A 144179-nucleotide genomic window follows, 5' to 3' on the forward strand; every position below is an offset into this window, starting at 1 on the left:
AAAATAATTACATCTTTCTTTTTATTACCCTGTAACTGAAATTTAGTATTTATTTCCATTATGAATAAAGGCAATAAACACAGCAACTTTACACATTGATCTGTAACTTTATCACCAACAGAATGGATATTTTGCAGTGACATTATTGTTGTTGCGATTGTTGAAATGTTATTTATGCTCAACACCTGTAATTTATAGTAGTTAATGGGCTTACCCCTAGATCTTGTTATTTAATCCACCAATTAAAAAGCCCCCAAACCAAACATGTTCCTGTCGAGTCATTCTGACTCATAGTGACCTTAAAGGACAGAGTAGAACTGCCCCATACGATTTCCAAGGAGAGCCTGGTAGATTTGAACTGCCGACTTTTTGGTAGCAGCTGTAGCTCTTAACCACTATGCCACCAGGGTTTCTGCAATCCACCAATAAGGAAGCATATATTTAAAAAAACCAAACTCACTGCCATCAAGAATATTCCGACTCATGGTGACCCTATAGGACAGAGTAGAACTGCCCCATAGGGTTTCCAAGGCCGTAAATCTTTATAGAAACAGACTTCCACATCTTTCTCCCACAGAGTAGTTTGTGGGTTCAAATAACCTTTTGGTTAGCAGCTGAGCACTTTAACCACTCTGCTACCAGGGCTCCTTAAGGAAGCACATGTATCACAAATTTATTTTTTATGTTTTGATAACTGGATTTCAATATAGTTGATTAGCTTTGTAATCCTGTGTATCCTATTTTATGCATTACCCATTGCCGTCTAGTTGATTATAGGAAAATCACATTGGATGATAAAATGGTGGACAGTCACACAATACTGGGAATCATGGCCTAGCCAAGTTGAATAGGCTTCACTAGATGCAAAGGGGTCCATGGCACAAAGAATCTTTTGTCTACTGGCTTCCTTAAATGAAATATACCATAGGTGTAGCTATGAGGTACACACAGTGTTTTTAAACTTTGTAAAGTCATTGAGCCCTGTCATCATATAATAGCTCGTGTATAACGTTATTATGGAGCCCTGGTGGCACAGGAATTGACTCGATGGCACTGAGTTTGGTTTGGAAGGCTATTAAATATAATAGATCAAAGCATGGCTGCTGCCGTGTTTGAGGTGGGACCCCTGGCCCAAAGCTCCATTTCTTGGTCTGTCAGTTTGAACTTGACCCTGGACAACATCAGAAAATACAAGTTCGAGATGGACTACATTTTGCAGCCTTGGATGGAGTCAAAGTTGGCAATAGAGAACAAAGGTTGAAAAGAATAAGTAAGAAAGGTTGAGGAAGGTAAGCATAGAAAGTGGACTAGTAAAAGATAGGCAAATCTTCATGCTGGTGGCTGGAAGGAGGTCTTTGGCTTTTTTTTGGCGTTAGTTGTAGAAATCCAATACTTTTATTATGAGAAGCCTGTTTACTTGCCAGAATCAAAGGAAAATGCATGAAAGTGTGCTCCTGCTGTGTGAGACCAGACTCAGAAAAAGTGGCAGATTCTCTTGGACCCACCCTGGAGCTTCAGGGGATGCTTTTTTTGGGGAAATGTCCTCTGAAAAGAACCCGTTCTAAGTGTCTTAGTTGCCTACTGCTGCTGTAACACAAATACCACAAGTGGGTGGCTTTAAAAACAGAAATTTATTTTCTCATAGTTCAAGGGGCTAGAAGTCTGAACTCAGGGCACTGGCTCTAGGAGAAGGCTTTCTCTGTTGGCTCTGGGGTAGGATCCTCCTTGTCTTCTGTAGCCCTAGCTTTCCTTCGTTGCTTGGTAATCTTCACATGGCATCTAAACTTCCTCGGTAGGTGCTTGCTTCTGTGTCTAATCTGCTCTTTTTATATAACTTAGAAGTGATTAGGTTTAAGACATACCCTATACTGATATGGCCTCATTAACATAACAGAAACTCAGTTTCCAAACAAAATTACATCCACAGGAATAGGGGTTAGAATTTCCAGCACGTATTTTTGAGGAAAAAAAAAATTTTTTTTTCTTTATTTTTGAGAGACACAGTTCAATCTATAACTCTAAGCCTGGTGGATGCTGTTGGTGCCCCATTCAGATCCCATTTACTAGTCAGTGTACCCATCCCACAGCTACTGGGAGTGTTGGCTGCCCACAGCTCCAAACAGTTGCCCTTGGCTCAAGAGTAGCCCCACCACCACCTCAAGGAAATATTGCCTGGCATGGGGATCCAAAGACTGACACCTGTTCTTCAAAGGGAGTAACTCTGTGTGTCATTTGTCCTCCAAAGCGCTCCCTTGAATCAGGCAGAGGCGGGTTGCCAGCTGAGACCACACCCTCCTTTGGCATCCTGTTTCCCTCACAACACTTCTCCCTGGAGCAGTCCCACCAAAGACACTGGACAGGAAAACTCATCTCAGGCCCTGCTTCTAGGGAACCCAAATTAAGACATTTTGGTTTCCTTGTCTATAGAAGACAAATAACTCCTGCCTCTCAGGATTGTAACAAGAATTAAAGAAGAAGATGGATCTGCAATTAGAAAATATGATAGTTAAGTGATACTAAGAGCATTGAACGGAGGCCTGGTGGTGAAGTGGCTAAGTGTTTGGTTGCTAACCCAAAGGTCGGTGTTTCAAGCCCACCAGCTGCTCTGCAGGAGAAAAATGAGGCCATCTGCTCCCATAAAGATTTCAGCCTAGGAAACCCTATAGAGTAGTTCTACCCTGTCCTATCAGGTTGCTATGAGTTGGAATCGGCTGGATGGCAACAGTTTTTTGTAAGAGTGTCAAAATCAGTTTACTTGCCCTTCACCTGCAATGTCTTTTAAAGGCTATGGGCTTATTTTGGAATCTTGACCCCCGCTTCCCACATGCAGAAGAAGATAAGAGAAACATAATATGTATGTACCTGAATATTGAGAGGCTGGATCCCAAGGGGTTACTTGTATGGACTGTGGAATCAGGCTGCCTGGATATCAATTCTGTACCACCAAGGACTAGCTCTATGATTGCGGGCAGTTAATTTCTTGGTGTCTCAGTTTCTACATTTATTAAATGGGGAAAATAATAGTAATACCTACCCAATAAAATTGTGTAATTAAATATCTGATGCCACTAAAGTACTTACCATACACGATATGGAAAACATAATGTAAGTCTCAGCCTTATTACGTGTACATTCCTTTCCAGATTATTCATGTCTCACGGATTTGATCATAGCCAGTCTCCAAATCCATTTCTCTCCCAAAGTTATGTGTGAGAGTTCCAAAATTAAGGTGCTTGACTCCTATCAGAATGATTGTCCCAGGTCTGAGCCCTGACTGCATCTTAGCTTTTGCTTATTTCCCCTGCAACCCTCAAGATACTAGTCAGACTAAAGAGATATGGAAAGAAAGTTCCTAAGGGAGGGTTCGACACAAGACCCTTATCAGAAATTCCCTCAGCACCTCTAAGGAAATGAGTACCCTGTAAAATTCCCCCTTAGTCATGTGTTTAAACTAACTAATCCAAATAGCTCACATTCATGTTTCCAACCAATCACTGTAAAGAGCCCACATTTGTGTTTCCAACCAATTACTGTAAAGCCCCTGCTTTGAATTGTCCTGCCTCCTGCTTATCTAATATTGCAACTTCCAGTCAGAATATGGTATTTTACCTCATAAAAATGCCTCAGTAACTCCTCCATTTTGGAGCGTTTGGTTTCACTTTGTGACATGAGACGTGTGCCCAGTATGAACTATCTTGAACCTTCAATAAATCTCTTTGCTTTTATTTTTTATTTTTCCTAAATTTTGTTGTTGAGAATATACACAGCAAAGCATACACCAATTCAACAGTTTCTACATGTACAATTTAGTGACACTGATTACGTTCTTCGAGTTCTGCAACCATTCTCACCCTTCTTTTCTGAGTTGTTTCTCCCTCATTAACATGAACTCACTGCCCCCTAAGGTTCCTGCCTAATCTTTCAAGTTGCTGTTGTCAATTTAATCCCAAATAAATAGTTTTTAAAAGAGCTTAATGCTCAAGGTAGACCTTTTTTTTTTTAATTTTATTAACTTTTATTGAGCTTCAAGTGAACGTTTACAAATCAAGTCAGACTGTCACATATAAGTTTATATACATCTTACTCCGTACTCCCACTTGCTCTTCCCCTAATGAGTCAGCCCTTCCAGTCTCTCCTTTTGTGACAATTTTGCCAGCTTCCAACTCTCTCTATCCTCCCATCCCCCCTCCAGACAGGAGATGCCAACACAGTCTCAAGTGTCCACCTGATATAATTAGCTCACTCTTCATCAGCATCTCTCTCCTACCCACTGTCCAGTCCCTTTCATGTCTGATGAGTTGTCTTTGGGAATGGTTCCTGTCCTGTGCCAACAGAAGGTTTGGGGACCATGACCGCCGGGATTCCTCTAGTCTCAGTCAGACCATTAAGTTTGGTCTTTTTGTGAGAATTTGGGGTCTGCATCCCACTGATCTCCTGTTCCCTTAGGAGTTCTCTGTTGTGCTCCCTGTCAGGGCAGTCATCGGATGTGGCTGGGCACCATCTAGTTCTTCTGGTCTCAGGATGATGTAGGTCTCTGGTTCATGTGGCCCTTTCTGTCTCTTGGGCTCTTAGTTATCGTGTGACCTTGGTGTTCTTCATTCTCCTTTGATTCAGGTGGGTTGAGACCAATTGATGCATCTTAGATGGCCGCTTGTTAGCATTTAAGACCCCAGACGCCACATTTCAAAGTGGGATGCAGAATGTTTTCATAATAGAATTATTTTGCCAATTGACTTAGAAGTCCCCTTAAACCATGGTCCCCAAACCCCCGCCCTTGCTCTGCTGACCTTTGAAGCATTCAGTTTATCCTGGAAACTTTTTTGCTTTTGGTCCAGTCCAGTTGAGCTGACCTTCCATGTATTGAGCATTGTCCTTCCCTTCACCTAAAGCAGTTCTTATCTACTAATTAATCAGTAAAAAACCCTCTCCCACCCTCCCTCCCTCCCCTCCTCGTAACCACAAAAGTATGTGTTCTTCTCAGTTTATACTATTTCTCAAGATCTTATAATAGTGGTCTTATACAATATTTGTCCTTTTGCCTCTGACTAATTTCGCTCAGCATAATGCCTTCCAGGTTTCTCTATGTTATGAAATGTTTCACAGATTCGTCACTGTTCTTTATCGATGCGTAGTATTCCATTGTGTGAATATACCACAATTTATTTATCCATTCATCCGTTGATGGACACCTTGGTTGCTTCCAGCTTTTTGCTATTGTAAACAGAGCTGCAATAAACATGGGTGTGCATATATCTGTTTGTGTGAAGGCTCTTGTATCTCTAGGGTATATTCCGAGGAGTGGGATTTCTGGGTTGTATGGTAGTTCTATTTCTAACTGTTTAAGATAACGCCAGATAGATTTCCAAAGTGGTTGTACCATTTTACATTCCCACCAGCAGTGTATAAGAGTTCCAATCTCTCTGCAGCCTCTCCAACATTTATTATTTTGTGTTTTTTGGATTAATGCCAGCCTTGTTGGAGTGAGATGGAATCTCATCGTAGTTTTAATTTGCATTTCTCTAATGGCTAATGATCGAGAGCATTTTCTCATGTATCTGTTAGCTGTCAAGGCAGACCTTTTTTACTAGTTAAGCTAAACTACTGTTTGGTTTTAAGATAACTTCAGGGGATATTTTCGGTTTAGGGTTTAAAGATTATCTCAGGGCAATAGTTCCAGGGGTTCACCCATCGTCCATGGCTCCAGAAAGTCTAAAGTCCATGAGATTTGCAATTCTTCAACGGAATCTTTGATGAAAATGTTCAGTAATGGTAGCTGGACACCATCCTGTACTTGTGGTCTCATGGCAAAGGAGGCAGTTGTTCACAGAGGCGATTAGCCACATATTCCGTATCCTTCTCCTATTCCTGATTCTTCTTCCTTTGTTGCTCTAGGCAAGTAGAAACGAATTATTGTGCCTTGAGTCATATCGTAGTTCTATTTTTAGTTTTTAGAGGACCTGCTACACTGTTTTCCACAATGACTGTATTGTTTTGTATTCCCACCAGCAATGGATAAGTGTTCCAATTTCCCCACACCCTAGCCAACATTTGTTATTTTCTGGATTTTTTTTTTTAATCTTAGCAACCCTAAAAAAAAAAAAAAAAAAGCCCTAGTGAGAGTGAAATGGTATCTCATTGTGGTTTTGATTTGCATCTCTCTGATGGCTAATGACACTGAGCATCTTTTCATGTGTTTGGTGGCCATTTGAATGTCCTCTTTGGTGAAATGTCTGTTCAAGTCCTTTGTCCATTTTATGATTGGGTTATTTGTCTTTTTGTTGTTAAGTTGTCAAAGTATTATATATACTTCAGTTATTAGATTCTTGTCAGATATGTGGTTTCGAAGATACTCTCCTATACGGTAGCTTGTCTTTTCACTTTATTGGTAAGGTCTTTCAATGAACAAAAGTTTTTAATTTTTATGAGTTCCCATTTATTTTGTCTTTTGCTGTTTCTGCTTTTGTTATTAATCTATTGTTGAAAGTTAGGCTTGACGGCATTGGCCCTACTTTTTCTTCTAGGGATTTTATGATTTTCATTTGCACATTTAGGCCTTTAATTCATTTTGAATTTGTTTTTGTGTGTGGTGTGAGGCATAGACTCTGTTTCATTTTTCTGGATGTGGAAATCCAATTTTCCCAGTACCATTTATCGAATAGACTCTTCTTTCCTCATTGAATGGACTTAGCACGCTTGTAAAAAGTCAAGTGACCAGATGTGTGGGTTTATTTCTAGACTCTCAATTCTATTCCATTAGTCTATGTGTCTGTTGTTACACCAGTACCAGGCTGTTTTGATTACTGTAGCTGTATAAGAAAACCAAACCAAACCCACTGCTGTCGAGTTGATTCCGACTCATAGCGACCCTATAGGATGGAGTAGAACTGCCCTGTAGAGTTTCCAAGGAGCCCCTGGCGGATTTGAACTGCTGACCTTTTGGTTAGCAGCCGTAGCACTTAACCACTATACCACCAGGGTTTCCTGTAGCTGTATAGTATGTTTTAAAATCAGGAAGTGTTAGTCCTCCTACTTTGTTCTTCTCTTCAACGTTGCTTTAGCTATTCACGGCCTTTTGCTATTCCATATAAAGTTGAGGATTGGTTTTTCTATTTCTGTAAAGAAGACTGTTGGAATTTTGTTTGGGATTGTATTGAATCTATAGATTGCTTTAGGTAGTACTGACGTCTTGACAATATTAAGTCTTCCAATCTATGCACATGGAACACTTTCTATTTATTTAAGTCTTAAGTCTCTTTCAGCAGTGTTTTATAGTTTTCATTGTGTAAGTTCTTCATGTTCCTGGTTAGATTTATTCCTAGGTATTTTATTCTCTTAGATGCTATTGTAAATGGAATTATTTCCCTAATTTCCCTTTCAGATTTCTCATTGCTGATGTATAGAAACCCAGCTGATTTTGTGTGTTCACCTTCTACCCTGCAACTTTGCCAAATTCCTCTATTAGCCCTAGAAGTTTTCTTGTGGACTGTTTGAGATGTTCTACATACAGGATCATATCATCCACAAATAGAGATAATTTTACTTCTTTTTTCCAAACTGGATACCTTTTATTTTTCTTATCTTATTGATCTAGCTAGGACTTTTCCTTTTATTTTTTAACGGAGTACACATTCTTACTCATTGACAGTTAACTATTATCCATTTATTAGGATTCTTTTATTACCTTAATTTTACTTTTTAAGAAAGAATTTGAATAATTCATGTGTCAGATTGTTTTGGCTTGATAAAACAAAACTCTTCAAATACAAAAAGCTGGAATTCCTTATACATTTACTGTTCAGCAGAAACAGAAATTGAGGCCATATTCTAGAGGTAATTGTGCACATCCTCATTTAGAAAAGCATTCAATGAATATTCTGGTTATTTGTAATTTGAGACTAATGTCTTTTTGTTCAGACATTACATTTATTCTAATCCAGTGAGAGTTAAGGAAAGCACACATTTACCAAAGAACTTTAGAAACCAGAAGTGAAAAGTTTATAAGTGAATGAATAGCTGCTTTAACAGAGGAATGGAAAAGTGAACTATCTAGTGCCATATATACGTGTTGCCATCAAGTCAATTCTGACTTATAGCAATCCTATTGGACAGAATAGAACTGCCCCATAGGGTTTACAAGGCTGTAATTTTTATGGAAGCGAGCTGCCACAACTTTCTCCCACGGAGTGGCTGGTGGGTTCGAGCTGCCGACCTTTTAGTTAGCAGCCGGACACTTAACCACTGCCCCATCAGGGCTCCTTAGTACCATGCATAGGAACACAAATTTATATAGATTCAGCTGGAGTTTTCCTAAGAGTGGTCTGCAAGAAGAGTTAACCTAGGGAGGATGCCCTCTAATCTTGAGTGCTGCTGCTGTGTACATATTGATGCTGACTGAGAATCTGATGGTGTGATGGTTAAGATTGTGTGTCAACTTGGCTGGGCTGTGATTCTCAGTGTTTATATGTGATCACCCCATAATGGAATCTGCTGTGAGTAGCCAATCAGTTGAAAGGGAATTTCCTTGGGCATATGGCCTGCATCTGAATATAAATGGACGTTCTGGCTTTTGCCTGCTCTGGATCCTGCAGCTGCCTCCTGTTCATCTGACCTTCAGTTCTTGGGACTTTAACTAGCAGTTTATCTGCCAGTCTTGGGATTTGTTGATCTTCACAGACTGTGAGCAGGAGTCCTGCTCTCCGACCTGCAGATCTTAGGTTCGCCAGCCCCTGCAGTTACGTGAATCAGGAGAAGCCTTGCAGTCTTGACTGTTGATCATGGGATTCATTGATCTTCACAGCCTTTGAACAAGAGCCCTGCTCTCTCTGACTTTCAGCCAACATGGTGCCATAGGCAAAAGCACCACACCATCCCTCCACAGCAAAGACCCAAAAACTGAAGTAAAACAGAGACAAACATCAGTCCTGGAACCCAAAGTGTCAAATGAAGAGATAAAGAACTCAGCCAAACACCAAATAGAATAAGAAACTGACAGAGAACAGAGAGTGAGGAAAAGTATGTGCAGAGGCCCCCTATCAGCTAATGCAGCAGGGATTCACCATCTTGGATTCCTGTTGGAGACTGGTGGACGGGGAGCACAGGAAAGCAGCTTCATGGAGTTCCCGGTAGGAGACAGAGCACCTGTTAGCCAGTGATACGTGCTTTCCCACCCCCCCATCTTCTCCCCGCTGCTCTATCTCTGTGCTTCCTGAATGGCAGTGGTGGCTCGGCTGGCTGGGACGTGCAGCATACATGCCACTTGGTTTCATCCTACCCACATCAGAGACTGGCAGACAGGGAGTATGGGAAAGCAGCTTCACAAAGTTCCTGGCAGGAGACAGAGCACCCGATAACCAGTGATAACCCCCACTCTTTCCCCCACCCGGCAGCCTCCTCTGCTTCCTGCTGGCTACAGTCTCTTGGCCCAGAGGCAACTGCCTCAGCCCTGGGCCACTTGGATTCTCCCTGCACACACTGGCCAGCTCTCTGAGTACCATTTGTCTGTTGCCGGTATTGCTTTTTTCCGTTTCTTTTGGTTTCTCCTGTGCCTCTCACCACCTCCTGCTCCTTTCTCTCAAGTACTTGGCTCTGTGTGCCATCTTTGCTCCCTCTTGAAAGACTGTGAAGTGCTATTTGACTGAGGGACCACTCCCCCGGCCCACAACACCACGCTGGTGGGATCTCTGGGGCTTTTTTTTTCTTTTTTTTTTTGCTTTGTTTTGTTTATTTGTTTTCTTTTGGCAGCTTGGGAGCCCATTCTAGGGCTGCACTGCACAGCTTAGGAGCCATTCCCCCAATCTGCACAGCCACGGAGGTGGGATCCCTGGGGGCATTCCTTTTTTCTTTTTTTTCTTCTCTTTTTTCCTTTCTGTCTTCATTTCTCAGTTCTTGCTTCTCTATACTTACCTTCTTTTCCTGTCTTCTGAATACTTAGTGCTGTGTGACATCTCTACCCCCTCTAGCCAGGTTATACTGCATAGTCTGAGTGCCACGTCTCTGGTCTTTACAGCCACACTGATGGGATCCCTGGGGGCTTTTCTTTTTGTTTTTTCTTCCAAATTTTTATCTAGTTATTTTTTTCTTTTTCTCATTTCTCAGCTTCTCATCTCTCCACTCCAATGGCAAGCTCCCTTAGCACTCTTTTGCTTATTTTTCGCTCCTGTTTCTCTCTCATCTCTGTCCTCTTTCCCATACCCATACTAGCTCTACACATCACAACCACCCCCCTCCTTCTTGCCTACCTGCACCAAGTGCTGAGCAGCACAGGCATGGCCTACTGGAACCTGCCCAGCACTGATTCCCAGCCCACCGTATTGGCCCTAGTATGTGCCAAAAACAACTCACCCCAGCCCCTCTCCTTCAGCTGGACGTGCCCTGCTGCACCATAGCTGAGTGACTGGCCTTGACCATTGGACAAGGAGGTGAAAAGTATCATGACCACAGATGAGTAAACAGTTAAAAAATGCACAGCCCACCTGCTCAGCAGGATGAAACAAACAGAACTACAATCAATAAATGAAGAAAATAACTACTGAATGTCCCAAAGACAGCAGAAAATATAAAAATATATTTAAAAAAACAGGACCGGATGGCTCCAGTAGACGTCCAGGATAAAACACCAGATGACTTTTTAGTAGAGGAAAAGGCAGTAGAACTACCTGATAGGGAATTCAAATCTTTAATATTCAGAGCGATCCAAGAATTGAAGCAAAAAGCAGACAAAAATGAGGAGAAAATAGAGAAATTCGTGGAAAAGACAGACAAACACATGGAAAGTACAGACAAAAAAAAATGGAAGAATTCAGAAAAATAATACAGGAACAAAATGCCAAAATAAATTCACCACTAGAAATCCTAAAAAACAACAATTAGAAATCCAAAAGATAAACAAGATTTCAGAAATGAACAGCGTCATAGAAGGGCTGAGGGAGCATGTTTGAAACGATGGAAGATAGAATCAACGAAGTGGAAGACAAACACTTGGATACAACTCTGAGTAAAAGTCAGAAAAAAGAATGATGAAAAATGAAGAAATCCTGAGAATTATGTGGGATACAATCAAAAGCAAAAATTGGTGAGCGATCGGAGTTCCAGAAGAGGGGGAGAAAACAGAGAGGAACATTGAAGAATTGCTGACAGAAAACTTCCCTAATATCATGAAAGATGAAAAGCTGACCATCCACGAAGCTCAGTGAACCCAATATAGGATAAACTCCAAAAGAAAATCACCAAAACATATCATAATCACACTCGCAAAAACCGAGGACGAAGAAAAAAATCCTGCAAGCTGCTCGAGAAAAACAAAAAGTCACATACATAGGAGAAACAATAAGACTATGATTATTTGGCAGAAACCATGCAGGCAAGAAGGCAATGGGATGCCATATATAAAACCTTGAAAGAAAAAAATTGCCAACCAAGAATAATATATCCTGCAAAACTCTTGTTCAAATATTATGGTGAAATTAGGACTTTTCCAGATAAACAGAAATTAAGGGAATATGTAAAAACCAAACCAAACTTACAAGAATTATTAAAGGGAATACTTCAATGTGAAAACAAACATAAGACCACAGCCTGAATCTAGGTCTCAAGATTGTACCAGCCAGATTCCAACCTAGGAAATGAACTCTGAAGGACTATCCAAAACCAAACAAATTACAAAAGGATACCAGAGAGGTTAATCTGTAAATGACAACGATATCAGAACAATAAAAGGGAATAAATGGTGTAGGTATAGAACTTTCTAATGGAGAGAAAGGGAAGGTGATACCAAGTAATAATAGACTGGTTCAAACCTAGGAAGATAAGGGTAAATTTCAAGGTAACTACAAAGAAAGTTAACAAACCTACTCATCAAAATAAAGAAGAAAAACATAAAGTCTCGATAAAAACAAAATCTACAAAAACAAAAGAAATGAAAAAGAAACCCACAAACAAAAGGAATTCAGCACAGGAGATTAAGAGGAACAAAGAAAATGTCAGCACTACAAAAAAAAAAAAAAAAGCACTATAAAATGACAGCAATAAACTCACACCTATCAATAATTACGCTGAATGTGATGGCCTAAATGTACCCATAAAGAGACAGAGAGTGACAGAATGGATAAAAAAAAAGGATCCATCGATATGCTGTCTACAAGAGACACACCTTAGAAACAAAGATGTAAATTCATTAAAAATCAAAGGATGGAAAAAAAATACCAAGCAAATAACTTCCAAAAAAGAGCAGGAGTGGCAAGACTAATCTCAGATAAAATAGATTTTAAAACAAAATCCACCATAAAAGACAAAAAAGGGCACTATATAATGATTAAAGGGATGACCCATCAGGAAGACTTACCCATAATAAACATCTATGCACCCAATGACAGGGCTTCAAAATACATAAAACAAACTCTAACAGCACTGAAAACAGAAATTGACAGTTCCACAATAATAATAGGAGGCTTCAACACACCACTTTTCATAAAGGACAGAACATCTAGAAAGAAACTCAGCAAAGATACAGAAGAATTAACGGGCACAATCAGCCAACATGGCCTCATAGACATATATAGAACACTTCACCCAACAGCTACAAAATACACATTCTTTTCCAATGCATATGGAATGTTCTCCAGAACAGACCACATCTTAGGCCATAGAGCAACCCTCAACAAAATCCAAAACATTGAGATAATAGAAAGTATCTTCTCTGACCAGAATGCCGTCAAAGTAGAAATTAACAAGAGCAAGAGCAAAGAAAAAAAATCAATTACGTGGAGACTGACTAACTCCCTGCTTAAAAACCAATGGGTGATAAAAGAAATAAGAGACGGAATAAAAAAATTCCTAGAATCAAACGAGAATGAAAACACATCATACCAAAACCTTTGGGACACAGCAAAGGCAGTGCTCAGAGATCAATTATAGCAATAGGTGCACACATCAAAAAAGAAGGGACAAAATCAAAACATTAGCTACACAACTTCAACAAATAGAACAGCAAAAGAAGCCCACAGCCACCAGAAGAAAGGAGATAATAAAGATCAGAGCAGAAATAAATGAACAAGAGAATAGGAAAACAGTAGACAGGATTAACAAAACCAAAAGCTGGTTCTCTGAAGGGATCAACAAAGTCAACAAACCACTGGCCAAAATGACAAAAGAAAAACAGGAGAGGATGCAAATAACCCAAATAAGAAATGAAACAGGGAACATTACAACAGACCCAAATGAAATAAAAAGGATCATAACAAAGTATTATGAAAAACTATACTCCAACAAATTGGAAAACCTAGAAGAAATGGACAAATTTATAGAAACACACTACATACCCAAACTAACACAAAATGATGGTGAAAATCTGAACAGACCCATAACAAGAGAAGTGATTGAAAAGATAATTAAAAAAAAAAACTCCCAACAAAAAAAAGCCCTGGCCCAGATGGCTTCACTAGAGAATTCTATCAAACATTCAGAGAAGAGCTTACGGCAGTACTACTCAAACTATTTTGGAACATAGAAAAGGAAGCGATACTGCTGAATTCATTCTGTGAAGCCAGCATAACCCTGACACCAAAACCAGGCAAAGACACCACACACACACAAAAAAAGACCAATATTTCTCATGAACATAGATGCAAAAATTCTCAACAAAATTCTAGCCAATAAAATTCAGCATCATATCAAAAAAAAAAATACACCATGACCAAGTAGAATTCATATCAGGTATGCAAGGTTGTTTCAACATTAGAAAATCAATCAACGTAATCTACCACATAAATAATAGGAAAGAAAAGAATCACATGATCAGCTCAATTGATGCAGAAAAGGCATTTGACAAAGTCCAACACCCATTCCTGATAAACACTCTCAATAAAATAGGTATAGAAGGGAAATTTCTCAACATAATAAAGGGCATCTATGCAAAACCAATGGCCAACATCATTCTTAATGGAGAGAGGCTGAAAACATTTCCCTTGAGAACAGGAACAAGACAAGGATGCCCTTCCTTTATCACCACTCCTATTTAACATTTACTGGAAGTTCTAGCTAGAGCAATAAAGCAAGTAAAAGAAATAAAGGGCATCCGAATTGATAATGAAGAGGTTAAACTGTCCCTATTTGCGGATGATATGAAACATAGAAAACCCAAAAGACCCCGCGAGAAAACTACTGGAACTAATAGAAAGATTCAGCAGAAGAGCAGGATACAAGATAAACATAAAAAAATCAGTTGGATTCCTATACACCAATAAGAGAATGATGAAAAGGAAATCACAAAAACAATACTATTTATAATAGCCCCTAAAAAAGTAAAATACTTTGGAATAAATCTAACAGGGATGTAAAGGACCTCTACAAAGAAAACTACAATACTACTGCAAGAAACCAGAAGAGACTTACATAAATGGAAAAACATACCATGCTCATGGATAGGTAGACTCAACGTAGTGAAAATGACAGTTCTACCCAAAATGATTTACAAATACAATGCAATCCTGATCCAAATACCAACAACATCCTTTAAAGAGATGGAAAAACTTATCATTAACTTTATATGGAAAGGGAAGAAACCACAGATAAATAAAGCACTATTGAAGAAGAATGAAGTAGGACGCTCGCACTACCTGACCTCAGAACCTAGTATACAGGTACGGTAGTCAAAACAGCCTGGTACTGGTACAATGACAGATACATTGACCAATGGAATAGAATTGAGAAAAAAAAAAATTTTTTTTTTTTTTTAGAATTGAGAACCCAGATGTAAATCCATCCCCTGTGGTCCCCTGATCTTCAACAAGGGCCCAAAGTCCATCAAATAGGGAAGAGACAGTCTTTTTAACAAATGGTGCTGGCAACACTGGAAGTCCATCTGCCAAAAAAAAGAAACAGGACCCATACCTCACACCATAAGCAAAAATTAATTCAAAATGGATCAAAGACCTGAATTTAAAGCCCAAAACTATGAAGTTCATAGAAGAAAAAATAGGATCAACACTCCACCCAAAAAACCCAGTGCCTTCAAGTCGATTCCGACTCATAGCGACCCTATAGTACAGAGTAGAACTGCCCGACAGAGTTTCCAACTAGAGGTCCTAATACATGGCATTAACGGATACAAACCACAAATAACAACACACAAACTCCAGAGGATAAGCTAGATAACTGGGATCTTCTAAAAATTAAACACTTATGTTCATCAAAAGAGTAAAAGAGAATCTACAGACAGGGAAAAAAAAATTTGGCTATTACTTAAACAGACAAAGGTCTAATATCTAAAATCTACAAGAATATCCAGCACCTCTACAATAAAAAGACAAATAATCCAGTTAAAAAATGGCAAAGGAAATGAACAGACACTTCACCAAAGAAGACATTCAAGTGGCCAACAGACACATGAGGAAATGCTCGTGATCTCTAGCCATTAAAGAAATGCAAATCAAAACCACAATGAGATACCATCTCACCCCAGTATTACTGGCATGAATTAAAAAAACAGGAAATAACAAATGTTGGAGAGGCTGTGGGGAGATCAGAACTCTTATGCAGTGCTGGAGGGAATGCAAAATGATACAACCATTTTGGAAAACGAGATGGCACTTCCTTAGAAAGCTAGAAATAGAAATATATGATCCAGCAATCCCACTCCTAGAAATATATCCTAGAGAAATAAGAGTCGTCACACGAATAGACATATGCACATAGACATGTTCATTGCAGCATTGTTCACAATAGCAAAAAGATGGAAACAACCTAGATGCCCATCAACAGATGAATGGATAAACAAACTGTGGCACATACACACAATGGAGTATTATGCAATGATAAAGAACAATGATGAATCTGTGAAGCATCTCATAACATGGATGGATGCTGAATGAAATAAGTCAATCACAAAAGGACAAATATTGTATGAGACCACTGTAAAAACTCATGAAAAGTTTTACACACAAAAAGAAACAATCTTTGATGGTTACGAGGGAAGGGAGCGGTCAAGAGGGAAAAAACACTAACTAGACAATAGATAAGTGGTAACTTTGGTGAAGGGTAAGACAGTACACAATACTGGGGAAGCCAGCACAACTTGTACAAGGCAAGGTCATGGAAGCTCCATAGACACATCCAAACTCCCTGAGGGATGGAATTGCTGGGCTGAGGGCTGTGGGGACCGTGGTCTCTAAGAACATCTAGCTCAATTGGAATAACAGTTTATAGAGAAAATGTTCTATATTCTACTTTGGTAAATAGCGTTTGGGGTCTTAAAAGCCTTCGAGTGGCCACCTAGGATACTCCACTGGTTTTACCCCTTTGGGAGCAAGGAAGAATGAAGAAAACTAAAGATACAGGGGAAAGATTAAAGGACTAATGGACCACATCTACCATGGTCTCCACCAGACTGAGTACAGTACAACTAGATGGTGCACAGCTACCACCACTGACTGCTCGGACAGGGATCAAAATAGAGGGTCCCAGACAAAGCTGGAGAAAAATGTAGAACAAAATTCTACCACAAAAAGAAAGACCAGACTTGCTGGCCTGACAGAGACTGGAGAAACCTTGAGAGTATGCCCCCCAGACACTCTTTCAGTTCACTAATGAAGTCACTCCTGAGTTGCACCCTTCAGCCAAAGATTGGACAGACCCATAAAATAAAATGAGGCTAAAGGGGCACACCAGCCCAGGGGCAAGGACTAGAAGGCAAGAGGGAACAGGAAAGCTGGTAATAGGGAACCCGGGGTCGAGAAGGGAGAGTGCTGACATGTCATGGGGTTGTTAACCAATGTTATAAAACAATATGTGTACTAACTGTTTAATGAGAAACTAGTTTGCTCTGTAAACCTTCATCTAAAGTACAATAAAAAACAAAAAACAAACAGAAAGAGCCCTGCTCACAGATGTGCCAATCTTGGGTTGGCCAGCCCCTGCAGCTACATCAACCAGAAGTGTCTATCCTGATCCACGGACTTGGGACGTTCAGCTTCTACAATTGCAGAAGCCGTTTCCTTGATATAAATCTCTCTGTATATATATTTATATGCTTTACTGGTTTTGCTTCTTTAGAGTACCAGCCTAAGGCATTTGGTACTGAGAGTGGTTCTAGAGAAACAAAATTGTAAGGATGAGTTTTCTAAATTGGTTTTCAAGACTGGTTAGTCTTAAAGATGTTGATGACTCTGCTTCCAGCAGTTAAGAGGGCACTGCTAATCCATGGTGTGAGGTGGCAATAGAAATATGCAAAATATCACCACCAATAGATCAGGTATTGGTGAAAGGCGAGGCCCTGGGTGAACCCATTTATGATATCTTCCTACAGTTTTGTCAGAATGAGAAGTATAAGGAAGCTGGTTGGTTGGTCCTACTTTTGCTAGACAAGCTGGTGAAAGAGAGAAAAGCACTCAGGGCTTCAGAGTCAAAGCTCAACTGCCACATAAATGACCTCGAATTTTCCACTTGTGCTTTGAAAGAAAGCCTTATTTCTTGTGGTAACAGAGCAGGTATTGCCGAAAACCAAACCTAGAGTCTTATTGTAAGAGTGGCTGAATTACAACGCCAGCTCATTTGCCAACCTTGTGAGGTGTCTGAAGTTAAAGTGAGGGCATTGATTGGGAAGAAATGGGATCCTGAAACTTGGGATGGGGACATAAAAAAAAAAGATAATCTGGAAGCTGGAGACACCGAGCCCCTAAATTCCATTGAATCACTCCTGCCCACAGAGCCACTACCATCCGAAGAGATTACTTCATGTTTGTCTGCTACACCTCCCTGCACAGAAAATCCATTAGTCCCTCCACTCCCATCTAATGAGATTAGCCCTAGCCCAGCTGCCTCTAAAGAGACTTTGTCTGAGTCATTGCCTGAGGCAGATGCTGTACAAGACAATGCTGAATGCTCTCAAAACAATTCCACACTACTGATTCTGGCTTCTAGATCTATAACTAGACTTAAGTCCCAGTGAGCCCCAAAAGGTGAAGTACAATGTGTGACCCAGGAGGAGGTATGCTACACTCCAGAAGAACTGCTTGACTTTTCTAATACGTAAAAACAGAAACCTGGGGAAAATGCGTGGGAATGGGTATTGAGGGTGTGGGATAATGGTGCAAGGATCATAAAGATGGATCAGACTGAGTTTATTGATATGGGTACACTAAGCACAGATTCTTTATTCAAATGTTTTAGCTCCAGAATTTAGGAAAGGATCTAATAGTTTATTTGGTTGGGTTGCTGAAGCAAGGATTATGCGGTAAAAAATGCGGTGGCCTACATTAAATCAAGCTGAAGTATCAGACCTGCCTTGGTATACTGTAGAAGAAGGTATCCAAAGGCTTAGAGAAATTGGAACGCTAGAGTACATTTATCAGGTTAGACCCACAGACCCACACGTGGAATGCCCAGAGTACATACCTTTTACCACAACTGTGAAGAACAAATTTGTGAAGGGAGCCCCAGCATCCTTGAAGACTGCTATGATTGCTATTTTATGTACATCAGATTTGATGGTGGAAACTGCCCTAACTGAATTAAGGTACCTAACTACAGTGGGGCTGATTGAATCCTGTAGTGGTAGGGGCCAAGTGGTGGCACTCAGTCGACAAAGAAAAGTGGGCGTGGTTACAGTAATGGACAGCAGGGTCAAAGCAGTAATCAGAATAGTCTGACTCCTATGGACTTACAGCATTGGCTACTTAGTCATGGTGTCTGTAGGAGTGAAATAGATAGGAAATCTAGTAAATATTTACTTGATCTGTACAAACAGATGAACTGTAGGTCAGAGGAACAGCAGTCTAACTCAAATCACCAGAATAGAGAGTCATGACCCATCAATCAATTCCCAGACTTGAGCAAGTTTAAAGACCCTCAACCCCTTGAATGAAGGGGAGGCCAGATACCCTTGAGGAAGGACTCCAGTACACTGCCAAAAATTTATACTGTTAATCTCTCTCCCAGCCTTCCCCAAAAGGATCTATGGCCTTTTATGAGAGTGACTGTTCATTCATTGGGGAAAAGGAAATAATCAGACTTTTGGGGGATTACTGGATACTGGCTCTGAATTGACACTAATTCCAGGAGACCCAAAATGTCATTGTGGCCTACCAATCAGAGTAGGGACATATGGAGGTCAGGTTATCAATGGAGACTTGGCTCATGTCCATCTCACAGTAGGTCCAGTGGGTCCTCAAACCCATCCTGTAGTGATTTCCCCAGTTCCAGAATGCATAATTGGAATAGGTATACTCAGCAACTGGCAGAACCCCCACTTTGGATACTTGACAAATAGAGTGTAAGGGCTATTTGGTAGGAAAAGTCAAGTGGAAGCCATTAGAATTGCCCCTACCTAGGAGAATAGTAAACCAAAAACAATGCTGCATTCCTGGAGGGACTGCAGAGATTACTGCCACCATCAAGGACTTGAAGGATTCAGGGGTGGTTATTCCTACCACATCCCCATTCAATTTGCCTATTTGGCTTATGCAAAAAAACAGATGGATCTTGGAGAATGACAGTAGATTATCAAAAACCTAACCAGGTGGTAACTCCAGTTGCAGCTGCTGTTCCAGATGTAATTTCATTGCTTGAGCAAATGAGTACATCTCCTGGTGGCGTAGTGGTTAAGAGCTATGTATGCCAACCAAAAGGCTGGCACTTCAAATCCATCAGGTGCTCCTTGGGAACCCTATAGGGCAGTTCTACTTTGTCCTATAGGGTTGCTATAAGTCAGAATTGACTCAACGGCAATGGATTTTGTTTGATTTTGGCAGTACTTGTTGTGCAGTTCTTGATTTGGCTAATGCCTTTTTCTCCATACCTGTTTTGAAGGACCATCAGAAGCAGTTTGCCTTCAGCTGGCAAGGCCAGCAATACGCCTTCACTTGCCTACCTTAGGGCTACATCAACTCTCCGGCCCTATGTCATAATTTAGTCCGCAGGGACGTTGATCGCCTTTCCCTTCTGTAAGACGTAACACTGGTCCATTACGTCGATGACATTATGCTGATTGGACCTAGTAAGGAAGAAGTGTCAGTGATTCTGGACTTATTGGTAAAACCTTTGTGTGCTAAAAATAGAGGGTGAGAAATTAATCCTACGAAAATTCAGGCACCTTCTACCTCAGTGAAATTTCTAGTGGCCTAGTGGTATGGGGCATGTCGAGATATCCCTTCTAAAAGTGATGGATAGTTTATTGCATCTGGCTGCTCCTACAACTAAAAAGGAGGCGCAACACTTAGTGGGCCTTTTTGGATTTTAGAGGCAACATATTCCTCATTTGGGTGTGCTACTCCATCCTATTTATAAAGTGATTCAAAAAACTGCTAGTTTTGAGTGAGGCCCAGACCAAGACAAGGGTCTACAACAGGTTCATACTACTGTGCAAGCTGCTCTGCCACTTAGGCCATATGATCCAGCTGATCCAACGTTGCTTGAAGTGTCAGTGGCAGATAGAGATGTTGTTTGGAGTCTTTGGCAGACCTCTACTGGTGAATCACAGCGTAGACCCTTAGGATTCTGGAGCAAAGTGCTGCCATCCTCTGCAGATAACTATTCTCGTTTTGAAAAACAGCTTTTGGCTTGTTACCAGGCCTTAGTAGAGACTGAACGCTTAACCATGGGACACCAAGTCACCATGTGGCCTGAGCTGCCTATCATGAACTGGGTGTTGTCTGAACCACAGAGTCATAAAGTTGGATGTGCACTGCAGCGCTCCATCATTAAATGAAGTGGTATGTATGAGATCGGGCCCCAGCAGTACCTAAAGGCACAGGTAAGTTGCATGAGGAAGTGGCCCAAATGCCCATGGTTTCCACTCCTGTCACATTACCTTCCATCTCCCAGTCTGCACCTATAGTCTCATGGGGAGTTCCTTATGATCAGTTGACTGAAGAAGAGAAAACTTGTGCCCGGTTTAAAGATGGTTCTGTGTGATATGCAGGGCACCACTGGGAAGTGGACAGGGGCAGCACTACAACTCCTTTCTGGGGAACTTTATGAAGGACAGTGGTGAAGGGAAATGCTCCCAATGGGCAGAACTTGGAGCAGTGCACCTGGTTGTTACTTTGCTTGGAAGGAGAAATGAGCAAATGTGCGACTGTGTACTGATTCATGGGCTGTGGCCAATGGTTTGGCTGGATGATCAAGGACTTGTAAGGAACATGATTGGAAAATCGGAGACAAGGATTTATGGGGAAGAGGTATGTGGATAGACCTTTCTGAATGGGCCAAAGAAGTGAAGATATTTCTGTCTCATGTGAATGCTCGCCAAAGAGTGACCTCAGCAGAGGAGGATTTTAACAATCAAGTGGATAGGCTGACGCGTTCTGTGGAAACCAGTCCTCCTCTTTCCCCAGCTACTCCTGTCATTGCTCAATGGGCTCATGAGCAAAGTGGCCATGGTGGCAGGGATGGAGGATATGCATGGGCCCAGCAACTTGGACTTCCACTCAGCAGGGCTGGCTTCACTACAGCCACTGCTGAGTTCCCAATCTGCCAGCAGCAGAGACCAACACTGAGTCCCTGATATGGCACCATCATCCCTCGAGGTGATTATCCAGCAACCTGGTGGCAAGTCGATTACATTGGACCACCTCCATCATGGAAAGGGCAGCGTTTTGGCCTTACTGGAATAGACACTTACTCTGGATATGGATTTGCCTTTCTTGCACGCAATGCTTCTGCCAAAACTACCATCCGTGGACTTATAGAATGCCTTATCCACTGTCATGGTATCCCACACATCATCCCCTCTGATCAAGGAACTCACTTTACAGCAAATGAAGTGCGGCAGTGGGCCCATGCTCATGGAATTCACTGGTCTTACCATGTTCTTCATCATCCTGAAGCAGCTGGCTTGATAGAACAATGGAATGGCCTCCTAAAGACACAATTATGGTACCAGGTAGGTGGCAATACCCTGCAGGGCTGAGGCAATGTTCTCTAGGATGCTGTACATGCTCTAAACCAAGGTCCAATATATGGTGCTATTTCTCCTATAGCCAGGATTCATGGGTCCGGGAATCAAGGGATAGAAATGGGAGTGGCACCAGTCACTATTACTCCTGGTGACCCACTCGCAAGATTTTTGCTTCCTGTCCCTGCGACCTTATGTTCTGCAGGTCTAGAGGCCTTAGTTCCAAAGGGAGGAATGCTCCCACCTGGAGACACGTCACTGATTCCATTGAACTGGAAGCTAAGAATGCCACCTGGCCACTTTGGGCTCCTTATGTCTCTGGATCAACAGGCAAAGAAGGGAGTTACCATACTGGTTGGTGTGATTGATCCTGATTAAAAAAAAAAAAAGAGGAAATTGGATTAATATTACATAATGGAGGTAAAGAAGAGTATGTCTGGAATGCAGGAGATCCTTTATGATGTCTCTTAGTTCTACCATGCCCTGTGATTAAAGTCAGTGGAAAACTACGGCAACCTGATACTGACATGACTACTAATGGCCCAGACGTTCAGAAATGAAGGTTTGGGCCACCCCGCCAGGTAAAGAATCACCACCAGCTGAGCTGTTTGCTGAGGGCAAAGGGAATACAGAATGGGTGGTGGAAGAAGATAGTTCTAAATATCAGTTACACCCATGTGACCAGTTGCAGAAATGAGGACTGTAATTGTTATGAGTATTTCTGCTTTATATGTATGCATCAAATATATCTGTTTTCTTCACTTATAAAATATAAGATGTAAATGGGGCTGGTGTGTTTTCGGTTGTATGCGTGTTGTGTTATATTAGGTGCAAGTATGACTTTGTAATTGTCTTTATTCAGAGATTTTGTAAGGTTTGGGGAGATGTGTACAGGTGCCAAGTTGACAAGGGGTGGACTATGATGGTTAAGATTGTGTGTCAACTTGGCTGGGCCATGATTCTCAGTGCTTATATGTTATCACCCCCATGACGGGATCTGCTGTGAGTAGCCAATCAGTAGAAAGGGAGTTTCCTTGGGTGTGTGGCCTGCATCTGAATATAAGTGGATGTTCTTGCTTTTGCCTGCTCTGAATCCTGCAGCTGCCTCTTGTTCCTCTGACCTCCGGTTCTTGGGACTTTAGCTAGGAGCTTATCTGCCAGTCTTGGGATTTGTTGATCTTCACAGCCTGTGAGCAAGAGTCCTGCTCTCCGACCTGCTGATCTTTGGTTCGCCAGCCCCTGCAGCTATGTGAATCAGGAGAAGACTTGCAGTGCTGATTTGGGATTCGTTGATCTTCCCAGCCTGTGAACAAGAGCTCTGCTCTCTGACTTGCCAGTCTTGGGTTCACCATCCCCTGCAGCTACGTGAATGAGGAGAAGCCTCTATCCTGATTCATGGACTTGGGATGTTCAGCCTCTACAATCGCATGAGCTGTTTCCTTAATATCACTCTCTCTATATATATATTTAGATGCTTTACTGATTTTGCTTCTTTAGAGCACCCAGCCTAAGACAGATGGGGACTCTACTAATGGGAAAGGTGCCAAATATGATTTTAAAGCTTGGCTCTGCCCCAGAAGTACATTGCTGATGGGTAAACTCTTCTCTTCACATAACGTCTGGACATAAAATGTATTCAGAATTAGTAAGAATCTTTCTAGAATCTTTTTCTAACCAAACTGAATTCTTCCTCCCTTTGGTCTGAAGACATCACTCTTATCTACTTTCCAAAACCTCATGCCAATGGATATGTTTCTCTTGAAAGCCTGTCTTAGTTACTGTGATCGATTGAACTGTGTGCCCCCAAAATGTGTGTCAACTTGGCTAGGCCATGACTCCCAGTATTGTGTGGTTTTCCCCCATTTTATGATCTGTTGTGATTATCCTATGTGTTGTAAATCCTAACCTCTATGCTGCTAATGAATCAGGGTTAGAGGCAGTTATGCTAATGAGGTAAGACTCAATCTACAGGATTAGGTTGTATCTTGAGTCAATCTTTTTTGAAATATAAAAGAGAGAATTGAGCAGAGAGGAGAGGGACCTCATGTTCCAAGGAAAGAAGCGCCGGGAGCGGAGTGTGTCCTTTTGATCCAGGGTCCCTACACTGAGAAGCTCCTAGACCAGGGGAAGATTGACGACAAGGACCTTCCCCCAGAACTGAGAGAGAGAGAAGGTCTTCCCCAGGAGCTGGTGCCCTGAATTCAGACTTCTAGCCTCCTAGACTGAGAGAAAATAAATTTCTGTTTGTTAAAGCCATCCATTTGTCATATTTCTGTTACAGCAGCACTAGATACTGCTTTGGGTAGTATTGCCATATGTCTTAGTTATTTGGTGCTGCTGTAACAAATACCACAGGTGGATGGCTTTAACAGAAAGAAATTTGTTTTCTCACCATTTTTTTTTTAGGAGGCTAGAAGTCCAAATTCAAGGTGCCAGCTATAAAGGAAGGTTTTCCCTCTCTGTCAGCTCTGGGGGAAGGTCCTTCTTCCTTAGTTCCCTGGTGATCTTCATATGGTGTAGCATCTATCTTCTCCCATTTCTGCCTGCTCACTTGCTTGTTTAATCTTTTTTATAGCTCAAAAGAGACTGAATTACAGACACACTCTACATTAATAGTGTCTCATAAACACAACAAAGAAAACCCATTCCCAAGTGGGATTATAAGCACAGGTATAGGCTTTAGGATTTACAACACATATTTTGGGGGGGACATAATTCAAATCATAACAAAGCCTTTTTTTGGCATAGGCTGCTTCTTCCTTTCTATTTTGGGACAATGTCAGCCTTTGCAACAGGTGAGCTAACACTCCCCAAACCGCTGACTCCAAAAGAATAAAAACCTGCTGCGGCCAAGTTGATTCTGACTCATAGTAACTATATAGGACAGAGTAGAACTGCCCCATAGGGTTACCAAGGCTGCAATCTTTATGGAAGCAGACTGTCACATCTTTCTCCCACAGAGCAGCTGTTGAGTTTGAACTGCTGACCTTTTAGTTAGGAGCCAAGCACTTTAACCACAGCACCACCAGGGCTCCTTGTTTGGTGACTAGAGGAAGCTATTAGAAGAGAAGTCAGGGACTGGGGATTGATATGTTCAAATGAATACTAAGTACTACTATATTTTAGGTTTTCAAAGCTGAAACCTGCCTAAAACCAAAAAACCAAACCCACTGCTTTCAAGTAGATTCTGACTCATAGCGGTCCTACAGGACAGAGTAGAACTGCCCCCGAGGGTTTCCAAGGAGAGGCTAGTGGATAGTTGCTGACCTTTTGATTAACAGATGAACTCTTAACCACTGCGCCACCAGGGCTATGAAGTCTGCCTAGTTCTTATTTATTCAGTGCTTCAAAAAAAAAAAAAAAAAAAAAACAACGGCACTAGTTTTTTTTTTTTCAGAGTGATTTCTTAAGGTCCAGTTAAAAAATAAACTAAAGTCTTCCTAAAACCAAATTCAGATATCAAAGGATAGCAAATCTTTTGGTTCTAGGTGGACCGATAATTTTTTTAGTACAATTTAAAATAATATTTGGCAGGGAAGGAGAAATTTCATGCTGCCATCTTGGTTAGGCCACATGGCTGTGGCTCCAGTTTCCTGATAATCACAAATACCAATGTGGGATTAATCCAATGCCAACTAATATTTTACTTTCTCAAAGGGTTTTTCACTGCTGGATATTTGCTATATTCAAAGAGTAAATGGTAACCGAAACCAGCAGTGGGTCCAATACAGCTGTCCCAGGGTTATGTTTCAGTGTTTGTGTGGGCTATGTTTGTAATATACTTTGTCAGAGCTTAATATAAATTCTTGGAACTCAGATAATACCTCTGTGTCTATTAAAAGAAGGTAGAACTTTGGGATTTATGATGAGGTTGCTTAGCAAGAATAAAACAAGTTGCTTTAACACAAAGCAGTTATTTCTTTCACAAGACAGATAGTTACAATTTAAGGAAAAAAAAGGCTTCATTAAAAAAATAAAATTGGAAAACAAGTTACTGGTAACATTGCAGAATACATGTATTTTTCATTTATTACAGAAAATTTTTATTTCTAATAACTCAGTAAAATAGAAAGTAATAGACAATAATTATAATTCTGTATTAATTTATTGTTGGAACAGCTGGGAATATACCATCCCATGCTTTTCACATGATTATAAAAAATTTTTTGAATAAGGGTGGTATTTTTCACACATGAAAACACAGTATTGCCCACAGGGAAAAGAAACACTTCAGGAGAATTAAGCAACCCAGGGAACACACTTGAATGGCACTATATATCAAAGGTCAGCAAACCTTTTTCTGTAAAGAGCAGATAGTAAATATTTTTCTACTTTGCTCCCCATGCAACTACTTAACCCTGAAGTTGTAGCGGGAAAACAGCCATAGACAGTATGTAAACAAATGGGCGTGGCTGTGGCCCAATAAAACTTTATTTACAAAAGCAGGTAGCAGGCCATAGTTTGCCAACTCCTGCTGTATATCATGAAACCAAAAGTCAAACCCATTGCCGTCAAGTCGATTCTGACTCATAGCGACCCTATAGGATAGAACAGAACTGCCCCATAGAGTTTCCAAGGTTGTAAATCTTTACGGAAGCAGATTGCCACATCTTTCTCTCGCTGAGCGGCTAGTGGGTTCAAACCACCAACCTTTCAGTTAGCAGCTGAGTGCTTATCTTAGGCTGGGTTCTCTAGAGGACCAAAACCAGTGAAGTGTATATATAAATATATATAGAGAGATTTAGCTCAAGAAAATGGCTTACGAAGTTCTGGAGGCTGGCAAGACCCAAATCCGTAGGTCAGATGTCAGGCTGGAGGCTTCTCCTGACTCATGTGGTTGCAGGGGCTGACAAACCCAAAATCAGCAGGCCAGGTAGAAGGCTACTGGCTTACAGGGTTTTGGGAGCTAGCAAATCCCAAGATCTTTAGGTCAGGCAGCAGGCTGCTGGCTCACATCCCAGAAACTAGAGGTCAGAGGATGATGAGTTGGATGCAGGATCTAAAGCTTGTGAGCTTTTCCACACCATCCATATACACCTTCTCCTCACTTATCAACTATCTGTTTATCTGACATTTCACATTTACAACAATAGTAAAAAAATCTACTGTCTGACTATTTTGTGCATTAATGAAGCACATTTAGCAGTAACAAATGCTGAAGTGTGAGGCGAGAGTAACGCTGGCTGTAGTGGTTATGTGTCAACTTGGCTGGGCCGTGATTCTCAGTGGTTTAGCAGTTATGTAATGATAGCTGGCAGTTATATAGTAATGTAATTTGGCAGTTATGTAATTTTGTAATTCGGCAGTTATGTAATGATGTAGTCATCCTCTATTTTGTGATATGATGTGGTCATCCTCCATTTTTGTAATAACATTGATTTTGCATAATGACATTGTCTTTGGAACCCAACCATATTGGTAAGTGAAGAGAGGGTATATATTGGATGCAGGCCACACCCCCAAGGAAACTCTCTTTTCAGTGATTGGCTGCTCACATCAGATCACAAAATGGGAGATGACGATCTCAGATCACAAAATGGAGGATGATTACATCATTACACAACTGCCAAACTGAGAATCATGGCCCAGCCAAGTTGACACACAATCTTAACCATCACAGTGCTTAACCACTGTGCCATCAGGGCTTCTACATATATCATTAAAAAGACCATTTTATGATCAAGTAATAAATAGAGAAAATAAAATAATACAGTTGGGTACTTTATACACTTTCAAACAGTTCCACATACATGTGCTCATTGGATAACTCCAGATTTCAACTCTTTTCCCACCACTAAGAGGAAACACTTTAATGAACATTTTCTTGGAGCACCTCTACCATACTGTGAGTTCTTTGAAGACACGTTACATATCTTATTCTCCAGTGCCTGGCAGTGTGTATTGAGTTGGATGAGTGCGTTTCTTATAAACTCAATGCATTTTATTGTATTTCCTTGCCTACTTTACTTTCCCTGTCTCAATGATGCATTTTACCCTTCCAAGTTGTTCCCTTGGCCATTGTACACATTTGGAGTCTTCCATATTTATACATATTCCTAAGGATGTTTCAGAGGAGCCCTGGTGGCACAATGGTTAAGCACTTGGTTGCTTACCGAAAGGTTGTGGGTTCAAATCCACCAGCAGCTCCATGGGAGAAAAAACCTGGCGACCTGCTCCTATAAAGATTACAGCCTAGGAAACCCTATGGGGCAGTTCTCCTCTGTCCTATAGGGTCACTGTGAGTTGGAATTGACTAAACAGCAATGAAGATATTATAGTTGAACTGAATGAAGCATTCCAAAATAAAAAAAAAAACCCAAACCCATTGCCTTTGAGTCAATTCCAACTCACAGTGACCCTATAGGTCAGAGGAGAACTGCTCCATAGGGTTTCCAAGGCTGTAATCTTTATGGAAGCAGACTGCCACATCTTTCTCCTGCAGAGCAGATAGTGGGTTTGAACCTCTGACCTTCCAGTTAGCCAGCCAAGTGCTTAACCACTGTGCCATAGCTAGCTTTTTAAGGAAACGCCAAATCGATTTCCAAAGTGGTTGTACCATTTTACGTTCCCACCAGCAGTGTGTAAGTGTTCCAGTCTCTCCACAACCTCTCCAACATTTATTATTTTGTGTTTTTTGGATTAATGCCAGCCTTGTTGGGGTGAGATGGAATCTCATTGTAGTTTTGATTTGCATTTGTCTAATGGCTAATGATCGTGAGCATTTCCTCATGTATCTGTTAGCTACTTCTTTAGTGAAGTGCCTGTTCATATCCTTTGCCCATTTTTACATTGGGTTATTTGTCTTTTTGTTGTTGAGTTTTTGCAGTAACATGTAGATTTGAGAGATCAGCTGCTAACGGGAGATGTCATAGCTAAAAACTTTTTCCCAGGGTGTAGGTAATCTTTTTACTCTTTTGGTGAAGTCTTTGGATGAGTATAGGTGTTTGACTTTTAGGGGCTCCCAGTTATCTAATTTCTCTTCTGGCGTTTGTACAGTTCTAGTAATGTTTTGTGTACTGCTTATGCCATGCATTAGGACTCCTAGTGTTGTCCCTATTTTTTCTAACAAGAACTATTTAGATGGGCATAGTGGACAAAGAAGGGGAACAGAGAATCCCTCATTCCTCTGTTTTCCTAACCTTGGTAGCAAGGCAGTCTGCTGAGTATGGCCACCCCCTTTAGATGGGAGCGGCTGAGGATGAGATGTTAGTGAGTGCTTTTGGACCAAGTCTTGACTGCTCCTGGGTCCCACTTCCGGTCATTCATTCCTAAGCAGGGAGCATTTGAAATTGTTAAATTAGATGTCAAAACATCATCTAAACAAGAAGATACATGCTACAGCAGTTTTCTTTTTACCTCACTAAGGCTTCCTATCTTTACTTTGTGGTAGATTGAAAAGCATGGCCACACTATTTTGAAGCTCCTCCATCAAGATACAGAGTTTTAGGGCAATGAATTTTCCTCTGAGCATGTGTTGTTTTCACTGTTGTTAATTTAGAAATATGTTTTAATTTTAACTTTGTTTTTTTCTTTGGCCCCTGAGTTATTTAGAAGAATAATTTAGAATTTTCCTAAGTTCGATCTCTTTCTTTTTGTTGTTAATTTCTAGTTTTTTAACATCCTGGTCAGAGATTGTGGAAATGGAATTTCTAAATTGGGGATTTGAGGTTTTCTTGGCCTCATAGTACTTTAAACACTTTTGTAAATTCCTCATAGCTGTAAAAATGAATGTTGAATTAAAAATCTCTTATGAGCATGTATGTGTATATATATATATATATATGCTCATAAGTGATTTTAATCTATGTATATACATTTATACATATACATACACACATATATGGAACCCTGGTGGCACAGTGGTTAAGAGTTTGGCTGTTAACTAAAAGGTTGGCAGTTTGAACCCACCTTGGAAACCCTGTGGGGCAGTTCTACTCTGTCCTATTGGGTCACTATGAGTTAGAATCGACTCGATGGCAACAGGTTTGGTTTTATGCCCATATATACATATATTAAAAAATATATATGTATGTATTACACATAATAAAAATCACCTGTGAGTGTGTGTGTGTATGTATGTATATATATGCAATCAACTTTAATAACTGTAGGATTAAAATATTTTCTCTATCCTTTTTTAACTAGATGATTTTCCAAATTCTGAAGAGGTGCTTTGTCAAAACTTTTTTTTTTTTTATAAATAGTCTCTATATATTTTAAGAAAATGTTTTCAGTATTTAAAGAGTTATAATTGATATATTTTGGTGGCTTTATTTATGTAAAAAATACTTCTAACTCATTAGACATTTTCAAAATTCTTCTGTATAATGAATCAAAGAGGAAATAAAACTGAAACTACACACTATTAAGAAAGTATTAACAATAAAAATAATATCTATTCAAATGAAAATTGATTCTGGTCTCGCTTTATGACCATAATCCTTAATTAGACCTCAAGAGCTGTCTCATGGTCCTACTACGTTTTCCTGTCATTTCTGTCACCTTCTCTCTGAGAGGACTCTTTTAACACCTTGTCTTTTCTTAAAATTCCAAAACTACTTCCTACTCCTCACTCTCAGATGACAACCTTGCTTCTTCTTTCACACATTCCATATCCTCCTCCTATTCCTGACTCTCCTTCCTCTGTTGCTCCAGGCAAATAGAGACCAATTGTTGTGCCTTGGATGGCTGCTTGCAAGCTTTTAAGACCCCAGGGCACTATGCAAAGAACTAGAAGGTAGAACAGAACCGCTAAACATGTTATTAGGTTAATTAACTGGGATGTCCCATGTAACTATGACCCTAAACCACCACACTAAGAAACCAAATCCCACGAGGTGTTTGGTTGTACATATGTAGCCTGAGCAGCTACTCTTTTTTTTTTTGTAAATATATCCATCACACAACTTTTGTCAATTCAACTTTTTACAGGTGTGCAACTTATTGACAGCAATTACAATAATTGGCTGTGCAACCCTACCCTTAATCAACATGATATTTCCATCACTGTTAACCTCCATTTTCTTCTCCCTTCTGCCCCTGGTAACCATTGATAAACTTTGTTCTCTACACATTGCCTTTCTTGTCTGTTTACATAAGTGAGGTCATACAATATTTGTCCTTTTGTGATTGACTTATTTCACCCAGTATAATGTCCTCTAGTTCCATCCATATTGTAGCACATATCAAGACTTCATTTCACCCACTGGCTGAGTAGTATTCCATTGTTATGTGTTCTTTTATCAGTGCTTAATGAAAATTCTTTAATGAAACACCTGGGAAAGCCTAGAGGGAGGGTGGGAGGTCAGGCCTTGAATGACTTGATGGCAATATTACTTAGGTTAAACTGTGAACATTTTGCCAGATTCTTGTGCCTTGGGTTTAGGGTCTTAGGATACTAAGTAGTCTGAGTTCAGAATAGTTTTGTTTCACAAAACAGAGACTCAAGGCCTACAAAGCAATAAAGAGGGTTATCTCAAGACTCACAGAAAATAGACAAGGAAACAATGGGAGATTTTAGCAATGGAAAATAACATTGGTGCATCCTCTACTACATACCTAGCCCTCTGCTTTATTTCCGGTAGCTCACTAGAGGTAGGTATTATTATACCCATTTTGCAGATGAAAAAATTGAGATTCCGAGAACCCAAATTTGAACTTTGGCTGGCCATTTTCCAAGGTTTCTGGTGTTTTTGGTCACAGTACTGGGTAGGGTATGGGGGGCAGAGATAGCGTAGATTTGGAGATGGTGAGGCGGTGGGGCAGCCATGGGGCAAGAGTTTGGACACTATACCCTTTGGGTTCCTTAAAATGTCTTGAATCTCTGACTGCAGTGACTGCAGACTCTCCATCTGGGCTTCCTTTGTTTGCTCATCACTTTCAGCTCAGAGGTAGCAGGACTTTTCACATCACTTAGTTTTCATTGATTCTCATTAGCTAAGCCTCTGACGGGTAGATGTAGAAACACTGGCATTTACTGTATTTCATCTAGGAAGCTACTGGTTGGCTGGCACATCATTATTTTATGTACCCTTAAGAAAGGAAAAGCACTGCTAAATATCAGTGTAGAAGTTATGCATTGAACAATTGTCGATTTCACAGAGGTTAAAATGTGGAACATGTGCATCTTCGAATCCATAAACTATGATGTTCGCAAATCCCAATGACCACAGGATCAGTTATCCTTAGAACAGGAGCAATATTCTCGGCTTCCCCCTCTCCTTATTATCAACACACACTTCCTGGGTACCTGCTATGGATAAGACTCTGGGTCAGGTGGTTTGAAAGGAATACAAAATGCCTGGAACCAGAGCCCCCAAATTATAATCCTGGTGGGGTGATTCTAAAACATGGCTATAAATTTGATGACACTCCTCCCATAGAGAGGGGAGGTCCATGTCCCCTTTGCTGTGCATCTGGGCAAACTTGTGACTGCTTTGACTGATAGAGGACAGCAGAAGTGATGCTATATGACTTGCAAGGCTCAGCATAAATGGCCACGAGCTTCTGCTTTTTTTTACTGCATCATTTGCTCTTGGAGCCCCAAACCTCCAAGTAAGAAGTCCAGCCATCCCGAGGCCACCATTCTGAACAGGCCACGTGTAGGCACTCTGGGTGATGGTCCCAGCTGAACTCAGCCTCTCACCATCCCTGCCAAGGGGTGCCAGATGTGTGAGTGATGAAGGCATCTTGAAAGTGGATCATCCAGCCCCAGCTGATCCAGCATCCAGCTATGGAGTCACCCAGCTGAGGCCATAGACATTGTGGAGCAGTGAAGAGCCGTCCCTGTTGTGCCCTTCCTGAATTCCTGACCCACAGAATGCCTGTGCATAATTGAACGGTAGGATTTTTTTTTATAGTATTAAATGTTGGTGTGGTTTATTATGCAGCATTAGCTAACTAGAATACATAGCAGTCTACCTGGTGGAGTTCTTTAGGGTTTACAAAGGGCTTTCTGATACTTCGTATCATGCCATGCTTTCAACAGGACACAGGTGCATGAATGGCTTTGAATGGCTTAACAAGACAGCTAGAAGGACCTATAGGGAGGGTAGGAGGTCAAGTCTATTTTTTTTTTTAATATATAAAAGGAAAGTGATGAAGCATCTTGTCCATGGTCACAAGGCTAGTAAGTGGGAAAGCTGGGTCTCAAGATTTCGATCTTTTATTTCTGATTCTAAATCCCATGCTATTCTGCTGGACAGCACTCCCACACCATTGCCTCCTTAGCTATGAATCTTTAACCAAAGGCTTAGAAATGGACCAATGCTCACCTCCTTTTTATTGAGGCCCAGAGTGAAAAGTAGCCCTGGACCCAACCACATCTCCCATCATAGGTGTTATGGATTGAATTGTGTCCCCCAGAAATAATGTTTGTAAATCCTAACCCCTATACTTGTGATTGTAATCTCATTTGGGAATGAGTTTTCTTTGTTATGTGATTGAGGCCATATCAGTGTAGGGTGTGTCTCAAGCCAATCACCTGAGATATAAACTGAGCAGATAGGCACAGAGAAGCAGACAGAGATGGGAGAACATAGATACCAGGCCATATGAAGATTGTCAAGGATAAGAAGCTGAAAAGAGACAAGGACCTTTCCCCAGAGCTGACAGAGAGGCTTCCCCTGGAGCCGATACCCTGAATCTGGAGTTCTAGCTTCCTAAACTGTGAGGAAACAAATTTCTGTTCCTTAAAGCCACCTGTTGTGGTATTTCTGTTAGAGCAGTACTAGGTAACTAAGACAATAGGCTTAAAATAATGCCTTCCTGGAGATAATTTTCCCTTGTTCTTTTTCAGCAGTGGGTATATTTCCTGTGAATGGGAACCAACTGCATTGTGTTGCTCACTTTTTTAACCTTGATTTTCAGGTTTTATTCTTTTTTATGTTCTGGATTGTTTGTATGATTGAGTGGGGCAAAAAGCAGGAGGGAAGAGGAAACTATAAGTAGGGTTCATTGGCACTCTAGCTCTGTAATGACATTTCTCTCACATTCACCAAATCCTAGTCACATGATTATCTACCAGGATTGTGGGTCAAAACGAAGGAGGAAACCTGGAGGGGAAAGGAAAGTAGGGGCAGAGGGCACCTTGGTGATTTGCAGCACTACGTATATATTGACCACACCCACATATTCCTGCCCAGTTAGAATGAGGGCAATGATATCTCATACAGTATTAGCCAAGTAACCCTAGGCTATGCTGCTGTAACAAACCACCCCCAACTTTCTGTAGCTTCACACAGTATGTCAGAGTCTGATGTGGGTCAGGTGGTCCTCTTACATCTTGCAGCTAGGCCATCTAGGACCAGTGGCCTCCAAGGTTGCTACAGGTTGGGAAGGAAGGGCTGGATTGCACAGGAAGTTTTTAAGGCCCAGGCCTGGAATGGCTTAAAGCAGCGCTTCTCAAATGATCTGAAGGGAAGGACCAGGTTTTTAAACACTTTTAATCCATCACAGACCAACACTTTTGTAAACTACAACAAAAATGAGCGACTAAGAAAAAGGACATGCTGCTTGGATGTAGCAGCAACGTCAAATTGCTTAAGTTCCTAATTACTTACTTAGCTTGTGGCAAATAGAAAACAAGCAATTTACAAATGGGCACTGGTCCATGGACCGCACTTTTGGGTTGCGTTGGTTTACACTAGTGGGGCCCACATCTTATTGGCCCCAATCCAGCTGCAAGTGAGCCTGGAAACATAATGTCCTCGTGTGCCAGAAAGAGAAGACAGGGAGCCGAACTCACAGCCTTGTCTCTCCCACATGCTTTAAGGGTGTTAGTTCTTCTTTCTCTCTAGGAGGACACAGATGTTTGAGTCTAGTGGCTCATTTGTGTGCCCAGATATAGTTATTTAAAAAAAACAACAACAACTTTGCAGGTCAGGAGGGAAAGGAGACTGTGGTAATTGCCCTGCAATGTATAGTTTGATTGTGATTCTCCCCAGTTTTATAGATCCTGGCTTTGGATAAAATTCCATTTGGGTAAAAAGTATGTTCGAGGGTATCTAGGCTGCAGGGATGTTTCCTGAACATTGCAGATCTCTGGTGAACGTACCAGATGGCAAGTGTCACTGCTTTAGACTCTGGAGGAGGACCCTCCCCTCACCTACCATGTGTCACCAATGGGATGAGACTTACCTCATTTTTGAAAAAGAGCCAGGTTATAGGGGTCTCATGTAACAAAGCAGGAAAACATAAGTCTAAATACATTTATAGGCTGCCAAAACTCTGCAAAAATAGTCCATTTCAACACTCATTAGAAAATGACTAATAAGAAACAGAAGTGCCATCTCAACTTTGCAATAAATATAACTTTGTAAGATTGTTGCAAATAAATTAAGCTTTTTAGCAACAAGATGCCAGTGTAGTTAAGAACAACTTTGCTGAGGCCTAGATAACGAACAGGAGTCCTTGGGTTGTGCCAACAATTAACACACTCAGCTGCTACTGAAAGGTTGGAGATTTGAGCCCACTCAGAGGTACCTCAGAAGACAGGCCTGGCAAACCAGCCACTGAAAACCCTATGGAGCACCGTTCTACTAGGATGCGCATGGGGCCACCATGATTTCGGAGTCATCTCCACAGCAAGTGGTATAAAATGGACAGCTGTGCTCCACCCAGATCCCCTCAGCTTCCGTTTTGCTTTTGTTATGTGCTCCTGGCTTTGGTACGCATTTGCTTCCAACACGTCAGCTCTTTTTTGGAGGCCTCCCCTAGGCCTTCTGGAGCCTGCCTTTCCAGCTGGTAAGGAGAGCCAGAAGCCCTGGGAATTTGTTCCCTGGGCAGCCCTTAAACAATGATTGGTAGTGCAGCAGTATAACAGCTCCACTCCTTTGCCTGGGTTGGGACGCCTCTGTGGTATAAGTCTCAGGTGAAAGACACCTTCTGTGGGACTCGAGATCTCTCCCTTGTTCCCCAGTGTTTCCTGGAAACGGTTCCTTAAAAAATCACTTGTACACTGGGTGGTACAAATAGTTAATGCACTCAGCTGCTAACTGGAAAGTTGGGGGTTCAAGTCCACCCAGAGACACCTCGAAAAAAGCCTGGTGGTCTACTTCCAAAAAATCAGCCATTCAAAATCCTATGGAGCACAGTTCTACCCTGGCGCACGTGGGGTCACCATGATCCAAAGTCAACTCAACGACAACTGGTACACTAATTCTCATTTCAAGATCTGCTTCTGAAGCTGTGTCTGTAGAGCGAACCCCCCCCCCCCCCCAGGAAGCAGTTACCACACTCTCAGCCAGCAAGGTTTCCAGTCTCAGGTGGACCCTCAACACTGCTGTGTAATCCTTTCAACTCTTCCCCACTCCCTATACCTGATTTCCTCTTCAAGACCTGTAGAAAGTTGAGGGAGGCCAACAGGTACCCCTTGCTCTCCCCTGTTCCCCCCCTCCCAGTCCCACAGAGCCTCTTATAAACTTTTAGGCATCAGCTTTCTCCTTAGCTCCTTCTCAGAGGAAAGAACAGCCCCTTTTCCTGCTTCAGAGGCTGGATTCATCCTGCCTCTGGACCTTGCTCCATCAATGAGCCTCCTCTTAACCTTTCTCACCCCCTATACCTTGGCTTATAAACATGTTTATATATTGCTCGTATTGAAAAAAAATACAGCCAAAAAGTTTCTCTCCATATTGTATCTCTCCAAACCCAACTACTATCCTTTTTATTCTCAGTCAAGGATCTCAGAAGAAGTAGATCCACTTGTTGCCTCAGCTTTTTTTTTTTTAAATATTTTATTGTGTTTTAGGTGAAAGTTTACATAGCAAATTAGGTTTTCATTTAGCAATTTTTATACAACTTGTCCCATGACTTGGTTACCTTTTTTTCATTTGTCAGCATTCTCATTTCCATTCTTTTTGTTCTGTTTCCATTAGTCTAGCTTCCTTGCCCCTCTTTAGCTTCTCACCTATGTTTTAGGGTAGGTATTGGCTGTTGGGTCCCATATGGTTGATTAATTTAAGGGATCACAGTGTTCACGGGTGATATTGTTTATCTTATAAACCAGTCTATTATTTTGATTGTCTTAGAAGTACAACCAGGATCCTCCTTAGAAGCAAGGATGGCGAGACTGTGTCTCAGATACTTTGGACATGTTATCAGGAGGGATCAGTCCCTGGAGAAGGACATCATGCTTAGTAAAGTGGAGGGTCAGGGAAAAAGAGGAAGACCCTCAACAAGATGGATTGACACAGTGGCTGCAACAATAGGCTCAAGCATAACAACAATTGTGAGCATGGCACAGGACCGGGCAGTGTTTTGTTCTGTTGTGCATGAGGTCGCCATGAGTTGGAACTGACTAAATGGCACCTAACAACAACAACAACATTATTTTGATGAACGATGATCACTGGGAGTGGCTTCAGTTCCTAGTTCAAAGGGTATCATCTTAGGGCGATAGTCTTGGGGGTTCCTTTTGTCTTTCTTGGTCCAGTACGTTTGGTCTTTTTTAGGAATTTGAGTTTTGTTCTACATTTTTCTCCCATTCTAACCAGGACCTCACCAATCTAGGATGTAGAACATTATCTTTATGAACTGTGTTATGTCTGTTGACCTAGATGTCCCCAGAGAGCTGCTTCAACTCTTTAGTCACTCTACAACCTGCAGTGATCTTTTTGAAACATCCCGCAGTCTGTTGAAGCTCTCTTCCCTGAGGTCAGTCATGGCTTTCTAATTCTTCATGTGGCACCGTAAGAGCTCGCTATGTGCCAGGCCCTATGTCAAGCACTTTACATGCCTATTTTATTGTCACTGCTACCTTCTCTCCTCCCTCAATGCACCACATGCCATTCAATCTCATGATTCAAGCCTGAAACTTAAAGAGACATCTTCCATTCCTCCCTTCCATCCCACCAATCCATTAGCAAGGATACTTTTGACTCTATTGCTAAAATACGTTTTGAGCCTCCCTTCTCTTTATCTCCACGGCCAACACCTTTGTTCAGGTCATCATTGTCTTTAGCCTTTTAATCATTTTCCCGACTTCCCCCTTTGTTCTAGTACAGTCCATTTTTCACATAGCGGTAATAGTGAGTTTAAGGCTCAAGCCAGACAATTCCACTGCTTAAAACCTTCCAAGAATTTCCACTACACTTAGAATAAAACCAGCACCTCTTTCCAAAGTAGCTTACAAAGAAAGGCCTTGTATGATCTAGCCCCTGCCTGTCTTTTTAACCTCATCTCTGTCTCTCTCCTCTCTCCTCAGGCCACATTGGTTTTTTTTTTTTTTTTAATTCTGAGAACATACTTTACTATCTCAGGGCCCTTGTACATGCAATCCCCTCTGCTTGGAATGTTGTTTCCCCAGTTCCTTTTCACCCTATGGATCTCAGTTCTTTTTGGAGAGATGCTTCCCCTGCTCCCCATCATTCTCTTCTTTTGTTTATTTTTTTAATATCACTTAACAGGACTTATAATTATCTTGTTTACTTGGTTTTGTCTGATTTCCCTCTATTACAAGCTCTGAGAGCAGGGCCACAGTCAGTCTTGTTCACTGTTTTATCCCCGTTGTCTAGAACAATGCTAGCACTTAGTTGATGCTCAAGGCTTTCAAGCCCAAATGTTTCCTTCTCTGTGAAGGCCCTTAACCCCATGAGAGAGTTAGGATTCCTTCCTCTGAACTCTGTAGCAATTTGTACAGTTACCTTTCCCAGGGCACATAAAACTAATAACAGTGTTGTTATTTGCTTGTCTCCTCTACTGGACTGTAGTGAACAGGCTCTTAGAACACAGAATTGTATCTTATTCATTTTTAAGTCCTCAGCAATTAGCACAGTCCCTGAATCATAGTAGGCACTTGATAAAATATCTGATGAATGAATGAATGAATGAAATATTATTTTCATGGGAAAGCATGACGTAGCTAAAAGAAGAAAGTAACTGAGGAGGGGATGCCAGCAATTTCTCTGAGGACAGAGGAGCAGATAACATGTTTGTGGAGATGGAGGTCTGAATTCACTTCTGAAGGCAGTACGTGCCTTTATTTGGGGAAGGAAAATGCTTTGGGGGAAAAGCTGTTGAGTTACCCAAAGGTCCCTTTTTGAAATGGAAAGTTTGGAGAAAAGGAGCTGCTAAACTGTTTAGCGTAATTACATAAAAGGTTTTATTCCTTGTGGGTGGAGTTATAGCTCTGCACTTTTTTTTTAATAGAATACCTTTTTTTCCTCTCTGTGGGGACTTACAGAAGTAAGTTAAATTTCAAGGGGGGAGACATCATGGTATAGGGCCAGGGGGCTAAGGAGGAAAGTAGCTTGGCCTCCACAATCACAGCTAATACCCAGTTTTAAGTTTTTGTTTGTTTTAAACTTTGTAATTATCTTGTTACCCCCAAATCCTTCATACATTTTTATTGAATATAATAATCTGGTCTCAGTTGTGCTCTGGGACTAAAGGGATGAGCCTGTGTTTACATTTGGGACAAGGAAGAAAGTAGCAGTTGGTGAGAAGCAGGTTTTAAGCCAAGAGGGAGCAATAGTATGGAGCCAGGCCATCAGTAAGGAGGCAAGTGGCCACTGGGCTGGATTTCTCGAACATGTGAGTGCTAAATATTCTTGAAGATTCCTTCAAATGCTCGGGAAAGGGCATCTGGCAAAAGACGGACTTCCTGTGGTCAAGAGGAATGGGGCACCAGGGTAATTAGGCAAGAAGAAGAAATAAAATGCTTCCAGATTGGAAAGGTGAAGTAAAGCTATCTCTAGTCATATATGATATGCTCTTATATAAAGAAAATTCTAAGGAATCCAGAAAAAGTAAAACTATTAGAACTAATAAATGAGTTCGGTAAGGTTGCAAGATATAAGGTCAATATACAGAAATTACTTGTATTTCTATACATTAACAAAACAATATAAAAAAAGAAAAAATTTCATTTCTATAGCATCAAAAATAAAATATTCAAGAATAAATTTAACAAATGTACAAGACATGTACACTGAAAACTACAAAATGTCATTGAAATAAATTAAAGAAGACCTAAGAAAAAAAAAAAAATTTTTTTTTTTTTTAAGTAAATAGAAAAACATCCATGTTTATGGGTTGGAAAACTTAATATGGCAACACTTCCCAAATTGATCTACAGATTTGGTATAAACTATCAAAATTCCAGCAGGCCTATTTTGCAGAAATTGATAAGGTGATCCTAAAATTTATATGGAAATGCAAGGGACCCAGAATAGCCAAAGCAACCCTGAAAAAGAAAAACAAAGTTGGAGTACTCACACTTCCAGATTTAAAGACTTACTACAAAGCTACGATAATCAAGACTGTTTGGTACTGGCATAAGCACAGACACGTAGGTCAATGGAATAGAATTGAGAGTCCAGAAATAAACACCTATATATATGGTCAATTGATTTTTCACTAGGGTACCAAGTCAATTCAATGTGAGAAAGATAGTCTTTTCAATAAATAGTGCTGGGACGACTAGAAATCCACATGCAAAAGAATGAAGTTGGGGCCCTATTGCACACCATATACAAAAATTAACTCGAATTGGAACACTTACACACTGTTGGTGGAAATGTAAAATGGTACAACCACTTTGGAAATCAATTTGGTGCTTCCTTAAAAAGCTAGAAATAGAAGTACCATACGATCTAGCAATCCCACTCCTTGGCATACATCCTAGAGAAATAAGAGCCGTCACAAGAATAGATATATGCACACTCATGTTCATTGCAGCACTGTTCACAATAGCAAAAAGATGGAAATAACCTAGGTGCCCATCAATGGACGAATGGATAAACAAATTATGGTATATTATACAATGGAATACTACACAATGATAAAGAACAATGATGAATCTGTGAAACATCTCATAACATGGATGAATCTGGAAGGCATTATGCTGAGTGAAATTATTCAGTCGCAAAAGGACAAATATTGTATAAGGCTACTATTATAAGAACTCAAGAAATGGTTTAAACACAGAAGAAAACATCTTTGATAGTTACGAGGGTAGGGAGGGAGAGGGGTATTCACTAACTAGATTAAAAAAATTAACTAGATAAAGTAGAGAAAAATTATCTTAGGTGAAGGAAAAGACAATACACAATACGGGGAGGTCAGCACAACTGGAATAAACTAAAAGCTAAGAAGTTTCCTGAATACAACCAAATACTTCAACGGACACAGTAGCAGGGGTGGGAGTTTGGGGACCGTAGTTTTTCAGGGGACATCTAGGTCAATTGGCATAACACAGTTTATTAAGAAAATGTTCTGCATCCCACTTATGATAAGTGGTGTCTGGGGTCTTAAAAGTTAGCGAGTGGCCATCTAAGATGCATCAATTAGTCCCAACCCATCTGGAGCAAAGGAGAATGAAGAACACCAAAGACACAAGGAAAATATGAGCCCAAGAGACAGAAAGGGCCACATAAACCAGAGACTCCATCAGTCTGAGACCAGAAGAACTAGATGGTGCCTGGCTACTACCAATGACTGCCTTGACAGGGAATACAACAGAGAGTCCCTGATGGAGTAGGAGAATAGTGGGGTACAAAACTCAAATTCTAGTAAAAAGACCAGACTTAAAGGTCTGACTGAGACTGGAGGGACTCCAGAAGACATGGCCCCCGAACTCTGTTAGCCCTGAACTGAAACCATTCCCAAAGCCAACTCTTCAGACAAAGAAAAGTATCATTTTATGCCTTATAGTCTTACAAGACTATATGGACTATAAGGCATAAAATGATATTCATGAAGAGAGTGTTTCTTAGCTCAAATAGATAAATGAGACTAAATGGGCAGCTTCTGTCCGGAGGTAAGATGAGAAGGCAAATAGGGACAGGAAATGGTTGAATGGACACGAGAAATCCAGGGTGGAAAGGAGGAGTGTGCTGTCACATTATAGGGAGAGCAACTAGGGTCACGTAACAATGTGTGTATAAATTTTTGTGTGAGAAACTAACTTGAACTGTAAACTTTCACTTAAAGTACAATAAAAAAAATTAACTCAAAACAGATCACAGACCTAAATGTAAGAGCTAGAACTATAGAGCTCCTAGAAGAAAACATAGGTGTAATTGTTCATGACCTTGAATTACGCAATAGTTTCTTAGATATAACACCAAAAGCATAAGCAACAAAAGATAAAATAGATAAATTGGACCTCATCAAAATTAAAACTTGTTCTTCAGAGGACACCATCAAGAAAGTGAAAAGACCACTCATAGAATGGAGAAAATATTTACAAATCATATCTCTGATAAGGGACACAAGTCGAGAATATATAAAGAACTCTTACAAGTCAACAATAAAAGAGATAAATAACCCAATTGATAAATGGGTAAAGGATCTGCATAGACAATTCTCCAAAGATGATACACAAATGGCCGATGTTATGTTGTTGTTAGGTGCCACTGAGTTGATTCTGACTCATTGTGACCCTGTGTACAATAGAATAAAACACCGCCCAGTCCTGTGCCATCCTCACTCACAATTATTGCCACGTTGAGCCCATTGTTGCAGCCACTGTGTCAATCCATCTAGTTTTCCTTTTTCTCTGACCCTTTACCTTACCAAGCATGATGTCCTTCTCCAGGGACCGATCCTTCCTGATAACATGTCCAAAGCATGTGAGATGAAGTCTCGCCATCCTTGCTTCCAGGGAGCACTCTGGCTGTACTTCTTCCAAGACAGACTTGTTTATTCTTCTGTCAGTCCATGGAATATTCAGTATTCTTCATCAATACCATAATTCAAAGGCATCAGTTCTCCAGTCTTCCTTATTCATTATCCAGCATTCACACGCACATGAGATAATTGAAAATATCATGGCTTGGGTCAGGCGCACCGTAGTCCTCACACTAACATCTTTGTTTTTCAACACTTTAAATAAGTCTTTTACAGTGGAAACCCTGGTGGCATAGTGGTTAAGTGCTACAGCTGCTAACCAAAGGGTCGGCAGTTCGAATCCACCAGGCGCTCCTTGGAAACTCTATGGGGCAGTTCTGTTCTATCCTATAGGGTCACTATGAGTCAGAATCGACTTGATGGCACTGGGTTTGGTTTAGTTTTTACTGCAGATTTGCCCAGTGCAATGCATCTTTTGATTTCCTGTCTGCTACTTTCATGGATGTTGATTGTGGATACAAGTAAAATGAAATCCTTGACAACTTCAGTCTTTTCTCCATTTATCATGATGTTGCTTATTGGTCCAGCTGTGAGGATTTTTGTTTTCTTTATGTTGAGGTGTAATCCATAATGAAGGCTGTGGTCTTTGATCTTCATCAGTAAGTGCTTCAAGTCCTCTTCACTTTCAGCAAGCAAGATTGTGTCATCTGTATGACGCAGGTTGTTAATGAGTCTTCCCCCAATCCTGATGCCACGTTCTTCTTCATATGGTCCAGCTTCTTGTGTTATTTGCTCAACATATGGATTGAATAGGTATGGTGAAAGGATACAACCCTGACTTACAGTTTTCCCTTTTTTGTTGGGAGTTTTTTGATTACCGTTTCAATCTCTTTTTTTGTTATGGGTCTATTTAGTTGTTCTACTTTTGATTGTGTTAGTTTAGGTAGGTAGTGTTTTTCCAGGAATTCATCCATTTCTTCTAGGTTTGCAAATTTGTTAGAGTACAATTTTTCGTAATAATCTGATATGATTCTTTTAATTTCAGTTGGGTCTGTTGTGATGTGGCCCTTCTCATTTCTTATTCGGGTTGTTTCCTTTCCTGTATTTCTTTAGTCAGTCTAGCCAGTGGTTTATCAATTTTGTTAATTTTTTCAAAGAACCAGCTTTTGGCTTTGTTAATTCTTTCAATTGTTTTTCTCTTCTCTAATTCATTTAGTTCAGCTCTAATTTTTATTATTTGTTTTCTTCTGGTGCCTGATGGATTCTTTTGTTGCTCACTTTCTATTTGTTCAAGTTGTAGGGACAGATCTCTGATTTTGACTCTTTCTTCTTTTTGTATGTGTGCATTTATCGATATAAATTGGCCTCTGAGCACTGCTTTTGCTGTGTCCCAGAGGTTTTGATAGGAAGTATTTTCATTCTCGTTGCATTCTATGAATTTCCTTATTCCCTCCTTGATGTCTTCTATAACCCAGTCTTTTTTCAGGAGGGTATTGTTCAGTTTCCAAGTATTTGATTTCTTTTCCCTAGTTTTTCCGTTATTGATTTCTAGTTTTATTGCCTTGTGGTCTGAGAAGATGCTTTGTAATATTTCGATGTTTTGGATTCTGCAAAGGTTTGTTTTATGACCTAATACGTGGTCTATTCTAGAGAATGTTCCACGTGCACCAGAAAAAAAAGTATACTTTGGAGCAGTTGGGTGGAGAGTTCCGTATAAGTCAGTGAGGTCAAGTTGGTTGATTGTTGTAATTAGGTCTTCCGTGTCTCTATTGAGCATCTTACTGGATGTCCTGTCCTTCTCCGAAAGTGGTGTGTTGAAGTCTCCTACTATAATTGTGGAGGTGTCTATCTCACTTTTCAGGTCTGTTAAAATTTGATTTATGTATCTTGCAGCCCTGTCATTGGGTGCATAAATATTTAATATGGTTATGTCTTCCTGATCAATTTTCCCTTTTATCATTATGTAGTGTCCTTCTTTCTCTTTTGTGGTGGATTTAAGTCTAAAGTCTATTTTGTCAGAAATTAATATTGCTACTCCTCTTCTTGTTTGCTTATTGTTTGCTTGATATATTTTTTTCCATCCTTTGAGTTTTAGTTTGTTTGTGTCTCTAAGTCTAAGGTGTGTCTCTTGTAGGCAGCATATAGACGGATCGTGTTTCTTTATCCAGCCTGAGACTCTCTGTCTCTTTATTGGTGCATTTAGTCCATTTACATTCAGCATAAGTGTTTAGTGTTGTCATTTTGATGCCTTTTTATGTGTGTTGTTGACACTTTAATTTTTCCACATACTTTTTTCTGCTGAGACGTTTTTCTTAGTAAATTGTGAGATCCTCATTTTCGTAGTGTTTGACTTTATGTTTGTTGAGTCGTTACGTTTTTCTTGGCTTTTATCTTGAGTTATGGAGTTGTTATACCTCTTCGTGGTTACCTTAATATTTACCCCTATTTTTCTAAGTAAAAACCTAACTTGTATTGTTCTATATCACCTTGTATCACTCTCCATATGGCAGTTCTGTGCCACCTGTATTTAGTCCCTCTTTTTGATTATTATGATCTTTTACGTATTGACTTCAGTGAGTCCCTGTTATGAGCATGTTTTTTTTTAATTAATCTTAATTTGTTTTTGTGATTTCTCTATTTGAGCTGATATCAGGATGTTCTGTTTTGTGACCTTGTGTTGTGCTGGTATCTGATACTATTGGTTTTCTGACCAAACAATATCCTTTAGTGTTTCTTGTAGCTTTGGTTTGGTTTTTGCAAATTCTCTAAACTTGTGTTTATCTGTAAATATCTTAATTTCGCCTTCATATTTCAGAAAGAGTTTTGCGGGATATATAATCCTTGACTAGCAGTTTTTCCCCTTCAGTGCTCTGTATATGTCATCCCATTCCCTTCTTGCCTGCATGGTTTCTACTGAGTAGTCTGAACTTATTCTTATTGATTTTCCCTTGAAGGAAACCTTTCTTTTCTCCCTGGCTGCTTTTAAAATTTTCTGTTTGTCTTTGGTTTTGGCAAGTTTGATGATAATATGTCTTGGTGTTTTTCTTTTTGGATCAGTCTTAAATGGGGTTCGATGAGCATCTTGGATAGATATCCTTTCGTCTTTCATAATGTCAGGGAAGTTTTCTGTCAGCAGATCTTTAACTATTCTCTCTGTGTTTTCTGTCCCCCCTCCCTGTTCTGGGACTCCAGTCACACGTAAGTTATCCTTCTTGATAGAGTCCCACGTGATTCTTAGGGTTTCTTCATCTTTTTTTAATTCTTTTATCTGATTTTTTTTCAGCTATGTTGGTGTTAATTCCCTGGTCCTCCAGATTTCCCAGTCTGCATTCTAATTGCTCGAGTCTGCTCCTCTGACTTCCTATTGCATTGTCTAATTCTGTAATTTTATTGTTAATCTTTTGGATTTCTACATGCTGTCTCTCTATGGATTCTTGCAATTTATTAATTTTTCCACTATGTTCTTGAATAATCTTTTTGAGTTCTTCAACAGTTTTATCAGTGTGTTCCTTGGCTTTTTCTGCAGTTTGCCTTATTTCGTTTCTGATGTCTTGAAGCATTCTGTAAATTAGTTTTTTATATTCTGTATCTGATAATTCCAGGATTGTATTTTCATTTGGGAAAGATTTTGATTCTTTTGTTTGGGGGGTTGTAGAAGCTGTCATGGTCTGCTTCTTTATGTGGTTTGATATGGACTGCTGTCTCCGAGCCATCACTGGGAAACTTGTTTTTCCAGAAAATCCGCTAAAAAAAAAAATGCAGTCAGATCCCTATCAGAACTGCCTTTGGATTATAACTGCCACCTTGTTCCCTGTAAGGATGAAAGTCCAAGATTTGGATCATATATGCTTGGCTGTAGCTGGTTCTGTGTTTTTAGTCCAAGTAGGGATGGATTTTTGGTCCCTGGGTTTTTTGTGGTTCCTTCTCTCAGGCCGGAAGAGTGGGTTAGGAAAAGACCAAAAGAAAAAAAAAGGGGGGGGGGGAAGCAAAGCCGCCGCGGAGCCGTTCTCCCTCTGGCTCAGGAAATTCCAATGTTAATGAAGCTGCCTGGGGAGGGTGGGGGAGGGATCGGAGAGATAGGAGAGTAGCATCTCGGAATATAGCCAGAGTTGCTTGTCTTGCTTGGAATGACTATTTTATCTGAGATTCCTGAGGGGCGTGTCGCCTATGTGTGCTGGCTGTGTGGAGATTGCCCCCGGGGGTCTGGCCCGCTGAAGCCGCGGTCAGATCCTCCGCTGCCAGTCCAAAGCCCAGCGTCAAGGTTCCCCTGCTGGGACGCTGCGCTCCTGGCTCCAAAATCAGTCGCTGCCTCTCAGGGACTTCTTGTCCCGCCAGCCGCGTCGCCGCGCCGCCTCCGCGGACCGGCTGGGCCCCCTCCCGGGGTTAGTTCAGGGGAGTAGAGCTGTGCCCCGTGCTTGCTCCCTGACAGCGCCCAATCAAAAGCCCGGCGCCAAGGTTCCCCGGCTGGGACGCTGCACTCCCGGCTCCAAAACCAGTCACTGCCTCCTGGGGACTTCTCCCACCAGCCATGTCACCACGCCGCCCGCGCGGACCGGCTGGGCCCCCTCCCGGGTTCAGTTCAGGGGGGTAGGGCTGCACCTCTTGTTTGCGCCGTCACAAGATTTATGAGTTCAGCTCCCCTGGGCCCAGACCTAAGCCCGGCGCCAAGGTTACCTGACTGGGACACTGGCTCCAGGCTCCGAAAACAGTCGCTGCTTGCCCGTATTTGTTCGTTCTCCATCTCTAAATCTGTGTTTGTTGTTCAGGGTTCGTAGATTGTTATGTATGTGATCGATTCACTTGTTTTTCCAAGTCTTTGTTGCAAGAGGGATCCAAGGTAGTGTCTACCTAGTCCGCCATCTTGGCCCCGCCTCCCAGTTTCCCCTTTTTCTGTTTGAACTACTACTGCCTCTTGGTCTATGTGCAGGTTCCTCATGAGCATAATTAAGTGTTCTGGAATTCCCATTCTTCGCAACGTTATCCATAATTTGTTATGATCCACACAGTCAAATGCCTTTGTATAGTCAATAAGACACAGGTAAACATCTTTGTGGTATTCTGTGCTTTCAGACAGGATTCATCTGACATCTGCAGTGATATCCCTGGTTCCGTGTCCCCTTCTGAACCTGGCTTGAATTTCTGGCAGTTCCCTGTCTATATACTACTGCAGCTGTTTTTCAATGATCTTCAGCAAAATTTTACTTGCATGTGATGTTAATGATATTGTTTGATAATTTCCCCATTTGGTAGGATCACCTTTCTTTGGAATGGGCATAAATATGGATCACTTCCAGTCAGTTGGCCAGGCAGCTGTCTTCCAAATTTCTTAGCATAGACGAGTACTTCCAGTGCTACATCTGTTTGTTGAAACATCTCAATTGGTATTCTGTCAATTCCTGGAGCCTTGTTTTTCACCAATGCCTTCAGTGTAGCTTGGACTTGTTCCTTCAGTGCCCTCAGTCCCTGATCATATGCTACCTCCTGAAATGGTTGAACATCCACCAATTCTTTTTCGTATGGTGACTCTGTGTATTCCTTCCATCTTCTTTTGATGCTTCCTGGGTTGTTTACTATTTTCCTCATAGAATCCTTCAATATTGCAACTCGAGGCCTGAATTTTTTCTTCATTTCTTTCAGCTTGAGAAATGCTGAGCATTTTCATCACTTTTGGTTTTCTATCTCTAGGTCTTTGCACAAGTCATTATAATACTCTACTTTGTCTTCTCAAGCTGCCGTTTGAAATCTTCAGTTCAGCTCTTTTACTTCATCATTTCTTCCTTTCACTGTAGCTACTTGACGATAAAAGCAAGTTTCAGAGTCTCTTTTGACATCCATTTTGGTCTTTTCTTTCTTTCCTGTCTTTTTAATGACCTCTTCTTTTTGTTTTTCTTTATGTGTGATGTCCTTGATGTCATTCCACAACTTGCCTGGTCTTCGATCATTAGTGTTAAATGCGTCAAATCTATTCTTGAAATGGTCTCTAAACTCAGGTGGGATGTACTCAAGGTTATACTTTGGCTCTCATGGACTTGTTTTAATTTTCTTTAGCTTCAACTTGAACTTGCGTATGAGCAATTGATGGTCTGTTCCAAAGTTGACCCCTGCCCTTGTTCTGACTGATGATATTGGGCTTTTCCATCGTCTCTTTCCAAAGACGTAGTCAGTGATTCCTGTGTATTCCATCTGGTGAAGTCCATGTTTATAGTCACCATTTATGTTGTTCAAAAAAGGTATTTGCCATGAAGAAGTCATTGGTCTTGCGAAATTCTGTCATGTGATCTCCAGCATTGTTTCTATCACCAAGGCCCTATTTTCCAACTACTGATCCTTCTTTTTTGTTTCCAACTTTTGCATTCTAATCACCCGTAATTATCAATCCATCTTGATTGCATGTTTGATCAATTTCAGACTGCTGAAGTTGGTAAAAATCTTCAATTTCTTCACCTTGGGCCTTAGTGATTGGTGTGTAAATTTGAAGAATAGTCGTATTAACTGGTCTTCCTTGTAGGGCCTGTGGATATCATCATATCACTGACAGCATTGTACTTTAGGATAGATCTTGAAATGTCCTTTTCGACAATGAATGCAACATTATTCCTCTTAAAGTTGTCATTCCTGGCACAGTAGACCATATGATTGTCTGATTCAAAATGACCGATACCAGTCTATTTCAGCTCACTAATGCCTAGGATATTGATATTTATGTGTTCCATTTCATTTTTGACGATTTTGAATTTTCCTAGTTTCGTAGTTCGTACATTCCAGGTTCCGATTATTAATGGATGTTTACGGCTGTTTATTCTCATTTTGAGTCGTGCCACATCAGCAAATGAAGGTCCCGAACACTTGACTCCATCCACGTCATTAAGGTCAACTGTACTTTGAGGAAGCAGCTCTTCCCCAGTCATCTTTTGAGTGCCTTCCAACCTGAGGGGCTCACCTTCTGGCAGTATATCAGACAGTGTTCTGCTTCTATTCATAAGGTTTTCACTGGCTAGTTCTTTTCAGAAGTAGACCACAGTGTCCTTCTTCCTAGTCTGGAAGGTCAGCTGAAACCTGTCCACCAGGGTGACCCTGTTGGCATCTGAATACTGGTGGCATAGCTTTTAGCACCACAACAACATGCAAGCCCCCACAGTATGACAAACTGACAGATGTGGCGGGGGAGGGTATTATGCTGAGTGAAATAAGTCATTCACAAAAGGACAAATACTATATGAGACCACTAGTATAAAAAACTCAAGAAAATGTTTACACACAGAAAGAAACAATCTCTGATGGTTACGAGACATGGGAGAGGTAAGAAGGGGAAATCACTAACTAAATAGTAGATAAATGGTAACCTTGGTGAAGGAAGAGACAATACACATTGTAGGAGAAGTCAGCACAGCGTGACCAATGCAAAGTCATAGAAACTTCATAGACACATACAAAAGATGCCACCTTTTGTTTGGTAAGGAACTCTGAACACGTGGGAGTAGCCAAACATATGGGGGAAATATTACGGTGTTCAATACATTTTCTTCTCACTCATGTTTGGTGCCATATGACCTCAAAGCATGATATCTAAACTGAATTTTTAAAACATAATTCTCCTAATCAGCACATGACTAGAACTTAAGCATTAACTGCGATTATCTGCTGACCTCCTAAACTACCAGAAAGTTGATTTTCTTTTCATTGACCTGAGAACAAGCCAACTGCTTCTGTTTGGAATGCCTTCCACTGCATGGAACAGAAAGTTGACTTCAGGGGCTTATACACATTGGAGCTTCTTTTTCTCAAGTAATAAGAAGACTGGGAGGACATGGTTGCTGGATATAGTTCAGTGGCTCAACCATGCTGTCTGCCTCTCAGACATGGTGTACAGTTTTATCCAGTGGACGATTTATAAGTGTGCCGACTGTGTTTAATACTTCTCCTGAAGGGAAGTTCTCTGTAAAGGTAGTTTCAGAGACTGAAGAAGTTAAAAAAAAAAAAAAAGTAGCGTTAATAACAGTGGAAACCCTTGTGGTGTCGTGGTTAAGTGCTAGGGCTGCAAACCAAAAGGTCGGCAGTTCGAATCCCCCAGGCGCTCCTTGGAAACTCTACAGGGCAGTTCTACTCTGTCATATAGGGTCTCTATGAGTCGGAATCGACTCAACGGCAGTGCGTGCGTGCGTTAAGAACAGTTAGCTTATCATTGAGACAGAACTTTATTAGTAGTTACCAGGGGCTGAGGGGAAAGGGGCACTGAGTTTCTGTGTGTGGTGATGAAAAAACATTTGGGAATGGATAGTGGTGATGGTTACACAACATGGGGAATGTAATTAATGTCACTGAATTGTACACTTAAAAATGGTTCAAACGGCAAATGTTTCATTATATGTATTTTGCCACAATAAAAAAAAGCAGTTTCCAAATTTACAGAAAAAAAAAATTAGTGAACGTGTACCTTAGGATTTAGCAGTGTTCTGTTTAAAAAGTTTTCTGCCTCTGACCTGGTCCTTGTCATATTTAAAATAGATATTTCCTCTTTGTGTTGTTCTGTTGTCTCCTGTTCTCTGGGAACAAAATCATTGCCACCAGTAGAGGCAGTATAGGGAGTGAGCACGGACTCTGGGGCCTAGAACCATCGGAGTCTGTCGATAGTCCACCATTTTTGACCTATAAAAAGGGCAATGTCATAGAGTTCAACAAAATGTTATAATTATCATCATCTGGTGACCATTTATTGACTGCTGCTTGTTAAATAACTTTAACAGCTACCTAGTACCCAGACGAGGGTTCCAACCCTGCCTGCTGTCCAGACCCTTGCTGACAAGCATTATGCCGTGCTGCCTCCCCCCAGTTCTTATTGAACACTCTCATCTTTTGGCCTCCAGGTAATACATCTAAAGATAGAAACTTTCCTACTTTTCGAACTTCACTATGCCCCATCAGAATATGTGAGAAAATGCAGCCCACATCTTCTAGAGCATTAGGAGGGCAGTGAGATACCGTAGCCACCTCCCGGCTGACATTTGAGCCCTGCTTTCAGCACGGTCAAGCCTTTCGGAGGCCGCGAGCGTATGGCTTGTATCAAACTATATTTAGGAAGAACAACTGTGAGCTATGACAGGAATTCTCTTTAACACTTAGCCTTAAACTGAGCTCCCCTCCAGCCCCGAGCCGGGAGCGGCTCTCAATACCCGGTGAGGCACAGAGCACTTGAGCTATTTCAGCCACATGAAAAGCATCGGAATTGAGATCACAGCTCAGAGGACACCGGGCATCCCTTCCACCCTCCAAGAAGGCTTGTATTCTTGCACCTGGCTGCTTGGGGCTTTCCTTAGGCAGTAAACAAATAAATAAAGCAGGTAAGCAGAGGGACCCAGTTGCAGCAACTGGGCTTTCTAAAGGAAATTTCCTTGATAACTAACTTGAAGTGACTGCTTAAAACTTTGTAGGCTTGTAAGCAGTGGGTGTACCTTCCTGGTAAATTTACTGTTCATTGGTGGTGTTGCTGCTTCTGTTTTATGACTTGTGGGGAGTGGGGAGGGATGATGAAAGAATATTGAGCTGAAATTAGTTTTCATTGACAGTGACAGTAACAAAATTTCCACCCTCCAGATATGGTAACTGTGACCATGAAACTGCACTGGCCAGGGTTATGGTTGGTCAGGTGCAGACAGATTTGGGCTGTAATCCTATGAAGGATTAGGAGAATTTGGGGCAGAGAAAAGCTATAAGGCTAGTTCTGTGGTTTACCTAAATGTAAATTATTGCCAGAGTTGTTACATAGTACAAGTTTAAAATGCTTTCCCTAAGCACCAGGCTTGGTCTCAGTGATAAAGTCCTGTCGATGTTTCAGACATATATAGAATAATACTCTAGAACCATTTTGTGGAAAGCTCCATTTTGTTCCCAGTTTTCCCTGTACCCCGCAGGGCACAGGGCAGTACTCACTGTCTCTCTCTCCTTGGGCACCGGGCTAGGAAGCATGGCAACACTCAGAGTATCTCTTCCCTCTCGTATATTTAAGGCAGGGTGAATAAGGAGTTAGTCAGTTCAGACAGCTGAACATCTTTCTACACCCTTCTCTGGAATTATTTTTAGCTGCAGGACAGAAGATGATTTCCTTTGAGATTTAGCTTTACCCATTTACTTGACCTTTAACAAACAAACAAACACAAAGCCCTTTATCTCCAAATATTGATTTATTTACTTCTGAATCCCTTATTAGATTAGTGACATTAATGTTGACCAAGTTTTAGTAAGTGCAAGAGTCTGATTTAGAAGTCAGATATTAGGTGCTGCCCAATTACAAAGAAAAAATAGCGGGGGTGTATGGTACATGACTTAGCATATAGATCATTAAAGGTCCCCACTGACTTGCAGAACTGCCAAGAAAACTCAGCCGCGCTAAGCTGGCAAGCATTTCCATTATGGTATGGGCTTTGTAAAAAAGTTAATACGTGCCTTGTCAAAATTTTTGTGTTTCCAAATTTTGGCAAGAACCAGAGGACTCAGTAATAAAGTCCTTTAGAGAGTCCCTCTTTGGATGGAAGCGCGGGCTATCGTGTCTGAGGCGCATTTGCTTTATTGGTCCTGAGACCAAGCCTGCTGCTGAAGAAGGAAGGTGCATCCCACACTCTCCATCCCTGATGGGGGTGAGTGGAGGGCTAGGGAAACAGGCAGGAAACACTGTCTATTTTTATTCATCAGTGTGGTTTGCCCTGATTTCTCTGCGAATAATGAGGACAGCAGGAACTGCTGCTGAACTGATTTACACCAATGTTATCTAGCCTGTTGGTGAGCAGTGAGAGTTGGGATCTGACCAACTTTCTATAAATGTCTGTATCCCAGATTAACATGTATGTTACGAAGGAATTTGTATGCAAATGAGAAACTATAAAGGAGACGAGGCCCAAGGTCTATCCATCCGTTAGGCTCCGAGGTACACAAAAAACCAGGCAGACCAGCAGTTAGTGCACTCAGTTCAATAAAAAAACAAAATCACTTTTTTTTTTTTGAGCTAAATGCAATATAAGCAACATAGTCATTCATGGCTTGATTTTTTTGTTTCAATCCGCTACTGTAATAAAAAAAAAATAACATACAGTAAATCCCTAATTCCAGTGTTTCAAATCTATGTACAATAACTTTAAGAAAGTTCCCAAGTGATTTAGTTACACTTTAGTTACATGCACAGAGAATACTAGATGAGGAGACCTTTAAAGTCCTGTGAGAATTATTGTTTTGTGTGACTTTTAGTAGCTTTTAAGGAATAGAACCATTACAGATTAAACCGCCAAGCTTTTCATTTTGGAATTGAGCTATGTGTCCTAGATGCAAAAATTAAAAAGGCTTCATTGACTCTTTCACACTACAGGAAGGACATCAATCTATCCAAAACGTGCCATAAAGCAGAACTTAGTCCTGATGGTTCGATTGTTGTTGCTCTTCAATTTTTTAATCATGTTAAAAATAAATCTACCTAGACCTTTATACATGGAGGCTTTGTCTATATATTACTATTACTAAAACATTCAGGTGAAAAGAATTTAAATCCTGCTGTTTTCATGTCTGTGGTTCTAAGTAACTATATACTTGGATACACTAATTATAGAGGTTTCAAAAAAATGATACAATTGTTTAACTTCATATAGCAAAGCCAAAGAATTTGAAGATCTCAAGACTCAGGGTTATCACAGAGTTCTCAGATCTTTTATCCCTACAGGGCTTGAGGGGAGTCACTGTGACCATCCATCCTTATCCTGTACTTAAAGCTGCAGATAAGTACAATACCTAGAAGTCACTAAACCAAACAAAAACCAAACCCAGTGCCTTCGAGTAGATTCTGACTCGTAGCGACCCTATAGGACAGAGTAGAACTGCCCCATAGAGTTTCCAAGGAGCGCCTGGTGGATTCAAACTGCCGACCCTTTGGTTAGCAGCTGTAGCACTTAACCACTATGCCACCACGGTTTCTAGCTATGGGCAATAGCGATGAAAGAATAAATATTTGTGTTGTGCTTCATAGCTCACAAGGCATTTTCAGGAATATTGTCGTTTTGTTTGTTACCACAACCTGTCAAGCAGGTGAAGTTTAAGGAAGAGGAAATGGGCCTAGAAATGTTGAGTGGCATTGCCCAGGTTATACAGGACTTGTGACAAATGCCAATCCTTCTCACTCTGTAAGTCTGCCACTGTGACTAGTGTTAGAGCTTGAGACTCATTTTTGAGTTGCATCTACCCCAGAGTCACCTGTTCATTTACTCCCTAGTGAACACGTACTCTCTCACCAACCAGTTGAGAGAACTCAGCCAACCTATTTGACAGCTTGGGTTTAAAAAACAGCATGTTTTAACACATTGCATGTTTAACTGTTCGATTGATCCTGTCAACATTTAATAGACCAAGCTATAAAAACATGTATCTGTGGGATAACAGGCCAGAGCTGGGCTGTTTCCTGCTACCTGAGGTGCAGTAAACTGCAGCCTGTACCCCTGCACGCGCACTAGTCGCTGTGCTCTAGTCTCCCAGATTGAAAGAAACGGAAAGGCCTTTGGGAAAGAAGTGCTTTCAGACCTTGGGAATCTGACATTGTCACGCAAGTCTTGTTTGCCTTCTGAGACACTTTTGTTAAAAGAAGACAGGTGATGCTTGCCATCTGCCTGTGTTTACTGAGCCTGCGAACCGTGTGAGGGCCTCTCTGAGGGTGCGTAGGATATACAGAGGTGAGATGTGGCCATACCCTCAGAGCATCCCTTAGGTTCACTGGGCAGAAGGGACACACACGCACATGGAGTAGAGAGCGAAGCAGGAGTAAGACAGTGGCACAGGCCAGTGCTCTTCAGATGTTCAAAGAAGAGGAGGTGCTCCCAGTGGACTTCCTAGCAGCCCAGGCAATAACCAACTCAGATCAAAAGCTCAGTTTCAGGCAGAGAGCTTTGAGGCCTGACCAATGGTGTTTTATTTCCCACAACTTCTTTGCAGCTCTCACAGAGGGTCAGAGGGGCAAAGAGGAAGACGATAGCGCCTTTCAAGTTTCTGATTGCCTATCATTAGCATCAGGGGCGAGGCATCTCAGCATTTCTTCTCCTGAATGATTTATCTGGGGGCTCTAGTGTTCCCTCTCCCTGAGGCATTAGGAAGGAGAGTCTCTATGTAACTTTGGAAACTGAGACTGAAAGAATATATGGCCAGTGAAAGGCGTGACGGCCCAGTGGACATGAGTTAAATTCTCATTTATCAAGACCGAGAATCTGAACGCTGCCACCTCTAACAGTTTCTTCCTTGTTTTTTTAGGGATAAGACTGCGTAAAGATGTCGAAACAGCCAGTTTCCAATGTCAGAGCCATCCAGGTAAGTAGGCACATTTGCATTTTAACATCAGCTCTGTGACTTCTAGCCTGTTGGCTTAATAAATCATAATTTTTGAGATTGTTCTCCCCTAACTGATGGTTAACTTCAAGAAGAAAAGTTGTTTATAAGAGTTGTAAGGTACAACTGAGAAAGGAGAAGCTGTTTTTGTTGAATTGTTCTGAATTTTAAGACAAGCAGAGTTTATGAATGAGAATTAAACGATCTATGAAAATGTAGTGTGTATGTTTTCTGATGTTTTCCTTGATGTGTATGTTTTTGATGAAATCATTGATAGAGTTAAAATTAAATTTCTGTTTTTATGTCCAGTTGAGTTTCTTGACCCATCTATTTAAAATACACCTTTCTTTAAATAACATCCTTTTGTAGTCAAGTGTTCTTCCCAAGCCTTGACGATTCATCTTTTAAAGCCCATGTGCTATTATTTTTCTTCAAGCCCTCCCAGCAAACAAATTCTTTGGTTGTTTAAGCTGACTTAAGTATTACACAAAAAGGGGAATTTTGAACACAAGTACAATTATGAAAATAACTGTCAGTATTTGTTTTGACTCAGTTAATACTTAATGTGTTATTTCTCTTCAGGGCTCCCTGTTTGACTCTGAAGAGGCTTCCCCTTTGGGACTCTTTGGGCACAAATGTTTGATTGTAAAATTCCATCTTTCCTTTCCATCAACATGGAGCCCATCTTTGCTTTCTCCAAAGGAACTTTTAAGCTTTTTTTTTTTCCCCTGGACTCTTCTGAATACTACAGGACACGCGGCAGTTGCTGAATATTGTAGATCTGATGCTCCATCATGGCGCAAACACGTTCACCAGTGGTGGACTGGGTTTTGGAGAGGCGGGTATGCAGATGGGTAGTGAGTGCGTCATTGAGGGTTTTAGAAATTCTAGCATACCCCAGTGGTGGAGGTGGGTAGAGGGACAGCTCTTTCCCTGTCGTGACTAAAAAAAAGCCTATTGCCGTTGAATCAATTCTGACTCAGTAATCCTATAGGATAGAGTAGACCTGCCCCATAGAGTTTCCAAGGAGCACCTGGTGAATTCAAACTGCCAAACTTTTGGTTAGCAGCCGTAGCTCTTAACCACTATGCCATCAGGTGCATATCCTTAAATTGATGGGGTTCCTATGTGGCAAGATGTGTAACAACCTCCAGAAACCTATCACTGAACTACCTACCAGGGAAGGACCTCTGTATTTTGCAAATATTTGAGTCCCATTGTCATGCTTAGCCCTCTGGTGTCCGCCCAGTGAGTCTCTGACATTCCCTTCTTGGTAGTGGAATTTATCTTGTGTCCCTGGCCTGTGGGCATTCTTGAGCCTTTGAACCTTCTTTTTACCCAGTGTCCATAGCAGTTAGCAGCATGAGCTCTGAAGCTAGATTGCTAGAGTTTGAATCCCTCATTCACCTTGTACTGGTTTTTGGATCATGAAAAAATTATTTTACCCCTCTGTGCCTCCATTTCCACATCTGTAAAATGGGGATAATAATAGTACCCCCCCCCAGGGCTACACATCCGAGATGCTTAAAGCTACACAGTAAGCACTCATTAATTGTAAATCACTGTAATAATTATTATTCAGGAATGCTTTATGTTAAAGTTATGACAAATAATACCATCTCATCACTGCATTTGAAGCTCCTGAAGTGCTAAACATAAAATTTCCTTTTTATTTTGCAGGACACAAACACATAGTCTCCTCCCAGGTTGCCTTTGCTTCTCTCTTCCTGTTAGTAAGCTGAAAGTGTGTGGATTTTTTTCCTTTAGTACTCCCTGGCCTCCCTCAAATCTGCTCTGAAAATTCACCAGTACTTTGTTTACTAAGTTTGACCTTGACATATTTTTATATTTGCAGTCTTTAAAAAGCTGCTACTGACTATTCTCAATAGCTGTTGTTACACTGCATTAAAAAAAATCCATCCATTCTACCAACAAAGGCAATTTGGTGGCTCCTTCTGGATGTGGTATTGCCTCCTTCAATATATTTTAAATAACGCAAAAAGCCCAATTTAATGCATCTTCAAATGAAATATTATTTCTTGAGGCTAAATAGGATCTGCACTATCTGATCTTTTTCTGTCATCTTCGTATTAGCCTGAAGTAGAGTACATTAAATAACATATGAAAAAGGTTATATTGTACAAAATGGGTTATAGTAGAAGCATCATCTAGGTTGCGGTCTTGTTGGGAACAAATAGAAACCCCAGCTGATAAGGGAGCACCCCACTGTGTAAATAACACTTAAAGGTCCTAAATGTTCTACTCGACACACTTTAATCACCACTTCTTCCTATTAGGATCTTATTTATCTCCAATCCAGTTTAACTGTCACTTCCTGGGTGCATAGCCTGTGCCAGGCACTGTGTTACGTGCTGAGTATACCAAGATGAACTGATACCTGATCTCTGAGTTTGAGGAGCTCATGGTATCCAGAGCTTACTAGCTCTGTGACTTGGGTCAAGTTATTTAGCCTCTTTGTGCCTCAGTTTCCTCATTTCTATGGGGAGATAATAACAGTACCTATCTCATAGGGTTTCTGTGAGGATTAAATGAATTTATGCACGTAAGTGCTTAGGACAGCACCAGGCACATCATCATTGCTTAATAAATACTATCTGTCATCATCCTCATCCTCCTCATCGTCTGGTTCAATGGTTCCCAAAGCGTGTCCCTTAGCGTACTAATTTTATGGGATATTAATTAAAGGGTTCTATGATTAAGTGTTTGAGAAACACTGAGTTAAGCAAAGCTGAGCAGGCTCTTTATCACAGAATTTCTCAGAGTCAGAACTTGCTGATGGCATCATGTATTTCCAAGAGGGTAGTGACGTATACAGTGTTTTCTAAACATATGGGATCTTTTCAAGGAGTATCTTGCAGGATAGTGTTTTGGAGCACAAACTTTTAGAAACAATGACTTAGATCTCTCTTTTGTCTGGATGGAGCGAACTTAAGCCACTTTCAACCATACTTCTAACAGCCGGGCATTTCAGGGGTTGAATTACTACACCTATGTGCTTCAGACAACATGGAGCCAAACAGTTACAAATCTCTGCTCTGCCACTTACTCTGTGACCTAAGTTACCTGGATGGGGATGATCATACTACTTAATAAGGTTGTTATAATGAATAAACAAAATAATGTATGGCAAGTGCCTGGTTTATAGTACACAAAATCGTTAAGAGGTGGCTCTTCTAAATATCCAACTCATGTATGAAATGGCCTTGTGTTCTCTCCAACTGGTTCCATCTCCTCTGAGTACCAGAATAAGAGGGAGGTCAGAACTCGACCCACCCTTAGAGGAAATGGGCTGTTGGCTTTCACATCCACAGTGAAGAAAAGATAACATTTGAATTGTAAGGGATTCTATCTAAGTCTACACTTCTTTGCAGTTGTATTAATTAAATCTCAGTTAGGGGCATAAAAACATCCTGAAGGAGTCAGTTGATTCTTCCCGAGCCTGGAGAGGGCCTTTGTCTCCTGAGCAGTTGATAAATTTCTATACCAAAGGTTGCACAAAAGCAGCTATAGACAGTAGGTAAATGAATGAATGTTCCAATGAAACTCCATTTAGAAAAGCAGGTGATGAACAGGATTTGGCCCTAGTTTGATGACCCTGGTTCTGTACTCTCTGGGACAGTTGTTAAGTCTCACTCACTGCTGATGGGAACAGAGTTGCAGCCAAGGAAACATCACCATACTAGGTGTACTAGGCCTGATCCCTCTAGATGAAAGAATTTGACATGACAGGTGGTGGGAAAAGCTAGAGCTGCCTGGACACCTAATCCTATCAGCAATCTGCTTGGTGACGTTCTCTGATGAGACCAAGTGACACCAGCCACCAGCAGCACCTGCTTGTCCTTCCCCTTCCTCCTGAAGACACCTCCTTTGGGAACCACTAAAGGCCTACCCAGAGCCTCAAACCACCCAGAGCCAATGTTCTCTGATCTTTTCTTTCCACCTTTGATCCAAGTAAGGTGATCAATTATTTGTCCTCTCCCATGAGATCTGAGAGCTTCATGGTTTAACAGAAAAGAATCCTGTGCCCTAGTCTTCACTCTGCTATGTGACTTCACCCTTCTGGTCCTTGTGATCCGCAAAGGGAGGGTGTTGGATAAACGACCTCTAAGCCTCTACCCAGCTACTAATAGTCTAGAACGTCTTGAGAATAACTTCTTGAGGCTTATTATTAGGATGATAATAATAGCTGTAGTTAATTCAGAGTTTACTATGTACTTGGCATAGTGCAATGAGATTTCCACAGATTATAATGGAAGGTCTGGAGAAGTGAAATGACATCCAGGGTTACACAGCTTATAAGTAGGAGAGTCAGGACTCAAACCCAGTTGTTCAGTCTGATCCCAAAGCCCATGTTCTGAACCACTCCGCAATGCTGTCTAGTCTCATTACCACCCCCACCCTTGGCACAGAGAGTAAGGGTGGAGGAGTGGTGCAGACCATCCAATGGGTAATAGTAAGTATTAAGGCAAAAAGCCCATCTGCTGGGTGTTACTTGAGGGACAATTATTCTCTGGATACTGGGTGCCTCCCTTTTAAAGAAGTCAATCAACATTTAGAAACAGTGTCAGTATTTCAATGAAGAAGCGAATAGCCTACATGATTGTTTTTGGTGTTGTTGGTTGCCATCGAGTGGATTCCATCACAGCGACCCCAGGTGTGCAGTGTAGAACTACTCCATAAGGTTTTGAAGGCTGTGACCTTTCAGGAGCAGAGCATCAGGCCTCTCTCCTGAGGTGCATAGGGGTGGGTTCAAACTGCCAAGCTTTCGGCTAGTGGTCAAACGCTTCACCTTAAATTCCTTTTAAAAGTTTTTGGCCTGGAGTAAAAAGAACAAAGTAAAATGACTCAGTGACAGACACGGCCTTGAAATACAAACACCCGTGTCCACTGAACTGCTAGCTCTCTGCTTAATTGGTGTAATCAAGCTGCTGGCGAAACTAAATCTAGCTCCTTTATTATACATTTTCAGAGAGTGATTACATGAGCCCTACACCGTTAGTGAGTGTGTGTGGCTTCTTACGACGAGAAGTTTTCCGTTGCTGCCCAATACAAGTGCGGAACAGACGGTTTTGATGCCCCACTTTCTAGTACTTTTTTCCCTCCTCACCTTTTATGATTGCTATTCTACCCTGTACTGCCCAGGGCATAAATGCTCCATGGAAGAAGGCAGCCTGATAAAAATATTTACAGACAGGCATTATGAACTCCAAGTCTTTCATGCCTAGGATTTCTAGTTTAGAAAAGACTCCAGGTAAATGACAATCCTTGGTACGAAGGACTAGACCATCGGGACCCGTGGTTGGTCAGTTAATCAAATACAGTGATTAAAGCTAAGAATTATAAAAATGATACATGCGTTCCATTGATATTTTATTTAAATTTAAAACATAAAAAAATGAACCTTTATTTGCCGTTTGTTTGAATGTACAGCCAAGGCCTTTCTTTGATCAGGAATCTCTTTCTTTCTTACACAAACCACTGACTTCCAATTTGTGTTTCTTTAAAGTGTAGCAAGAACTTAAAGCCACTTATAAAGAAATTGAGAGCAGGAGCTTTCTGGGACAGGGACTAAATTGTTCCTAATTGTTGCCTCATCCATACCTACTTTGATAACGATTTTCTAATGCAGTCTGCCCAAAGCATTCAGCATAATTTTTATAGAAAAACTCTTTTTGTACCCACAATTCAGCTGTTTATGGAACGTTTCATTAAATTACATAATTAGAAAAACAGTTCAACTGGCATAAACAGGCTTTAGAACGAACATAACCAACTCTTCATTAGCATAGAGTTCAGCAAGCTGAGGCAGATTTGAACGAAGAGGTTCAGGGAATCCCCTACCAGCCTTAAGTATTCAAAGGGCTGCGGGCCATCAGTGAGCATCTGTCCCTTGTCTTGGGGGCTGGGCTGGGGAATATCAGAGAAAAGAGCTTCTACTAGACTCAGTTTCTTCACGTGTAAAATGAAGGGATTGGATTGAGTATTCCCACTTTCCTTATCAGTACCAGGATTCTATGCAAATAGGAATTATTAGCACTGGACTGCCAGGCTTCAGTGAGGGAGCTATTTTAGGGCCCTGAAGTTACACTCCATGGGTGACTCTATTTATACTTTATAAAATCACTGCAGGCCTGCATATTTATTGGAATTTTCCAAGACGATAGTCGAAATGAATGAAAAGAATCCCAGTCCCACCTCTTACCTAGTTAACCAGCTAGGTCTGCAGTTTAACCTCTGATCTGTAAAACCAGAATGATGATAACATCAGCCTTACCTACATCAGTGTGCTAGCAAATGAAATAAAGTATGTGAAGGTATTTCAAACTATAAAGCATCTCTGATTAACTGTTACAAATAATTATACTGTGACTGAAAACCAACAGAAAACATAAATGCTACTGGTCAGGAACTCTACTGTTTAAACATTTGCTCAGTAGCTAGTAGACTTTTTAATACATTTTCTCATTTGAGTGCCATGCCGACTTTTGTGTGGCTTATTCTTTTTCCTGATGTGGTACTAACAATAGTTCATCTCTCCAGCCTGTGGCAGGGAGATCTGATCCAACTTGAAGGGAGCAATCTGACTCTCCAGCGGGCCCAGCACTACCTGCAGCTAACGATCTCTGCGGCTCTGACCAGGATTCCTTATTTGTAACATGAGGCAAACAGCCACATGTGGGTGAAAAGATGTCATTTTTTGATGCTGACATTCACAAGCACTTCAGAAATATAACCTGCCCCCAACCAATTGAGCATGTTATTTTAATAGCTGTACAGTACATTCTTGAAGTCTGCTTTCCCCTGGATGACGAGACTAAAGTTGAGTCATTCAGGAAATTACTGAAGAGAACAAAAAGTGTTTAGAACAGAGGAAAAAAGAACCTTTCAGTATGAGACATTATGGGTAAAGAACAGTAGCTGAGTGGGAGTTTCTCACAATTGTACTGAGTGGGGAAGTTTTGTATGTTTTGTATGTTCTGAATCCGCTCCATATTTCAAGAGTCCCTAAAGACAAAACATCTAGAGGTGGTGCATGATTGTGTGTGGGTTTTCAATAGGTTTGGGCTATGTTTTAGTTGGTAGGGGGTATATATGTGTGTGTGTCTGTCTTATTTTAGGCTAATATATCAAACAATAATCACATTTTCTAATCACCTATTGAGAAAACTCCCCTCTTTCTGAACATCTTCTGTGAAGATGCTATACATCTCAAAATGTCATACCCTGCCACGTTCAGAGGATGAGGACTGTGAGAATAGGAAAGAGCAAAAAAAAAAAAAAAAAAAACACTGCAAAATGCAACACTATAGACTTTTCTCTGCCTGTGGCATAGGGGAGGCTGTCAGTTCTGGCAGGAGCTACTGGGGACCTTTGAAAACTAAAGATAGAATCAGTGGGGGATCATCCCAAACAAATAGACAAAGAGAGGAAACTCCAAAAGCCTTGGCACTATTCACAAAACTCACAGTAGGGTAGAAAAGGAGAGACAGAGGGAGGCTAAAAAGGGAGGGGGAAGTAAGAGAACAATGCTATGGAAAGCAAAGTTGGATAGGAATTGTCAGTACCCAGCAGCTGGCAGCTATCAGAATCCAATCCACTGGGGAAAGAAGATGTCATTCCATTGTAAACCATACAGGAGTGGCTGTGGAGGGAATATTGTTTCCAGAATCCTCTGGGCTCAAAGCCTGGAGCCAAGAAGAACAATACAAATAATTAAGGGAGTAGTGGAATTAACTTACAGGGAATTCTTTCTACTTTTTGTCACCTGGTGAGATCAAGTGTGGTATTAATTTCACATCAGATAGGTCTTCTAGCAGGGAACTGTATCCTGTTCTGACAAAAGATAATCTAGTAGATTTTTTCCATTCCCAACTTCGAGGATGTAACAAATTATGTATAGCTTGGGAAAGTGATGGATGCACCAGGTCTACTGTGTCGGGGGCGTATTTAAAAATATCTAAAATGAATAAACATCATGGAAGGAAAAGAAATACAAGGGATTGCATTACAAAAGGAAAAAAAGAAAAGCCTGCTTCCTTTGCATTTATACAGAATCTATATAGAGAAGAAAGTCCAACCTCATTATCAACTTTAGTTCATTAGACTTTTTTGTGTGTTTGTTCATTCCTTCCTAAAAAGTTAATTCATTATTCCAAACCAATTTTGAGTAGCAAATACCATACCCAGTTTGCAGATGGAAAAACCAAATCATTGAGTAGGTATTTTATTTGCATTCAAGCGCAGAGTAAGTCAGTGAAAGAGTCAAGACTATGACACAATTCTCGCTAATAAAATAAAGACAAAGAGCTACAGGTCTACATGTTTCCATCGGATTCCAGCTAGAAGGAATTTTTTTGTGACTATAGTCTATAATTTGTCATTCAAATGTCACTGCCCTACAATTAATGAAACCTCTCTAATTGTCTTATTATTAGTGTGCGTGGGTCACCGTTTACAAAGCACTCTTCTTACTCTCTCTTATCGATGTACATTAATGATTGAATAGTCAACATGTTTTTAGGTTGCTTTGGTTCTTGTCAATATTTGCTGTCAAAATCCCATTTAGGTTCCTGATTTCTTTGAGTGATGCCTTAAGAAAGAAAAATGTCTTCATGTAAGAAAGTCAATGAGTTAATGGCTCATTTTTCAATGTGGCTTTTATTCTGGCATTACCCATTTTGTGTGCCCCCTTCTGAAGGCTGTTCTCAAAGTGTAAGTCTGCCATTTTAGAGCTGGTTTAGAGAATCTTAGAGTTGGTTAGAGCTCATTTTGGTCAAGAGACAAGAGCTTCTTTAGAGCCTGGTTTGGTAGAGTGAAAAGGTCTGTCCCTAAAGTCGGGCACCTTTGATTGGGAATCCTGGCTTTTCCTTGTACTCTTTGTGTGACTCTGAGCAAATTAACCTCTTTGGGGCTCAGTTTCTTAATTGGTAAAGTAAAGATGATACTACCAACCTCAGAAGTTTGTTGTGATGATAGAGTTCTTGTGATGACTTAGGTTGAACTTGTAGTTTTTTGGTTTTGTGTTTTTGGTGAATAAGGTAGTTTGTGGTGGATAGGGGGTTAGCTACTGCCCCACACGCTCACCACCAGGTTAAGATGAAAGCTAGTCTCAGACCAGCTTGATAAAAATATTTACAGACAGGTAGTATGGACTCTAAGTCTTTCCTGTCTAGGATTTGGAAAAGATTCCAGGTAAATGGTAATCCTTTACATGTTCCTTTACTGAAAACTACAACCTATTATAGAGCATGCACACTTAATTAAATGGGTTAGCTTAGCAATCAAGTCTTTCAGAAACAGTATGTTAACTTGAATTCACTATTAGGAAGATGTCCCCTGGAGATGCTTTATAAATGGGTTGGGGGTAGTTGTGATCTAACTAAACTTTTAATTGATTAACCTTCTCCCGGATAATCTCTATGTAGACTCCCCCTGCCACTTGCCTCCAAACTGTGGTGGTAGAAATAGCCTACTGGTCCGATACAGAACAACTTCTGTGCATCTTCCTTACATTGTTTTGAGCTTTTGATTTCAGGACCCTAACAATATTTTATTAAATCTAAGAAACTACCAATAGTAAAACACCATATTTCTATGCCCTGCCAAGAAAGAAAACTAATGTGCCAATTAAAACTGTAAGACTCCATGGGTTGTAAGACATTCTGATTTCAGAAATATTAAAAGAGGTGCATCTTGGAATTTATGAAATATGGTGCCATATTTGCCACCATATAAGATTTGTTTTTCCCATTGTCTTATGTCCCCTCCTTCTCCCACTCTAAATCACCTGATATTTCCACCACACAGAGGGATAACATAAAAGGCTCAGCCTTAGGTTTTCCAAAATGCTTCCCCCTAAAATTGTACTGCACTTGTGTTCTAGCATATATAGTACAGGCTGATCAAAAATGCTTCTTGGCTAGTTGGTCCCAGGAATGGCTCTATGGTGACGTATCTCTCTTGTTCTCTTCCTTGAACATTTTGGATCTGTTTTCTTCCTGTGCGATCAGCGTTATTTTAGTAGGGAGGGGAGTTTTAAAGCCCTTAGGTTAGAAAAGTTACTTCCTGTTCTTGATGGGACCAGAACATAGACCCGCCATGTTGCATGAACATGCGTGAATGTGCATGAACATGGACACTGGATATTTCCTGTGTTGTAGGTTAAACATTCCCTTGGCAAAAGAGCTCGTACCAGGCAGTTCCTAATAATTTCTTTTGGTGTGATACTGTAATCATCCAATCTGTGACATAAGGCAGCAAAATATTTTGCTCCCTTTGCTCAGGCATCATTTCCATGCATAACATCAAAGTGAAATTTTAGCTTTTCAAGCCCACATAGACAATTACTCATAAGGCAACGCTTTATTTTAAGAGGACAAAAATTGTGTTCTACTTTAAAAAAAAAGTTTGTAATGCTTGTTTTATGTGAGTGATACTACTGGTTGAAGAAGTTTTTGGTCTGCATTAAATATTTTTGCTTTTTGATTTCAAACCAAACATGGACAAAATTTACATATTCTCTTCCCCAGGTTCAAATTACTATGTCAGTACATTATTTTTTTTATAGAAGCCCTGGTGGTGCAACAGTTAAGTGCTCAGCTGCTAATCGAAAGGTTGGCATTTGGAACCCACTGGCCACTCCAAGGGAGAAAAGACCTGGCAATCTGCTCCCATAAAGATTATAGCCTAAGAAACCCTATGGGGCAGCTCTACTCTGTCACAAGGGGTCGCTGTGAGTTGGAATCAACTTGAGTCCACCTAACAACAACGTTTCTCATGTAATTTAAAGGTTAGAGTATTTCGTGTTTACTAGAGGGTATTTTATGTTTACCACTGATGGAGATTAGTATGTTATCTTAATGACAAGAATTGTGATACACAGGGCACTTGACTTCTCTATCACTCTCCTTACTCACTGATTCATACAGTAGTGGGCTGAGGAGAAGGTAGAAGAGTGACAATTACAGAGACCTAAGGCTAATTTTTTTTTTTTTTAAGGCTAAGGGGCCCTGGTGGTGCAGTGGCACTCGGCTGCTAACCAAAATGTCTGTCGATGGTTGGAACCCACCAGCCGCTCCACAGGAGAAAGATGTGGCAGTGTGCTTCTATAAAGATTACAGCTTTGGAAACCCTATGGGTCAGTTCTACTCTGTCCTATAGGGTTGCTATGAGTCGGCAATGGGTTTGGTTTGCTGCAAGACATTATGGAAAGGAGGAGGAGGAGGGTTAGGAGGTGTGAATGCCCCCCTTGCCTCTTGGCAAATCTGAAGGAGCCTGAAGGAGAGCTTAGGTGCAGATGGCATGCTGTACATGCTCTTTCCTGCTTTCCTAAGCATTGTGTGTTCCCCATCCTAGAGGAGGAAAGTCCTCAGCACCACAGGAGGGCAACAGCTAGAACAAACTGTCTTCGAATTCTTCCATTCAGTACCGTTGAGTCAATTCTCGACACCCATAGCGACCCTATAGGGCAGAGTAGAACCGCCCCATAGGGTTTCCAATATAGAAGCAGACTACCACATCTTTCTCCCTTGGAGCAGCTGGTGTGTCTGAACCACCCGCCTTTCAGTTAGCAGCTCAGCGCTTAACCACTGCACCACTAGGGCTCCTTGTTCCATTCAATAAGGGATTCTAAAACTACCATGCAGATCTAAGGATAGGCACCAGAAAAATGTAATAAATGGAAGCCAGATTTTCCTTTGCATATTTTTGTCCTGTCATTATAGCAATTTTCCTCTGGTAAAAAGCTTTGATGATGTAATTTTCAAATGCATTTTTCCTCGCAAATGGTTACCGTCTCAGAGTGTCATCACAACTTCTTTCTTTTCTTGAGCTAAATCTTCCCTGTTTTCTCTTTTAGGCAAATATCAATATCCCAATGGGAGCTTTTCGGCCAGGAGCTGGGCAACCCCCCCGAAAAAAAGAATTTACTCCTGAAACGGAGGAGGTGAGGACAAGTTAGCTAGCAGAGCTCAGCACTGCTTTCCCCTCTCAAATGCTCACTAGAATGGGGCTGAGGCATGGCCAGGGCCGGCTTTCACAGACAAGAGAGGGAGCAAGGAACCATAATACAGTATACACATTTCTTTGGTCACCTTACTCAGTCAGCTATGAAACACACTGCCCCTCTTTCCCGTCAGCCAAATTTCCATTCCTGGCACAGGTCCTTGAAGATACTGAGTTAACATCTAGTTTGTTGACTGGGTGCATGTGTCTGTGTAGGGGGAGGGGAGCAGAGTCTCTCGCATGTCTTGGTCCATCAGTAGTCACCAGATTGACCAAGTTCTCCCCCCCAGAGATTGGTATCTTACTGAGCAGGATGTGTTTAGTACAGTTTCTGATGAGGGATGAACCCAGGTGGGAGTGCAGGGAGTAAGTCTGTTAAATGACTTATGGGTTCAAACAAAAAAGCTCCATCTCTGGATAGGCATTTCTGTATTTCCCCCTTTCTAAGTCTTTACTGCTCCCCCAAATTCAAGTACCTGGTCTGCTAAAGTGGAGCTCAAAATTGCTAAAATTATTAACAAATGTAACAAATAGAGAAGAGTTCCCTCCCCAGATGTTTACACATCTTCCCCAATTGTGACTTTTTTGATGAAATCAGAAATATCTGATTTTGGAAAACAAAATAAAACTACAACAACAACAAAAGATTTTAAAGTATTTCATTAGCATAAGACAAGGGAAATGGAATTAAATAATACCATGTGGCGTAACATGCTGTACTTTATTTTTTTTAAAGGTATTTTCACTTTTGCCAGTGGCAATTTTGTTTTTTGTCCCAAAAGAATACCCATCACCATTCTGAAGTTTTCTAATAAAATTTCGCTGCCCTGCATCTAAACTTTTCCTCCAGCAACTATTCCTGACGTGGTCCTATAGAAAGATAATTTTTGAAAGGAGGAGATGGAGTATTTGAGTGATATTGCCAACTTGCGGAATTTCAGCCACTAAGTCACCTTTGATGAATAAAAATGTTGAGCATACCAGTTGAAAAGACCTGGCCCTACTCTGCTTTTATGGTGACACAGCCTCAAATTTCAATGCTGCTAACTTTGCCATCAGGTTAAGGCACGATCATGAGCTTTCCCTATGGGACTGTGGTCAAGTATTTCTGAGTATGTGTCTGCAAAGTAAGATCCCCTCCCTTCCTCAGAGGGTGGCTGTGAGGGAGGACTCTGATATAATGGACATAGCCTAGGAGGTATTCAATAAATGCTTGTCCATCAGTTGATCTCATTATCCAGTTTCCATGAAGGATTCCTGGGCCTATTATTTTGTTTGTTATAAGAAAAAGACATGGGAAGATGGGGGAAGGGGTGGGGAACAGTGGAATTTTCCAGACACCTCCATTTATCTGTACTTAGATTATCTTCCTGTGCTTTCTCTTAAGCTGTGTCTGCCACTATCATGGTGATCAGTTGGAAAGTAGCTTGACCTCCTTTCTCACTAAATGGACTGATCTAACAGTTTTTTGGAGGATCACATCTCATCTTTCCTCTGTGGGAGAGATGGCCCCTTGGTTCTTCTCTGTATATGTGGTATGTTCCTCCACACAAGTGTCCCAGTTAGGGGAAGCACTTTGCTCTCACTCTTGCATCGTCCCCAATCTGATGGTTCCAGTACATCCTAAAAGTTGGTTTAATAGCCAAAAACTGATTTAGCCTGGTTTGTGAATACCTGCTTTATGACCAGCCATGTATACAAATGGCCAACCGTTATTCTTCACTGGATGGAGGGAATGAGGTATCCATAGAAACCCAGAGGTCAGGAGCATTTCTTGACCTGCTACACCTTTCACACAACCAAAATGGGTGTGCATGGGGTGGAAGGGTGGTGTGAGAGGTGGTATTTCCTTACCACAGGACTAAAACTGAACTCTCAGGACTTGTGGAGTCTTAGGGAGGAAGCAGAATCTAATGACCCAGGTTCTGAGCTGGACCTGAGAATAAGTTTTCATGGAAACAACATTGTAAGGCAAGTAGTTAGGCAGCTTTGTCTGGTTACAATGTGGGTTAAGTAGGATTTTGTAGGTTGGCTTGAGGCCCCAACTACCTTTTGTGGGATAGTTTGAATGGGAAGTGGAATCTGAATTCAAAATAGCTTATATTGTTGTTGTTAGGTGCCATTGAGTCAGTTCTGACTCATAGTGACCCTCTGTACAACAGAACAAAACACTGCCTGGTCCTTCACCATCCTCTGAATCATTGCTGTGTTTAAGCCCATTGTTGCAGCCACTGTGTCAATCCATCTTGTTGAGGGTTTTCCTCTTTTTTACTGACCCTCTACTTTATGAAGCATGATGTCCTTCTCCAGGGACTGGTCACTCCAGATAACATGTTCAAAGAAATAACATTTTTTGTTATTGTCCAGTTTGCAAGCTTGAAATTACTTTCTTAGATTTACAATCTGTTGCTTAGCCTTCTATTAAGATAATTTCTGTATAAAGTGGAGAGTATAACATACCATGCCTGAGTAGAACAGGCCACCTCTATCACAGCCAGTAGGTGCCCCATCTAAACCTGGGAGGTTTTTGATCATGAAACCCTCTCAAGCATGAAAAGGATATATCTCAGCAGGAAGCCAGGACCAGTCTTTGGCTGCCTGACAAAGCCTGTGCTCACTGGCTGTGTTTCCGGCCCACCTATGGTCTCCAGTGAGCCCTTTGCTCTGCTCACAGAGCTGTAATACACCCTCCATCCGCTTGGCCTAGCCAGAGTTTCGTGTGTGCCCGACACATAGGCCTTACAGCCAAATATTAATAAGCAGGGCTGGTCTTTTCCATAAGACCAGGCAGCTGGTTGCTTGAAGTAATTTGAGGGGTGTTGACAGGTCCCTACCCTGCCTCTCAAATCTGTCTTTTGGACTAAAATTCTATCATTATTAATCCAGAAAGTATCATGTTGGGATTTTCTGTTAATTATTTCTCTCCCTACCATTACAAGGTGTAAACATATCATTTAGTCCGTCACTTCCTATCTGGGTGACCTTGGGCAAGTTTCTTAACCCTTGGGCCTCAGTTTCTGCATTTGCAAAATCAGGATAATTAGTAATAACAGTATTTGCCTAATAGGGTTGATATAAGGATTAAATGAATAGTACATGTAACTTAGAACAGCAGGCAGTGTATATGTTTGCTATTATTATTGTCTTCAGCTTTTGAGCAGGAATGAAAAGACCAAACTGTATCGCCCCAGATAGGAGAGTTTAGGGGAAAACTCAATAGGGCAGCTGGTAGTAAAGAGGGAGATGAAGCAGCAATACCTGGAAAATGGTCACCATTTCGCCAAATTGGACAAATATTTGGTTACCCTCAAAGAAAACATTTCCCTTCACAATAGCCATTCTGGAACTGGGTTTATATGACATTGTAGTTTATGTGGCTTCTGTCATGCTCTTGTTGTCTAAACCAATGAATTTCTTCCATGTCCGTTTCTCAATTCAAATATCTACTTAAGAAAGACAAAAAGAATGTGCTTAGCCATATGGGGCCATCTGGTACCCTGTTTGGTCATGCCTTTAATTAATTTTACTTCTTATAATAAGGAATTCATAGAAGAAATGGAATCTGATTCCCATTATGTTTTAAAAGATGACAGAAGAGTCAGTTAAGAAAATACACTACCACTCTCCCCCTTCCTGAGTCACTGTCATAATGTCTAATTATTAAATAGATCCACTTATAATTTTCTGTTATATGCAACCTTACTAAAACAAGTGCTAAAAGGCTTACCTTGATTAAAAAAAAAAACAGTCCATTGAGGTTTTAATAACTTGATAGGAAAGTGGCTAATATTAAATATTATCATTATTAATCTGCGTATGCTCACATAATAAACGTTTGCACCTATGCGTACAACTACATGCATTGGCTTTGTATGTTAACTTTGCCAATAGATCATGTTTTGATGTTAAAGGATAGGGAATGTGTCTTACCCAGGAACTTAGCAAAAGGAATCGGAGACATTTTTCTCCTTCGTGCTTCTTTATTAAGCACTACCCACCTAACAACTGTGGGAACATTTGTAAATGAGGAAGCATTTTTCATCTCACTGCTACACACATTTAAAAAAAAAAAAAACACCACCACCACTTTCTAGCCTTGTTAAAGATTACTTTCCAAAAGCCTTGCAAAGAACATTTTGGAATACAGAGCCTTCCAACTGGATGCTTAACAGTTTTAGTGATTGCTTCCAAATCTGCATTTATAAATGAATGAATTGTGTGTATGATGAAAGAGCCGATCCTATGGTCCTGTACGTTGACCTGGGGAAACAATATTTTACAACGGGCATGGTCTACATTAAGTTACTTTATCATCTTGTGTGGGTAACACGTTTGCTGTGTCATCAGCTGTGTGCCAGATTCAGAGAAAGGTGACTATACGAAAAACCATTAGCTCTTAACGGAGGAATAGCACTTCAATATTTTATATTTCTACTCATCCCCTCAAATAAGCAATTTAAAAACATTTCTACAAAGGACGTGTCTACCAGGTAGTTTGCTGGAGTTCGGAGTAGCTTGAACATTTTCTTCCCTTTCCCTTTAGGTTGAGAACAAGACAGGAACTAGCTGGGGACTCAAACACAGCAGAGCTTTAATGCCTAGTTACAGGCTCCCTGGTTCAGCTGGGTGGGGTACAGGCCCTGAACCTGAGGCAAAAATGCTCGTTCTTGTTCCATTCTCCCGGAACCGTATTGGTTCACCCAGTTGTTGGCTAAGCAGATGGAGCTCTGCCAGTCTCTTCTTGCATGGGTGATTGTGTTAGTTTGGTTCCTCCAAGAAGCAGACCCAAAGATGAGATTAGACCAGAAGATATTTATTGGGGAAAATACTTGTGAAAAAAATGGGAGGGAGCCACAGGAGGCTGAGAGAGTTGTTAGACCACCAGTGATGTAGGCTCGAGAAAGGGAAGGAAGTAGAGGAGAAAGGGCAAGCAGGAAGGCTGGGCAGAAACACTTTAGACTGTTGTGCTGTTGTGAGAAAATTCTCAAGGCCTCAGGGAGTCCTTGCGCCAAAGTTACTCATCAGAGGAGTCCCACGCCTCCCAGGAATGGGCCTGCCTTCCTGTGCCTGCTGCCCTCAGCCATTGGAGGGAGCAGCCGTGGGAAGCATGACCTCACCCCAGAGATGGAGATGGGTGGATTTCGGGATGAAGCAGCTGGGGCTGTCATTCAATTCCCCTCCCTGCAGTAAACTGATCTGAGAGACGTGTTTTCATGGCTGCCACGGTGATCAAATGTTCCTCCACACTTTCCTTCCAGAGCAGCAGAGAATATGCCCCACCCCCTGCCGCCAGCAAATATAAGGAATGGGCTAAAGAACTTTCTTCTGTAGTAATGACTTGGAGTTTTATGAGCCACCCACAGCAACGGATTTTATTATTATATAGTTACTGTACGTGTGTGTGGCGCACGTACACAGAGGCGTAGATTTGTCACTATGGTACATTCTCAGGATTGATTAGGTAAACAACAATCAACAAGGTGAGTTAGACACCACTGTGCCAGGCCTTGGAGGGGGCACAGAAAAATATAGGATGTGGTCCTGTCCTAAAGCTGCGACATAAAACATAAAACCATTAAATGGGAGGACATTTGAAATACTTCCCAAAGCAGGAGGGGAGCGCACGGGCTCTTCTGTCATGTCCTCTCATGCCCTCCCTCTTGCCCATATTCAAAGACGGATTGCTCATATCAGATTCAGTTTATTTATGCTCCCCAAAGATGTCACTGCAACAAAGGCTTTCAGCCCCTGCACCCCAAACAAAAAGTTTGAAAACTCCTGGACTAAGTCATTCTTAGAGCCAGCCCTGCATTCACATTTGACAAATCCGGGCTGTTCAGGCCTACTATGCTCATATAATACCACATTAACTTTGTTCTTGCAAGTTTCTTCTCTTGGGAACACCAATCCTTCTAACTAGTGGTAGTTTTTATGGGTTATCAGATGCTGAACACTACTCTGCTGTTTTCTAAGTTGTGTGGAAGCCCCTTGTTTTCTTCTTCCAACTTTATTCCACATTCCTCTGTAAAACTCAGGAGGTCTCATTGGAACTCTGAGGCTGTCTCAGCAGCACAAGGGAAGTCACTGTGCCAGAATCACACTTGGTTGTGATTCTTGCTTTAATTTCTTCCTGATTCATGTCTGTGACCCAGGGAGACCAAATGTCTTCTTTAATGAGTTGAATTTCTTCTCTTTTGTCTTCAGGGTGCTCCTCCCACCTCGGATGAGGAGAAGAAGCCAATTCCAGGAGCAAAGAAACTTCCAGGACCTGCCGTCAACCTATCGGAGATCCAGAATATTAAAAGTGAACTGAAATACGTCCCCAAGGCTGAACAGTAGTTGAAAGAAAAAAGGTGAGTGAAAGAAATATTTCCTTTGTTTCAAAAAGACCAACCACTATAAAATGGTTTAAGGAAGGCTTCCACAGAAGGATTCTGGAATTAAGTACCAGTGGCCTTCAATTCCGACAGCACTGGGTGGGTTCACTGGGCCTTCAATTCAGACCAGTATTTCTGGTGCAAAGGTTTTCTGGTACGTAAACCTGAGCCTTGAGCCTCTTTTATTCCATACCAGTCACGGATCCGTTGAAGATGTCTGTCTGCCATCCTCTTTCTGATCACCCTTCTCAGTTGGGAAGGATGTGATCAGGATAGGAAAGATGCTTGGGAAGGGGCCATGAGGAGCACTTGATCTTGGAGCCCAGGGAGCCCTTTCCCATTCTATGCCTCAGTTCCCCCACCCAGATACCAGATACTACACCAAGAGAGATGAGCCATTCTGAGCTGGAGGATCAGAGGAACAAAGAGCTGAGGAGGTGTAGAAGTATAAAGGGGACAGAGCTGCAGGAGTTCAGGCAGGGAAACAGGGAAGACAGGTGTGCAAGGCAGATCAGGGGGACTGGTACCAACTCTAGGTGTAGGTGGGGTAAGGGTAGACTTCTGAGTTGATGTTGGTTGTGCCTGACAAGGCACTACAGGCAGGACATGTGACCTTCTCTTCATTTTTATTGGATCCATTCAGTAACAATTCCCTGGTGCAAGAAGGAGCCCTGGTGGCACAGTGGTTAAAGCACTCAGTTGCTAACCAAAAGGTCGGTGGTTCGAGCCCACCAGCCACTCTATGGGAGAATAATGTCGTTCTGAGGGAGAATAATGTGGCAGTCTACTTCCATAAAGATTTACAGCCTTGAAAACCCTATGGGGCAGTTCTACTGTGTCCTATAAGGTTGCTATGAGTCAGAATCAACTTGACAGCAGTGAGGTGGGTGGGGACAGGTGGCTATGAATCAGAATCCACTCGATGGCAATGGGTTTGGTTTTTGGTTGGTGAGGGTCAGCCCTGCCCTCCATCTGGACTGGACTGGAAATTGTGCCAGCAGGGGTGGTTTGGAATTTAGCCCAAGTCATTGTTTTTTTTCCTAGGAGTCTCTAGGAGCATATCTACTCTTTATTCAAAATTGCTGAGCCCCGCTGCCCCACGCAAAGTCTATTCCATTTCTGAAACAGAACTTTAAGTCTAGAGGAGAGGAACCTATACTGGGAATATAAAACAGGCATTTATCTGGTTGATTGTCCACTCATTCATTCATTCACTTACTTATTCAGCTGTTATTTATTGAGTATCTGCTATGTGCTGGACCCTAGAAACAGTTTTTAAGCATTTGTCATGGGCCAAGTACTGTGCAAAGAGCTTTATATCCACTGTTTCTTTTAAACCTCATGACACCCAATTACTGCCTTTTATTCTTAAGGTGAGTCTTAGCGATGTTGTTGTTATTGTGTGCCATTGAGACAATCATAGTGACCCTATAGGACAGAGTAGACCTGCCCCATAGGGTTTCCAAGGCTGTAATCTTTATGGAAGCAGACTGCCACATCTTTCTCCTATGGAGCAGCTCTGGTGGGTTTGAATCACGACCTTTCAGTTAGCAGCTGAGCACTTAACCATTGCACCACCAGGGCTTCTGCCTTAGCAATACTAAGTGAGTTTCCCCATCGTTATACTGCTTCAGCGCCTTCCTCTCACTGCCACAGTACAGATTCATTGCACATTCCTTGTTGGTGTTAAGAGTTTACTCTCCTGACCACGGAGATGGCAGAGGCAAGCACAGCGATGGGGCCCTGCTGTGCCTTCTACTGTAAACATAAGCCAGAACAGAACGTTCTGTGAGACAATCCACCTTGTCCCGGCAATGTTATTTGTGTCACGCTTATGTTGATTTAGTAGTGCATTTGCAAGTTAGTTCTGCCGAAACAATTTCTTTATAGCCTAGAGAAAGAGAGGAGCCCTTCCAAGTTAAAATAAAAGAACAGTATCTAGTGTTTTCAGCATAGTTACATAAAAGAGTAAGAATAAAATGCAGTGAGTTCTATGGCCATAGGATGAATTCCAGGGACTTTGATGGGAACCAAGTGACATGAAAGGGAACTGACCTGAGGTATAACTACTCACACATGTTATTATTTATGACATAATGGAACAAATTGATGTTTTATCATCATTATCCTCAGTCCTGCTTGTGTTGCCAAGCTGAGATTAATATTCCAATATGCTCGGGATGAAGCTGCAGAACTTCCTCGTGAGAAAGCCCGGAGAAGGGAAATTAACTTTTCGTAATATTTATTATCATCACCCAACTAAGGCTGTTCAGTTAGGCACATGAATTTTTAACGCAAACTTTAAGGAGCTTTGCTTTTATGGAACCCATGTTGACCTAAATTTAACCCCAGTTCCAGTTTCAGAAGAACTTGATTTTGAAAATTCAAAGGAAGGCTGTTTTGAAATTAGCTCAGAGAGGATCTTGCAGTGTTATTCAGCAGTGAACTTGATTCAACAGCCTTGCATCTATGGCTACAGGGAACTAACTTGATAAAATATTAAAAAGGTACCCGTGTATCCAGAAGTTTTTTCTTACTTCATTTTCTCAAACAAGACTTTAATGATTCTTCTCTCCTGAACAAATTCTAATAATGAAAAAGTGCTTGGAGAGGCCTATTTGTTCTTTTTCTTACAGGAATGTGAAAATGTAAGTTGTCAGGGTAATCGATCTGAATTCCAAATGAGTACAGTCATTGTTTTAAGACAAGGAATGATATTATTTCTTGTAAGAGCTGGCTTACTTTTGACTCATCTGTTCTTCTCCTGCAAATATGTCTGAGATTTCAAGATGTCCATGGTTGTGGCCTGTAGTCACAGAGGGAGAACATTTCTTAACACTGATCAACTCAATGGACTCTTAAGCATTAAATACCCTGGACCAGCCATCATTTAACATATCACTGGTTGGATTGATTTCCTCTTTCTTGGGCTACCACTTCTCATCACCCACCCTCACCATGTATTGTCCAATTATGCGACCAAACAGATTGTTGCTTTGAAGATGGGGTGAATAAGTCTGTAGTGTTAAACACTGTGAAAACCATGGCATCCAAGGTTCAAGATCCAGGTTATAGTTATTACACTACTGTTTTAGGCAAAGCAGTATTTCCTTACAACTGAGGTCAATGCTGCCTTTTACCTGAAATTCTAGATTCTTTCCATGTCATGTGTCACAGCTAGAATTGCTTATGGAAATAGGTTAAATATTGTGGGACGAGAACCAGAAGGACCAGTGACTGGCCAGTAAGGGATCAGGAATCATGGATTGTGGAAAGGAGTTAGGGCCTGGACCCAATCAAGAGCCAAAGTCAGGCATCACAGAGACAGCACATCTTGAGTCAAAACTAAGTGACACAAGAGTGACTATCTCAAATGGGGCCCCAAGGCAGGCTGGGACAGGCTGGGGCAGGGAAGGTAGGGTATTCAGCCATATAACTCTCAGGATTCTCCTGGCTGTAATGTAAGGTGGCCAGGTTGTGATTCAAGCAAGTCCAGGGACCAGATTAAGAGGCAGGACCATCAGCAAAGTCAGAAAACCAGGCAACTTCTGACACACCCATGCCTGCTTGTTTGCTGCATTATCAGGAACCCTCCATGTCCACTGTCAGCTTGCCTGCTTTGTAACTGTAGCACATGCCACCTCGGACTTCATGGACAAGGGTAGGGGGAACCTGTGGAACTGCTCAGGGCTGGTGTCCAGACTCTGTGTCCATTTCCATTCCCTCCCAACTCTCAGATCAGACCACAGGTGCCCAGGAAAGAACCCTTGTAACATGGGTTAAGATCGATCTATCATATATATATATATATATATATATATATATATATAATATATATATATATATATATATATATATACATATGAAACTTGGCCCCAGCTGTTAGGCTACTTAAGTCTTGATGGAAAGATAAAATTAAATACTTCAGAAGGTAGATAACTATTCAAGAATCAGGTAGCAGTTCAATGATTCAAGGTATCACATAGCTGTTTATGATCCACTAATAAGTAGGGATACTTATTACTTACTTAAAGTAGACAATAAATGTTATGACTTATGAGAGGGAGAACTCATCATGCTTTGGGGTCTGGGACCATCTCAAGGAGGCAGTGGGAATGGAACATTTAAACAGAGACTCAGAGATAACCTCTGGACACCACATGGAACGTCCAGGATATCATTAACAGAGCAGCCTGGTGAGACCAAATTGTTCCTCTAGGGTAATTGTTCTTAAACTTTTTGGGCAGAACAAGACAAGAGCCCAAAACCCTCCTCCACAATCTCTTCTCTTGTTCAGTAGTAAAAGAACTCAGTGATAATAAAGAACTGAAGAGGAACAAAATAAGCATCAAAGTAGTAACCCTGAAGCATTTTGTGAAATTCACAAAAGTAAAGCCTAAGAATAATTCTACAGCTATGTTAATGAACACAAGGGTAGCAGCAGTTGAAAACCCTAGGACTGCTGAGGCACCAGAAATAAATTGTCATTCTGAAAAGTTGTAGGGCTTCCTCCTTTCTGTGTTGGGCATTGCAGCATGGCCACAGGCTGTATGGCAGCCAGACCTCAGGATTACATACTAAACTAGGAACGCAGAACAACACAAAATTGTAGTGATTCTTAATAACTTAGTAGCCTTTGGTCTCATTTAAAAGCAAAAACCTATGAAACTGATCCCCATCTGCCTTTAAGAACTGAGAAAAGCAAGTCCTTTGAGGGCAATCAGGGCCTTGGACCACACTTTGAGAAACATTGCTGTAGGGCAAAAGTGAGACTGAATTGGAATGATCTACAACTCTCATGTACCCACAAAAAAGCAGCCCCAAAATCTCAAGTTAGTCTCTAGCCCGTGTGCCACATCAGCAATCTGCCTAGATTCTGGATTTTGTAGATTTTGAAAGGACCATCATACTGCCCAGTTGAGGGGGGTGTGCCCTACTCCTGGAATCTTCTGCTCACACTTGTCACAATACTCACCAAATTGTAATATATTGGTTTTCTTGTTTATCTTCTTCACGATACCATGATATAGCTCCTTAAAGGCTGGGGGACACCTGGTCCATACTGGGTACACAGGGCATGTCTGTAGAATGTTACTCGCACCCTGGCCACATCAAGTCTGGTGTCCCCCAGAAATGTGTTCTTATAGACTTCCCAAGTCCTTATATTCTTAGGAAGATTACTAGTTAAAAGCAAGACCAGCTTCTCTAGCAAGGGCTGAAGGTAACATTGTTAGCCCATCAGTGATGGGCTTGGAAATGTGAATTAGGGAAAAAGTAAAATTTGGCTCATATTCCTCAGAAAGGAAGAAAATGTGTAAAACCAGAAGAAAAAAAGTTAATTTTCAAGAATTTTTTTGGCTTTATTGTTTAAAGAACATTTGTGTCTAGCTAAGACATATGTATTAACCAATAGCCCAGAGAGATGCCATCTCTGATAGAGGAAAACATAAGGTATCCATTACTCTTAAATGTTAAGCATTACGCATCGCCATTGTTCCTGCTGATCCAAAGGCTAATTTTGAGAGTGTTTGCAGGAGGGCAAATGGATGCATCCACAGACTTGATGAAAACTGCATTTAGCACCTAACAACACAGCCCCAAAATACATGAAGCAAAAACTGCCAGAATTGGAGGGAGAAACCACCAATTCACCAGTAAGACTTGGAGACTTCAACACCCCACTTTCAATAATGAATAGAAGAACTAGAGATCAACAGGAAATAGAAAACTCGGACAACACTATAAGCTAACTAGACCTAACAGACATCTATAGAATACTCTACCCAATAACAGCAGAATACATATTCTTCTCCAGTACATATGAAATATTCTCCAGGATTTGCCATATGCTAGACCATAAAACAAACACCTCAATGAATTTAAAAGGACAGAAATAATACTAAGTATGTTCTTCAACCACAAGGGAATAAAATTAGAAATCAGTAACAGAAGGAAGTTTGAGAAATTCACAAATACGTGGAACAACACACTCCTAAAATAGCCAGTGGGTCAAAGAGGAAATCACAAAAGACATTAGAAAATACTTTGAGATGAATGAAAATGAAAATACAACATACCAAAACCTATGGGATGTAATGAAAGCTGTGCTGAGAGGGAAATTTATAGCCTATATTAGAAGAAAGTTCTCAAGCCAATAACCAATCAATCAAACCAATATTAGCAACTCCACGTTTGGGAAACATACTCTTTACCATTTTAAACTTAACGCATATGTGCATAAAATAGCTGATGATTAAATTGTTGTGTGAACTGAAATATCATCCCTTTCAAACGGTAAAACATAATTCAAAAAAATCTAATCGCATAAACAATATAATAATGTAACAAACAGAAATTGAGAATTTTTTAAAATTGCCCTTAAGGTCACCAGTTTAGCATAATACTCACTTTGATATCTTCCCTTCCAGTCTTTTTCCTCTGGCTTTATACATTGGATGCAATACAACAAAGTTGCTAAGAATATGGGGTTTGAGGTCATGAAGACTTGGTTTGATCACCTGTTTACTACCTTTGTAAACTGTGAGCTCTACGTCTCTACTCATTTCATAAAAAGCAAAAAATGGTGCCACCCTCATAGGGTGCTTATGGAGAATTAGAGAGATGTGCTTTAGAAAGTACATACAGGCTCAGTAAATGGGAACTGGTCTTCCTTTGACTTTATTCTTATATAGCATCAATCATAGCACTCGTACAGTTTTGTATCTTGCTTTCTCTACTTTATATTTTATCATAAGAATATTTTTTCATGTCACCGCCTTCAGAATTAAGATGACTTATTTTTCATAGTCTTTGACTTCTCATAATTTCATAATCTTTTCTTTCTGCCAGAAGACGGAGGACTGATTTATTGTTTTACATAGAACTAAACTTAAAAAAAAGAAAAACTCCTCCAAATGTCTTCTCTGTGGTTTACTGGAATTTTTTGTCCTCAATTCTGAATTATTCCATGCTTTGACCCAATTACAGAAGCTCAGTTCACTTTCTTTGAGGGAAACAGTTTTGTACTGAGATTTTTCACTCTCGTGAAGCCACATATCTTTTGACTTGTGATGCTCTTTTTTTCTGCTCTTCACATAGTTAGGATAGAGACGAGTCCTGCAGTAGTTGTGAATTGCATCAGGGCTTTATTCATTTGTTTTCTCGCCTGGCAAATTTCTTGGTCTAGACCCTCGCTACCGCCCGTGTGGGTGTAAAGATCTCTTGAGGGTGAATGCAAGGAGCCTTTGAGTTGATGGTGGCAGTTGCTTTAAGGACCCTCACAATGCTCTCCACAGCAAACACACACAAGTGACCTGGATGGTTTCTATTAAAATAGAAATCTGGAAGGTCTGGTATGTGAGTCCTCAGGAGGGGGCTGGAATTGGGGAGAGAGCTTTTGGGGAGTAGACATCGGCTCCAGCCCGCTTGATCTGAGGCAGAGGTGAAGCAGGATCCTATTCTGTAGAACCTTGGACACCGGCAGGTAGATTTCCTCAGGTGAAAGGACACTTAGGTCCTACCCTGCTCCCAGAGCAATGGAACTCATTACTCCAGCTCAACTGGTTCTCAACTGGAGCCATTGTGCCTCCCAGGGGACATTTGGCAATGTCCAGAGATGGTTTTGGTTGCCACAACTGAGGGATAAGGTTAAGACTGTCATTTAGTGGGTAGAGGCCAGGGATGCAGCTAAAGATCCTACAATGCACAGGACAGCCCCCCACAGCACAGAATTATCCGGCTCTAAATGTCAGTGGTGCCGAGACTGAGAAACCCTGCTTTATCTGCTTGAAAGGTTGATGTCAGGACCAATGTCCAACTAGTTGCAAACTTTCCTTTCCAGGTAATCAATGCATTGCATCTTACAGAAATTAAAGTAGTAACGAAGGATAGTAACTAAATACCCAATATTTATAATATCTTCACAGTACTTAGAGACTTAGGAGCAAAACAGTCTTAACTATGGTTCTTTTGTCAATTGGTAAATGAAAAATACTTATGGTAGGAATATTCCCGAGATACAGTATTAGGCCTCAAATACAACTCTTTTTTTGTAGGTTATTTTTTCATCTCAAATGTACCAGGAAGCAGTAGTTTATCTTAACAGCTCACTAGTCTTTTAAAAGATAAATGTTAAGTGTTAGTAATCATTGCCACCAACATCAATATCATAATTTTATTGTCATCATTATCATTTCTACTCATTACATGCTCCTGATACGCCAAACACTGTCTTGCGCTTCACATACTTTATTTCATTTACTTCTCGTGCTGAGCACATGGAGTATCTTCTCTGTTGCCCGTTTTGTTTCTGGGAGAATGAAGCCTGAGAGAACTTATGTAACTGTCCAAGGTCACGAAGCTTGTAAGTCATAGAGGTGAGATGCAAACCCTCATCTGTCATACTCACAGCCATCCTTTTAATCATTGTCACCCACTGCCTTTTACACGAATGTTCTTTTGTTTATAGGCTTCTAGGCTTTGCAAATATTTCTCTGTGTTGGGTAGCAATAAAACAAGCAAAGGCTAAAGAGACTGTAGGAATGGTCACCTCCATGAAGAATACCGAACCACAACTCTTGACATATTCATTCATTCATTCATTCAACAAGCATTTATTATGCATCAGGTATGCAGTAGGTGCTGAGGCTATCAGGCATCGGAATTCAAATATGAGTCAGACAGTGTCTACCCTGGTTTACTGTTTAATGGGCAAAACATTGCATAGAAACTCAAATCACTTGCTCTTTCTGGTCTTTCCAAAAGCACAGGTCAATGTCCACAAATATTGAGAAAGCGTGACAGAGAGACAGAGAGCTGTGAAGAAAGAGAAGGAAAGGGGCGGGGGGAAAGAAGAAGAGCCAACTGGAGCAGCCCCAATTTGGGCATCCTAGGCAGGAGGCAGCCTCGCCTGGAGCTGTCCAGAACCTTGGAGGAGCGGCCTGTGGCCCGGGAGGAGCAAGCCCTTGTCAGGCATCTCCGTGTCATCATGGTACAGCCTCTCCTGCCCATGACTCCTTTTCTCTCATTTCCACTCCTGTTGTGCACAGCCCACGCAGAAAGCTGGGAAGGGAATTACAGGCTGTCTAATCAGGCAGGCCCGGCTGCATCGTGACAGCGCTGCTCGTTTGAACTTCCTCCACTCGTGTTACTTGAACAGGGAGCATCAAGACTTTCCAATTTCACTCGTACTCCCTTTACCACGTTCCCTGCCCACCAACTGATCCTTCCACACCCTCCACTTTATGGCTTTATGCAGATGGCCGGTGGTGGCTGGGTAATCCCTGGTAAAAAAGAATAGGGTGGGTCAATTGGCTTCTCACCAAGGGAAATTTCTACGAAGCAGTCAACAGATTGGAGTCTCTTTCATGCAGGCAGGCAGCGTGAAGGCCCGCTCAGAACAATTCATCTTGACTGCTGGAAAAACAGCAAAAAGCAACCATGGCCTATTGACAGCAAGATACTAGGGTCCTTCTGCAGGAAGGACAGTGACATTTCCTCCCACCCAGAAACCCTGCCCTGAGCTGGCAGTGGTGCTCTCACCCTTAACCAGGACTACACATTTGACTGCCCAGTGCATTTTGGACAAAACTGAGTTCAAAATTCTATGAGTCGATTCTGACTCTTAGTGACCCTACAGGACAGAGTAGAACTGCCCCACAGGGTTTCCAAGGAGAGCTGGTGGATTTGAACTGCTGACCTTTTGGTTAGCAGCCGTAGCTCTTAACCACTGCGTCAGCAGAGCTCCAAGTTCTAGACAGGATGTTGTAAAAACAGACATTCTGCTGAAAGAAATGCTGTAGGGTGTACATGTCAGAGGTGATGCACGCATAGGCTCACGCCTTGGCTCAGCTACTCCCTTGGCCCTTAAGTTTGCATAATCTCTATGCCTTCATCTCTTCATCTGAAAAATGAAAAAATACCTACCTCATGGGAGCGGTTTTTACTCTGTCCCCAGGAGACACTTGGCAGTGTCTGGAGACATTTTTGGTTGTCACACCTGGGAGGGGGTGCTATTGGCTCTAGTGAGTCGAGGCCGGGGATCCTGCTAAGCATCCTATGGTGCACAAGACAGCCCCCACCACAACAAAGAAGTATCCAGTCCCAAATGTCAGTAGTACCAAAGTTGAGAAATATTGAATTGCATAATGTGTGAAAGTCCTCAGTGCAGTGGGGCTATTATTAACTACTGAGTGTTACCATCAGAAGGAACTTAATTTGAGGTCCTCCATCTGTCAGGAAGAGAAACTGAGTCCCGGAGAGCAACTGAATCAAGGTCAATACCCAGTCTGAAATCCCAGTCTCCTATTTCCCAGTTTTGTGCTCCTACTTGCCAGGGAAGGCAAAGAGGCTTCACTTTGAGCATCTTCTCAGTTTCATTGGTAGTGTCTGTGTTGAGAAGGGTTTGGAGCTTGTGTGCTGAGGGCAGGAGTGGCACAGTCAGCCATGCTGTGGGAGGTAGCCTGGGGAGGCTTCCTGCAGCCTACTTGCCAACCTTGCATGAGTACCTGGGTGCTGGACATGATGGAAAGAGCTGGACACACCTGCAGTTCACTTCCAGCTATGTTACATGTAGTAATTCCGTGACGTTGGACAAGTTCCTGATCACTCTGAGCCACGCCTATAAATAGGAATTCAAATGCCAATCTTGAGAGGAGACCACATGGACGGTGAGTTGACTCAGCTGGGCACTTGGCACGTGCCAGCATCCAATGAGTGTTCATTCCCTTTGCTGTCCCCCAGATGTGCCCAGGCCCTAGGCCCTCTGCCCCTTGCTTCCAAGGGCAGGACTTTGTTTACCTATTTGTTTTTAAATGAAATATTCTGTAAAGAGCAACTGAGTATTTCCTCAGGAAATATGGAAAAAGCCTCAATGAAAGTGAAAGCCCCTTACCTTCCGTGCCTAATATGAGCTCACTGAAGCACGTGTAAGCATCCAGGAGGCTATCTTTCTCAGTCACCTCCTGCCTTGAATTGGTCCGCACTTGATCCAGTTTGTGAGGTGACTTTTAAGCTGCAAGTGCCCTCCTTCCCCTGGAGGAGGCACTGCCGTTCCATTTTTTAAAGCTTGCAGCAGCTCCTGTTGCCAAAGCTCTTATATCTCGAGAGACAACAAAATTACCGACATTTCTCTTGAGCACTTTCATTTTGCTTTGGAGATTTCAAGGGATTCCTCCCCTCCCCCTATTTTTAACTAGCAAATGTATCTGCTTATAATTGCTGATTTTTCTCTGAGGATAATCAGTTTAAGAAATATTTGAAGAGTTAAGCTGCCATTCCCCTCCCATCAAGGAAAAATAAAACAATGTATTTCATACACCATTTTCCTGATCATCTCAAATGGGCTTGATGGCCAGAAGGAGTAGTTTGTCTTTTTAGTCATCTTTTGTGCACAGACTCTGTATGTATGTGCATGTACGTGTGTGTGTAGATAGGTAGGTAGGTAGATACGTAGATAGGTCAGAAAATAAAATGAGAGCCATATTGATCTAAATGTGTCCTGGGCATCTCTGTGACATTTTGTGCTGGCTTCTGTCCCATTCACATCCAATTTCCAAGGATTATTACCCTTACAGGAGTGTTTCCTCCCTCTTTCTGATGTTACTTAAGTTGATAAGTAATGTCGACTTTGCAATAGGAGTGAAACACATAGGCAGTTAATAATAAGTGCAGGTGCCAAGTGACACGGCAGCTTAGCAACTTTGTGAAATAGCAGTGTAAGGGGGCATTGTGGGCAGAACAACAAGGAAACAGAGGCTTATTTGAAGTTTTATGGCAAAAATGAAATCACATCTTTTAACTACGGGCTGATAGTAGCAATAATATTAACAAGCCCTTGCACGTGATTTTAAGAATTCTGAAGTATTTCCATGTTCATTCTCTCTTTCAAGCCCCACGACAGTTCAGTGAGATCAGTAGGGCGGGAATTGAGTTTTCAGTTAATTCTTATGTGACTTTTCCAATTTCACGCAGGGTGGAAGATTGTGGAATTTAACATTACCTTCCTCCAGAGAAAGTTCATTTTAAGACTAGTTATTAATTAAGCCTATTTAGACCCATCTGTAGAAAATGGGTGTAATCCCTTTTAATCAGAAAAGTAGGATCACCATATAGTCTGCAGCCAGTGCCAAGAAGGGGGATTTGTTACAGCCATGCCACAGGGCCAGCATCACACAGGGCCAGCATCCAGCGTGGCTCTGGGTAGACTCACAAGGACAGAAGAGTCTTTTTTTTTTTAAATGACAGAAACATATCCAGGATAAATCTACACCCTCTATTTATAGATATATTTCAAAAGAAACCTACTATCTCAATTCCTACCCCATTTACTGCTTTCTTGATGCCTATTTTAAAAAAAATTATACTGTGTTATTTTCTCTTTCTCTCTCTCACACACACAACAAATTTGATCCAGTATTTGGAAATCAGGTTGAAATAGTCTTAATTTCAGAAAAGCCTCGAGGCAAACAAATGGTCCTGGGAAAAACTTCACTCCAAGATGGCCCCAAAATCATCACCCTAAAGTCAGCTCTTCTGTAAAGCATTCCATTGTCACCAACAGCCAAAAATGGTGTCCTGGACTTCCTGCAGAATCATACACAGAGTTTGCTGCTGGTTGTCTGTCAGGGGAGAAAGAGCTGGAGAGTCCTTCTGAGCCAAGTCCAACACAGTTATGGACCTGCTTCCACTACTGGGAGCAGTCTCCGCCCCATGCCAGCTGGGCTCAGAGCGTCTGGCTGGCAGGGACCCCAGTGCATAGGAAGAGGAGCTGGCAGCCCAGATAAGACACAACAGTGGGTGATGCTCTGAGACCAACAGGAATGGCAGAGCAACTACACTGAAATGATTCTTGACCTTCTCACCACCCCCACTGCCATCCCTTCATCACTGAGTCCCGACTCAGGTTCACCTGGGTGGCACCCTTTCTTACCAGGTGATCAAATTCTGAGATACCAAGAGGTGGTAGGCAGAGCTTCCCTCCTGTACTTGGGGTCAACCTTCCATCACCTGCTGCAATCCTGTAGAGCTCACTGTGGTGCTAGCTGGGAGCGTGGTGTTGGATACCCATATCATCACTGACCACCTCTCGAAACACATACCCATTGCCATTCAGTTGATGCTGACTCATCAAACACATAGGAGTTAAGATGCCAAGAAACCTGAATTGGAAACTTCTGTTAGGTAAAAATAAACCTATCCCTATTAAACAACAGAACAATTGTATGAGTTTTGGCTGGCCCTCCCAGCCTACTGAGATAATTTCAGGTCTACATGCTAGCATCCAATAGCCCAGTTATTCCTCTATGCTGGCTTTGTACGTATGACCTGCCAATTTGGGAAGCAAGCTATTCTTTATCTCTGAGACCTGTGAGGGCAGTGGTAGTTCAGCGGTAGAATTCTCGCCTTCCATGTGGGAGACCTGGGTTCAATTCCCAGCCTATGTATCTCGTGTACAGCCAACACATGTCTGTCAGTGGAGGCTTATGTGTTGCTATGATCTCGAACAGGTTTCAGTGGAGTTTCCACACTAGGACAAACTAGGAAGAAAGGCCTGGTGATCTTCTGAAAATCAGTCAATAAAAACCCTATGGGTCACAATCATCTAATCTGCAACTGATTGTAGGGATGGTGCAGGACTGGGCGGCGTTTCATTCCATTATGTATGGCAACACTATGAGTTGGGGGCCAATTCAGAGGCAGCTGACGACAACAATCGAAACCTTGAGAGAGTGGGGACAGGGCAGCACCAAGGACAGCATCCTGTGGGCTGCAACAAAGTAAACTCTTTTTAGATTGACCTGGAGCAGTGGTTCTCAAATTTTTACTGGCATCAGAATCATCTGGAGGGCTTGTTGAAACTTAGGTTGCTGGGCCCCACTCCCAGAGTTTCTGATTCAGTATGTGGAAGGGGTCTCGTAATTTGCATTTCTGACAAGTTCTCAGGTGATGCTGCTGCTGGTTTGGGGACCACACTTTGAGAACCACTGAGCTAGAGCCATCAATCCCGATTGTTTGAGTCTGGACATTCAGAATCTCCCAAGTATCCCACCGCCTAGTCCAGAGTTTTATATCTAGTGTCCAAAGGTATAGTGAGAATATTGGTGAAAATTCCTTGCTGAAAACCTGGTATTTCAAGCGTCAGTGAAGCAATACTAATGCTTATACAGTAAAACCTACGAAAGCCAGAACCTGTGTAAGGCGGAAACCTGTCAGAGAAAGAAAACTCAAAAAGTTTTCCATTAATAGAGAGGAAAAGAAAGGTAGTAAGACTGCCTCCTGTTAAAGGTGGAAAACTTGTGAGACTCAGAAAAACGAGGCAGTCCCATTGAGTTCGGCTCTCACAGGTTTCATGTAATAGTGCTTCCAAGGGTCAGACACTCTTCTAAGAACTTTACCTTGTGAGATTTAAATGAGGTAGTGCACATAAGTGTTCCATCTTACAGGTGAGAAAACTGAGGCACAGCAAGGTTATATGCACAACTAGATAGTGGGGAAGCCGGTATTCACAGGTGTCTGGCTCCCAACAACTACCTAGGCTTACTCTCCATGTGGCATGTAGCATGGCTCCATGAGGGTGAAATGTGCTTTGTAACTTGTAAGGGACAATCCTAACATAATGGACGAGGAGTTATGACAGTGGCATCATCTTGCCTCCTAGTCACTTAACCTTACTGATAGAACATTAATTTCTGTAACTGTTTTTTAAGTGCTGACACTGTTCCAGACCAGGGGTCAGCAAACCAGGGCCCATGGGTCAAGTACGGCCTACCACCTGTTTTTTTTTTTTTTTAATTTACTTAAACTTTCTATTTTCTATTTTGAGATAACCGTAGGTTCACATGCAGTTGTAAGAAATAATACAGAGATCCCATGTGCCCTTTACCCAGTTTCCCTCAATGGTACCATCTTGTAAAATTATAGTACAATATCACAGCCAGGATACTGACATTGATACAATTGAACTATCTTATTTAGATGCCCTCCATTTTAGTTGTACTCGTGTGTGTGTGTGTGTGTTTACTTCTATGCAAGTTTATCATATGTATAGGTTTGTGTGTCTACCACTACAGTCAAGATACATCCCTCGTGTTGCCCTTTTATACCCACACTTGCCTGTCTTTTTTCCCTTCTGCCTGACCCTAACTCTTGGCAACCATCAGTCCGTTCTCTATTTCTATAATTTTGACACCTCAAGAATGTTATGTTAATGGAATCATATAGTATGTAACCTTCTGGTATTTTTTTTTCATTCAACCTAATCCCTTTGAGATTCATCCAAGTTGTTGCATGTATCAATAGTTCATTCCTTTTAATTTCTGAATAGTATTCTATAGTATGGATATACCACAGTTTGTTCAACAGTTTACCCGTTGAAGGACATTTGGGTTGTTTCCAGTTTGGGGTTATTATGAATAAAGCCGCTATAAACATTTGTATACAGGTTTTTGTGTGAACATAAATTTCATTTCTCTGGGATAAACTCCCAAGAGTGCAATTGCTGGATTGTAAGGTAGTTATATATTTTGCCATCTATTTTTGTAAATAAAGTTTTATTGGAACACAGCCACACCCATTCATCTATATATTATCAATGGCTGCTTTCATGCTACCTCGACAGAGCTGAAGAGTTGCATTAGAGACTGTATGGCTCATAAAGCCTGAAATATTTACCCTTTGGCCCTTTACAGGAAAAGGTTGCTGACTCCCATTCCACACACTGTGTTAAGTAACGGAAAGATATCAGCAAGCTAGACATAGTCTTTGTCATCTCAGATGTTAAAGACTAGATGGGGAGTCAGACAGTAAGTATATGATTATATAAATAAGTGATGTAAAAAGTGTTAAAAAGGCCAAGGTTGGATGAGAAAATATAATGAGACCCAAACTAGTCTGCGATGTAAAAGAATACATCCCTGAGAAAGACATGAAGCCATACGAAAGAGAAGTAGGGGTTATCCAGTTTAATAGTGGGTGAAGTGTTCTAGAGGAAACGGCATTGCCAAGTCCCTGAGGTGGGAAGAGATATGGTACTTTCCAGAAACTGAAGCAAGGCAAATATGACTGGAGCCTAGTGAGTGAGGGGAGAGAAGCCTGGAGGGTTAGGCAGGATTTAAATTATGCAGGGGCTCTGTGGGTCTTCTGAGGATTTTGACTCTTAGCTTATAGGGAATGAGAAGCCATTGAAAGGTTTTGAGACGGGGAATGAAACAGCAGATTTGTGTTTCCAAAAGATCCTTTTGGCTGCAGTGTGGAAAGCGCATCGGAGAGGAACAAGAGTGGATGCGAGGAGCCCAATTAGGACATTATTATTGGAATGGTGCCTTGAAACTGGGTAGATGGAGAGAAGTGGAGATTATAAAGATTGGTATTTAGGAGACGAACTGACAGAACTTGAGAGTATTTGGATGTGGATTGGAGGAAGAAGAAAACTTCTCTCTCCTGACCCCCAGTTTCCTGGCACGAGCAGCGGATAGATAATGCCATTTGCCGAACTACACGTTGAGGCGGAGAGGCATATAAGATTTGCAAGGGAGGCAGCTGAATATGTGGATCTGGGGCTTGGGGGGAGGGCTGGGGTGGAGATAAAAATTTGGAAGTCTTTAGCCTACAGATGATAGTTTAAACCATGAGGTTGGATGAGACCATCTAGGGAGAGAGTTTATGAGAAGAGGAGAATATTGGGACCAATCTTAGGAAACAATATCTGAAGGTTCTCTAAGCTTTCCTAATCTGTCATTTAGTGTTAGTACTTTATAACATGTAAATACTCAGTTCTCTAAAAGTGTTATCATATGTTTGAAGTTTTGGAACTGAAAGTTTCTCTGTAAATATCAAGTATTGTTGTTGTGTTTTCAGTTCATGTAAAGCTAAATAATCCTGGGCAGTATGTGGTGTCGTGCCTGGATGCAGTGATTGAGAAGAGAGAAATCATTTTTCCCATCTCTCTGGAAATATGTCTAAGGCAGGCCTTGCCAAGGTTCAAATATATGCAGAGACCAAAAAGCCAAGTTTGAGAATCTTCATTCAAGCATCCTGTTATGGATGTCCAGGTAGTGAAAGTACAACCCAATAGAGATTCTAAATTTGAACACTTTTCAAGTCCAAGAGAAGACGGGAGCAAAGGATCACAGCTCCTTGGGCTGATTGATAGGCGGCTTCATAGCATTTTACAAATATCACGGCATAAAGATGGAAGCAAATTTCTGAACAGCTGAGTCGTCCATCCTTGGGCTTTGGGTGAGAATCGCTTTTATTCTAATTATCTTAGTCCCAGAGTCAGGCAGCAGCAAACGTTAGATAAGTCAATCCGTAGCCAGTTAGAGCAGTGAGCCTCAGTGCTAACTGCATATAGAATCACTTGGACTTCCCTGAGCCCCAGCCCGATCCATGAAATCTTTGGGGGATGGGTTGGCCTGGATATGGGTATATTGCACAAGATCCCCAGGTGATTCTCATGTGCAACTGGGGTTGAGAAGAACTGAGAGTTTTTCAGATCCTGCCTTGACAAACCAGACTGAAGTCTTTCTTCCTTGGAAAACTACATCTCTGTTTGAGTGACAAGGTTGCTAAGAAGAAAGTCTCCAAATGTGGAAAGCAGTCAAGTGTTTTCAGAAAGCCAGGCAGCATAGACGTACACTGATTTATAGGGCTGACCAGTGGTGATGGTTGGTTCAGTGGTAGAACTCTCACATTCCATACAGGAGACCAGGTTGGATTCCCAGCCAAGGCAGCTTATGCTCAAATACCATCCGTCCTTCAGTGGAGGCTTGTGTGTTACTAGGATGCTGAACAGGTTTCATCAGAGCTTCTAGACTGAGACGGACTAGGAAGAAAGGCCTGGTGATTGATCTGCTTCTGAAAATCATCCCTGAAAACCCTATGGATCACAACAGTCTAATCCGCAACTAATCATGGAGGTGGCACGGGACTGGGCAGCTTTTTGTTCTGTTGTGTATGGCGTTGCCATGAGTCGGGGCCAACTCAGCAGCAGCTAACAACCACCACCACCAGTGGTGAGCCACAGCCTCTGTTTGGGATAGGGCATGGGGAAGACAGACTAAGTTATCCAGACTGCCATGTGGGTCCAGAACAGTAGCCATGTTGGGCTTGGAGGGGGCTGGAGACACTCAGGCTCCCACTGGTGAGTGTGCTGTTGTATGTATTATCATTGTTCCTGCGTGTGTCCCCCCGAGATGTAGCCTTATTCTCACAGGTCAGGGGACCATCAATGTCATTTAGTCCAGTTAACACCCACCCCAATGCAGAGGTCCTCTGTATACTCCCTGCTTTCCAGATATGCCCCCTGCCCTGGAGAATCACTTGGACTTAACCAGGAACTCAGCAACTTTTAACCCCCACCTCAATTCACCTCTTTTTAAAAACTGCCAGGGATGCCATCCCCTCCAAATAATCTCAATTGCACCTTTTGGAGTGACTCATTAAAAGGAGAGTCCAAGTAAGTCCCCATTCCACTGGAGTTCCTTTTAATAAGTTCAGTCTCTGGATGTAAATGATGTCAGTGGGTTTTGTTTTTGGTATGATGTGCTAAGGAGTAATTGTGAGGCACTGAGCTGTTGCACTGTGAGTTTTGGTTCAAGGTCAGCCAGCCATGGTAGCCTGTTTCCATAAAGTCGAATATTTAAGTTCTCAGGATGCCAGCTCTCCAGCATCTGGCTACTCACTTTTTCTCCCCATTTCAGAAATGCCCAAAGCAATGTGGTCCTATACTGCAGCAAGTATCCTAATTTTTGACATGTCAAATGAAACACCAAACTTTCACGATTTCCACCAGTAATACCTATTCATTGACACATAATATATACTAATTGGACTTGGCCTAAAGCAGTTGTATTAGTTATCTCTTGGTGTGTAACAAATTACCCAAAATTTAGCAGCTTAAAACAACAGTAAATATTATCTCAGTTTCTGTGGGCCAAGAATTCAGAAGTGGTTTAGCTGGGGGGTCCTGGCCTGGAGTCTCTTAGGAGGTTAAAGTCAAGATATCAGTGGGGACTTCAGTCATTTAAAGCCTTGACTAAGACTGGAGGATCCTCTCCCAAGATGGCTCACGCACATTGCTGGCAAACTGGTGATGACTCATTTGAGGAGGCCTGGGCTCCTTCCCATGGGGACCTCCGTATCGGGCTGCTTGAGTGTCCTCACAACGTGGCAGCTGGCTTTCCTCAGAGCAAGTGAGAGCAAGGCAGAAGCTGCAATATTTTTTAGCCTTGAAAGTCACACTGTATTGTTTCTGTAATATGCTATTGGTGACAGAAGTCAGCCTGTTTGGTGTTGGAGGACACTACACAAGTGTGTGACTTACCAGGAGGCAAGACTCATTGGGGCCCACCTTGGAGGTTGGTGACTACAGCAGCCTTCCCCTCTTTTGATAGATGAGGAAACTGAGGTCCAGAGAAGTGAAATTTGCCCAATGTCCCATAGCCTTAAGATTTCAGTATTTGCTTTGCTCTCAACCCTGCTGATCCTCACCACCCACAGTATCTTACATTTATTTAAAATACCAAATGCTGTTTATCCTTGGGGAGATGAGAAAGTTATTTCCAGATGTGAAGCCAGTTTCCCTGATGCTTCTAACAGAGGAAGCCTTTATAAATCAAACAACATACAAGCAAAGTGCACAGCCTGAGCCATGGGGGAACTTTTTCCTTCACTTTCTTGAGTCATGAGGGGAAGGTGATCCAAAACAGAGGGAGAGAGGAAAGCAGAACCTCGAAGGGGAGGCAAATCCACAAGGGAACTAAACCTCCAGTGCTGGGGGGATCAGTTTTGGCTTTTGCACATTGTTGCCTGTCCTTGGTTTGCTCCCCTGTGCAATAGCTTTCCTGCTCTCTCTTTTGATTTCTGAGGGTGACAACAAGATCAACAACAAGAACAAAGCAGAGAGTATCACCAGAAATCAAACCAGTGGATGGAAGAACCCTCCCCAGGAGTTGGGGTTTTATTAATCCCAGATGAAAGAGAAAGGTTCATCCAGAGTGACCCCTTAAGAGAAGCACAGATTTTTTTTTCCTGTGAGAAACTTGTTTGTGAACACACACACACACACGCTTTTAAGCATAAAACTCAAAACTGTGATAAATGTGTCTTTTCACACACACACATACAGAGGCTTTTGAGCGTAAAACTCAAAACTGTGATAAATGTATCTTTTCTTTTTAGGATCCTCTTTGAAACAGCCATCTTCTAGAAGGGAAACAAGGAAGAAGCCTCTTGTATATTCTCTATCCCTTTTCAGTCGGTTAAAAACCGGCAAGGCCTGTCGTCTCAGATCAACATAACTAGGCAGGAAACACGACAACTTTCTCCCTGCCTGACCTATTTTTTCTAATGGGATGCTCTTCTTTGCCCTCTGACAAGCTACCTTCTCTCCTGAGTTCCATTTATAGCAGGATTTTATTAATTGTTAAATCGTTAGGAATGGATCTATCTCCCTCACAAGGCCTATTTCCTATACTGTTCAATAAATTAACCTGTGGATTGGGGAAACTGTCCATTTCTGCCTTATTTCAGCTCAAATTATTCCCAACCCACAAAATCCTGTGACTTGACAGGTGAGCGCTCAGTGTGAGTTCCCACTGCCTGCCCAGCCGTCTGTGGTCACTGGTGATTTGCCTTGGATTTACTCCTCCAAGCAATGCTTGTGTGGCCCGTGGGGATTTTCCTAAGGTGGAGCTGAAATGCTTTGGAGAGGAGCCCCCAGGCCTTTGCCTTGAGAAGGGCCTCCCTTCTCAATAATCAGACAAGAGCCCTTGGACCAATGCTGTGAATTTCTGATATGTTTGACCTCTCTCTTCACCTTGAAAGAAGGCTTGCAAATTCCATTTATCCACTGTTCTTGTTGCTGTCACACAGGTGACCTCACCGAAGAACTGGAGCATTAATGCCCCACAGCTGTCAAAGTGACCTATGTACTTCACTCCTCAAGGCCCTTTCTCACTTATTTTTAGTTGCCAGAGCTATGCCGCAAACAGAGCTTTCAAAAAAAAAAAAAAAAGCAAACAAAACAGCGATAATGTCACTCCCCTGCTGAACATCCTGCAGTGACTCCCCGTTACCCTTAGTGCCTGCGCTAACTGGCTCAGACTAACCAGTCTTTTCTCATCTTGCATTTCTCTCCACCCAGAACATTCCTTGCTCTGACCTTAGCCAGCTGCTCTTAGTTCATGGAGGTGCCTGCCATGCTGACTCTCAAAAAACAAACAAACCAAACCCATTGCCATCTAGTCGATTCCAACTCATACCGACCCTATAGGACAGAGTAGAACTGCCCCATAGGGTTTCCAAGGAGCGTCTGGTGGATTTGAGCTGCCGACCTTTTGGTTAACAGCCGAACTCTTAACCACTGTGCCATCAGGGTTTCCATGCTGATGCTAAGCCTTTCCATATACTCAGAATATTCTTTTCTAATCTTTCTCTCCTTCCCCACCCATTAGCTGGCTGATTCCTTCCTACCCATTATCCGGGTCTCGGTTTAAATGCTCTTTCTGAAAAGCCTTGTCCTTCAACTGGATAAAGCATCCACATCCCATCATAGTAGCACCCAGGACAATGGGTGAGAGGATTGATGTCACTTAGTGGTGCAGTAGTTAAGAGCTCAGCTGCTAACCAAAAGGTCAGCCGTTCGAATCCACCAGCCGCTCCTTGGAAATTCTATGGGGCACTTCTGCTCTGTCCTATAGAACTATGAGTTGCTATGAGTCGGGATTGACTTGATGGCAATGGGTTTTTGGATTGCATTGTCTGTTTTTCCTTCTAGGTGTTCAGTTCCACAAAAGGGGATAACTTGTCTGGCTTATTCTCAAGTGTATCTGGAGTCCCTGGGTGGCATAAACAGTTAAGTGCTCGACTATTAGTCAAAAGGTTGGTGGTTTGAACCCACCCACAGGTGCCTCAGAAGAAAGGCCTGGCAGTCTACTTCTGAAAAATCAGCCATTGAAAATGCTATAGAGCACAGTTCTGCTCTGACACACATGGGGTTGCCATGAGTAGGAATTGACTTGACGGCAACTAACAACAACATCATCCGTAGTGCACAACACATTTTCTGGCAGTAATGTAAGTAACCCAAATAAAACCAGAAGTTCTGGTTTCCACCTTTGGGGCCATTTAAGCACATTTAAGCACAGAGCATACCCAAAAGAAACATAAACTCCAAAAATACCCCCAAAAAGGAATGCAAATCTTCACCTAAGAAAGATTGATATTGCAAAATACACAGTACAACTACCTGAAAATCCTTTTGACTCACTATCAGTCCCAGTTCCCTTCATCCTAGAGGCTTCTTACTTCAAAGCTCGCTTCTTTCCAAAAAATCCAGTTTTCCATTGATCTCTCAGCCCTTTTCTTCCTTAATCACCTCCTTGCCCTTTTTAAAAATGTGTATTAATACAAGGAGGAGCCTTGGTGGCATAGTGGCTAAAGCACTTGGATGCTAATCAAAAGGTTGGCAGTTCAAGCCCACCAACTGCTCTATGGGAGAAAGATTTGGCAGTCTGCTTCTGTAAAGATTTACAGCCTTGGAAATCCTATGGGGGCAGTTCTACTCTGTCCTATAGGGTCGCTATGGGTCAGAATTGACTCAATGGCAATGGGTTGGTTGGTTGAATATTAAGGTAGACTCAATTCACTTCTCTCAATTCTCCTCTCCACCCATTTAGACACCCCTCGCCCCCAACCATCAGCACCACAAAGGGCTTGAAGCCAGGGTGACAAAGACTGACTCTTGATTGGAAGGCAAAGGAGGAGGAAGGGATGTGTCTTATTTATAAGCCTTTTATGGGGTCTTTGTCTCAGGATAATAAAAAAAAAAAACAGCTCATATTTATTAAGCACGTACCATGGGGGAGGCACTCTGCTAAATGTATTAATATGTTATCCTCATGCCAGTTCTATGAGCTTGATACTCTTGTTTCCGTGTACTTCAGAGGAACACTGGGGCCCAGCCGTTCAGTAACTTGCCCAATGTGACATAGTGAGGGAGCAGGAGAGCTGGGCTTTGAGGCGGAGTCTGCCACTAAAATGTCTCTGCAGTAGGCCCACAGTGGACACGATTTGAAAGTCTGGACAGGTTCCACCTGAGAACCAGCTTGGAGGCTGGCAAGGCAAAGGGTGTGAAAGCAATTTCTCTGATAACTGATTGCAAGCACATGTCAAAGGTTCATTTCAAAGCTGCTTACTAAAGAGACTTCAGAAAGCCAGTTCAAAAACTTGGAAGAGGAAAAAAATGTGTTTAATAATATTGTTAGACCAGGTACAAATGATCATGAAACTCTTGTTACAAGGCTAACGTATTGGGGCAGGTAAACCTAACTTCCCAGAAGGGACTCTTGATCTCATTAAAGTGGATCAGAAATGTTTCCCAGAAGTGACCAGTGAACACCAGAACACAAAGTTCTGTCCTGGCTCAGGCTTGAGATTAGTTTCTCTCAGAGAAACAGTTCCCTCTATGCCAGGATTTCTCAACTTGGCACTACTGACATTTGGGCCAGATAACTCTGTGGCGGGGGCTGTCCTGTGCACTGTAGGACGGTGAGTTGCAGCATCCTTGGCCTCCACCCACCAGATGCCACTAGTGCTCTCCTCCTCTTGGTTGTAACAACCAAAAATGTCTCCAGATGTTGTCAGATGTCCCCTAGGGGGCAAAATCACAGCTCCCCTCCCCCAACCATTGCTCTAGACTCTTGATTCTCAAAGTGTGGTCCATGGACTGCCAGCAACCAGCATTCCCTGGGAGCTTGTTAGAAATGCAGAGTCCCAGGCCTCACCCAGACCCACTGAGTCAGAATCTGCATTTTAACCAGATCCCTAGGGGATTCATGAGGACATTCAAGTCTGAGAAGTGCTCCCAGGCCAGTGGTTCTCAACCTGGGCTGCACATCAGAGCACCGGGGAGCTTTAAAAACACCTGACCTCAGCCCCAGAGATTTTGATGCCATTGGTCTGGGGCAGCCTGGGCTCCAGGAGTTCTGAAAACTCCCCAGGTGACTCTAATGTGTGGCCGAGTTTGAGCTCCCACTCTGGGCAGTTTCAAAATAAAACAAATCAAAACCAAACCCCCACGACTTTGCGAGGGATTTACAACAGCCTATAAACAAATCCAAATGATCCAGAGTGGATCCTTCTTGGCTTTCCATGAACATCCTTCTTTTTTGGACCCTTTTTTTCCCTTTTGGAAACCCTGGTATAGTGGTTAAGAGCTACAGCTGCTAACCAAACGGTCGGCAGTTTGAATCCACCAGGTGCCCCTTTGAAACCCTATGGAGCAGTTCTCCTCTGTCCTGTAGGGTCGCTATGAGTTGGAGTCGACTCAATGGCAATGGGCTTAGGTTTTTTTTGGTCCCTTTTAAGATTACAAAATTAAAGTCCTTTGATGATGATGTGAAAAAGTAGGATCTGGCTCTAACTTGCTATTAAAATAATGGTTGGAATGATTTGAGGGGGAAAAATGAAGGCATTGATTTATGCTTGACCAGATGGCTTTTTTTTAATAAGAGCCTTCAGAATCATCCCTCAAAACCTTGCTAATTAAAAAAAAAAAATCTGTACTTGAAAAAATAAACATTAAATAGCGAACTCTATCAAGAAAATTGCTTTCATAAACTGTATAATTATATAAAGAGCCCATACAAGTTGGGAAGCAAAACACTAACACCTTAATAGATAAATACCCACTGCCTTTGAGACGAAAAGGAAACGAACTCACAATTAACCACAGTGGATCTATAATTAGCCGAGCAGCATGAGAAAACGTGTGGCCTTACTAGTAATCAAAGGGATGCTAAGTGAAACAGAGTCTCCAATTTTCCTCTCGTACAATTCACAAAGATGAGTGGCAAAATGATCATGAAACAGACATGTGCTTATTATTCCAACAAATACTGAGTGTCTACAGCAGCTCCCCACCAGCCTAGATGATGAGACACACAGGTTAATAAATAGAAACAGATAAGTGGTAACTTTGGTGAGGGGTAAGACAGTACATAATACTGGGGAAGCCAGCACAACTTGTACAAGGCAAGGTCATGGAAGCTCCATAGACACAACCAAACTCCCTGAGGGATGGAATTGCTGGGCTGAGGGCTGTGGGGACCGTGGTCTCAGGGAACATCTAGCTCAATTGGCATAACAGAGTTTATAAAGACAACATTCTATGTTCTACTTTGGTTAGTAGCATCTGGGATCTTAAAAGCCTGTGAGTGGCCATCTAAGATACTCCACTGGTCTCACCCCTTTGGAAGCAAGGGAGAATGAAGAAAACTAAAGACACAAGGGAAAGATTAGCCCAGAGGACTAATGGACCACATCTACCACGGCCTTCACCAGACTGAGTCCAGTACAACTAGATGGTGCCTGGCTACCACCACTTACCGCTCTGACAGGGATCACAAAAGAGTGTCCCCAACAGAGCTGGAGAAAAATGTAGGACAAAATTCTAACTCAAAAAGACAGACCAGATTTTCTGGTCTGACAGAGACTGGAGAAACCCTGAGAGTATGGCCCCTGGACACCCTCTTAGCTCAGTAATGAAGTCACCCCTGAGGTTTGCCCTTCAGCCAAAGATTAGACAGGTACATAAAACAAAATGAGACTAAAGGGGTACACCAGCCCAGGGGCAAGGACTGGAAGGGGTGGGGGTCAGACAGGAAAGCTGGTAATAGGGAACCCAAAGTTGAGAAGGGAGAGTATTGACATGTTGTGGGGTTGTTAACCATTGTCAGAAAACAATATGTGTACTGCTTATAAGAAACTAGTTTGTTCTGTAAACCTTCATCTAAAGTACAATAAAGAATAATAATAAAGAAATAGAATAATAGACTAATAATAGAAATTCCAAGCCCTCGTTGATTTACATATCCCCCAACTCAGTTATGCCTTGATGGAAGTCTATCCTAAAGAAAATGTTAATGGGAAAAAAGTTTTATTCATTTAGAATAGTAAAAACAGAGTAAGAGCCTAAGTGTCCAATAATAGGATTACAATTAAACTGTGATGCATCCACCTGATGAAATACGGTTCCAAAGTAGAATCTAATGAATGATAAATGAAAAAAGAATACAAACAGAAAATGGGAAAAAAAGGTTCAGTAATGGATTTTGAAAATACTACACGGTATCGTCCCCACACTCAACATATACAGTATACATTTGTATACTTAAAGCTCTGAGGAGCCCCGAAACTAAGAAAATGGTTTGTTTAACCCAGTGTCTCTCAATTTATCTGATCATGGAAGGTTTCTCTCTCCTCTTTTCTCCCTCTTTCTCTCTCTTTCCCTCTATCTCATTCTCTCTTTCAAAACTAAAGCTTGTTTTATCATCTTTTGGAGCTGATATTTCTCAAACAAGTGAACAAACAAAACCTTAAGAATATGCTGGTATATATAGTAGTATTTAAGAGCTATGTGAAAATGAAAGCCATATATAGGTGTGCACATACAGAAAAGCTTATCAAGCTTTTCACTTAAGATTTGTGCATTTTACTTCATAAAAAATCTAAAAAAAAATTCTGAGAAAGCAAGAAATATTGAATTTTGGTGTTCATTAGAAGAAGTATATGAATATTTGTTAGGTCCAATCTTTGCTACACTGCAGATCTATTTCTGTGTATCAGGTGTTCGCTTCATGCAAGGGGCCTCGAAGATACTGTCAATATGTACAGATTGTTTATGCCCATTTTACACGAGCTTTGAAAAAGAGAGTTTAGGGTAGGGGAAAGAGCTCCAGACAGGCTTTTAATGCCCCATCAGTCATTAACTAGCTGTGTGACTTTGGACAAGTGAGTCAGCCTCTCTGGATTTTGATTTCCTAATTTCTAAAATGAAGAGTAGTTCTAAAACCTGAGTTCCATTCATCTTTGAAAGTAGTTTTACTGTTTTAAAAGATTATAAACCTTTATAGCTATAGATTTAAAAAAGTATCTTCTTGTGTTTTAGTTGAAAATTTACATAGCAAATTCGGTACCCATTTAACAATTTTATATAACTTGTTCCATGACATTGGTTACGTTTTTCACAATGTTTCAACATTCGCATTATTTCCATCCTTTTTGTTGTTTCCATTAATCTAGCTTCTCGCCCCCCCTTAGTGTCTCATATTTTGCTTTAGGGTAAATGTTGACTGTTTGGTCTCATATAGTTGATTATTTAAGGGAGCACAGTATTCTTGGGTGATATTGTTTATTTTATAAGCCAGTCTATTATTTGGATGAAAGGTGACCATTGGGAGTAGGTTCAGTTCCAAGTTCAAAGGGTATCCTAGGGTGAAAGTCTTGCGGGTTTCTCTAGTCTCTATTGGTACAGTAAGTCTGGCATATTTTTAGGAATTTGAGTTTTATTCTACATTTTTCTCACCTTCTATCTGGGACCTTCTCTTGTGTCCCTGGTCAGAACAATTGGTGGTGATAGTCAGGCACCATCTAGTTCTTCTAGTCTCAGGCTAGATGAGGTTGTGGTTCAAGTGGGCTATTAGTCCTGTGGACTAGTTTCTTCCTTACTCACCAAACTAGGATGTAGAACATTATCTTTATGAACTATGTTATGCCAGTTGACTGAATTGTCTCACGAGACTATGGTCCCAAGCCTTCAAACTCAGTAAACCAATCCCACGAGGTGTTTGGTTATATCTAGGAAGTATCCATAACTGTGCCCCCTATGTGGTTTCTTATATATATGTATATGCAGTGCACATAAACATGTATATACATATGCCTACAGATATGCCTGCACACATGTACCCCGTGTCCTCACATGTGCCTTCATATACATATATGTGCATACATGTCTACCTGTGTAACATATATTTTTTGTGTGTGAGTGCTTTAAATGAAGGTTTACAGAGCAAATTAGTTTCTCACTAAAACATTAATACACATATTGTTTTGGGACATTGGTTGCCAACCCCCATGACATGTCAGCACTCTCCGTTTCTCAACTTTTACCAGCTTTCCTGTCCCCTCCTGCCTTCTCATCCTTGCCCCTGGGATGGTGTGCCCATTTAGTCTCATTTTGTTTTACGGGCCTGTGTGATCTTTGGTTGAAGGGTGAACCTCAGGAGTGACTTCAGTACTGAGTTAAAAGGGTGTCCGGGGGCCATAAATACACATTTTTTTGGGGTTATTATCGTTGTTGCAAAATCATGTTATGCATTTACCGAAATTGTCCCTTATTCCTGCATACTTCTTAGTGTCTTCATTTATCTTAGACAAGTTGTGCAGACTTCACCCATATTGTGTATTGCCTTTCCCATAACCAAAAATAAGAAGTGTCTAATATCTACAAAGTGGTTCCCCCTCCTTCCCTCTCCCATCCCTGGTAACCATCAAAGAATAGTGCTTTCTGTGTGTACACCTATTCTTGACTTTTTATATGAGTGGGACTATACAGTATTTGTCCTGTTGTGGTTGACTTATTTTACTCAGCGTAATTCCCTCCAGATTCATCCATGTTACAAGATGTTTTGTAGACTCCTCATTATTCTTTATAGTTGCATAGTATTCCATTGTATGTATGTACCACAATTCATTTATTCATTCATCTGTTGATGGGCACTGCCTTAGTCATCTAGTCCTGCTATAACAGAAATACCACAATTGGATGGCTTTAACAAAAACAAGTTTATTCTCTCGCAGTCCAGTAGGCCAGAAGTCTGAATTCAGGGTACCAGCTCCAGGGGAAGCCTTTCTCTCTCTATCAGCTCTGTAAGAAGGTCCTTGTCATCAGTCTTCCCTTGGTCTGGGAGTATCTCAGCACAGGAACCTCAGGTCCAAAGGATGTGCTCTGCTCCCGGTACTGCTTTCTTAGTGGTATGAGGTCCCCATGTCTCTTTGCTTGCTTCTTTCTTTTGGTATCTCAAAAGAGATTGGCTTAAGACACTATCTAATCTTGTAGATCTCATCAATACAACTGCCACTAATCTATCTCATTACATCATGGTGGTAGGATTTACAACACATAGGGGAATCACATCAGATGACAAAATGGTAGACCATCATACAATACTGGGAATCATGACCTAGCCAAGTTGACAGATATTTTGGGGGGACACAATTCAATCCATGACAGGCACTTAGGTTGTTTTCATCTTTTTGCTATTGTGAATAACGCTGCAATGAACATAGGTGTGCATATGTCTATTCCTGTCTCCAGGATATATACCTGGGAGTGGGATTGCTGGATCATAAGGTATTTCTATTTCTAGCTCTTTGAGGAAGCACCATACTGTTTTCCATAGTGGTTGTACCATTTTACAATCCCTCGAGCAATGTAAAAGTTTTAGTCCCCCTACAACCTCACCAACATTTGTTGTTTTCTGTTTTTTTGATCATTGCCATTTTTGCAGAGGTGAGATTGGCATCTCATTGTAGTTTTGATTTGCATCTCTCTAATGTTTTTAATGGAAAAAAAAAGGCAATGATTGTGAGCATTTTTTCATGTATTTGCTGGCCGCCTGAATGTCCTCATTGGTGAAGTGCCTGTTCATGTCCTTCATCCATTTTTTAATTGGATTTTTTTTTGTCTTGTTGTTGAAATTTCCTATATATTTTATAGCTACATTTTTGCCTGATAGTACATGAATGGCCGTATTTTTTTATTTGAATACTGAGTCTTTGGACTACTCACTACTATCATTGTTACTCTAAAAACAGATGATCAGCTTTTCAGCTTTAAGGCAATCTCTGTGACACATGGTTTTTAGGAATGCATTGTTGGAGAAAGACAGGGATGTCTACATGTGTTTCATATGTTCTGTTAACTACATGTCAAGAAATTGGTTTTCCATTGCGGGGGAGGGGGGTGGTTGGGTATTTCTGATGTAAGCATCATCGTCTCTAGGCCTTGGGCTGCTAAGGCATAAACAACATAGGCTTTGCCATCTTTGGAAAATCCGCAAGCCTCTTGGTTAAGATAGCAGTCTCCTTGTTTATCACTTCTTCTACCTCTAGGTATCATTGACCTGTGCTTTGCTAGGAAAGCTTTGGGTCATTGTTTCTCCCAGGAAGTCTATGGTTCCTTTAAAAAGGGGGAGGAATATGTTCTGCTGGATTGAGCGAAATGGACTATAAGAACCGGAGCTGGCAGTGGTGACTGGCCTGGGATTATACACCTTTCTCCACCAATAGCTCACCACGCAAATTCAATGTTGGGCCTCAGCCACCAGCCCCGGCCTGGCATCCAATACAAGAAAATTTCAATATGTATGACATTGTTGTTGTTGTATGCTGTTGAGTTGATTCTGATTCATAACAACCCTATAGGACAGAGTAGAACTGTCCCGTAGGGTTTCCTAGGCTATAAATCTTTATGGAAACAGACTGCCATATCTCTCTCCTGAGGAGCAGCTGGTGGGTTCAAACCACCAACCTTTCAGTTAGCAGCTGAGTGCTTAATCACTGTGCCACCAGGGCTCCTTAATTGTCAAATTCCTTTTGAATTTATTTTAATGAGATTTGACCTAGATATGCTATTTGCCTTTTCCTAGAGTTCAACTAAATTCTCCATGTCCTGCACATAACACTGTTTTGATCTGGATTTCAGGGCCAGAACTTTACAAAAGTATGTCCTTCTCTTTGTCCCTTCCTCATTTCCCCTGTTTTTAATAGTTACTGGTAGAAATGATTTCACATTAGCCACCAAAAGCATCGTGACGTGCAAAACCCAATTTTAGTGGCTGCTTCATAGTTTGAGAAACAGCTTTTCTGAGTTTTGACTTAGATTTTTGGTTCCTTTACTTTATGAGTAGCCGTTTGGGATAAAAGAAGTGTTCCAGGTCAGAGTTCCTGGGGTGCACTTGCCACCTCTCTGCCCTCGGGTGTGTGACTTTGCATCTGTCCCTCAGTTTTAGCATGACTGGGGGCATGCTCACCTGCCTGCTGCCTCACGGTATGGTCGTGATCATGACAGGGGACAGTGTGTGTGAACGTGCTTTGTGAACTAGAGAGAATGGCACAAATGCCAGGCATGCTTCTTATTTCTGGTGCCCTCGGACTACTCCAAAGCTTTGACCAGTCAGCTACGGGTGTGCGGGTTGGTCGTTGCACGTGGAACCAGCCTTGGCCTCGGCTACTTTTGAGTGTCACTGTGTTTATGACTCTATGATTTAGCACCACATAGGAGGAAGTAATCATTGCATCGCCCCCAAGTGTCTGATTAAGGACCAAATGCAGACAAGTGTTGAGTGGACTCCATTTCCTAAATGATGCATGTGGTGCTGTGGCAACTCTGAGTTACACAGCTATAAATGGGTCATGGCAAGGCGTAAACATCACATGCTCTCAGTCTGGACTTAGGACAACACGAGGGAGATATTCAGTGTCTCATCCCTGCGCCAGTCAAAGTGGGCCTTCCCCAAAGGTAACTCCAAGTTGGGCTTCTGCGTCTTTTTCGATTTGGGTACAAAAGGTATATGGGGTAGCTAGACGGTGACATCTCAGCAGAGTGCCCACAGTCCCCATGGTTCTCACAAATGTCCTGAAGAGGACACAGGAGAATAGGGGACAGCTGTTGTCTCGGCAGCAGAGCAGTGTGGCCCGGGATACTGCCCAGCGCACTTGCATTCCAATGACCCGACAAACAAGTGTGCTTTACAGCACGGGCAATTTTAGCTCTGGATCCCTTCCCCTTGCTTCCCAAGCCTAGACCAAGCAGTGGGCCCAGACCTCTGGGACCCTGAATTCACGTCTTCCAGGATTATATAGGCATGCCTGTATGCACATGCCAACTCTCACGGGGGCCGGGGTAGAGACTGGTCCCCTGGGGGCTGTGTACACTGAGAAGGACCAGATCTGACCTTAGCCACCAGGAGGGGCCTGGTCTAAGGTTGCTGTGCCCTCTTGGCCTCTCCTGGAACCTGGGTGAGGGGGAGAGGGCTGTGATCTGCAGGACACCCTGGTGGGTCCTCTACCCATCTGCTGTCACCTGCTGGTTCCTTCTACAAGGAAGAATCAGAGTCACTCTGTAGATTAGATGGGGTGACTGTATATAGTCAGAGCCCTGGTGGTGCAGTGGTTAAGAGTTTGGCTGCAGTTCGAATCCACCAGCTGCTCCTTGGAAACCATATGGGGGCAGTTCTCTGTTCTATAGGGGTGGCTATAAGTTGGAATCGACTCATATATAGTCATGTATAGTCAATGGTAGAATGGTCAAATCTGGCACCATCTCCGCCCCCATGGGATAGAAGCACAAGCTGGTGGCATTGCCCCCACACCCCTTCTTCAACCAGAGTTGTCCCTGCTTGCCTAGCTCTTGGTCACATTGAATGATGGGAAGAGCATGGGCCCTGAGTCTCATGCTGTGTAAAGAATTCAGGCATTGATTCTTTAAAATAATATGGTCCTCTTCCAGTGGCCACGATGGTCTGGGCAGACTGGATCAAGATTTCCCTGTTCACAGAGAGGCCCACAAGGTGAACCCAATTGTCAGGGGTATCGTGTGGGTCAGTGCATATGGCTCCTCCTTTCTCTAAGTAGCCATGAGTGCCTACCTGCGACAGATATTTGGTGGACAAAGTCCATATCCAATTTGCCATATAAACGGTTGCCATTTCTGTATTTTACAATCTGAATGCTTGGAGAGAAATCACATCTCATAGAACATGCTTCAGTGACAATTTGCTATGGATCATCACCCCTTCCGTGCTGCTCAGAGAAGCCCAAGGAATGTTTCACCTTCAAAGGCAGGATGCCTCTCCCTTAGCCTGAAAGACTGGCCATGTATCACCCAGCACAGTGACTGCAGCAATATAATGGCTTGAGCACACCTAGACCACGATGGGGCTGGGGTAGGACTTAGAGCAGACGATACCCCTGTGGGGACAGAACATCATACTGTGTCTGTGCCCCTTTCATTCCTGCAGCCTCCCATGGAAGAATGTGGGTTTGGCTGTAACTCTAACTCTGGTTCTTTTCCTGTTCTCACCTATCCAGTGGTCCAATCTATCCATCCCTGGGCTCCTGCTATGTATCAGGTCCTGTGATAGGCGATGGGGATGTAAAAATGAATAGGACCTTGCTATGGACTGAATTGTGTTCCCCAAAAATGTGTGTCACCTTGGCTAGGCCATGATCCCCAGGATTGTGTGATTGTCCTCCATTTTGTGATCTGATATATTTATCCTGTGTTGAAAATCCAAGCCTCTAGGATGTTAATGAGGCAGGATTAGAGGCAATTACGTTAATGAGGCAGGACTCAATCTACAGGATCAGGTTGCATCTTTAGTCAGTCTCTTTTGAGATACAAAAGAGAAGTGAGCAGAGGGGACCTCATTACAGCAAGCAAGAAGAGCCAGGAGCAGAGTGTGCACCTTGGGCCTGGGGCCCCTGTGCTGAAAACCTCCTAGACCAGGGGAAGATTAATGACAAGGACCTTCCCCCAGAGCCCACACAGAGAGAAAGCCTGCCCCTGGAGCTGGTGCCCTGAATTCAGACTTGTAGCCTACCAGACTGTGAGATGATAAATTTCTCTTTGTTAAAGCCATCCACTTGTGGTATTTTTGTTATAGCAGCACTAAATGACTAAGACAGACCTGTTCATACCCTTAAGGTCACAGTCTAGTGGCAGGACAACTGTAGTGGGAGAGGTCTGAGAGGAGAGAGGCACTCGGCTGCTAACTGAAAGGTTGGCAGTTCGAACCCACCAGCTGCTCCACAGGAGAAAGATGTGGCAGCTGGCTTCTGTAAAGATTACAGCCTTGGAAACTCTATGGGGCAGTTCCACTCTGTCCCATAGGGTCTCCATGAGTTGGAATTGACTCCACGGCAATGGGTATAGTTTTTGGTATCTTTCCCTCTGGTTTAAGAACCATCAAAACTTCCTTGTTAGTGGAGTTGGAAGAGCCCCAGAGCAGGGCTTCAAACCAGTTCACTCTGGTTCGAACCCCTGCAAAGAATTTGCATTTCTAACAAGTTCCCAGCTATGCTAATGCTGCTGGTTAGGGACCAATTCTGAGGACCACTAGTAGAGCAGTGGTTCTCAAAATTTATTATACACAAGAATCACCTGTGGATCTTGTTAAACTGTAGATTCTGATTCAGTATATCTGGGGTGGAAATGCAAATTCTCAGCAGGGGTTCAAACCAGTGGAACCAGTTCAAAGCCCTGCCCCAGAGTCAGGACACCTGAGTTCAAATCCCAACTTTTCCATTTACCAGCTATTTAGACTTGAGCTAGTCACTTTGCTTTTTGAATCTCTGTGTACTTCATCTCAAAAATAAGTATAATACAACCTACATCACAGCACTGCTATAAATGACACAATGGGCTTTGCTATCTCTAAAGCAAATAGAGGAAAGCAAAGTTTTCCGAAAGATCTCTGCTGCAGAATTCTCCTTAGGGTTTACTGGCCAGCACTGGGTCCCTTGGCTACCCCCAGCTGTAAGAGAGCCTGGGAAATAGTGTTTGGTTTACCAGCCTTTGTAGTAGAGAAAACCAAGGAAGAAGGTGGTAAGGAATAGATGTGGAAAGAGCCAACCATAGTGTCTGTCACAGCAGGGCAGGGCCCTTGACTGTGAAGTTTTCTTTCTTTAGCCATTGATAATAATAATTAAAAAAAAAATGTGAGCATCCCATTTCTTGGAAAAGAATCAGCCCATCCACATAAGTAAAACACAAGGAATGACGAAGAAGAATGAAAAACACATGTGTAAATAATGTTCAAGAATCCCTGCTTTACAAGAGCCTTTAAAAGAAACGGCACCATATCAATTAGCTATTGTTACAACAAACCACTCTCGGAATTCAATGGCTTAAAATAAGATAATTTATTATTATAGGCCATGTGTTTGTGGCTTAGCTGATCTAGGTTGGACTTGGCTGATCTTGGCTGGGCTCAAGCATCTGCAGTTCGGCTGTGCGTTCAGCTCTAGACGGGGCTTGGCTGGGGTGCTTTAGCTGGGTTGGCTCTGCTCCATGTGTTTCTCATCCTTCTCCTGGGATCAGCAGACCAGCCTGGGTATATCCTTCTCATGGCAGTGGCAATGGTGCAAAGGAATAAGCAGAAACACGTGATAACTCTTGAGGCCTAGGCTCAGAACTGGTACACCATCACTTCTGCCTCATTTTATTGGCCAAAGCAAGTCACATAGCTAAACTCAGGCATGAGGAAATATACTTCACTGTTTTAGTTTCAGGAAATCCTGTTGGTGTAGTGGTTAAGTGCTGGGAGCCAGGCTGCAAGGGCGGCCCCTCTGCACCCACTGCCCCCAGCATAAACATCGAAGAATTCCTGAAAAGTCAGGAATATCTCTGTCATCTGTGTTCTGTTTCTGTTTCATTTTCAGCCTGTGTATAGCAGAATGTATAAGCATAAAATTCCATTATAGATTTAGGGACCTTTGGAGGAGGGCGTCCTACTCATAATCCCCTGGTGAAATCCCGGGTAGGGACAGCCCGTGTATTACCTGGGGATCAACATGAAGTTGTCTTAGAGGGAAAACGAATAGCTCAACTATGGAAAACAAAAACAGGATGGTGGAATCCTGGTACTTACCGAGGCCCTTTTGTGATTAAACCACCACCCACACATGATCCCATAAAAGTGGAAAAACAATATTTTGAATTTCTATTGGCAAGAAATTGGGATTATGACGCTGATTGGAGACCATATAGAGTAAAAGGAAGTTTTATTACTCCAAAACCGGCTTGGGGGTGTAGAGATTGGGCTAATTGTCCTTGGCATAATCGTGGACAATATGACGTAACCCAAAGTGGCTGGACTTCAAGAACTTGGCCACCCTGGACAAGATGGACAAAGCCTATGTGGCAATGGTTTTGCAAAAAGATTAATTGTTATAAAAACTGTGGAAGGTGTTGCAAGATTAAGCATAAGTGTAAAGCAGTATGAAGTCAATTGTTACTTTGTGTAAAAATAAATCAACAAAATGTTCTCTTCAATTAAACAGAAACTCATTGTATTTGTGTGCGTATGCAGAACTGTACTACGTGTCACTTGGAAAATTATGTCTCTGGAAAATGATGTTATCTATGATGATTATATCCTGTACTGCCCCTTTGTTGATCATGCGATGTTATGCTTATGTAAGCTTATGATATAAAAGACCATGTAAAAAATAAAGAGGCGGCTTTTTTTTTTCTGCAGAATGAAAATACAAGACACACTACGTCTCATTCTTTTTCGCCAAACTCTACCCTTCCTCTGGTGACCCTGTTCTTTGCTGAGGCTGGCCCCCGGCAGTTAAGAGCTATGGCTGATAACAAAAAGGTCGGCAGTTTGAATCCACCAGGCGCTCCTTGGAAACTCTCTGGGGCCGTTCTACTCTGTGCTCTAGGGTCGCTATGAGTTGGAATTGACTCGATGGCAGCGAGTTTGGTTTTTGTTTTGGTCTTAGTTTCATAGGGCTGCCCCAAAGTGGGTGACTTTAAAGAACAGAAATTTATTTTCTCACATTTATGGAGGCTGGAAATCCAAATTCAGGATCTTGGCAGTGTAGATTCCTTAGAGGGCTTTGAGGGAGGAAGTGTTCCATGCCCCTCTCCTAGCTTCTAGTGGCTGCCAGCAATTTTTGGTGTTCCTTTGCTGTTGTAGATAGATCCTCACATGCTGTCTTCTTCCTGTGTGTAACTCTGTTTTCAGGTCTATCCTTCTCTTATAAGACACCACTCAAAAGGGTCTAGGATTAGGACCCACCCTATTCCACCATGACTTTGTTAACTTAGATAACATCTGCAAAGAAAAACCCTATTTCCTCAAACAAGGTCACATTCACCAGTGCAGGGGTTAGGACTTCAACATATGTTTTTTTTGGCGGGGGAGGGGGACACAATTCAATCCATAATACATTTCACCTGGGAATCCTGGGTTGAGAAGAAGGGTCTATCTTGCTCTGTCTTGGAGACTGGCATGGATTGAAAATCGATAATTTCTATTAAAAAAAAATCCCGTAAGAGCGGGAAAATGTAAATGTGTATGGCAATGGGTGTGGATATAGGCTGGGGTGAAGAATTGAAGCCATTAATGCAAATCTGTCAGCAAAAAGGAGGGAAACCCTCAATGAGATGGATTGACACAATAGCTGAAACAATGAATTCAAACACACCAATGATCATGAAGATGGTGCAAGACCAGGCAACGTTTAGTTCTGTTACAGGTAAGGTCGCCACACCATGAGTTGTGTAGACTGGGCAACTAACAAGGACAACAGTGCAAATTTACCACAGGCAACAAGGGTCTTGAAAGTCCTAATCGTAAAATTAGCATTACACTCTAATCCTTCAGAAGGAAGCCAGCCTAATTTAGGTTGGAATTACTTAAATCACTAGAGGCAAAATTGATGGTCACACCTTCTACTCATAGTTCACATTCATGAAATTGAGAGAATGAAGTTTCCAAGTTAAAATGGGCCCTTCATTTTTGACTTGTTCCTATTATACTGATTTATAAGCTGTTCCTAAAAATATCTCATGAAAACTAATGGTTCCTTTGTTGTTTTATTTATTTATTTTTTAATGCAGGTTTGATGTGAAGAATTGAAGAGAAAGAATGGATTCAAATGAATATGGCTCACTAAAAAATTTTATATATTTGTATGAAGATTATGAATCTCCTGAATGCCTCAGACTCTAAAAGAAATGTTCTATTTGTATATTTATATCTTTTCCTTCTAGTTGGCTGCATTTCTTAATTTGTCTTCATTTTTGGCACCTTGCAGAGCAAACCAGCCCATGAATTCACCACTTGGAGGGTGTAGTTTTGAGGAAGGATATGATTTTTTGGAGAGGGGTAAGAAAATGTGCATAACAATGATTTTGATTAGAACTTCTGTAAGCTACTTCCCACAATATTTTGGTCAATATTTGGAATGTATTTTAGTTCTTCACCTTTTAAATTATGTCAATACACTTTTTACGAGTTCAAATAAATACTTGAGTAAACGAAAATGTGAATCCAGACTAAATTAATTTTCATATCCTCAGATAGTTGCATATTCCCAAACAAGAAGAGAAATGAGATGTAAGAGACAGCCAAATGCCACATTGCCTAAGTGGGGGCTTCTAATTCGGAACTGGATGCCATGGGTAAAAACATGGCTGACTGATCATTGCATATAAAGTTACATATTGCCGGAGGAATTGGACATCATTGATATTCCTCCCTACGAGGATGACCTTTATCATGAGTGCATTTTACTCCCATAGAGGCTCGCAAATTCCCCTCGCCCAGATGGAATAGAGTTCATTATCGGTCACAATAAAGTAAAGCCTAGGGATCAGGACAAAAGAGAGAGGCAGATCATACCTTAGCTATCCACAAAAAGATGAACCAGGCCTCCTCCTGCTGAGGAGGGAGAGGCTTGATGTAAACTTACTCAACACACAATACTACCATAAACAAAACTAATCACTCGTGGTCCTCTAGGGGCTTATGATCTTCTGAAATGCTTGGGAAACTTCCAAATAGGAAGCTTTAGGGGAAAGGGTTGTAAAGACCACACTGTTCTGAAGGCAAGTGTGCCACCTACCTGATATGTAGAGTCCCTAATACCATTTCCCAGGCTAAATGACTTTTTTTTCTTTTTTTTATCATTGTTGAAAATATAAACAGCAAAACGCACCCCAATTCAGCAGTTTGTGCATACACAATGCAGTGACACTGATTACATTCTTCAAGTTGTACAGCCATTCTCACCCTCCTTTTCCAAATTATTTCTCCCCATTAACATAAACTCATTGCCCCCCATCAGGCTAAATGACTTTTATTCTTGCTTCAGAGCCTGCCATTAAAAACAAAACAAAAAACCAAAACAGATATACTTCTAAAGATGCCAAATAGAAATTACTCTCTTGCTCATCGGTTTCCTAGAGCTGGGTCTCCACAAGCTGGACAATCACTGCCCTCACATGTGACTGGCTGCAGACTCAGGGGGCCTGAGTTTAGGTTTTCCTGAAGGGCCCCTGCTGGTCGTAGGTCCCAGGCATTGCACTGGGCTCTGCTTCTCCTGCGGACCTAAGTGTGATATATGTGTATGTGGTGGGTGATAGCAATCAGAACAAATATGTCAGCCTAATCTGTCATTAGAGCAGATTCTCAAGAATGCGTCATCGTGTTGCCCAGGCCGTCCTACTACTTCCTAACTGCGGTTGTCAGGAAGGGTTTCAAATTTACCTCAGCATTCTCTCTGTTTAAATATAAGTGAGCCATGTTCAGTTTCGAAATTCAATTCTGGTTTGACGTTAGAAAAATTGTCTTCAACTCTTAATGCAGCCTGCCAAGTCACATGTGCAGCATAATACAGACCAAAGTCATTAGACAAGTTGGATAGAGTTTTCAATTTCATAGGTATTTTATTCTCAGACTCAAATTCACTGTATGTGGGATTTAGGAAGCTCCATGTTCTGTCATCATTGGACAGCACGTTGAGTGTAATATAGGGGAAAAGGCTTTGCTTTCAGTGAAGTTATAATTTGAAAAATTCACACATTTCACTCTAAATGGGCTCTTTAAAAACTCATACATCACGTTGAAACAGCATTATATATCTTATAGGTTTGTAAACGACCCATTATGACACAATTTTTCCAATGGGGGGGACAAGGTACAAGTAGTTGAAGAAATTTCATTAGGAGAGAGAGAAAAAAAACGAGAGCCACCGCCGGTCCGAGTCACTAAAGATAAGGTATGATGCCCAGTTGTTAGCGTGCATGCTGGACATAGTACAGTTAGCCTAGACGCTGCTGAAAGGTGAGTCTCTAGTATAACAGGACCTCCACTCCGCCCACCGTTCCTGGGTGCCTGCTAAACGTCAGACTCTATGCTAGGTGCTGGGGGAACACAGACTAAATTCACCCATCAAATCACCTTGTTTAACCCCCCCATGGGAGGAAGACCCCACAGGTTTCATGACCTCGTGGGACCCTTGACAAGTGTCTCCCTTGGGAGCAGAGAAGCCACCGGGAGCACACAAGGCTCTCCGGTCCATTTCAACCACTCTTTTTTTTTTTTTTTTTTAATGATCTTTACATTTCAAGGGAAACCCTGGTGGCGTAGTGGTTAAGAGCTATGGCTGCTAACCAAAAGGTCGGCAATTTGAATCCACCAGGTGCTCCTTGGAAACCCTATGGGGCAGTTCTACTCTGACCTAGAGGGTCGCTATGGCTCCACAGCAATGGATTTTTGGGGTTTTTACATTTCAATTGGAAGGTAATGAGTTTTGCTTCCAAGGTTACTTGCTGAGTAACTGAATGACACAGTAGAATTTTACAAGTTGGGCCCAGGGCATGAGAAATGATAAATTCCCAAACGAATCCCTCATTTTTAACACGAGCAGTTAGAGGATTTACAAAAAGCCTCCCATTCTGATCAAGTCCATTTAAGGAACGTTAAGCATTTGAATGAACCATCCTGTGAACTTCTCTGTAGCGTTCTTCGGCTGACCTGGAATTAGGGTTCTGCCCTCCAAAGTAGGGGGGTTTCCCATGGAATAAGAACAGGGCTCATTTGGATTCAAGGACTACAGGTTGATCAATTAAAACTGGTTCCCTTTGAAGGCACCAGGCTTTATACCGTGGCTTTGCAATCTAACTTTAAATAGAAGCTGCATTAACTTGGTAATTGGTACTCCTTTGGGATTTTACCCTGATGAATGTATGCATTCATGTGGCCCACAGCTAGTTCTTTTCCTCACACACCATTAATGAGCTTCTCGGAAGGAGCGGATATAGCATAACATTCCAATGCAATCATGTATTCATTCAACAAGCCCACATACAGCATCCACCAGGGGACAAAGCAAACCAGCAGCATGTTGCTAGGTGAAGGAAACCGTTAGAGCGCATAATACCGATTTCATTTTTTCTCTAAGCAAATGACCAAACCGGCTTAGATTCTGTACCGAAGGCAGATCACACTGTCAACAAAAAATATACGCCGATTATATGAGAAGGGATTCAGCCATAAAATAAGATTATAGCCTTAGCAACACCATCATCTAAAGGTGTTCTTCAGAAAAAGTAAAACCACCTTAATTAAGCAATCATTTTCAGATTCGGAGATGCACTTGGCCTCATATCCTTCAACCCTATGCTCGTTTATTAAAGGAGAAAAATAAATCCCTTAACATTTGACTTCTCCTGTGTCAAATAATTCAGTAACACCATCAAATAGGAGCAACCAGCACTATAGGGATAACGAAGCTCTTTTTTACGACCAGCTCTTTCCCTGGCTCAGCACATATATATGCGAGACGAAGATTCCAGAGGGGAAGGAGCTTTCCCCTTGGGCTTCAAATGCCTGCAGATGAACTGCCAAAAAAAAAAAATAAGCAGGTCTGCACTCGAAATTTTCAAATCTGAGTGTGAGTTGGGAGGAGCGATGGGTATGGGAGGTGCAGCAGATTTTATCTCATGATCTAATAAAATGGGCACTCACCGTGTGCGGGCAGCTTTTGGTCTCTATACACACAGAACGAGATGTGTAGACATCTCTGGAAAGTCAGGCATCTCTGGTGCACTAGACAAGACAGGGTCCTGGAGGAATTTCTTTTGGGAACTTACCAACATTCAACCCACCACCCATACAAACTTCGCTGCTTTACGGCTGATGTCAGGCTTGAGGCAAAGCAACCAGGGAAGGCTTCGTTCTTTATTTATAGCTTTGTCGTGCTTTGTCTTAAACTGTGTTTGGGGCTCTGGCCACGCACGGAAAGATTCTTGGGTGCAGGTGGCCCTCCCCCAGCCCGAGCTGGGTTTTCCTGACAAACATCTGAAGGAGGCCAAGAAGACGCCTTAACTTTTAGGAGGCACTGGGTGCTGGGTGGATGCCAACTGGGGCATGGAAATTTCTGCTTAATGTTAGAAATGAGTCCTTTGCTTAGTGCTCTGGAATCTCCTGGGTGGATTCAACTTCATTGTATATTTTTTAAATGGCATGTTGTGTTTATTTAAATTTGCAAATGAGGAAACAGGAAATAAATTAGCTGTCTCCATCCAGTGAGCAAATAAGGGGACTGCAGAGAACAAGACTTCTTAAATCTTAAAACAAAAAAAGAAAGAAAAGAAACAACAACAAAAAACCACCTCCAATCCCTTATTTTTTTTCCCAAGTCTTGAATTCATTGGCCGGCATGGTGGTTGTGATAGTGGGGGCCCAGGAGCTCCTTTCGGAATCCGGGCAAACTGCACAGGGTGGGAAATTTGGAAGGAGGGATTAGCCAGGAGACATGTCCCTTGAGAGACCCATTGGGCTCCCAAATCTGTAGTAGATACCGTTTACTGCTGGGAATCTAACCCAAAGGCTCAACTCATCTTGCTTATTGCTTATTTCCCTAGATTTTTCCAACATATTTTCTTTCCCAGCATGGGGAAGGGAACTACTCCTCTCTGCCGCTCGAGCTGCAGATACATCAGAATGATTGTGGCGTTAATTTCCTTGGAGAACATGCTTCCACCAGAGGCTGTCCCAAGCTCTGCCACCCTGGAGCCACTCGTTCCATCTGGCCCTCGATGTAAACCAGAATGCCTATTGCTGGCTAGAAAAGAAACCATGGGGGATTGGCATGTTTTTCAGTGAGAGGTCAGTGAGAACAGCACCACAAACAGCCCACTGGATCCCCTAGACCTTTTGTTCCGAGGCCAAATGGAGGCAATGATCTCGAACAGATGCCCCATTAGGCAAGACCTACATCTGCAAGCTTTGTTGATTCAGACGCTCCGTGCGTAATTAAGTTGTGGGCCAGCGAGCACATTATCTGCAATCAAACCTGTCCCCGATCAGCGATTAGACTGGCAAACATGTGACCTCATTGTCTCCACCAAAGGATGATTATACAACAGCTCTGGGCCTCAGACGTTGAGCTTGTTTGCCAACGTTGGATCCCAGTAAAGAAGCTGAAATCACTTGCTGTGTTTCCGGGAATCCGATGTTTAGTACAGCAGGTGCGTCCTCAGGAGGTCTGCTGCATTTGCTCTCACCAGTGCTGCACAGGGGACACCACAGGCCCCCCCAAACCGAGGTGGGTGTGTGGGGGGTGGGCCTTAGAGAGGCGGGAGATACAGAGAATGGTCCAGGGGCCCCCGGTGTCAGTGACCTCACCCAGAGATGTGTCGGAGAACAGCATTTGGAGACCTCAGAGGTTTCTTCTTGCAGAAGAGGCAGTAAGGGGGAAGGCTGGAGGTGGGGAGAGGGACTGGGGAGATGGCAGCAAGCCTGAGTACTGCCCACAGAGCCCTTGGGCTGGGCAGTGGGCACCGGTCACCTCAGCAGCCGGTGGCTGCTTTGTGGGCTGGCTGAGCAGGGTAAGCCCACGTGCTTCATGCACAATCGAACACTCATCATCTATTTTCTTCTGAAGGGTAAGAAGGATGCTTCCAAGTGTGTGTGGGGAAGCCAAGCAAGGACTAGAAGAGAATCTGACCCGAGACATCTAAATGTCACATAGTCTCGATGCACATGTGACCTGAAACTGCCCTGGGGTGACTCAGGCACCAGCCTTCTCTTAATCCCTTATGCACTCTCCTTACTCTGGGGAGATTAACACAGCCACAGTGCAGAGCAGCCCCAAACAGGGTTGCCTGCAGTTGAGAGCCTTGGCTTTGAGCTCAGAGGAATCTGCTTTTGAATCCCGGCTGCAATATTAGCAAGAGTAGCAATCACTTCAAATGACCGCATGTGTTTTAAAAACTAAGGCTAAAGTAAAATCAATAGGCAAGGAGCATTGAGCCAGTGAGGCCCAGTGGAGGGAAGAAGAGGCACTGCCAAGTCCCTCGCCCAGGCTCTCCCAAAGTAGGCAATCTGGGTTTGGTGAGTATGTGTTGGAGGGCTATCTTGAGGGCTATATCTGATGAGTAGATCATAGGGAAAAAAACAATAATGATTTAAAATTAATCTATATATCTAGTGATTTAAATCATGATTCAAATCATTTTGATTTCATCTAAATACCCTGCACAACCTAGATTCTTCTAGGTAAGTCAGAAGTCATGACTTAGGCAAATGTCCAGGGTAGTAAGCTCGACAATAAGCATTTCTTGTTGGCTCTGTCTTCCTTTGCTTTCCCAGAAGCATACCCCAAGACAAGGATTCAAGTAAAGGCGGTTTATTTGGGAGGAGGGGGAAATGCCAGTAGGGGAGTGGAAACATGAGACAGGCGGGGGTTATGACGCCAGTTATGACTCGGGGTAATGAGCTGAATCCTGCTGGGAAGCTCTGGAAGTCTGAGTAGAAAACACGTCTCAGTTATCCTACCCAAGGAGTGAGGGAGCTGAGGTATTCATACATAGTCTTAGTTTCCTAGGGCCATAACAAAATCCCACAAAGTCAGTAGCTTATAAGAACAGAAATTTATTGTCTCACAGTTCTGGAGGCTAGAAGTCTGAATTCTGATTGTTAGCCAAGCCATGGTCCCCCCAAAGTCTCTAGGGGAAGATCCTTTCTTGTCTCTCTCAGCTTCTGGTAGGTAGCTCCAGGCAGATCTTGGCTTGCAGCTACAGTATAACTCTGTGGTCATATGGCCATCTTCCCACTGTCTGTCCCTCTTTTATAATGACATCACTCAGATGGGATTAGGACCTATTCTACTCCAGTATGAATGATCTCATGTTAATTTAACTGATAAAGTCTTCAAAGACTCTATTTTCAAACAAGGACATCTTCACAGGTACGAGGGACTAGGACGTCCACATAAAATTTTTTTTTGCAGGGCCACAATTCAATCCATAACATACGCCAACTCCCATCCATCCTTGATTGAGGGCTTGGTGTGTCAATAGAGCCCTTGACAAGTTAGAGAAAGCCCCCAGACAAAGGAATATAGCCGGAAGGGGGGAAGCGAGGTACTGAGAGAGGCACAGAGACTGTTACCACTTCTGTGTACAAATGGCAAAAACCATGAAATTCTTATTGTAGTAGTTAACAGAGTACATTTTCTACATTTCTATTGAAAAATGTGACTGGTTAAATAGACATTATTACTTTAACTCAGGAAGTGAATCATTCTTGCTATTTTCCTCTAAAAATAGTGAGGGGCAGAACATTTCTACAATTGGGAAGTGTTTTTTTTTCTTTTGACAAGTATGCCCTTTTTGAAACAGTAGTGATGATGACAACAACTTAAAAAATAGAAATTTGTGGTGTAGTAAATTGCTTAATATGGCCCTTCTAGTCATATATATATATTTTTTTTAGTCATACAGTCTTTGTAACTCCCACCAAATGACTGGGTGGGACTATGTAAACGAAGTGCTTATGGACCACCAAGGGGATCGGATAGCTTGCTAATAATGTAAATAAGGTACATGGCACTCTTGTGGGGATGGGACCATGCAAATAAGATGTATGGAACCCTAATGAGGGGATTGGAAGGTTTTGCCATCCCACTAGGCTTGAAATGAGCCATCCTAGAGGCAGGGAGGAGGAGGATCTCACCACCACCAAGAAAGAAGAGCCAGGAGTGGAGAGTGTCCTTAGGACCTGGGATCCCTGAGCTGAGAAGTTCCTGGAACCAGGAGACTGACAGAGAGAGCTGTAACACTGAAGATTGTGAGAAGTGGTGGCAGCAGAGGCAGATCGACCGAAGACAGCGCAGTGGGCTTTCCGGCCCACAGAGTGAGAAAGCTGAGTGCTTTCGGGCCGGAGGCTTGCTGGAGAAGTAGGGTGCTTCTGAGCACTTGGTGGAGCTAGGTCCGCCAACCCACTGAGCTAGAGCTGAGTGCCTTTGGGCCAAGGCTTACTGGTGAAGTGGGATGCCTCTGGGCACTTGTTGGCAGAGCTAAAAGAGCTTGGTAACACTTGTCTGAGCAGGGCAGAGGCCAGGCCAAGGGGCCGGGTAGCCAAGGGACAGAGATAGACTTGTCTGCAGGCATGGCTGAGAAGAGACTGTCCTGATTGAAGAACTGTATCCTGAGCATTCCTGAACCTGAACTATAACCTGTTACTTCCTCAATAAACCCCATAATCATGAGTATGGTCTGTGAGTTCTGTGTGGCCACTGCAATGAATTATCGAACCCAAGAGAGAAGTAGAGAGTGCCGTGGGAGGAGCAACTGGTGTCAGAATTGGTAAAAAGGCTGCAGGGTGGAGGCGTGTCTGACCTCCACCTCATAGGAATCAGCCTTGGGCTACTGATGCTGGTAATGATTCTCCTCCCCACTTGTGAAGTTAGAGGTCAGACACCCTCCCCCTCGCTACACCATTTTTACAAAACTCTACAAAACAGCCTAACATTCCCTCCTGCATATTTTCCAAACTACACTTTCATAATGATATGGTGATACAAGCAGTAGGCATATATCTATGTTGTTGTTGAGTGCCATCCAGTCTACTCGGACTCATAGCAACGCTATAGGCCAGAACAGAACTGCCCTCTAGGGTTTCCAAGGCTGTAATCTTTATGGAAACAGATCACCAGGTCTCTTCTCCCTTGGAGAGGCTGGTGGGTTCGAAGTACCAACCCTTTTGGTTAGCAATAATGACATTACAAGGTTAATGCTCTCCATATACTATTAATAGGCAAGATTACTATAACTATGAAAGCTCGTTTTTGTGTTTAAAATAGACATGTCCCAAGTGGGGGTGGGGGGGAAGATTAGATCCAAATTTCTCTTTTCCATAAAAGCAGCATGTTTTCATTTATGAAGATTTTTTGAAAGCTGCAATAAAATATCCTCATGATAAACTCCATGGCCCCAAAACACTGTAGACTTTCCATCACTCTTGTTTATGTAAGTCACCGCAAAACTGTGCACGACTTGGGGCTTAAGTATCAGTTCAATAAGAAAGTATCTCTAAATAAACTGATAAAACAGCACAAGAGAAAGAGGCTTTGAACATAATGGGTAATCGATATCAATGATTTGCCAGCCTGCTAGGTTCTGCAGTGAAAATGGCAAATGAAGTAACAGTATCGAGAAGGAATTTGGAGATGAAAACATCAGCAATGAAAATGTGTTTGAGTAGATCGCTATATGTCCTGGGAAGCCCTGAGCTTGAAGGGTGGCAACCAAGTCATTTGGTTCAGCCTTTTCCATGCCATGGTGATTTGGGGGTGATGGGGACATAGTGAAGGCAGAAGGCAGTTTCGCCACTGTGAAAATGTAAAAACATCTTGAGAGTGGCAGAGAGGTGTCCCCCAATATGCATTTTCCCCTTCTTCCTCAGCAATAAAACCCCTGAATTTTAACTGGCTGCATGGCTGACCCCCTTCTCGCTAGAGGTGGCCCTGTGACTAAATTCTACCTAAGGGTCATTAAGCAAAAGTGACATTTATAATTACTTGGAAATATCCTTGAAGGGAGTGTTCAGGCACTTCTTTCTTCCCCCTTTTTTTTGGGGGGGGGTTGGAGTGTTTCATTGGAGTGTTTTTTTTTTTAATTTTTAAAATTTTTATTGTGCTTTAAGTGAAAGTTTATGAATCAAGTCAGTCTCTCAATACAAAAATTTATATACACCTTGCTAATGGAAACCCTGGTGGCATAGTGGTTAAGTACTACGGCTGCTAACCAAAGGGTCAGCAGTTCGAATCCGCCAGGGACTTCTTGGAAACTCTGTGGGGCAGTTCTACTCTGTCCTATAAGGTCACTATGAGTCGGAATCAACTCGACGGCACTGGGTTTGGTTTTTGGTTTTATATACTCCTAGTTGCTCTCCCCCTAATGAGACAGCACACTCCTTTCTATTTTCGTGTCCATTTTGCCAGCTTCTGACCCCCTTTGCCCTCTCATCTCCCCTCCAGATAGGAGAAGCCAACATAGTCTCAAGTGTCTACTTGATCCAAGAAGCTCATTCTTCACCAGCATCTTTTTCTATCCCATTGTCCACTCCAATCCCTGTCTGAAGAGTTGGCTTTGGGAATGGTTCCTGTCCTGGGCTAACAGAAGGTCTGGGGACCATGACCTCCGGGGTCCTTCTAGTCTCAGTCAGACCATTAAGTCTGATCTTTTTATGAGTATTCGAGGTCTGCATCCCACTGCTCTCCTGCTCCCTCAGGGGTTCTCTGTTGGGTTCCCTGTCAGGGCAGTCATCAGTTGTAGCCAGGCACCATCTAATTCTTCCGGTCTCAGGCTGATGTAGTTCATTCTTCCCTTTTTCCTTCTAGCTGGGATGCAGATGTAATGGCTGGAGCAAGAGTGGTCATCTTGGACCACAAGGAGGTGGAAGCTGTGTGTTGATAGAAGGAGCCACCATACTGGACTTGGACTGGCTACATTTCCAGGAGAAAAAAACAAAAACTGCTTCCTTGTACTTTGGGTATTTTGTCGCAGTTGAACTTTATTTCACCCAGTATGAAGGCTATTCTTCCTTGGATATAAGTACACAATCCTGTGAGTTACTTGCTGGAGTAGATATTCTTTTCTGACCAGCAACTGTACTTACTTGTTATGTTTACAGATTCAGTCATTCTGTGTGTGTTCCTGCCTTGCCACACAGAAAGGCCAGATACTTGCCTCCAGGGAGAGCTAGATCCTGGGTGCATGCAGATTGACAGTAGTGGCCTGACCCATCTTATGGGGACAGCGCCTGAGGTAGGGTTCAGTATTGGGCAGTGGCACACTGGTGTCTTAACCAAACACTTCCTGTGGCATGATTTTGGGGATAGTTCTGGCTTACTTGCCCTTTTGTCTCCTATTCTTACCCCTCCGTGGACCTCCACACTTCCACTGTCATGGTCAAGAGTGAGACGTTCACACATGAGATAGATAGCATCACTCCTCTCCTGGCCTCCTTTGACCAGAGAGAGAGAAAGGCAGCCTCACATCCCCACTGCTCCTATCCTTCCCCAACATACGCACACACACCCTTTCACTCCTATCTGCCTCAGGACCATCAGGACTAATCTCATTATGTTCTAAATTCTTCTTCCCTCATCTATCACGAAGAAGCCCTGGTGACACAGTGGTTAAAGTGCTCAGCAGTTCAAACCCACCAGATGTTCCTCGGGAGGAAGATGTGGCTATCTGCTTTTGTAAAGATTACAGCCTTGGAAACCCTATGGAGCAGTTCTACGCTGTTCTCCAGGGTTGCTGTGAGTCAGAATCAACTCGACAGCAGTGGCTTTGGTTTGGGTTGGGCATCCATCACAAGAAGCCCGGACCATCATGTCATCTTCATCTCTGCTTCAATCCCATGTAGCTCTGCATACCCCCTACTCAGTTCTCACCTCCCAGCCTTCTCCACCTCCACTGAGTTGCCCTCTGAGTCCCACACCTGGCAATCAGAAAACCCCCTCTTCTCTCAATATCTTCTCTGAACAATCCTTCAGCACATTGGGAAGTTCTTTCCCTAGTGGAGCACAGGGCTTGTTCTACTAGAAACTAGGCTCTCTCCTGAGGACATTGCTTCCTTGGCTACCCTTTCAAGTGGTAGCTGTTTTTTCATCTCCATCTTTCATATATCACAGGCCATGGAGATGGGTCTTCTTTGCTCTTTTTTGCCACTTCCACACCATCTTCCTCTCTCCTCCCTCAAATCTCCCAAATTTGAATCTTATGTCATCAGACCACATTCCCACTAGTTCTCCTTGTTGCAATTTTCTACTCTCCCTCATTTATCAAGAATTTTATCTCCCGGCTCTCTATGGCTCTCTGCAGCACTGTTGTATTTCTTGATGATTCCAAAATACATATAGATAATCCTTCCTATTTTTTTTATACTCAAACTTCTCAGTTTCTTGGCCTCTCTCTTGTTGTCCACCTTACCTCAGCCACCTCAGCCACTCATTCTCATGTTCATACATTAAAAAAAGAGAAAAAACCCAAACCTGTTGCTGTTGAGTCAATTCCGACTCATAGTGGCCCTACAGGACAGAGTAGAACTGCCCCATAGGGTTTCCAAGGCTGTAAATCTTTATGGAATTAGGCTGCCGCATCTTTTTCCTGTGGAGTGGCAGGTGGGTTCGAACCACCAACCTTTTGGTTAGCAGATGAGCGCCACACATAGATTGTAGTTATTACTAATAACTATAATTCTTCCATTATTTCAGTTTCAAACATCCCTTTTCTGACCACCACCACCTATATTTATATCTCATCTCTTTTAGTACCCTGACTCCAACAATCCATTCACATTAGGCCGTGTGAGTGCAGAAGAGGAATAGGTAGAGAGCTGGGGGAAGGGAGTGGTTGACCAAGGAAATTTAGCTGGATAAACAGGGAAATGATGGCCTGAAGGGGGAAAACGAGTAAAAAGATGGTAGATAGATCAATGGTTGTAGGTCCAGCTGGAGTCAAAGAATTGTTGTAGGCAGTCCTTTGTTTCATGAGGTCATTCCTGTACTAGTTACCCATTTATTGTCTCTCAGGTCCAAATCCACCCTTCTTTGTCCTGCTTTGTGATACTAGAACTGGACCCTGTAAACATTTGTCCTTTGCCAACTAGCATGATGTTAAGTTTTGTCAACAGAGGGTGCTGGAAGGGCACTGCAGAAGGAAGGGGCTTCTCTTCCAGGCTCTGTTGTGCTTTTCCTTGCTTCCTCAGCATGCAGTGACCAGTGAAGTCAAGATACCCAGTGGTACTCACCTTCTAGCAAGCTTCAGTGTACCCACACTGGCAGCAAGTTCCACTGGCATCCCAGCAGATTGCTTCCTGCTTACAAGATATGAACTGCAGCATCCCAGTGAACTTCTTTTAAATCTAGTGTGCTACAGTCATCCTCTCCCTAACAAGGTCTGAATCTCAGCCTTGGTGGGAAGAGCCTCTTCCATATTTGTTCCTTCCCTCCAAAATATGTGTTGAAATTCGAACCCCTATTTTTTTTATACCTGTGGATGTAACGTAATGTAGTGACCTTACATTTAATGTAATGTGATATAATCATGTTCCATAATGCAATCTAATATGATGTAATCAATCACTCAGTTGAGGCCATACCAGTGTAGGATGGAGTCTAAATCTAATCACTTCTGAGTGATAAAAAGAGCAGAATGGACTCAGACATGCATGCAAGAGAAAAGACAGATACTACGTGAGCATTGTCAATAAGCCAAGGAACAAAGGAACAACTGGTACTGCCAACGAGGAAGGAATAGACAAGGTGGAGACCCTGATTTGGACTTCTAGCCTCCTGAACTATGAGAAAATAAATTTCTATTCTTTAAAGCCACCCACTCCTGGTATTTCTGTTATAGCAGCACTAGGAATCTAAGACAAAGGGAAACTAAAATATGTGCTTTTCCTGACCCTTGGTGGCTAGAAGTTTTAGCATATGATCTAGCCAGAGAAAATTGAATCCTTCCACTTGGGATTTCAGATCTGGAGATAGAAATAGGGAAGAGTTTAGGATTCATTGCAGCTACAGCCACAACACCCAGCCTCCAGAGGTGACAGAGTCAGGGTAGCATCTGTCTTAGGCTGGGTTCTCTAGAGAAGCAAAATACATATAGAGAGGTTTATATAAAGGAAATGGCTCACGTGGCTGTAGAAGCTGGAATGTCCCAAGTCCGTGGGTCAAGATAGAGGCCTTTCCTGATTCACGTAGCCGCAGGGGCTGATGAACCCAAGATCAGTGGGTCAGACAGCAGGGCTCTTGCCCACAGGCTACAAAGACTGACAAATCCCAAGACTGGCAGACAAGACCGCAGGTAAGCTGCTAGCTCAAGTGCCAAGAACCGGAGGTCAGATGAATAGGAGCCAGCTGCAGGATCCAGAACAAGGAAAATCCCACGAGCCTTGCCAGAATGTCCACTTTTTTCAATGCAGGCCACACACCCAAGGAAACTCCTTTTCAACTGATTGGCTACTCATAGCAGATCCCATCATGGAGGTGATCACATTATATCAAATCTCATCATGGAAGTGATCACATCATCATACGACTGCCAAACTACGTAACAACTGCCGAACCAGTGAGAATCATGGCCCAGACAAGTTGACACACAACCTTAACCATCACAGCATCCATGGTTCAGAGGTGGCCTCTTTATAAGACTCTCTCTGCGATGTAATTTTAGCAGCGGGCCCAAATGCCTGACTTCCTGGGTTTCCTGCCCATTATTAGAGCTGATTATCCAACCTTCTTGTTAGTTCTGTAAGCTAGTCAATAAATTGCAATAAATTTATTTTCTGCTTAACGTAAATAGAGTTGGTTTCTGTTGGAGCTGATAAAATATACCCAGGAGACTCATGCTGTGATTCTAGCAGGCAGCTCCCTGGCTAGAAGCAGAAATCTGACGCTGGGAAATTGAGAAGACCGTAAAGGGTGGGGACGTGTCTGATTGCTTAGAGTAACATCTGTTATGGATTGAATTGTATCCCCCCAAAATCTGCGTTGGAATCCTAACTCCTGTACCTGTGGATGTAATCTTGTTTGGAAATAGGGGTTTCTTTGTTATGTTAAATAGATTATACCTGAGTAGGGTAGGTTCTAAATCTCATCACTTCTGAGTCAGAAAAAGAGCAGAATAGGCGTGGAGACACACACGGGGCAAGGCAGATGCCATGTAAGGATCGTCTACAAGCCAAGGAACCAGGGAACACCCGAGGCAACCGACAAGGAAGGGATCAACAGTGCTGAGACCCTGATTTGGATTTTTAGCCTCCACAACTGTTCGTTCCCCACCCCAGAGCCGTCGAGTCGATTCTGACTCACAGCGACCCTATAAATAAATTTCTTTTCTTTAAAGCCACTCACTTGTAGTGTTTATAACAGCACTAGAAAACCAGGACAACATGCATGGGAGATGACCAAGATAAATTGCTCCAAAGCCCCCTACAGTTTTTGTAGTTCTATTCTAGAAGAAAATTGTCTTAAACCTCTTTTCCAAATTCATGCATTGCATCTCAAACAATTTTTGCAAAAGTCTTAGCTCTATGTCATATTTTTACAACATGGCTGGCCAAACAATAATTTCTGACATCTATCAGCAATTCCCTTCATTGTGTTTGAGGACTTTGTAGAAAGGAACATTATCCAAGTTGTCATTGCCACAACCCATCTTTGGCAAGTCAACAGTCAGGCTCAATGTTCCAGGAGTAAATTGACTACTGAAACTTGACAAGTTTCTCATCTCTCAACTTGCGGTTTGTGTTCAACAATCTAAGTTAGTGTCACTAAATTGTTTATCATTGGAGTAATAGCTCAAAACATGTCTTGGCTGTTGCATTAGTTTTCTATTGCTGGCTAACAAATTATCATACACTTGTTATTGTTAGGTACCATTGAGTCCGTTCTGACTCATAGAGACCCTATGGGATAGAGTAGAGCTGCCCCATAGGGTTTCCAAGGAGTGGCTGGTGGCTTTGAACTGCTGACCTTTATAGATAGCAGCCAAGCTCTTAACCACTGTACCACCAGGGCTCCAGCATAAACTTAGTATCTTAAAGCAACACAAAATTCTCATCTCACAGTTCTGCAGGTCTGAATTCTGGGTCGGCTCCCTGGTTCCTCTGGTCCGAGTCTCACAAAGCTGAAATCAAGGTGTCAGCTGGCCTGGGCTCTTCTGGGGGCTCTTGGGGGAGAATCTGCTTCCGAGTTCATTCAGGTTGGCGGCAGAATTCAATTCCTTGTGGTTGTAGGAGGTCCCCATTTCCTTGCTGGCTGTCACCCTGGAGGGTTTCTCAACTCTTTAAGGCTTCCTCCATCTTCAAACCAGCGACATGCATACAATCTTTCTCAGGCTTTGTGTTTCTCTGCTTTCCCCTCTGTCATATCTCTTCTGCCTCTAGCCAGAGAAAGTTCTCTGGTTTTAAGGACTCGTGTGATTAGATTTGGCCTACCTGGATAACCCAGGATAATCTAAGACCTGTAGCCTTAGTTACATCTGCAAAGCCCCTTTTTCTATGTAATATAACATATTCACAAGATCCGGGGATTAGGGCATGGACATCTTTGGGGGAACATTCTGTCCACCTTAGACATCCCCAGTCTGTCTTAGCCAAGGACTCAAAAGACAAGTCTTTCTAGCACTTCCACTTAAACCAGGCGCCATAGGGTCTATTCCGACTCATGGTGACTCCATGTGTATGAGAGTAGAATTGCGCTCCATAGGGTTTTCAGTGGCTAATTTTTCAGAAGTAGATTGCTAGGCCTTACTTTCAAGGCTCCTCTGGGTAGACTTGAACCTCCGACCTTTTGGTTAGCAGCCGAGAGCATTAACTGTTTACATCACCCAAGGATTCCACCACTTCTATTTAGCTATGGCCATTTGGGATCCTGGGGTACTGATTATTCTAATTCACAGATTCTCAGGAAATTGTATGGGTATCATCATTGTGAAAGTGGGTGCAATGACCTTTTCTTGCTTAGCTGAATAAACCAAACAACAACAACAAACCGTTGCCAACGAGTCGATTCCGACTCATAGCGACCCTATAGGACAGAGCAGAACTGCCCCATAGAGTTTCCAAGGAGCGCCTGGTGGATTCAGACTGCCAACCTTTTGGTTAGCAGGCGTAGCACTTAACCACTACGCCACCAGGGTTTCCAGCTGAATAAAGCTTATGGAAAAAAGAGCAAAATACCTTTGCCTTCCAAGCTTTAGCCCCTTCCCATCACCCAGATGACCCAGAGCACAGTATTTCCAGTGATGGTAGCTACACAAATGAGGACCATCCCCATTTGGAGATGCTCGTCTCTTGCCATGGTCTCTATGGAAGCTCTTGGCACTTTGGACTCTCTTCCCATCAGCTCTGAAAGATTTGGGCTTTAACATACGTCAGGGCACAAAGGGTGCCCCCTACTGTCAGCAGGCCCAGCAAGTGAAAGATAAAATACCCTAAGGCGGGGCTTCTCAAGTTCCCTTGGACTTACCCAGAGAACGTTCAAAAGTACCGATGCCCCAGCCCCACCCTTAGAGATTCTGGCTCAATTGATCTAGAGTGGGGCCTGAGTATCAGTACTTTTTTTAAAGGACCCCAGATGATTTCCATTTGTAGCCAGGGCTGAGAAGCACTGCTCGAAGACAGAGGGGCTGCAGGTTGCCACTGGGTGCCTCTGTTTAATAGATGAATACATTCTGCTGTCAGGAGCTATGACATTACCCATGTTGGGAGAACAATGGGGAAGAAAGAATTGTCAGAGCCTGAGGTTTAGGCAGGGAGCACAAAACATTGCAACACTTGTGTTAATTCGTGGGCAACTCCTCACTGCTTCTCTGAACCGAAGTGGTAGCCTGTGGCAGGAAAGCCGATGATGGACTCAGGATGGTCTAGACATAATTGAGGTAGAAGGCAGGTACCATTCCTTCTTTAGCATGCAGATGGCATTCCATGCAGTCAGCAGGGAACTGGACACCCAATTAATTAAGAGAAGCTGACATAATGAAAAGCTTATTAAAACACTGATTCTAATGCTTCTGGTATGGGCAGTTTGCAAGGACTCACCTGGGCCACAAAATGAGAGAAACAATTCTCTGGTTACCATACCTAGTGAAATAGTTTAATAAGTTTAACATCAGTTAAACATCATTAATTTAAGAGGAAGATAACCTCAAAAAGGATAGTAATAATAGCTAACATACCTTGAGCACTGTTACGGACTGAATTGTGTCCCCCCAAAATATGTGCTGGAATCCTAACCCCTGCACCTGTGGACGTGATACCGTTTGGAAATAGGGTTTTCTTTGTCGTGTTAATGAGACCATATCCATGGAGGCTGGGTCCCAAATTGAATGACTTCTGAGTCATAAAAAGAGCAGAAAAGACATGGGGACACAAAGGCACACACCGGGGAAGGCAGATACCATGTGAAGATCACCAAGAACCAAGGAACTCCCAGGACTGCAGATAAGGAAGGAATCCACACGGCTGAGACCCCAATTTGAACTTTTAGCCTCCAGAACCGTGAGAGAATTAATTTCTTTTCTTTAAAGCTACCCATTTGCCATAATTCTGTTACAGCTGCACTAGGAAACTAAGACAAACACTAGCTGCCATAATAACTACTACGAATTTCAGAGGCTTAACACAACACACATGTATTATCTTACAGTTTTGTAGGTCACAAGTCCAGTATGGGTCTCACTGGGCCACAGTCAGGTGTCAGCAGGGCTGCATTCACTTTCAGAGGCTCTGGGGAGAATCCTCTTCCAAGCTCATTCAGGTTGTCAGCAGAATTCAGTGCCTGGTGAGCACAGGACTGAGGGCTCCGTTTCCTGGCTGACTGTCAGCGGAGGGCCGTTCTCAGCTTCTAGAAGCCACCTGCATTTCTTGGTTCATGGCTTCCTTCCTCCATGTTCAAAGCCAGCAATGGTGGGTTGAGTCACTCCTGTGCTTTGAATCATTGCATGTCTCTTCCTCCTCCCTCTTCTACATTTAAGGTCTTGTGATTACATTGGGCCCACCTGGGTAATACACTACTGTCCTTCTCTTGAGGTTCATAACTTTATTCCAACTACAAATTCCATCTAATTCCCTTTTCCATGTAACATAACACAGTTACAGGCTCCAGAGAACATGAACAGATGTCCACTCTTTTGTTTTCATCACGTTGTTTCATCTGCTGCTTCAGATGATGGTTCAGAGCCACACCCATGTCCAGAGTCTCGAACGCCAATCAGAGAAAACTGTCCACCAGTTCCTTGTGTGTGGATATAGGGTGGGGGCACTTAGGTTACCTCCTACATCTCTGGCTAGTCATTTCCATCCCTTTTTCCCATTTGCTCTTCCTCTAATCTACTTTCACTTTGGCATTTCTTGGGGCTGCTCAGTCCTGGGCCTCTTTTCTCCTCTCTCTCTCAACCTTCTCCTCAGGTAATCTCTTCCAGTCCCTTGGCTTTAAATGACATCTATACACAACTCTCAAATTCATATGCTCTCTCTTCTGTGCCTCAGAATCTTTTATCCAATGGCCTACTTGACTGCTCTAATGAGGTGTTTCGTGGGCATTTCGAAATTACTGAACTCTTGGTCTCCTTTCCCCCACCTCCAGCCTATTTCACACTCCCTATCCTTCTCATCTCTAGCGTAATAATATCATCACTGCCTCCTTGATTAGGACAAAAATTAGGACTCACCCTCTCAGCTTTCCTTTCCTTCAGCCCCTTACTCAATCATTGCCAAGACCTGTTATATCCCAAATCCTTTTCTGCCACTTTCCCTTTACTCCATAGCTGCAGTGACTGGATTGACCCAGGCTCCCAAGTTCTCCACTAAATCCATGGCTCCTCGCAGCACTGAAATAGATCGCTGGCAGATTTTAATTGGAAGGAAAAATGCCAAAATGCTAAGTGGTTATTTCTGGCTGGTGGAAATGTGGGTGGTTGTTATTTTCTTCTTAGTACTCTTTTGTGCTTTAAACATTTCCATAGAAAACTCAAAACAAGATGTCCCATACAACAATAAAGCAAAAACAAAATGTTACCTTCTCAGAAGGGCTACCCTCCTTCCCTGTCTTTATCACACTCTAGTGACATCTATTTTATTGCTGTGCTTGTTTATTGTCTCTCTCACTGGCTATCAGGTCCACAAGGGAGGCACTATATTTATTTTGTTGATCACTATATACCCAGCAAGGCATTGTGGTTCACTGGTAGAACTCTCACCTTCCATGCAGGAGACCTGGGTTCAATTCTCAGTCAGTGCACCTCACGCACAGCCACCATTTGTCCGTCAGTGGAGGCTTGCGTGCTGCTATGATGCTGAGCAAGTTTCAGGCAAGCTTCCAGACTAAGATGGACTTGGAAGAAAGGCCTGGCAACCTATTTCCAAAAACCAGCCAGTGAAAACCCTGTGGATCACACCGGTCCAATCTGTAACCAATCATGGGGATGGCACAGGACCAGGCAGTGTTTCGTTATGTTGTACATGGGGTTGCTTGGCAACAGATAACAACAACAACATATCCCCAGCGCCTAGGCCAGTGCCTGACATACCGTGAAGATTCAGTTCATCCAGATATCCCTCACTATCTGAACTTTCACTATCCAAATACTCATGCTAATGACTTGTAAAATTTTTTATCCCAAATTTATTATCTTCAGCTATGCTAAATCTTTAAAAGAAACTTCAGATCATACCTATGAAACCACTGCTGTGACAAGTGAGTGTGATCATGATATCAAGGGAAGCGTCCCATTCCAAAAATGCCATGACAAACTCTGTTTTCTGCTATCAGGAGCTATATAATCTTAAGCAAAGAGGCTATGAACAGATGTCACTCTTGTTTTCATTATGTTGTTTCATCTACAACTTCAGACCATGGTTCAGAGCCACACCCACGTCCAGAGTCTCGAATGCCAATGAGGGAAAGCTGTCCACCAGCTTGTATTTGGACATGGGCCAAGGGGCATCAGGTATCTACTCATTCTTTCATTCACCACGAAACCCCAACTGTGATGAAAGCTTCCATCTCCTATCTCTCGCTATCAGACTCTGCTCAGGCAACTCCTCAATTGCTAAATAACCATTATTGAAAATTGCCTTATTAGGTCATTTCACTTTTTCTAAGTATAGTTTGCATTCATTATTTATAGCATCCTTAACATCTTATTTCTATGTCAGTCATACTCATTGAGTGTGGAAGGAAGATGGAATTCATATCCTCTACAGCAGTCCTCCTCTCTGTGTGGTCCTGGCGCCAGCAGCATCAGCATCACCTGGCAGCTTGTGAGAAATGCTAGTTCTTGTTCCCCACCCCAGACCTGTTGAATCAGAATTTTGGGGGGCCCTGGATTCTGTGCTCCAACAAATTCCCCACATGATTCTGATGCTTGCCAAAGTTTGAAAAGCCCTGCTCTGTGGTATAATGGAGTACTGCACACAAATAATTAGGTAGCTGGTGTTTTCAGTGCTTTATAGCATGTAGAAATCCTTGGTGGTGAGTGGTTACATAGGGGTTTAAACATATTTTAGTGCTATTTGAGAAAACTGGTTGTAGCTTTTGGATGGGCTGGGAATACATTATTTTTGCCATTTAAAATAATAGAATAAAGCCTTCTCCTATTTGAAAATTTGTTTTATAACGTGTTTTTGAGAATGGAGTAGATTCAGGAAACAAGAGAGGCCTGCATTCATAAAATCAATGTTGGGAGATTGAAAGGTATCAGCCAGGAATCCCTTCCCAGAATCAAGTGCCTCCCTGGTTGAAAGGTGGCCCCTTCCTTGCTTGCTTTGTAACTGCCTCACGCCAGAACGTGTACGTGGGCCACAGGGGAAAAGACTATGGGATAGTGGAATGGAATACTTGGGGAAATATGCAAAAAGTTTTTAGGATTTTAAGAGAAAAGGGTATGTTATGGATTGAATTGTATTCCCCAAAATATATGTTGGAATCCTAACCCCTATACCTGTGGCTGTAATCCGGTTTGGGAATAGGGTTTTCTTTTTGTTAATGAGGCCACATCAATGTAGGGTATGTCCTAAGCTTAGTCACTTCTGAGTTATAGGAAGAGCAGCATAGATACAGAGACACGCAGGCACATACCGGGGAAGACAGATACCACGTGAGGATCACCAAGAACCAAAGAATGCCTAGGGCCACCCACAAGGAAGGAATCCACACAGCTGAGACCCCAATTTGGATTTTTAGCCTCCAGAACTGTGAGAACATAAATGTTTGTTCTTTAAAGCGTGCCCACTTGTGGCATTTCTGTTACAGCAGCACCAGGGTGCAAGAAAACACTGAGGGGAAACTCAAGGCTATATAGAATGTCAGCTCAGATTCTCGCTCCAAAAACTCATGACGGAGACAGCATGAGAGATTGCAGTCAGAAATGATGTGAACCAGATTCTTCAATTAACCCTATTTCTGCAGGTTATCATCCACTGCAAGCAGCCAAGGACAGATCAAAAACTCTGGCCCTAGTGGAGCCCTGTTTGACCACTTTCCAAGAGCAGACACTTTTAATCCGACATGTCTATACTCAAGCCATGCCATTTCTCGCAACAGCCGTGAAGCAATCCACTGGTTGTGTAAAGTTCAAAAGAATTCAAGCAACCTGGAATGATCCAAGAAGATAGTTTCTTGTGGAGACAAATGATCCAGAAAATCAGCTTTACCCCTGCTTCGAATATACATAGTTCGACACACACACATTTTCCTGAACTCTGGAAAAATCTCCAGAAGATTAATTTACAAACGCTTATCCAGTACAGGTAAAGGACAGCCACGCTGGAAAACTCACCAAAGGACCCCAGTTACTTAACACTCAGTGGGGCATACAGAATTTCAACAAGATGAATGCTTTTAATTCGGCATTTATAAACCGTGGTCGGGGCATATGATTTCAGAATTCACTCAGCAGATATTGGTTACTAGAAGGAATCAATAGTAACTTTAATAGTAATAGATAATACTGTCCATCCAACTTTGATTGCATCACTAGCTGTAAGGAATGAGATAACTTGGTGTATTATTCTTTGTTCATTTCTACCTAAAGAGCCTATTTATTATGAGAGTAAAATGTGGAACAGAACCTCAAATTCCTAAAACAACAAAAAAAAAAACCAGACTTACTGGACTAATTGAGGCTAGAGGAACTCTCTGAGATAATCTTTAAGCCTTGAACCGAAACTGTCCCTTGAGATCACCTTTTAGCTAAATAACAGATTGGCTCACAAAATAAATAATATCACCTGTGAGTACTGGACTCCTTAAAAAAAATCATCTATATGAAACCAAACGGTCAACAATTACTTTAAAACAAAGATAAGCATGTAAGGGGGCAGGGAAACTAGATTAATGGAAACGGAACAGCCAGAATGGAAATATTGAGAATGTTCACGCATTATGAAGAACATAACCAATGTCACCTAAACACTTTGTATAGAAATTGTTGAATAGGAACCTAAGCTGCTGTGTAAGCCTTCACTGAAAACATACTAAAATATTATCAAAAAATAAAAAGAGTCTATCTGGTCTAGAAATTCTGCAGATTGGCTGAGGTTAGTCCTACCATAACAGTTGAGGCCATAAGCCTTGATACTGATAGCTTCCTATAGTTTCACTGGATATGTACAATGGTGGCAGACAATTCCACCAATCACAAATTACATATAAAACTACATTTTCTATAAAACATCTCATTCCTTGGTACCATACATGATCATTTTGCTCTAGGCATCTAAACATTACTATACTCATAGACACAGACTTTTTTCATCTGCACAATGTATCTCTCAAATTATTTCCTCCCTTTGGAATATCTTCCATTCTCTTTCCAAAAACCGGTATATCTTCTCCTTCAAATCCTTTGACAACAATTTGTTTCTCTTGACATCTTCCCACACTAAACCAAGTTGGCCTGGTCATGTCAAAAATGCTTACTGAGCTCTCACCATGTGCTGGGCACTGTGCTGCATGGGCTCCAGTGTGGGCCAGGAAGCCCCAGGAGGGCTAGGCTAGAAGGAGACAGATATTCAGCAAGCAAGGGCCACACAATGTACCAGGGCCTCAGCTCCAAGCAGCACAGGGGGTCTGGGAGCACCTGAGAAGGATGCTAATCTCTGTTAAATCCAGGGAAATTTTTCTGGATGTCCCTGTTGTTGAAGTCCATTTTGAAGGCAAGGCAGCAAGTACCCCACATTCTAAGGTCAAGGGGTTTACATAGGTTAGGGCCAGCTACCCCCTCGCAGGGCTTGCTGAGGGGCATCAGTTCCGACCCACCCCATCCCCTAAGTCTGCATGAGAGGATGTCTCGTGTTATCTCGTGTTGCTATAACAGAAACACAGCAAGTGGATGACTTTAGCAAAGAGAAATTTATTCTCTCACAGTCTAGGAGGCTAGACATCCAAATTCAGGCTACCAGCTCCAGGGGAAGGCTTTCTCTCTCTGTCGGCTCTGGGGACGGTCCTTGTCATCAATCTTCCCCTGGTCGAGGAGCTTCTCAGGCACAGGGACGCCAGGTCCAAAGGATACGCTCCATCCCTGGCTCTTCTTGTTTGGTGGTAATGAGGTCCCTCTTCTCTCTGCTCAATTTTCTTTTATATCTCAAAAGAGACTGACTGAAGATATAACCTAATCCTGTAGATTGAGTCCTGCCTCATTAACATCATAGAGGTTAGAATTTATATCATATAGGATAATCACATCAGATCACAAAACTGGAAATCACAGCCTAGCCAAATTGAATATACTTTTGGGGGACACAATTCAAACCAGGAAACCCTGGTGGTGTAGTGGTTAAGTGCTACAGCTGCTAACCAAGAGGTCGGCAGTTCGAATTTACCAGGCGCTCTTTGGAAACTTTATGGGGCAGTTCTACCCTGTCGTATAGGGTCACTATGAGTTGGAATCGACGGCAGTGGGCTTTTTTTTTTTTAATTCAATCCATAACAGATGACCAAGAGTGGGAGACATTGGAGGCCTTTTGGGTTAGCACAGTATTCAGAAAGTGAGGCTATTTTCTCCTCTTCGTGTTGCGTGTAAGTTTCCCCGGGTGGCACAAGTGGTTTGCGCTTGACTACTAACCTAAAGGCTGGCAGTCCAAATGTACCCAGTGGCACAGCAGAAGAAAGGCGTGGTGATCTGCACCCGTAGAGATTATAGCCAGGAAAACCCTGTGGAGTTCTACTTTGTCACATGGGGTCACCATAAGTTGAAACTGACTTGACAGCAATGGTTTTGGGTTTGGGTTTGGTATTGCATTGCATGTGAGGAACCCCTTGGTGGTACAAACGGTTAAGCATTTGACTATTAACTGAAAGGCTGGCCATTCGAATCCACCCAGAGGCACCTCAGAAGAAAGGCCTAGCAATCTACTTCTAGAAGATCACAGTCATTGAAAACCCTATGGAGCACAGTTCTACTCTGACACACATGGGCTGTTGTGTGTGCTTTTATGTGTGTGTGTGGGGGGGTGTCTTCTTGTCATGAAAGCCAAGAGAATCACTTGGCAGGAAAGAAAGACTGACATTTCCTTCCCCAGTTGGATGCCTTTTAGCCATTGGACTTGCCGATCTTCCCTTGGTTTCCCTGAATAAGGGCAAAGAAGAACAGGCAAAAAGGTGACAGGGCTAAGAAAGGAGATGGCAGTGGACCTGCCTGCCTCCCTGCCATTTCAGGTGGGGAGGATTTGAGAGTTCCCTGGGGTTCTAGTGGCCACCCTGGAAGGTAGCTAGGCTTAAGCCATGTTGCTGCTATCCCACCAAAGGGGTACTCTGCAGGAAGAAGCTGAGGGTAGACTGTCTTTGTGGGGGCTGACGGAATGTGTGGGAAAGTGAGCCAGGTGAAGACTAGCCTCCCAGGGCAAAAATAAATACAGTGAGGAAGTCCCCACACTGGTCCTCTGAAGGACCCCCAAATGTGCTCCATGAGAACCCTGGCGTTGGGGAGCCTGTTGAAACAGGCTGTCTTCCACCACCCACTTCCAGACTAAGGCCAGGAAGAAAGGTCTGGTGATCTGCTTTCAAAAATTAGCAATGAAAGCCTTATGGAACACAGCAGAACATTGTCCAACTCGCTTGCTTTGGACACGTCATCAGAAGGAATCAACTGCTGGAGGAGGACATCATGTTTGGTGAAGTAGGTGGCCAGCAAGGGCGAGGAAGGCTTTTGGTGAGATAGCTGCAATGATGGACTCGAACATGCCAATCAATCATGAGAATGTTGCAGGACCGGGCAACATTTGGTTCTCTTGTACATAAGGTCGCCATGAGTCGGAGTCAACTCCACAGCAGCTAACATTGCTGGCTTGCCAGTGTTAGCCAGAGAAGCAGGAAAAATCAAATAAGACGATTGTAAATTTAATCAGTAAGGAAAGGGATTGTTTGCCATTTCCTTCACCCTTCCTATGCCTTGACACGTGGAGAAGTTAGTCCCTAAAACAGCGAGGAAGAGGATGTGTATAAAAAGTGGACCATGCACCATCCTCTACTCCAAATCTGCCCTGGGGATAGAGGACTGAGATTTTAATTTGACCTTGAGATTGAAGTTTGAAGTAAATTCTATTTCATCTGTAAATATTTCAGAATGTAGAGAGCTCTTATCTTTGGTTAAGAAGTTCACCAGTCTTCCTCCTAATTGTCTCAGATGGTGACAACAGAAAGTTACGTGGTGGTGCTATTTGGGAAGTTTCCTCTTTGGAAGCTGCTCTGGGGCACTGATCTAGTCATGCCAACCACATGGCCCATCTCAGGAACTCTATTCTTATTTTGCAGGCAGGAAAAAGGCTGACACACATGAAGAGGACTGAATATTTAAATGCACAGAGATTGTTCTAATAATCAAAAGGGACTGGTCAAGATGTTTTTAAGGGCTCAGTGGGGAAGAATAAGGAGCCCTGGTGGCGCAATGGTTAAGTGCTTGGCTACTAACTAAAAGGCTGATGTTTTGAACCCACTCAGCAGCTCTGTGGGAGAAAGACCTGGAGATCTGCTCCCATAAGGATTAGAGCCTAGGAAACCCTATGGGGCAGTTCTACTCTGTCTCATGGGGTAGCTATGAGTTGGAATTGACTCGACAGCACCTAACAACAACAAGTGGGGAAGAAGGGGCAGGTAGTAATTGGGGAAAAAAAGCAAAAACAACTAAGACTCCTCAGTAAATCAGTTTTATCTGTTTAGAGGACAAGCGAAGGCTTCTCAGTGGCAGTGGTACTACGTGAGAAATGTTAGTGCTGCTTACTGGGGTTTCTGGTTTCCCTCATTCTTGTCCATGGTAAGGTTTTATGTCTGTCCCCCTGAGATTAGGCAAGGCCCCAGCCTTGTGGCTATTCTGCCAATGGGTTGTGAATGCAAGTGTCATGTGTCACTCCTAGGCCAGCGCCATCCCTAGCCATCCTGAGACCTAGCTCTTCTTTTCCCCTGCTACGGTGACTGTGGAGTTCCTGGGTGGCACAAACAGTTAAGTGCTCAACTACTAGCCAAATGGTCAGCAGTTTGGACCCACTCAGAGGCACCCTGGGAGACAGGCCTGGCCATCTGCTTCTGAAAAGTCACAGCCTTGAAAACCCTGTGGAGCACAGTACTACTCTGTACATATGGGGTCACCATGAGTTGGAATCAATGCAATGGTAACGGATTAATTGGTGGTGGGGATCGGTGGTTTGGAGACATGAAACCCCAGGAACCAGTTCATGAAAGACCTTGTCAGCCATATTTAAGAGTTTGGGCGATTTTTAGATCCTGATTCCTGTAAGGGCCAAGCTGTAATTTATCCTCCCCAATGAACCCACTGTGGAGTTAAACGTGGGACAAGCAGGCAGCACATCCTATAGATGGCTTTGCTCTCAAGTTGAATCCCAACATTCAATTTTTTCATGGGTGAGATTTTATTCCCCTAATTTTTTTTTTAGGGTCCAAGGAAATGTGTCAGAGATATTTGCAAATTGGACATTAATTTGAAAAATAAAGTGGCTGATAGAGACTTCATGAACATTTTTCAAATGAATGAGGGCATGCATAAATAGAAGGCTGTTTTAATATAGTCACTAAGCTGAATGCATCTCTTGGTTTCACAAACACAAACGGGGAAATCTCCATTGCTTTTATTTTGATTAATGCCTCCAACACTGTGTTAATTAAAGCCTGGCCCACATGCTATATACATGCTCCAATAATTCATGCACACTTTTAAGAGATTAATAAAATTGATCATATCAATGTCACCATAATTCTGCATAATTCTGTTGAATTGCTTCCCCTTGCCAGACTTGATATTCGGAGTTTCATCGGATTCCATACACTGTTGATCTTCATAGCCTGGTTTGTGAAATTACCTCATCCTCTAAACAAATATTAATGAGCAATCTTTATCCCTTGAACCTGGAAGTATAGCTCAAACCCACAAAAGCTAAAAATAGAGCATTGGCCTTTTAAGTACCATGAGCACCAGATGCAGGAAGAGAAAAAAACATTAGGCCCACGGCTGAGAAATTTTATATACATTTAAAAATAAAAACTGGAAAGGAGAAAATGTCAAAAGAGTGATTATTACACAAAGTTCCACTATGCAAGTTATTTATGGTGCTTCTTCTAAAACTCTTGACCCTGGAATCAATTTTAAAATCAACTGGAAACCAGTCTTATATGGAGTGCAACACACACCTTCTTGACCACAACCAGCTGGTATCTTTCCATTGTTATCCACGAGCTCCTTACCCCAACCAATTCTTTGTAGGTTCCGTTTCCGGATGTAGAAAAGGATGTCCCTTCTCATTTGCCTCTTGCCCAGGACAGTTTTTAAGAGAAACTTGTCATTCTAATGGCTCAAACCATTTACTCACAGCAATTCCTTGGTTTGGTTTTGTTTTTTAGTTTTTATTGTGAAAAAAATTAAAATATGTTCCAAACAGAATAGCATAACCAGCCCCCGTGTATCCATCCATCAGCTTCACCATTACCAACTCATGGCCAATCTTGTTTCATCTAGATCTCCATTCTGATGCCCCTCACCCGCCCCAATGAAAGTTTGAAGTAAATTCTATTTCATCTGTAAATATTTCGGAATGTAGAGAGCTCTCATCTTTGGTTAAGAAGTTCACCAGTCTTCCTCCCAATTCTCTCAGATGGTGACAACAGAAAGTTATGTGGCGGTGCTATTTAGGAAGTCTCCTCTTTGGAAGCTGCTCTGGGGCACTGATCTAGTCATGCCAACCACATGTTCCATCTCAGGAACTGTTATTTTACAGGCAGGAAAAAGGCTGACACACATGCACCACTCAACCAGCCTCAAGTCCTCTTCTGGGCCCTGGGAATCACCCAGTGGCCAAATGCTTTTTCTCAACTGTATGTTTTCCTTATCTTTTTCCTCAGTATACGTCTGTTACTGATTTCAGGTTTAACCCATTGTAATCAGAAAACTTCCTCTGTACGATTTCAGTCCTTGATTTATTGAGACTTGGTTATGCCCTGGCATATTGGTCTAGTTTGATTCATGTTCCCTGTGGTTTTCACAGGTATTCTAGAAATGTCACTAGGTCTAGTTGGTTAATAGTGTATTTAATTTTTTTATTTCTCTACTGATTTTTTTTTGCCTATTTGTTCTATCGATTAATGAGAGAGGAGCTTATATTTGTCCAACTAAAATTGTGGATTTGTCTAACTATACTTTTAGTTCTGTCACGTTTTCTTTTATATATCTTGAAGCTGGAGCCCTGGTGGTGCAGTGGTTAAGGGCTTGGCTGCTAACCAAAAGGTCAGCAGTTTGAATCCACCAGCCACTCCTTGAAAACCCTACGGGGCAGTTCTACTCTCTCCTATAGGGTCTCTATGAGTTGGAATCGACTTGACGGCAATGGGTTTGTTTTTTGCTTTTTATCTTGAAACTATGTTATTAGAAATGCATTCACATTTATGACCATTATGCCTTCCTATTGAAGTGACACTTTTAGCATCATGGAATGTCCCCTTTATCTCTAGTCATACTTCTTTTCTTAGTCTACTTCGTCATTATTAATATAGCCAGACAGTTTTATTTTTACTACATCTTTCCCATACTTTTATTTTTAATTTTTCTGTGCCCTTATATTTAAGATCTGTCTCCTAAATAGCATATAATTGGGTATTTTTTAAATCCAGTGTCTTTCTTTGTCTTTTCATTGGTGTGTCTAGTCCATTTACATTTAATGTAATTATGATATAGCTGGGTTTATGTGTACTAAGTTGCTTCAATCCCTAGCCTCTCTCACTGTCCCAGGATTTAGCAAAAGTCCTGTAGGAGAAAACTGGCAGTCTATGGAATTTTATTTAACGGGGAAAAAGGGAACAATGAGTGTCATGTGGGGCACTGTAAAATAGTCCAAATTCCCGTATATCCTTTACCTATATTCACAAATTGTTAACATTTTGCCATATTCATAGATTGCTAGCATTTTGTCACATTTGCTTAATCTTCACACACCTTTCTCTCTCTCTCTCTGATGCTCTCTCTCTCTCTCACACACACATACATGCAGATTTTTGTATTTGTTTTGTTTTTGCAGAACATTGAAGTAAGTTTCGGATAACTTGGCATGATACCTCTAAATACTTCAGCATGCATCTCCTAAAAAAATGACTTTCTCCTACAAACACACAAGGCTATTGCCACACCCAAGAAACTGATTGTTGCTACAATAATAGTATCTAAAATGCATTTCATATTCAAACTTACCCAATTGCCTCAAAATATAATTTGTCTTTTTAAAAAAAAATTTTATTGTGTTTTGGTGAAAATTTTTACAGGAAATTAGGTTCTTATTTAACAATTTCTATACATATTGTTCAGTGGCATTAGTTACATTCTTCATAATATATCGGCATTCTTGTTATTTCCATCTTGGTTGTTGTTTCCATTATCTAGCTTCTCTGTCCCCCCTAGCCCTCTCATCTTTGGTCTAGGGTAAATGTTAACCATTTGGTTTCATCTAGATGATTATTTTGAGGAGCACAGTACTCATGGGTGACCCAAATACCATTTAGAGCCTTAAAAAAAAATCTAGGATCACAAATTGCATGTGGCTGTCATGTTTCTTTAACCTCCTCTAATCTAGACCATCTTTGTCTTTCATGACCATTGACATTTTTTTAAGAGCCCAGGCCAATTGTCCATTGGCTTGTAGAATATTCCACAAACTGGATTTGCCTAATTATTTCTTCATTATTAGGTTTAAACATTTCTGGCAAGAGAACTACATAAGTGATACTGTGTCCTTCCCACTGCATGACATCAGGAAGCACATGACATCTGTTTGTCCAATTATTGCAGGTGCTAAGTTTGATCACTTGTTTGTATCAATCTCCAGTGTAAAGATATTGTTTCCCTTTTGTAATTAATAAGTAATCTGTGGGGTAATATTTTGATCTTGTGAATATCTTGATCTCTAACAACCACTCATTCATTGGTTTTAGTGCCCATTGATGAGTTCTGCCTGAATCAATTATTAGATTGTTGGTTATAAAATGATGATTTTTTAAAAATTCTATCATTCTTTCTATATTTCTAAGCTGACATTCTTTTGTAAAGAAGAGCTTTTCCCTCCCCACCCCCTTATATAGTATCACTGTGGACTCATTGACTTCTTTTTATTGTACTCATTACTATCACCTATTCATTCTGATCCTGAAATTGACCCAAATTTGGCCAGTGGGAGCCCCTTCCAGTAAGCCCCTAGGTCCTTTGACACTTCCCCGTTGTTCTTTGAATACGTCCTTGCTTTCTGCACCACAAGATGCTCCAGGCTCATCTTGTATTTTCTCTGCCCCTGCACTGGAATCAGTCATTTCTCCAAGGAGAGTGGTGGGCTTCATGGTGGTGTCTAGTGCCCAGCAAGTCAATAGTATATAGGGTGTCCGTGTCCAGGGGCTGCAATAATGATGCCTATGTGGTTCCAGCTCTGTAGTATGATTTGGGGCATTTTTTCCTGGCTGTATAGCCTCCCAAGCCTTGTTTTCTGGCCTTGTCGGTGATTTTATGAGCCACTTGATACCATTTAATCATTCCTCATGCATTTAGATGAGCCAGAGTGTCTGTTGCTTGCAGCCAAGAACCCTGATTGATATGAGCACCAAATGATTCACATAATAAACTGAACTTTCTGTTCTCTGGGTGGCAATAGATAATCCAGAGCCTGTGTAGAAGTCTGACGTAATAATGGCTCATAAGAGCAGACTTGATAAAAATGAACTTAATAGCACTTTTCAGTTCCATGGTACTTTAAGCATCATCTTTAATACCCTTGACATGCTTGAGAGATGTATTATTTTCCTCATTTGAAAAATGGGAATTTGAAGTAAATGTGATAAGAATTTATATTAGAAGTTAACTGTATGAAGATACTGAAAACTCAAGTCCAAAAACACAGAAAAATATACCAAAATAAGGTTGTTTTAGTAGTCATTTCGAAAAGTTAAATCAATAAGAGCCTCCAAATGTTACTACCTAAAGCTAGAACTATCTTAATTGTCCCTGACTGATCACTTATCTGCAGAGAGTTTTACACTGAATTTTGAAGCTATGTCAGAAATAATTAAAATGATGGTACTGGGAATAGAGTAAGAAAAGTCTGGTATAAAAACAACTAGGATGTAAATAACTACGATAGAATGTTAATTTCACATAGCTGTGGCTTATCACAGCTGATTGAATTCAAAATCTGATGTACACTAACTTCACTCTCTCTTTGTAAAATCCTCATAACTACTCGACATTTTCATGTGCTTTGTCTTTGCTC

General features: G+C 42.1%; 1 protein-coding gene across 1 annotated transcript; it reads left to right on the top strand.

Annotated features, from left to right (window-relative positions):
- The first annotated feature begins 51704 nt into the window (after window positions 1–51704).
- SMPX (small muscle protein X-linked) lies at window positions 51705–111728 on the top strand. The gene is made up of 5 exons (XM_049872051.1): window positions 51705–51792; window positions 55727–55783; window positions 67680–67766; window positions 74030–74178; window positions 111680–111728. Exons 2-4 carry the CDS (start codon window positions 55745–55747, stop codon window positions 74162–74164), a joined length of 261 nt encoding a protein of 86 aa, XP_049728008.1. The 5' UTR covers window positions 51705–51792; window positions 55727–55744; the 3' UTR covers window positions 74165–74178; window positions 111680–111728.
- Window positions 111729–144179: the final 32451 nt, after the last annotated feature.

The sequence above is a fragment of the Elephas maximus genome, chromosome X (assembly GCF_024166365.1).
Source record: "Elephas maximus indicus isolate mEleMax1 chromosome X, mEleMax1 primary haplotype, whole genome shotgun sequence".
In the NCBI taxonomy this organism is placed as follows: Eukaryota; Metazoa; Chordata; class Mammalia; order Proboscidea; family Elephantidae; genus Elephas; species Elephas maximus.

Bases quoted from the DNA above. Each gene is read 5' to 3' on its own strand.
- SMPX (XM_049872051.1), top strand. From the start codon at position 55,745: ATGTCGAAACAGCCAGTTTCCAATGTCAGAGCCATCCAG. The intron at 55,784-67,679 runs GTAAGTAGGCAC...TTTCTCTTTTAG, and splicing joins CCAATGTCAGAGCCATCCAG to GCAAATATCAATATCCCAAT. The intron at 67,767-74,029 runs GTGAGGACAAGT...TTTTGTCTTCAG, and splicing joins TTACTCCTGAAACGGAGGAG to GGTGCTCCTCCCACCTCGGA.